Genomic DNA, 119,696 nt, shown 5'->3' with positions numbered 1-119,696 from the left:
ACGAAGATATGTTAGAGAAAACATTTTTCTACCTTTCATGTCTCGAATATGTTCTTGCAGTAACAATATTGAGAGAAAGGTTTTAAGAAATATTATGAGTTAATTTTGTCTTCTCGTGGATAAATAAAATAACGAGATATTGATGAAAAATCATAAAGTTTGCCTAACTCTTTCCTAAAACGTTTTAAGAACATAAAAGTAAAAGTAGACAAAATAAGCGTTCAAAAAATTCATAAAATATATGCTATAAATGTGATATGAAAGGACATTGATCATATACTTATTGCATGTAAAGACATCTCGTTAACCCATTATTAATAAGGATATATCGATAAAACAAATCATTCTTATACTCTTCTTTCAACAAATATTTACCGAGACAATTATATCACATACGTTTAGATTACTTTAATCCATACAAAGATTATTGTAATTTCTTGAATAGACTTCTTGAGAACTTGAATCGAATGTTTTAGGCAGTTTAAATTCTTTAGCAATTTTCATATATATATCACCATCAAATGATTCATATAAATAGGGTGTAATTATATTCATTAGATACATTACAAGTTTTTCTTGTATTACTAGTCTAATAAGATATCTAAATGTAATTGTATCAACCATAGGAGATTACGATTCGTCATAATCAATATTAGGTCTTTGTGAAAAAACTTGTGCTACAAGCCATACTTTATATCATAGAACTTCATTGTTCTCATACTATTTTCATACAAATACCCATTTGTACCTTCTAGGTTTCACACCTTTAAGTGTTTGGACTACATGTCTAAAAACCTCATGTCTTGCAAGTAAATTTAATTCTACTTGATTGCCTATTTCCATTTTAATTAACCATTTCTATTTCAACACTTTTCAACAAATTTAAGTTCAAGATATCCATTGTTTTTTTTTATTTCATAATATTGAGTGCCATATTACATGCAAAACTAATGTCGACAACTATTTATTTTAATTTTCATCTTATTATCTAGAAAAATACCCAAGAGGGAGGGGTAAATTGAGTTTTTTTTCAAAAAGTTATAATTTTAACTCTTGCTAAAAACTTTTGAAATTTGATCTTGTTAAATAGTGATTGTAAAATAAATAAAAATAATAAAATTAAGCAGTCACAAAAAACACGTAAATTTTTATAGAAGTTCGGCTCTTAAAAGCTTAGTTCTCTCTTCCAATACTGAACTTGAGAGTTTCACTACGGAAAATATAACATTATTTTTTAATTGAAACTAAAATCAACATACAATCTTTTGTCTAAACAAGAACCACTAGTACAAAGCTAGCAAATACAAACTCCTCACACAACAAGTTAGTAAAAATAATAAACTTACAAAGAGAGAATTTTAAACAAGTCACCAATGTTAAGAATTCTATCAGTCAGCACACTTCCAACACTTTAGTTTTCTCATTCTTGTTTGAATGGTCTACCAATAATTTGTTCTATCTCTTAATAGCCTCCATACTCACCCTATATATAAGCATCTCCAAAGAACTAGTTGTTATAAAGAAGGACAAAAGATAATTTTGAAATTTAAAAAATCTTCAAGCTTTTCAGTCTCCAACTAGCATTTGGAGGAATATTGGCTTACAAATACATCAAAGAAAATACATTGTACAAGAGACCAATATGAGAAAGTTGAGGAGACAACCTGACAACAAGATTAATCATAAGCATTTTAAGACAAAAAGTTCATGAGAGTTAGAGATAATAAAATTAGGATATGTAAAAGTGAAGTAAAAACACTTTTTCTTCAAAAAGAGATTTTACTTTTTGCATAAGAAAATCAAGATATAATTTTAAAATTCTATAAAACATTTTGTGTAAATATACATTTGAGCATGCAAAAAAAGAAATGTAGAAAACAAAGTACAATATAGGGGACCATTGGACTTTGATTGACTAAAGGCATTATTTCAATCGATCGAAGTTGTCCAACAACTATGTCCAGCAACTATCCTCACAACTTCGATCGAATGCTAGGTCGATTTAAGACAAGAGGCAAAGATTCTGACCAACTTTGATCTACTTAAGTTATACTTAGATCGACCGAACTTATATACGATCATATAGAAACATTTTGTCTGACTTTAGTTAACTTAGGCATAACCATTAGTTGACTTAAGATATATAGACATGAAAAATAGATCTTCTACTTCACAAGGAGCTGATAAACTATATTTATATCATAAAAATATTTTTGTTATCATCAAAATCAAATTTTTGTACCTTTGAGTTTAACACATCTTTTTATTGTGATGGTATAACTTGTCGAGATCTTTTCATTATTTTTAGGTATGTGTACCTCTTCTACTTTATTATGCTTAGTTATGTTAATGGTCTCTTCATGAGTACTTGTCCCCTTGACATGAACATCTTGATTATTTGCATTTTTTTTTTTTTTTTGAGAATTTTTATCTTTAGAATTGGTTAATCTTCCAAGCTTCAACCGTGTCTTATACTCATTTGCAATTATACTAATAGATTGTTGTGTAGAGACATCAATGCGGCTTAGAGCATTCCTAACTAGTATATGAGATTTAGTTACCCTTTTTAGGTGTTAGTAAATGCATTTGGCAATTGATTTGCTACACATTATAAATGAAGAATCCTTTGAACTTTTTGTTCACATTGTTTGTGCAATGATCAAAATGAGATAAGAATGATGCGTTCCAAATAATTTCTTTTTCCAAGCTGCCTATTTACTCCTATAATACTAGACAAATTGTTTCATCAAAATGATAATTAACGAACCATGCTATAAAGACATCTCCATCATTGGTTCAAGATATCTAATTATGAAAGGATAGTCATAACCAACATATATCCCTAACCTTCTTTGAGAACCCATTTTAGTGCAATATGGTGGAGCAATCGGGAGATACATTGCACATCCAAAAATTCTTATATGGAAAATATTTAGCACTTGAGCAAAAGCCAATCTCAAGCTTTTAATAAACCATTTTGTGTACGGAGATGGGTAACACGTTTTTTTATGATTATTTTAATCGACACTATAATAATCATTAAAAGCTTGAGATGTAAATTCACCAATATTATTAAGGCAAATTTTTTTAATTACATATTTTGGAAGTTGTACTTGTAATTGAATAATTTGAGCAAACAATCTTGCAAACGCTAGGTTATGAGTTAATAATAAACACACATGTGACCATTTTGTAGACGCATCTATTAAACCATAAAATATCTGAATGGTCCATGACTGAATGAGTCCACATATATCACGTTGTATAAGTTCTAGAAATACAGGGGATCCAATTCCAACTTTATCAAGTGATGGTTTAATGACAAGTTTGCTCTAATAACAAGCAGCACAAGAGAATTCTTTGGATTTGAGAATCTTTTGGTTCTTCAATGGATGGCCATGTGAATTCCCAATAATTTTTTGGATTATTATTGAAGGGAGATGTCCCCATTAGTCATGCCAAATAATAAAAGTAGTTAGATTAGTAAATTTATAGTGTACTATAGCATTTTACTTCAATTATACTAATATTTTGTGTAGTAGAAGTCGAAAGAAAAGACATGTAATTTTTCTATTACATATTTCTTACTCGATACAATATTCATAATAAAGAGATATTTAATGTTTCTGTTAGTCCCTTAGGGTATGGCCACTCAAGAGGAGGGTGAATTGAGTGATTACAATTTTTCTCAATTTTAATAAATATTCTTGATTAATGATTTTATTAAAAAATATATATTTGATAAATATAATAAATTATCTTTGAGATTAATAATAAATGTAAGCCACAAAATATAATAAAAATAAATACAATGAGGCACAACATAATTTATAATGGTTCGGTGTCTTCACACACACACACTTAGTCCACTCTCCCAAGGTCTAACCATACTTGGGGTTCCACTAAATCAAAATCACCAAGGTTTCCACACTAACTCACATTGGAAACTAGATACACACTTAGATTATAATGGGTTCTAGGCAACCACTACACCAAGATTTTCTCCCTAACTCACCTTAGAAACTAGATTCACCTAGATTTTAACGAATCTAGGAAACCTATACAATTCTCAATAATAATTTAAATGTTACAAATAATTTGTTTACACTTAGACATAAATAAGCAATTAAGAACAAATTATACAATGCAATAATATTTAAATAAATAAATAAATTTGTAACCTCAAATGGAGAAGTTCAGATTTGTGTAGAAGACTTGAAGAACTTTTCTTCTCTTGCCTTGTGGCTTTTCGGTGGATGAACAGTGAATATTTGAGAATCTTGGAATGCTTGAAAATTAGTTTGCGAGCTTTTGGGAGCTTTGGATGTGCAATATGTGCAATGGATACTCAAAAAATAAGTTTGGAGGGTATTTATAAGCATTTAGCCACTAAAGAAATGATTAATATGAAATTTGAAATTCAAAATTCAAATAATGTTTAGACTTTCTTCAACAATAAGAAAACATGTCTCACTTTTAATTTAAAATAAATTTACTTTTTCCATGAGTAAGAGAAAACATGTTTAAAACTAATTATCTTTAATTCAAAATAAATTTACTTTTGTACGAGAAAAAGAAAACATGTTTAAAAGTAATTCTCCTTTAATTCAAAATAAATATACTTTTTGCATAACTAATAAAAGTTTTTATCAATAAATGAAAATTCAAACATAAGCTTTTGAGACATAAATAATAAAAAAAAAAGAAACATGTTTAAAGGCAACCCACTTTTAATTCAAAATAAATTTATTCCTTGTACCCACTTTTAATTTAAAATAAATTTATTTTTTATATGAGAAAGAAATACATTTATATTATAAAAATATTTTTATTAATCATCAAAACTTAATTAATATGAGCAAGTTGGCTCAACAATTCCCTTTATTAATAGTCTTCATATGATAACCATTTCAACAAATGTCATTGAAACTTAATAAATTTCTTGGAGATTAGAAGAAAATAATGTATTTTTTGTAGCAAACTTTGTTTCTCCGAATAATAATATATTAGCTCTTTTAGAGGCTTCAATAAGTTTTGCACTATACCATATATGATGTTAGCATACTTTGGTGGAAATCAGGGCCGACTCAAGGGTTGGTGGGGTCCTAGGCAATTTGGCGGGCGACAGTTGGCATTGGTAATGGGCAGCGGCTTAGGTGACCTTATCTCTCTTTCTTGTCGGCCACTATCTTGGGTCTGCATGAACCCTAACTGGTGACCACACATTCGCCGCCAACTCCTTCCTCCTGTCAGTGACCTTGTCTTGTCCGCGTTTGCTGTCTCTTCTTTGCTTCGTCGGTCGATCGATCAATTGGCATTTTCTTATCTTGGTCTTGGGTGCATGATCGACGACCTCATGAAGTAGTAAAGCTTCTAATTTATCGAGCACAAAGACTCTCGCGATAACGACGTAATATAATCACCATTTGCACGCTCGTCAAATCTCATTTTTTGCAAAACATATTGTTGGTCTCTCAGGGTATGGCCACTCAAAAAGGAGTGAATTGAGTGATTAAAATTTTTATCCTTTTTAATGAATATTCTTGATTAATAATTATTTAAGAATATATATTTGATAAATATAATAAATTATATTTGAGATTAATAATTAATACAAGTCACAAAATATAACAAGAATAAATAATATGAGGTATAACACAATTTATAGTGATTCGGTGTTTTCACACATATCTAATCCACTCTCTCAAGATCTAACCACCCTTGGGGTTTTACTAAATCAAAATCACTAAAGTTTTTCACACTAGTTCACCTTAAAAACTAGATACACACCTAGATTATAACGGATTCTAAACAACTACTACACCAAGGTTTTTTTCCTAACTTATTTTGAAAACTAGATTCACCTAAATTTTAATGGTTCTAGAAAACCTATACAATTCATAATGGTAATTTAAATGTTACAAATAATTTGTCTACACTTGGATACAAATAAGCAATTAAGAGCAAATTATATAAGATAATAATATTTAAATAAATAAATAAATTTATAATCTCAAATGGAGAAGTTCAAATTTATCGTAGAAGACTTGAAAATTTTTTCTCCTCTTGCCTTGTGGCTCTTCGGTAGATATGTAATAATGTTTCGAGAGCCTCAAATTGTTTGGATGTTTTGCTTGAGAGCGAGAGCTTTCAGGTGCTTTGCATATATAATAAAAGTACTTAGATTCTCAAAAAATGAATTTGGGGGTATTTATAGGTATTTTATCCACTTTTCTAATGGTCAAAAACTTGACCGTTATAGCGAAAAAAGTTTAATATAACTTAAAATTAATATATGCACTCAAATAACAAAGAAACTTGTAAATTAGCTGGCAAAGAAAAGCTTTCTCTAACTTGAGGTTGTGAGATCAAATCATGGGAGGTACACCTAGTTTATTTTATTCTTTTTGTGATACATAAGTTAGAAAAATATTTTATAAATTAATTTAAAATATATTTAAAAAATATTTTTAATAGAAAATAATATTTTTAATAATGCATATGTTTTGAAAATATTTTATAAATTAATCTAAAAAATATTTAAAAATATTTTTAACAAAAAGTAATATTTTTGGTAATACATATGCTACGAAAAAAATATTTTATAAATTAATAAAAAATAATTCGGTACTACAATTAATATATTTAAGAAAAATATTATTTTTGTTAATTATCAAAAATATTATAATTTGTATATTAAAAATTCTCTTTTTATTAATCATCAAAATTTAATTAATATGAGCAAGTTAGCTCAACACATATATACATACTTATGCTTGCTTTTCCTTTGACACCAACCATCTTTTTGGGATTCTTCTCCTTAATTACTTTTAATTTGCATCTAAAATTAATCTTATTATTCTTCCTAATATCCTCTTTGGCAATAAAAACGTGATTTTCACCCTTAGTTTAAAATTTTCTGTTCAATTAGAATTAAAAATCATTATTATTGAGAAAAAAAAATTAGGATTTGCTAAACTAGACTCTAGAAGAAGAAAATATACTCAAGAACGGGGATGGGATGGGATGGGAGGACCTTTCACACATTGTCCAACATCATAACTATATATATAGAGAGACATAACTATATATATGTATAAAGACATAACTATTTATATATATATATATATATAAAGAGAGAAAGAGAGAGTCAATACAAAAAAAAGAGAGTACAATAATTTTTTTGTGGACCCCGCCATGTTGGGGATCCTAGGCATAGGCCATAAAGTCGGCCCTGATCCAAATCATTGTTTTGATATACAAAATTTGTCTCTAGATGTTTCCCTTTCTTTTTCAATAATGTCCGATAAAAATTATGCATACTTATTATCAACTTATAACTTGGCATTTTTAAGATTGCTAGCTCAAATTATTCAATTATGAGCACAATCTTCAAAATATGCAATTAAGAAAATTCACCTTGATAATACTAGAGAATTTAGATTTCAAATTTTTAATGATTAGTGTACACCCATTAGAAATCATTGAATAGCCTCTTATCCATGTTCATACACAAAATAGTTTAGCATAATTATTCATTGAGAATCCATTATGATGAGAACAAAACTCTCAATTTTTGCTTAGGTACACACTATTTTACGAGCAATTATAGTTATACACATTAGGCCAATAAATTATTATAAATTCTCTCATTTACAATTAATTTTTGGTTAAGAGAGAAATATTTTTCATATAAAGATTTTTGGATGTCCGGCGTATATTCTGATCGCTTAAGTTATTGTTTCCCTTTTGTATTCTTTTTTACTCCATTGTTCTAGCTATTGGTTTTCTTATTTTTACTTAAGTTTATAAGAGAAAAACATGCCTCAACTAGAGAGGTAAAACATAAAAAAAAAAAAATAAAAAAAAAATGGATGAGTTGTATTAAAGTAAGATGGTTTATCTATTTTTTATTCCATTGTTCTAGAATTATTTTAAGTAAATGCATTTTGATTTTTAGTGGTTTAAAAATGTTTTAAAAAATTCTTATAATTTCTTCCGCGCAGGTTAAGTCAATAATGCATATAATTTCTTTTAATATTAAATTTGAATTATGAAAAATTCAAATAATTTATAGGGATATAACCCATTTGTCAATTCGGATCAACCCGACTTTCTTTTTGTGGAACACCTCTGCAAAGAAATCAAGCAGCAATTGAACAACAATTAAAATTGACAAATAGAAGAACATAATTGGGTATACGAAGACTGAAGTGATTAATAAAAATATTTAAGGAAATATCATTAAACGAGTGATGCAATAAATTAAGTCAAATATTTAAATTTTACTTTTTAATGAGAAAAATATAAAAGAAAATTACAGACACCGCCAACTGACCTATTCTATTCTAATCTTCAAGCAAATGGCAGACCAGCGCAGTAGAGGCGACGCTACTTCTAAAGAAAGAGCAGCCTAGGATTTGTACATGGGCAGAGAAGCCTTCACGGAGCAGGAAGACACGTGGCACCAGCTAACCATCAGGGCGCATTGAGGCCTCGCCACGTCATCACCCCAAGCAACCTGTCCTCCCCCAGCGCACCCCCCCCCCCCCCCGCCCTCTCTCTCTCTCTCTCTCTCTATATATATATATATATATATTCTAAGATAGCTCTTCTTGATTTCTCCACAGCCTGTTCGTGCAATTTTTTTCCTTTGTGTCATAGGAATTTGATTCTCCTCAAATTCAGTTGCTGCGACGTGGCATTAATTGAGTTTTATAATATAATCAAATAAATTAAGATAAATTTCATTAATCATTCTGAATTTTTGTTAAAAGGCACTTAAATCACTTTCGTATTTTTAAAAATAATATATATATATATGAATGTGAATTAGTTATTTTTGGGTTTAAATCTTTAAATTTGAACATTGGTGGAGAAAAAAAAAGACATTGTCAAAACACTATTATTATTATTATTATTGTGATCATTATCGACACCCTTATTATAGATTTATTTTTACCACTAAATGATCGATATTGACAAACTTTTTTAAAGAAAGTTCTGTGTCAATCACGATAGGAATTCTCTAGAAAACTCGTGGCAACTGCATTATATATATAATTAATTAATTATATGAAAGTTTTTGGTAGAACATTTCATGTAACTTAATTAATATTGACTTTAGTTAATTTTTATTTAATCTTTAATAATTATATATTCTGATTATGTAATTGGAATCAAATCTGATCTAGACTCCTAAGACGTACAGCGCGGTTCTGTACCGAAGAAATTTGAGAGCAATCAATTTTACTTAAAAGACAAATTAAGATTTGCGTCAATTTGTACTTAGATGGCCTTAAGAAGACTATATGACAAATTAAGATTTACGTCAATTTGTACTTAGATAGCCTTAACGAAGGCTATATATTATATTGTATGTCGAAAAGATGAAGAGAACGGCCCTTCTGCAAGTCTATATGGCCAGAAAAAAGGATCACATTTTCCCAAAATCTAATTGTGTCTGTCAAATGAAATTTTGAGAAGGAAAGGGATTGGGAATTCAGTGGGTTTTTAGTACACCAGTGGTGTGATATATGGGAGAATTTAATTTAAAAATAAAAAAATAAAATTATTATTTTAAATAATTTTAACAGAATTAATAATTATTGTAAGCACCCCCGCCCGGATATCCCAGCCACCCGGACTACCCGAACGGGAGCGCCTACGGGAGGAGAAAAGAATGAGACACCAGACAAAGACCACCCCGGCATGCATACACAAAAATGAGAACAGCGGAAGCAAAGCTCAAGACATGCATGCACTATGGGTACCCCGCTAATACAGCGGTCACAAGATAAATAAATAAACACAAACTCCTGTGCCGACATACACAAGACTCGAGAAAACACCTGGCACAGTACAAAATAATAGAGCAAATTCTACTTAGACATCAGAGTGGATAGGGATTGACGAGACTGCCTGTACACCACACCGACTCTGCCGTTAAAGCTGACTCCCTTGCTATGGCCCACGTCGCCACTACCTGGAATGATGGAAAGCAAGGTGAGTCGAGAGACTCAGCAAGCATAAGGAAAAGAAAGGCTGTAGGCTGAGTATAACCAGAAAACTCTCCCCAAAATAAACCCCCAGGTACACACAAGCCATGAGACACTACAACACAACAGCTCAATAGCATAACAAAATAAAAGCACATACCGGTCCTTGGGGCCCACATAAGACACTTGGCACCCAAGTCCCATACCAACCTGCCGCTGCCCTGAAAGGCAACAAATGTCTCCACAAACCTGCGCGCGCTGTCCCAGGCCGGTACTCCCGTCACCTGTATCCGTCGGTACTCCCGACAACCGAGCCATAGGCTCCCTCGGAACGGTACTCCCGTCCGAGAACTAAATACTACCAGTATCCATGCAATGCACATAAAAATGCAATGGCGTAGTGAGCATCAACGTGATACAAGGCGCCCATACATCCAGGCATCAGGCCATGCTCCGCCCACATAGTAAACCACACGCCATGCATATGCTCGCGGTGGATGCAACCTAACCAAACTAGAATGTTCGTGTCCAAGCATACTCAATAAATGAATATCCCAGCATGCATCCCGTACCCATGTGCATATCAAATCATGAACAGTAATACAAGATATCTAATCATGCAGTAAATCACATACCGGTAGAGCTAGTCAGCAGTGCCCGGCACCGGTCAACGGCCAGTGACTAGGGGTGTCCACCCGACGGTCCACATCAGGGTCGTACCATAGTCTACCCCAACGTCACCAACAACCGACCCCTGCCCCACTGCTCAATAGCTCTAACCGAACCATAAATAAATCTGAGAAAAACTATAAGTAAACCCGCACGACTAGGAACCTAGTTCCCCAACTGGGTTCAGCATCATTCCGAAAGGAATGGGGGCGGTACAAACCCCCTTAGGCTCACAACGAATAAAATTATAGAAACCTCAGATTTAATTTAAATTAAAACAAATGAATAATAGTTCAACCAATAAGGCAATGTGCCGAATTAAAGTAAGGGAAGTGATAAAATACAGGAAATCACGGGGTCTTCCACGGGAATTAAAGATCAGGAAGAGAGGGTTAAGAGCTTGCCTTTACACGGTCGTTCCTTGCTTTTCTTACGCACCCGCTGCGAAGTAAAACGTTCGCTGGCAATAAATAAAATCACAGCTTTAATTAAATAAATCCACCGTGTAATATAATTAATTTAGCCGTCTAAAATCCCACGTAAGCGCACCATAATTAATATCTCAACGAGTCTCATATTTATTTTAAATTAAATCACGCTAATAAAGCTAGCTTAATAAATTAAATTTAAATCAAACGACTCCAAATTCCATAATTAATAAACGAATCGAAACAGACGAAGGGAGGGTATAAAATATGAGAAATTATAGGGTTTCTCACGGGAATTAAAGAATACGAGGAAAGGATTAGGAACTTGCCTGAAATCGGCTGATTCCTGTCTCTTTCGAGCTCCCGATGCAAATTAAATCATTTTCTAGCAAATAACACAACCGGGACCCAAATTAATTAATTTTAATCGCGAAAAATTTATAATTTAAACATATCAGGCTTCTACTAATTTTTACCCACGTACCTGATCACTTCCATTGTCGAAAAATCCCAAAATCCTATTATTTTTCCTATTTTTCCTTTCTTCTCCTTCTTCTTCTTCTTCTTCTTCTTCCCCCTGCTCCTCCGCGTCCTGCTCTTCCTCTTCTCTTTTCTTCTTTCTTCTTCTTTTCTTCTCTTCTTCTTCTTCTTCTCTTTTTCCTTTCTTCCTCTCCCCTGTTCTTCTCCTAGCGGCCGCTGCCCCTGCTGCTGCTACTGCTGCATCGCTCATGGCAGCGGCTTCTTCAAGCTGCTGCTGTTCCTTGTCGGCCATGGCAGCGGCTGCCATGGCTGATTGGCCTTCGAGCTCTCGAGCTCGCTCTCTCTCTTTCTCTCGGTCTCTCTCCCTTACTCTATCTCCCTCAATCTCGATCTCTATCTCTCACCCTCTGCTCACTCTCTGCTTCATTTTGACAGAAAAGGCTACTGTGCAAGGCGTAGCCTCCAAGCATACGCCCACAGCCACATGTTTTAAACAAATTAATTTAGTTTAATTAATTTAATTTCGTTTTTTATTATTATGGTTATATTATTATTCTTATCATTTTTATTTTTTTTTTTTTTTGGGATATTACAATTCTCCCCTCCTTAATAGAATTTCGTCCTCGAAATTCGCGCTCAACCCATATCCTCAAGATACGCTCACATCTCTCGTGATATTACCTAACATATCTTCCGAGAGCCTCCATATCATCATCTTCCAGTTCCCACAAGTCCAAGTCCACACATATCCTACTTGACTTAATACATTAGCACATCTCCCTAATCCATCACCTCAAGTGAACCACGATATGACCACTGATACCTTAACCAGCCTAAGAGACGTCATCAAGGTTCCTCTATTACCATCTCATAACTCAACTGATAACGATAGGAGTAGGGCCATTCTTTTGCATGACTAGAAATTAATGCTCAGTAACATGACTAGAACCTGCCATGTACTTGCGATACATAGGAACATGGAAACGATACGACATCCTCAATCAAGGATTCAGCAGCAATATCCTTTAGTCTGACTTTTGCCAACTGATTCTTAACCAGATACACATCATTTTCTCGGCAGTACTTTCTCCCACAATTTGCCGCGTACGTTCGGGGTCCTGTTAATAAACATGAGTAGCCATTTAATCAGAACTATCAAAGGTTACACGTTCCCCCCTCAATACACCTCGAGATCTTAAATGTCGCCAGATCTCCCCTCCTTAAAGGAATCAACACACCTAATTTTGACTTATTCGGTGACCACCAACCCTTAATCTTATCCTCACTACGGATCTTAACTCCCGATAGCTAATTGGCCATACTTCTTCTCGATCACTAAATATTAACCCTGACCTCCTCAAAACCTTATACGGTAGTTGGGACTCGATCTTTAGAACCGATCTTATTTACTCTATAGTCTGTACGACTAAAAACACCTCACCGTATCAAAAACTATTCCATTCCCACGACATCTCATAAGTCGCCTCAAAAACGAAAAGCAACCTAAAGATGTGGGTTAAGCGTTCCTCTGACTGGCATAACAAGCCATCTCATGTTTCTGCCGATGTACCACTTGACCAGCACCCAAAGGAGTCTCATCTCCTCTCTCGGTCAATAATCCGACCCTAGGGCATGTGGTCCGTGATTAGCACCGCACGCACTCATAGCAACTACTATCCTTGCAGCAGAACCCAACAGTTACTTAACCCTATAACTAACTTCGGTCCTAGCCATACACCTTGGTATCTCCCACCACATCAAAGCTTAGAGGGTTTTTTTTTTTTTTTTTTTTTTTTTTTTTTTTTTTTTTTTTTTAATTCACTTTATCACAGACGCTCCACAGCGATCCAAAATGTCTACTATCACCTTTGCTTTACCCTATTTATTACAAAATCTCACAACCTTAGTCTTTCGACACGCCAATCGCGGCGTCACCTGAACTCTACTTCACCTGTGAGAACTAAAGACCTATACCCTATTTAGGTCGTGATGCTAAATCTCCAAATAACATAACCACTGTAAACTCCAAGTCCATAATTCCTGTAATAGTCCCTCGGTTACTTCCCATCATAGATCTCTCTTGGAATAAGATCGACCCTAGCCTTATCGTAAATACATTCACACCCGGCACACATCTCGGTGCCTACGGATCTACTGTTTACCATTGGACTCCTATAGCACATTTTCCACCATGTGGGACCTTTCCGTACCACTCTTGGCAAAATTCAATCATGGACCTCCAACTCACATTCTACCATGACCTCATCTCTCATGAAATTAACGCAAGACTTAATAGGGCGTCAACAACACCCGGTGAGACCAAGGAACTCCAGACCTCTTTAGAAAACACCTCAGAGTTAGCCCGACAAATCATCTGCTCGGGAGAGAAGACATCTATGCCTTAAGGTTGCTCGGTTCAATTGCAGGGTCAATCCCTTACTAAGGCAACCTCCCTGGTAAATCTCCAAAAAAATCTAGAGTATCCCTCGCTCATTCACAACCGGTGAAAGAATCCAGCCATACACGCTCTTATCCTAAGCAATGTACACTCTAAATGGAGCTTTAAAAGCTTCCTTACTAATAGCAACAACCACTTGATTCCTAAGGATCCCAAGGTACATAAATTTACCTAATACCTCTAATTACATAATACCTCCAAACATTGCACCTGATGTTTCTCAGACCATTCTCATCCTTACAAAACTTGTAATTTACAACCACACATTTACTTTACAGCCCTTTAATAAACATACTAACTAAAACTCCCCTCGTCACCCCTGGCAACCGAGGTAACTTCATCTGCCAGGTACGCTAAGTCCTCATTGCTAGCTATGCTAGAATTGGGTTCAACAGGTCCCTCTAGTGGCTATGACGACACCCTCACAGTGGCTTTGACTGAGTGCCAGGTAGTGCTTCAATCCCGAGCACATCCTATATCGCCCCCTGATAAGGTTCCCAAATGACAACTTGTTACCTTACAGCCCTAGCAAAATATCATAATGGGAACAAAGTCTCACATCATTCATCACTACTTTAGTCAGTCGCCTCCACATGTCCTTCATGTGCTCACGGGCGAATAAGACTTGTCTCTAACAGTTCCCAAAAGATCTCGTGGATCATCTCTTGAGACAACTCGTCAAGCCGATACATATAACTCACTAGGTACTCCTCTTCGTCTTGCCCGCCTCCCCATCTAGAAGCAAACTCCTGTTCCCACTGACACCATAAACAATGCAATTCTGGGAAGGCATTCGAATTGGGTAGGGGTACACTGAGATCTAGGCCTCCGGGTCCCATTGGAAATACTCAAAATCCACATATATCACCAAACATCAGGCAGCTATATAAAGGCGAAACCACCAACTTACCCAAACACCTAGGGGCAGGCACGTGTCCTAAATAAATCCCATTTATGAGATCTCATGGTCCCTTCCTAACATGCATTTATCACCCCTGCACGAGTATAAATTGGGACACGATCTCTGGCTCAAATAAGCAAAACTCAACTTAACGCAGCCTGACCCTATTTAATTAGCCTAAACCTCCCTAACTATACCCGACAACCTTGGTGTACAGGAACTTGTATCAGAAAATTGACTCAAATTACGCTCTGATACCAACATTGTAAGCACCCCCGCCCGGATATCCCAGCCACCCGGACTACCCGAACGGGAGCGCCTACGGGAGGAGAAAAGAATGAGACACCAGACAAAGACCACCCCGGCATGCATACACAAAAATGAGAACAGCGGAAGCAAAGCTCAAGACATGCATGCACTATGGGTACCCCGCTAATACAGCGGTCACAAGATAAATAAATAAACACAAACTCCTGTGCCGACATACACAAGACTCGAGAAAACACCTGGCACAGTACAAAATAATAGAGCAAATTCTACTTAGACATCAGAGTGGATAGGGATTGACGAGACTGCCTGTACACCACACCGACTCTGCCGTTAAAGCTGACTCCCTTGCTATGGCCCACGTCGCCACTACCTGGAATGATGGAAAGCAAGGTGAGTCGAGAGACTCAGCAAGCATAAGGAAAAGAAAGGCTGTAGGCTGAGTATAACCAGAAAACTCTCCCCAAAATAAACCCCCAGGTACACACAAGCCATGAGACACTACAACACAACAGCTCAATAGCATAACAAAATAAAAGCACATACCGGTCCTTGGGGCCCACATAAGACACTTGGCACCCAAGTCCCATACCAACCTGCCGCTGCCCTGAAAGGCAACAAATGTCTCCACAAACCTGCGCGCGCTGTCCCAGGCCGGTACTCCCGTCACCTGTATCCGTCGGTACTCCCGACAACCGAGCCATAGGCTCCCTCGGAACGGTACTCCCGTCCGAGAACTAAATACTACCAGTATCCATGCAATGCACATAAAAATGCAATGGCGTAGTGAGCATCAACGTGATACAAGGCGCCCATACATCCAGGCATCAGGCCATGCTCCGCCCACATAGTAAACCACACGCCATGCATATGCTCGCGGTGGATGCAACCTAACCAAACTAGAATGTTCGTGTCCAAGCATACTCAATAAATGAATATCCCAGCATGCATCCCGTACCCATGTGCATATCAAATCATGAACAGTAATACAAGATATCTAATCATGCAGTAAATCACATACCGGTAGAGCTAGTCAGCAGTGCCCGGCACCGGTCAACGGCCAGTGACTAGGGGTGTCCACCCGACGGTCCACATCAGGGTCGTACCATAGTCTACCCCAACGTCACCAACAACCGACCCCTGCCCCACTGCTCAATAGCTCTAACCGAACCATAAATAAATCTGAGAAAAACTATAAGTAAACCCGCACGACTAGGAACCTAGTTCCCCAACTGGGTTCAGCATCATTCCGAAAGGAATGGGGGCGGTACAAACCCCCTTAGGCTCACAACGAATAAAATTATAGAAACCTCAGATTTAATTTAAATTAAAACAAATGAATAATAGTTCAACCAATAAGGCAATGTGCCGAATTAAAGTAAGGGAAGTGATAAAATACAGGAAATCACGGGGTCTTCCACGGGAATTAAAGATCAGGAAGAGAGGGTTAAGAGCTTGCCTTTACACGGTCGTTCCTTGCTTTTCTTACGCACCCGCTGCGAAGTAAAACGTTCGCTGGCAATAAATAAAATCACAGCTTTAATTAAATAAATCCACCGTGTAATATAATTAATTTAGCCGTCTAAAATCCCACGTAAGCGCACCATAATTAATATCTCAACGAGTCTCATATTTATTTTAAATTAAATCACGCTAATAAAGCTAGCTTAATAAATTAAATTTAAATCAAACGACTCCAAATTCCATAATTAATAAACGAATCGAAACAGACGAAGGGAGGGTATAAAATATGAGAAATTATAGGGTTTCTCACGGGAATTAAAGAATACGAGGAAAGGATTAGGAACTTGCCTGAAATCGGCTGATTCCTGTCTCTTTCGAGCTCCCGATGCAAATTAAATCATTTTCTAGCAAATAACACAACCGGGACCCAAATTAATTAATTTTAATCGCGAAAAATTTATAATTTAAACATATCAGGCTTCTACTAATTTTTACCCACGTACCTGATCACTTCCATTGTCGAAAAATCCCAAAATCCTATTATTTTTCCTATTTTTCCTTTCTTCTCCTTCTTCTTCTTCTTCTTCTTCTTCCCCCTGCTCCTCCGCGTCCTGCTCTTCCTCTTCTCTTTTCTTCTTTCTTCTTCTTTTCTTCTCTTCTTCTTCTTCTTCTCTTTTTCCTTTCTTCCTCTCCCCTGTTCTTCTCCTAGCGGCCGCTGCCCCTGCTGCTGCTACTGCTGCATCGCTCATGGCAGCGGCTTCTTCAAGCTGCTGCTGTTCCTTGTCGGCCATGGCAGCGGCTGCCATGGCTGATTGGCCTTCGAGCTCTCGAGCTCGCTCTCTCTCTTTCTCTCGGTCTCTCTCCCTTACTCTATCTCCCTCAATCTCGATCTCTATCTCTCACCCTCTGCTCACTCTCTGCTTCATTTTGACAGAAAAGGCTACTGTGCAAGGCGTAGCCTCCAAGCATACGCCCACAGCCACATGTTTTAAACAAATTAATTTAGTTTAATTAATTTAATTTCGTTTTTTATTATTATGGTTATATTATTATTCTTATCATTTTTATTTTTTTTTTTTTTTGGGATATTACAATTATATTTTTTTTAATCCTCAATTATTTATCAAAATTTAAGTTTTATTAATTATTCGCTATTCAATATGTTAATGGAGAATTCTTTTAATTCAATGTGTTGTCATTCAATGTGCTAAAGAATAATTAACACATTAAGTAGGTCACTTGATAAAATACTTATAATTTTTTTTATTATATTATATTTATTTATAAATAAATATTATAAAATCTATAATATATTCACTCGACGTTAATTATTTTCTATTTATTATATTATAATTATAAATATAATTAAAACTCTTAAATATGAGTAAGAATAAGTTTTTTTCAATAATAACAAAATTTTAAAAATAAGAATTTTGATTTCTTCTATAGTCTTAAAAATGTGATACCTTAAATATTAATTAGTATTGAAAAAACCTAACATTTGACAATCTTAAATGATTTTTTATGAATTTGTTAAGATATCACATTTTCAAGACTATAATATAATTATTAAAGTAATTAATAATTAATTAATCACTACATTTGATTTAATACAAATTTTTTAGGGAAAAAATTCACTGTTGATTGACGCTTGGTAAAATACTTTATTTGACTATCATATTTTAATATTATATAAATATATATAGAATAAAGTTATAAAGATAAGATTTTAAATAAATGGATAATTTTTTATAACTTAATTAGTAGTTTAAATTGTCTATTAATATTTCTTATAAAACCTATGCAAATTTAATACAAATTTTAGAGGCAAAAAATAACTTGACAGATTTTTGGAGGGAACAAAAATTTGCAAACAATTCTACTTTAATATAATATATTATATATTATACAAAGATAATATAATGCAATAAATATTAATTACAAATCATTAATGCAAGTTTTGGGGATAAATTTCTTTTTTTCAAGACTATCTTACTTTTATATATATAAAGATTTTTAGTTATATTTTTATCGACGTTCAATTTTAGTCGATCATGATTCGTTTGAGTCGTAGTGAGTGAGCTCAAGATGCAAGGAAGAAGAATAAGATGGGAAGAACACAAAGAATTTTCACGTGATTTAGTCAAAATAAAACATATTTCATGACTGTACTCTGATTATTCTTTCAAAGTGACAATATTTTCTTATTCTTCTTGTTCTCCATTTGAAGATACTTCTAACCCTTATTTATAATGAGGAACATTTACAATTTGCATAAAATAATAAAAGAAATGATATAACGAGGGATAAATAGTTCTTATCTTCTACATAAAATCGAGAGTGCAGTCCTCATTACGAGGAGTATGATTTGCTTTTGGATAAAGTGAATGGATCCCTACCCTAGGTTGTTTAACAACTTTGTTGCCTATGTAAGATGGAGGATTTCGGCCAGCGAGCTGAACGGTTTAGCCAGCGAATTAAGAGATTTATCAGAAACTCGTTAAATATATTTTAGGGAGCTCGCCAGAGGTTTTGCCCGGGGCGTATTAGGAGCTCGCACGGATCCGCGATATGAACTCGAATTTTAACGGTGTATGAGTTTTTTTTGACAAGGTCGCTTGGACTTTTTGTGCTCTAGGCGATTGGGTCGGCTGATTGGACTGAGTCTAACCCATAAAGAATGGTGCGAGAAATACATATAATAATTTTAATACCTAATCTTTAACATTTATTAAACTAATCTGGAAACAACACCTTTGTGGAATTATCACCATTCTTTTAGAACTGTGAATGATATTATTATTGTCTACGTGAAAAATTAAACCCTACTTTATCAGATTCTTTTTTTCGAACTAAAAAAGCTGTCTAATCACCGTGACAAGCTTAGAACAGAGGCCATAAGATTTTTAAATTTTAAATTCAAAGTCTTATTATGTGTAATTTTTTTTTTATTGTTCGTTAATTTATCTTGTTGTATTTTAAAAATTATACTTTGATATTTTATTTTTAAATTATTTAATTATACTCTTAAAATATATTATGTTCATAATTGAAAAAAAAATATTATAGAAAAAAATTTCAAAAGTAAGAATTTTTGAAAAGTGAAAATAAAAGGATCGATGACTTTCAAACTTTATCAGTGTCACTTGTCACTTGCTATAACCACAAAAGTTGTAGCTGTTTGTAAGGAGTTGGTAGGAGACCACCTTGAAACATTGCCAATTAAGATTAGGACCTAAATTTAAAATTTGTATGCCAAACAATAATAATATATAAGTTACAATGTTTGATTTGGGGTCCTTTCAATTACCCCTTGATATGCGCAATGATTGGTTCAATTTGAGTGAATCATCAACTCATTTGGGGACATTTGATTTGGGTTGGGAAGGATATTAATGTGGCATTGTCTAGATGAGTAGAGTTTATTAGATTATTATTCAATGTTTGGATTTGATTTGATTTTGGAGTCGTACGTTTGACTCTTTTGAACCATTGCCTATCAAAATCAATTTTGGTCAATTAACCCAATTCAAGTTGTTGATCTTTAGATCTGATTCGATTTTTGAGTCATTAAAATTCAATTGTGTAAAGACTTATTTGATTCGATTTAAGAGGTTGAGATTTTGTGTATTTATCTATGTTTGAAGAATCAAACAAAGGTGGGGAATAGTAAAATTATATTTAGATAATCAGATTTAAAATATGGTAAAAGTAAAATTTTTGTAGTTAGTTCAAAACTTATTAAAAATTAAAGTTACATAAATAATTATTACTAATAAAGATATGATATATTAATAACGGATGCAATTTAAAAAACGGTAAATCACAATAAAATTGTGAATTTGTGTATAGAAGAGCTTTTGAAATAAAAGTGAGAGAGTCTACCTCTCACTTGTATCCCTTATCACATAGTGAAGAATTGATGCTGCTGCTACTCCTTTGTCGTTGATATAGAGATATGGTCAACTTATGGTGAATCTGTATATCTTTTATTTTAATCTAGTGTCAATATGTCTAGAATATTTTTATAATTATTTTATTTTACATCAAACGAAAGCTGATTACTTAAAATGGTAGGTAGTCAAGTAAAATTGTGATAAAAGAATGAATTGAATATTGAAAGGAGGAGAGTGAGAGAGATGGACATTAATGCAGAGAGAGAGAGAGAGAGAGAGAGAGAGAGAGAGAGAGAGTGGGACCAAGTGCAGTGGGGGATGGAGATGGTGGGGAATCTCTCTCTATCATTCCCTAGAGACCATACAAAAGCCTCATTAATGGGAGATCTTGGCTTATTATGGCCTGTGGTCCGGTGCCCACATGTTCAATCTGACCAAATATGGCTTCATTCGAAACCTCGCAAATTTGCAATTGCTCTGTCTCCCTCTCTCTCTCTCTCTCTCTCTCTGTGACCGGATTGCAGTACAGCAGAACAGATGGCACAAACCTTAATGAATGTTGGGATTAATGAATGAACCGAAACCCCCCACCCCCCACATAAAGAACAAATCTGCAAGATGGATAGGAATCAACGCAAAATATGCATCGATCCCACAAAACTACTCGCCAGCTTTTCCCTTAAAGAAGACTCCAAACTGTACTCTCCTCTGTCTCTGTGGCCGCTTTTGCATTGCTTTCCCTCGCTCATACGGCATCAACCGTCGGTCATCCCCACCACACCATACACTAGAATCAAATCCAGCATTTCAGTTGGGTTCAACTTGGTTTTTGATGAATTAGGTTGGGTTTCGGTTCGTTCCTGCAAAAAAAAAAAAGAAAAAAAAAAAGAGAATTCCGCTTTGGTTTCAATTTACCTAAAATTTCAATAAAACCTAAATGGAACCAGACCCAGCATGCGTCCTTTTCCCTTCTTTAAGACTTTTAGTTTTATCCTTCTTCCTTGAATTTCTCTCACTCACACAAACACACCCTAAGCTTACTTGGTATAATAATAGTTAAACTAATTTAACAAAACCTTTAAGGTGGTGTTCAGGGGCGGAGCCAGAAAATTTACACAGGGTGAGCAAAAATAAAAAAAGATTAAATTATTTAATTTTATTTTTAATTATTAAATTATTTTCTGAATTTTACGATAATTTTTCAAAAATCATCTTAAAATTTATTTTTAATTATTAAATTAATAAATTTTGTGACCGTTGTTAATCGCTGTAAATATTAATTTAATTTTATTTTTTACCTATTTAAATTATTTTATATATTTAAAATTTAATTAAATATATTTGATTGATGAAAACATATTAAAAAAGGCCTTTATTTCTCTCAACTCATTTCTCATTATTACAGCTTAATAAATTATACAGATACTAAAAAAAAAAAATCTAATTCATCCACACTTAATGCTGATGTCTGCCAAACATGACTGGTCCAAGTTCATAGACAAAATTACCGGCGATGCTCGGATCTAGTTTTGGAATAAAGTTGATTTCTGGGTGAAATCGATTTTGAATATTTTAAAGATTTGTATAAGAATCTACAAATTTTTTCAAAAAGACTAGATAAACTTACAGATTGTTAACCTAAAAATCACATATAATTAACAAATTAAGTCCATAAACTAAAAATCACACATAATTAGCATATTACATAAATACCTCACGAATCTATAGTAAAAATAAAGCTAATAAAACTAAAAAGTTTACCTTATTGTAAATCAGGATTAATTTCACAGTGATAATGTGATCGGATTTAAGATCTAATGATCGTATTTTGTAAAATAGGTGATTTATAGGGGTTTCATAGAACAGATAGAGAAGGAAGAAAACAAATGAAAGAGAATAAGAAGAAGAAAAAGAAGAAGACATGTGGGTGGTTGAAATCCCGAGATATGTGGATGAGTGAAATCTAGAGACATGTTGGAGAAAAACACGGAGACAACCTGTACTCCAATTGTTAAAAGAATATACAACTCACATCCCAATTAATAATTATTAACTTTGATAAGAGTTTAAAATAAAATTTATTATAAAGTAATATTAATTTAATTTAATTAAATTAAATTGAGTTTAGATTTAAAAAAAAAAGACAAAAAAATAGCATTTTAGAACGGGTGATCCTCTCATAATTTAACTAACAATAATAAAAACATTCTATGTTTTTTCATATACTGACTCTTCTTTTTTTTTTTCATATTTTTTCTTCCTAAAATAGAAAAAAGTACTCTCTTTTCGGATATTAATGTCAAATGATTTGCAAGAAAGACAGACACAAATATTTATATAAATGTAGAATGGTTGTTGATATGAGTTTAAAAATTAAAAATTGATTAAATGGCTTACAATGTCACAGCTTTAGATTTCATTGGTGCTATTTACAAGGCCATGAGCATGGGTGGGCTAAGGAAGGGAGAGGGAAGAACACGGGTTCCAAAAATTTTAAAAAAAATTGGGCATGAGTGGGGTGGGATGAAACTGATATTCAGAAAAAAAATATTAAGAAATTAAATTATATATATATATATTAATATTTTTTTAAAAACAGGGTGGGCAAGTGAGGGGTGGGGGTGCTACTGATATTCAGAAAAAATTTAAAAAAAATTAAATCATATACATATAATAACATTTTTTAAAAAAGCAATTGTCCACCCTTGGCTGGGCATAGCTTCACCCCTGGTGGTCTTTTTTTTCTTTATCTTTTAGTTTTAAGTTTTAAATTCATTTGTATTTTGAGTATCTATTTTGAGATTTTTAAAATCGTGTTCTTTTTGTCATTCTGAAAAATTATTTTTTAAAATAGAAAATTAAAAAACACGTTTGCTTTAAAATTTTGTAAAATATTATTTTATGATATTTAATTTAAGAAATTTGATTCAAAATAAATTTTAAATATTTACTAATAACTTATAAATTTTATTTAAAGAATTTCAAATATAATATAAGTTATATAATTTAATCATATATAATATATTAAAATTACTAAATACATTCTAACTCATTTTTAATTTTACTCAACTACTAATTCCATAATAAATTTATTTTCACCTATAAATTAAAATCTAATATTAATTTTGAGATTTAAATTATTCACAACATAAATATTAAAAAAATTATAAATCTTAAAATAACAAAATATTAATTTATTCAAAGTTTTAAAAATATCATTTAAAAAAAATTAATAAAAAAACTATATTATTACATTAGGCATGGAGGCGATGGCCGTAGGGAGAAATGGCAGAGGGCCATGGTGAGCATAGATGGTAGTGATGGTGGTGGCGACCGAGCTTAAAGAGAAAAGAAGAGAAAGATAAGAGAGAAGAGAGGTGGAATAAAAGAGGTGAAAACGTTGTTATTTTCGATTGAGGGGCTGGTTTTGATTGAAAATAGCCAAAACATTTTTTTGGCATTTTGGATTTTTTGTATGTTTTGTAAAATGTATTTTTGGAAATGGATAAGCAAACACGTTGTGACTATTTTAAAAAATTAAAAATAAAAAATAGGCTGAAAAACACGAAAGAGAAGAGGCATACCTTCCATCCTCAACTCAATCCAGCCGCCTTAACATCCTTAAGTTTCCTACAGCCAACACGCCCTAATCTTTTTCTACTCTTTGCATAAATATCACATTCTTCATAAATAACGTTAATTAAACATTAATTGAGTAAAATTTAACAAAAACTAAAAAAAAAAAATTAAAAAAATCTAGTAAAAGTAAAATAATTAAAAAGAAAAAGAAAAAGAAAAACATTTGGCCAACAAAACCCCATTGCCTGTTTTTACTTGTTTAGATTTCGTCTATTTTATTAGTCATTTCGTCAATTTAATTTAGCCACCACATCTCGAACGTCGTTACTTCTCCAACTCTCTCCCTTTTTGTCTTCTTTATTCTCCAACTCTCTCTAAAATAACCCTAGCTGTATTACCATCACCACAGCGACCACTATCATAGGCCACCGCCTTCTTCACCCACCCATTAGGTCTCCAATTTGCTCCATCTTTCTTAGGGTTTCCATGATGGAACCTATTATTATTGCTGGCTGGCATCGCCCACAATGTTGTCTTTATTTTGTATAATAGATGTGTACGTCCGAGTGCGCGTGCACATGTATATTGTGATTTATATATATATATATATGCATGTATATATGTGTTGCCATTTTTTGAGGAGAAAGAGAAACCTTAACCCTAATTTCATCTTTTTTTTCTAAATTGCTAAAAGCCAAATTGGTGGTGTGCAAAAATCCTTTTCTTCTCCTCCTTCTCTCTCTCTCTCTCTCTCTCATCTCTTATCCTTCTTTGCAAATTAAACCATCATTTGCAAATTAAACCATCATCGATATTATGATGGGTTCTAGAACCCAGACAAGGGGTTCTATAGTCTTGAACTCAAGGACAATTTTTTTTTTTTAATTTTTAGTTATATTTAAATTAATTGAAATTTAATTAATCATTTATCTAAGAAGAGATTTCATTAGTTTAATTTTATTTAATTAGATTTAATTAACTCCACTTGTGATGGAGGGGTGTCTAAAGAAAAAACGTAGACAATTTTATACGCAATTTTATTTAACTAAATTTATACTTTTATCCTTATATTTTTATAATATTTCATATGATTATTTAAATTTTTCGTTATTTCGACTACACCATAGTTAGTTTAATCTTTACAACTTTTTTTGATGTGACAACCTGAATTTTTCATTATTTTGATTACACTTTTGAACTTATATTTTTGAATTAATTTAATTTTTACACGTTCATGTATAAAAAAAATAAAATAAGATGAAAAAATACATATCATATTTTATTCACGTTAAAATACAGAGTTAAATTTACTCAAAAATACAGATCTGTGAGTGTAATTAAAATAACAAAAAGTTCATGTTAACATATAAAAAAAATATCAAAATATAGAAATTAAATTGACTCAAAAATACAAATCCAAATATATAGACGAAAGAACGAAAAATTTGAATAACCATGAAAAAAAAGAAAAAAGTGAGATCGAGCACACAAGCAATTTAACTAATGAAACCCATTGTAAAATAGTTATATATTTGTGTCAATTCAGTTAAAAACTAGAATTCTAATGTTAAAGTTGAGCTAAAAATAAAAAATTAAGAAATATTTAAACTAAAATGGAACTAAATCAAATTTAATAAAAAACGAAACTGTATTAATTGAAATTACTGTATTTAGTTTGACAATTCCCTTTTAACCAAATAACAGTTAGCACCATACATCATATAATTTTAGAAATCCGATTAGCTTATTAATTACATTTTCTCCTAGAATTTAAGGAGACCAAGCATCAGTTCTAAAGTTGGTATATATATATGTGTTTGGGGTTTTAGGAATGAATATTGTTATTTATTTAAATTGGAGATAGATATTCAAATTAGGTGGCACATTTTTATTGGACAATGAAAATGTGTAAGTGTTAATATTTATTATGCATATTTTCATTATTCAATAAAAAAGTATCACTTAAATTGAAAATCTATCTAGATGAATAATATTGTTTTTTTTAAAAATTGAATTAAATACACAGTGATTACACCCATGCCTCATTTACAGGGGAAGAGAGAAAGAGAGAGAGAGTTAAATTAAATGCACAAATTGATTACATCCATGCCATAGTGCTCATGTACAATGAGAGAGAGAGAGAGAGAGAGAGATGGTGGCATTTTGGTGATTCAATTGAAACTAGAAGGGTAGCTGGGGCAACTAATATTATTATTTGATCAATAGAGGATAGCATCCTCCTCAAATATTATCCTAAGCATGTGGTGAACTGCGCTTGCTATTTCATCTGCTGAAGTCAGTTGGCATCCATCTTCCATCTACACCAAATATTTCCTAAATTTAACTTATATTCTTTGATTATATTTTTATTCAAAATAAAAAAAAAAAAAGTAATAGAAATACACATGCAAATTGTAATCCTCCCTGAACTATATATATATATATATATATATCGTGCATTATTATAAGAACACACACACACACCCCCACCCCCATCCTATAAAATACTTACCTTTCTTATGAAGTAAAAATCTCCCAACACTAATTACTATATATAAAAATATCACGTACTATCCCGTACGTGATTTAATTTGACTGTGCTTACATTAAAATTTTATAAAGATTTCTCAGAAAAAAATTATTTAAGATAGTTACGGAAAAAACAATCAAAATAGACATTTGTAAAAAAAAAAAAAAAAAAGAATTATCAAATTAAACAAACAATTAACACAAAAGACAAGTGGTAAAAGAGTTAAGAATGATATGAATTATAAGAATATATAATACATAGAAAATAAGATTATAAATAAAATAGCTAAAAGATTTTAATTTATATATAATAATAATAGAGTCCGTGACAGAAAGAAAGAAAGAAAGAGATGATATATTGTTATATTGGTGATGATGTTTCCGAATTTCAATTTTGAAATTCCGTACTGACATCCATTTCCCAAATTGTGACACGTTTAACGACATACCTTGGCACTGATGGAGTAGAGGACCAATGGATCCAAAGTGGTGACACTGAGGTGAAGGACGGAGAGGAACAGTGTCTGAAAGGCGGCCACCATTTTCGAGAGCTGTCTAAAGCATTTTCTTGACAGAATTCTAAGGTTTGCATGGGTTTCAATCAAAGTCACCTCAATATCCGCCAGGGCTGCCTTGCTCTTGGACGCATACTTGCTGGGAAACTGAGACCATGTGTACTGTGGGAATGAGAAAAATTGAGCAAAGGGTGCTGTTGCCAATTCCGCAGAGGAGGAGGAGGAGGCTGCGGCGGCGGTTGCAGGCGGCCTTCCTCCTTGTTGTAGTACTAAGAACTTTTGAGCTTCCAGGGACTGCAGCAGCTGCTCTAGTTCTTTCACATAGTCAATGGCACCACCCACTATCGAAGCTTGGTCACCCTGCACAAGTGCAGTTTCACCATGTGTAAAGTTTAACGGAATGGTACTGATACATATGTATAAAACTTGAAAATTATATTGAAGTATTTGCAGAACAGTTCACATGAAAAGGACCCTTTTTGATTTTTACCAAGGAAAAAAAAAAGAAGAGAAAAGGACCTTAATTATACCATCTAGCAGCTAGCCAGGTTTCCCTGTAGAGCAATCATCAGCGTACAGTATCTTCGAATGTACCATACACTGTTCCATTCCCATTTTCCAAACATACACAGTTCCTTGTTTAGGATTCCAATTTATTTTTTTGGGGTTCTCCAACCACATCTATTAAACATGAAGTGTAGGAAGGCACAATTGTGTTCAGATTCTCAAAATAATTTCCCAATTTCTTGCGACAATGAGAAGTTACTTTTGCTAGTTTCAAAAATGGTTTCCATCTGGGAACAAAAATTATATCACAACAGTATTTGTAAAATCTTAATATTTAATGTTGAAAGAAACGAACTATAAGAAGTAAAAACACATAAACACTAATCAAACTGGCCCAAAAGGCAGTCCAAAGCATGGAGCAGAAAGATTCCTCTACAACAGATCATGCATGTCAACGTACATGCGAGCACGAACCACTACATAGATATATATGTGTGATGAAAAGAATCAAACCCTTTGGACGTAAGATTCCGGCATGAGAGAGCGCAAGACGGTGAGGTGCTCATTCATCTGCTTCCGGCGGTTTCTCTCCACTGCAATGTGTGTCATTCTCTGTGTCTCAGCTTCCTCCTTGTTCTTACAAATTCTTGGCCTCCTCCTCCTCTTCTTCCGACCTTGCACAGCCAAATTCTGCCGCCTGTCGACGGCCTCTGGCCCTGACGGGCGGCGCCGGGGCGCCATTGCAGTACTGGTATCCGGGGGGTCTCTGATTTCTTGAAGTTTCAGGCAAGGTCGTGGCATGAAAGGGGGCTCTAAAGAGTGGTCAATGCAGCTGTAAGGGTTGGCGCTGAGAGCGTCATAGTCATGGATGATGAAGTGCAAGGGTTCATTTGTAGATAGTGCTTCTAAGGCCATTTCTGCTTTGGGATTCAGCCACCAGCAGCAGCGTCTGAGAGTTGCTTGACAAGCCCATCCTGTTGACTTACCTTTATTTATAGGCCTACTTCCTGTCCATAGCAAATCCCCTTTCCTTATCTCCCAGAGAGATAGAGATATATGTAGAACAGTACCCTGCAAATATAAATGGATTTTTTTGTGAATTTCCTATTCCAAGGTAAAAACATCCATTGTATTGGGTCAAAATTTCAGAGTTGCCACTGCTGCCTTATTTTGGCAACATTTTTTCCTTAAAAATAAAGTGATGTTACTATGCCATTTCAATAAGTTTTATTGTTTTGTACAGAACTCATTTACAAAAATTGTATATAAAATTCAATACCCTTCTAAATAAATGGATGACAATGGCTGCAATGCAAGAATGTAGAAAATATATATACATATAAGGGGAGGTTTGGGGGTTTGTATTCTACCACTATTTTAACCTTATTTAAGAGCGAACCACAAATAAATTTGTTTTGCTTCACCTAGTGTGCATGAATTTTAAATCGTTATATGTACACAGTGAGTTTACCAACACTATAGTAGTAGCAGGGTCGTCGTCATAAGAATATATGTATATCATCAGTATATACACAGTACACCACGTGAGAGGGCAGAAAAGGTATTCAGCTGTTCTGCTTCTACTCTCTCTCAGAGATGTTTTGTTAGGGTTTTGGTAGATGCTGTCAAGCACACTGCCAAAGTGTGTTGCAGTGGAGAGAAGTGGGGGACCCAAAATCTATGAGAAATACGCATAAAAACAACACAACAAGCTGTCCAAAAGCTACTCTTCACGTTCTCGAACTTTTTTTTTTTTTTTTTTCTCGAGTTGGGATTCTCAACAAATGGCTGCCTGCCTCAGACCTCACTGCTCACTTACCCTTTGCTTCATCCATCTACACCGCATTCACCCTATTTGTGTCCATCAACTGCTCCGTACAATGAATACCATGTGCCTCGTAAAACACTGCAGATACCATATTGCTTCATTATCAAAATTTCCCTACTTTGAATGGCTGCAAACGTCCAAGGAAAATGATACTTTAATCCATTTCTTCTTTAATCTATGAATATTAAGAGTTCATCATCTCTTTATATGAAACTTCTTTTCAAGCTGTTACTTACTATATGGGGAAGATTCCTGGTGACATCAATCGACTAAAGTCTGTGTTAAATAGTTTTTTGATGTTTCAAAGAGTAGATAGAAAGGTCTCGCTTTCAAGTAACTACTTTAATCCAAATGAACATCAGCTTATGGTGTTAGAAATCATGCATGAAGAAAACATTTTACAATGGATCAGTTGTTTGTTTAGCACTTACATGACATACCAACAAAAACAAGCCCACATGAAGGTCAATGTTACGTCAATTCTCAAACCTGTAAGTAACAACAAGAAATCACAAATACAGAAGCTCTAAGTTAGCAAAAGGACAAATGATGATAAATGTGTTTATATTACAAGAGCAACCAGGCTTTCATGGAAACCCCTTCTGCTTAGGGATAAAAGGCAACAATAAAATCCCTCTGATTAATCTTGGCTTAGCAGGAAACATGATAAAAAAGGAGAAATTAGCATAAAATTGCTACTGGTTAACCATTCAAGGTGGTGATAGTAATTGATTCTAGCCGTCTCTATTACCAAATATCGGCAATCAAAGAGGTCATATTATTGATTCCAAATATCTTCATTACCAGACATCAAAGATCAAAGATGTCAGAAGGGGAGATAAGAAATAAACCCTCACAGCCGTAGAGATAAAATTTAAATACATAATATATCAAAAAAGAAAAAATTCTAGCTAAGAAGATATTTGATTAACATTCACGCTTCAGAAAGTTCAGCGGCAAAGGAAGCAAGCAAGCCCCGTACATAATATGCAATTAGGGAAACTATCTTGCTCCCGAGTAGTTGCATATTTAGACAATCCTAGCTAAGAAGATATCACATGCAAATATACATAAGGAATACATATTGGCATATTATAGTGCAGATGGAGAGAGAAACAAAACAGAAACGCTGGGAACCGTTGCCTTTTCTTTTCTAGTGAGGAGGACTAATGAGAGGGGAGTTATCAACACCATATATGGTCCAATCTGTCAGATGACATGCAGAGGAATCCACGTGACCACCAGCTTCCCTTTCTCCAATGGTACTTCTCAGCAATCATCCACATTCAAATCTAAAACTCAATAAGTTTTCCTTTTCTATTCTGCCTGATTTTGGCTGCCAAAGTACCAACTGGCTGATAGATTCAGCTTCTTTGACTCTCTGGCACAGTTTATTTTTCTGTAGGGAAAGAAAAGTTAAAGGCAAAAAAGAACCGTGGGATTGTATCCAAGAAAACATAAATAGTCTTACATGAAGCTTATTTATCTAGAATAATGGAAGGGGCTAAACCAAGCCTGAATAACCAAACTAAGCTCTGCCAAAAGCTGTTCAGATCGGCATGAAAAAAAAAAAAACAAACTAAGCCTGAATAAATTTAGAACATATACCTGGTTTGGCTCATTTACAACAATACAAGCAAAAGACACAAATATCACACTGCAGAAATAGCACCTGTGGAGGCATGATAAGATGCAAAGTACACGTGCATATCAATTGGTGTACTTTGGATCTCTTTTATCCTTGGATCATGAGCATACTCCAGTATAATGTTGAAGTTAGTATAAAATTAGATACTTTGTGTCTCACGTGTAAATGAGAAAAAGGAAAATTGGTGCCAATAACATTTACAGAGCATTCAGAGTAATCTTGTTCTTGGGGCTGAGATACCCCCATAAACATTATAGCCAAATGTCAAGCACAAATCAATCCACTAGCAAAACTAAATTACTATTGATCGCTATAGGAGAGATGGAGTTCATCGAATAAAAAGTACCTCTCAAAAAGTTTAGTTTGTACAAGCCTTATAGGTTATCTACCAAAACTTCGACTTAATGCCATAAAAGTCAGCCAGTCCAACTAGAAGGCAGAGAATAAATGCATATGCACCCAACGTAGCAAGGGCTGAGACCAAGGAAGCAAACATGGTGTCAACAAACAAGTTAACCAACCCTGTGAAAACATTTGCCTGCATGGATGAATGCAAATATAACATTAGTTTACCATCTTAAGCTCAAGATAATTAAAGGTACTCAGAAGTGGGAAAAAAAAATTTTGCAAACACAAATCACAAAAAAAGTGCAATCCAAACATGAAAGCGACAATTTCAAATGCACAAAGTTCTTTACCTGTTTTGATATGATAGGCAACCCATTCAATTATCATTCCGTATGCAAGTAAATTAAAAAACAAGAGGATATGAATTATGCAAACAAATAATGAACGAAGGTATATGATTTACCAGAAGAAATGATCCCAGTAGATTCCTGTTGAATGCTTCTTCCAGAATAGAAATCTTGTGTCCAGGGATAAAATCAGATAGCATTAGGATTCCTAAGACCTGCAAAACTGCATAGTTTTTATAACAGAACGAATTTTTCTAGTTCAGAAAATAAAGTACACTATGTAACCGTTATCTATTCTGCTTAAAACAGAACTTGCTAAATCACAGATCTACACTGGATGGTCTATAATAAAAAATAAAAGAAAAAACCATGTTAACTGACACTTCTCCCCTCATGGAGAATTAGAAATTACCCTTCACTTCACCATATTTTCTACTTTGTAATATGTCGTAATGACACAAAAAGTATCATATCTAGAGTCATACTGTCATAGTGATTTAGCTGCACCATTAACTTCAACTGGTTGAATGGTGTCAATAATTAAAAATAAGCCTCTTTCCATAGTATGTTGTGTTCCATGTCATGGTATTGATGCTAACCTTTGGGAATAAACGGAGGTGGTAAACATAAATTACAGCAATAAGTGATCTATAGAGTTTGAGGCACTTAAAAGACTAGAACAAAAAATGGAGACAAGCAGCTTCTGTGGATGAACCATGATGAAACAGAAGATGACGTTTGCAGTTTAGAAAGGCATACTCATAAGCTATAAGTACTATAAGAGAAAGAACGAGAAAACAAGTGTGAATAGAAGGATAAAACAAGCATCAATAATACAACAATAATTTTAGCAGAAGAATGAGAAGAAGTACGGGGAAGAAGGAAGGCCAAGAGAAAGACAGATAGGGATTTTAGCAGAGAAGCACCAATAATTTTATTCAATCAATCAATTTAAAAAATATATTTTCATATTTTACAAATGACTGATACAGGCTTGATAAAACTCCTAAAACAACTAAACTTTTTCAAAACTGCTCTGAACTAATATGGTAACCTAATACCATTAAATCCTATCACACAATCCACCAAAAGTCCAAATGAAACTAAAATTCATTTAGATAAAATCAGAAATTCTTAGTGACATAAAACTAGTATAATTTTTTGATTTGATTCCTATAATCGTGTCACTCATGACTCATTTAACTCGCTTAACCTGAAATGACCCGTATAACCTGGTTCAAAATATATATATATATATATAATAATTGAAATATATATAATTAGATTTTAGTGTGTAATGAATGGTGTTAATTATTTTGTATTGTTGAAATACAATTTAGATTTTAATTTTCAAAAAAATTGTTCCACATTTATTGTTGGAAATTTAAAGTTAAGAGTTCATGTTGGATATTATAATGAATTATCAATTTTGAAATGCTCGGATGAAGTTATTTTTATATTAGATTTTGTAGTTGTTTATTTATCTTTATGTAGTTTCTGTATTTAATTAGACAGGTTGTTGGGTTATATTAAATGTACTAGATCTTTAAGTTTCTATTTGTAAATGACTAAAGGGGTTATCGGTGTCAGATCATGTCATGTTGTTGATAGAACCTTTCTTGTTTGATTGAATTCAAACTCTTACAGTAGTTTCAGTAATGGAAAATAGCAAAGACAAGAAAGAAAACAAAAGAAATTAGGCCTATTCGAGAGGGTCTCACTCTCCAACGGTTTCTTCAACAAATTTTCCACCCCTTCTCTCTCCTCCACTCTCCCCTTTTATATCTCTCCCCTATTCTATTTCAGTCACGTAAAATAATATTCTCCTCTAACCAACTTCTGACTCTTTTGCCCCTGACCCAATTTCCTTGGCTGCCCCTATCGCTTCTCTCCTTTTACGTCTTTGATAGGTAAGACTAATGGGAGTCCTAACAATACTCCAGCCCACAAGTTTCACCTTGTCCTCAAGGTGAAAGTCTGGAAATTGATGTAGGATCTGCTGATAGGGTTCCCAAGTGGCCTCTAGGGGAGGCAACCCCTTCCATTGTATCAGGACCTCAAGGCTCTATAGATTGTTTTCCCGGCCTGGCCTTACCCCCAACAAGAATTCTAGTTGTACCTTCAATTCCAACTCAGCTGTTAGCTGGTCGAGAAAGTTAGCTATTGCCTGCACTGCTCCCTCCGCTTTGCGAAACTGGGAGACATGGAATACTAGATGGATTGCACACGAAGGTGGTAAGGACAGCTTGTAGGCCACCTTCCCGATCCTTTTCTCTACTACGTAAGGCCCATAGAACTTAGGAGACAGCTTCTCATTCATCTGAATAGCCAAGGTCTTCTGCCGGTAGGGACGAAGTTTAACATAAACCAGGTCACCCACCTTGAATTCCACATCCCTCCTTTTTTTATCGGCTGTCTCCTTCATCCTCGCTTGTGCGCGCAATAGTTGGGACTACAGCTCCTCCAAAACAGAATCTCGTTCCATCAATTGCTTTTCAATCAACGACACAGCTGTGGTGCCTTTCTCGAACCTCAAAAGTAGGGGAGGTTCACGCCCATAAACTATCTAGAACGGGGTCAATTTCGATGAGACATGGAAAGACATGTTATACCAATATTCCGCCCACGGTAGCCAGCTGCACCATGCCTTGGGCTTGGAGGAGGAAAAACATCGAAAGTAGGTCTCCAAAGTGCGATTTAGGACCTCCGTTTGGCCATCGGACTGCGGGTGGTAGGCTGTACTTCTTCTCAATTTAGTGCCTTGCAACTTGAATAACTCCTCCCAAAAATGGCTAACAAAAATTTTATCTCTATCGGAGACTATAGAACTTGGAACCCCATGTCATCGAACTATCTCCTTCACAAAAATCCCAGCAACGCTAGCTGCTGTAAAAGGGTGTTTCAAGGCAATAAAGTGTCCATACTTACTTAGGCGGTCCACAACCACCAAGATAGTATCCATCCCAGCTGACTTAAGCAACCCTTCGATGAAATCCATGGACACATCTTCCCAAACTCGACTAGGAACCGAAAGTGGCTGCAACAGTCCACCAGGTGATAGAGCCTCATTTTTATGTTGCTGGCACACTTGACACTGCTGAACATATTGTTGAATGTCTCTCTTCATGCCCACCCAATACACATTGGCGGCTACCCTCTTATAAGTCTTGAGGAAGCTGGAATGACCCCCAACCAGTCCATCATGGCCTTCCTTCAGCATTAACGGAATTAATTCTGACCCTTTAGGAAGATACAATCTGCCCTTGAATAGCAGATGGCCATCCACCAGCGTATAGTGGGTTCTGCTGGAAGGAATTTCCTGCAGCTCTCTAACAATCTGTTGGAGTGTAGCATCTCCTTTCACCTCCTCTTTGAGTTGGTCTAGCTGCACGATTTGGGGAATGGAAAGGGCCATCAAGGTGGCAGAAGAAGGGAGGCGTGAGAGAGCATCGGCTGCTCGATTCTCCAATCCGGAATGATATTGAATCTCAAAGTCGTACCCCATCAGTTTCATGACCCATTTTTGACACTCCGGGTTAACCATCCGCTGCTCCATAAGGAATTTTAGGCTTCGCTGATTCGTTCTGATAACAAACCTGCGCCCAAGTAGGTAATGTTGCCATTTTTTCACTGCAAATACTATTGTCATCAATTCCAGCTCATACACCGATCTCACTCGACCCGTGGGGCTTAGGGAATGACTGAAAAAAGCAATTGGGCGCTGCTACTGCATCAACACTGCCCCTAGTCCCTGCCCTGATGCATCAGTTTCAACCATGAATTCCTTTGAAAAATCCGACAAAGCCAACACAGGTAGATTGGTCATTGCCCATTTGAGGGATTGAAAAGCTTGCTCCGCCACTTCATCCCAAAAAAAATTACCCTTCCAGAGGCGGTCGATCAGTGGCCGTGCCACCTTCCCATAATCCTTCACAAATCTCCGATAATACCCCATAAGACTCAAGAATCCTAGAAGCTCACGTAAGGATTTGGGGCTGGGCCATTCCATCACCGCCTTAACCTTAGAGCTATCCGTAGCCACCCCATCTTGAGAGATGACATGCCTCAAATACTCAATTTCCCGCTGCCCAAACTGACACTTCTTTGCATTGGCGTACAACCGGTGGACTGTTAGGAGCCCCAACACACATCTTAAGTGTTTGTTCAGCCATATCCTTACTGTAAATCAGAATGTCGTCAAAAAATACTAACACGAAGCTCCTTAAATGCTCCTTAAAGACCTCGTTCATCAACGATTAGAACATAGCGGGGACGTTCGTTAGCCCAAACGGCATAACCAAAAATTCATAATGCCCCTTATGTGTACGGAATGCAGTCTTAGGAACGTCATTAGGTGCTACTCGGATTTGATGATATCCTGATTTCAAATCCAACTTGGAAAAAATAACAGCCTCATTCAACTCATCCAAAAGTTCTTCAATAACTGGAATTGGAAATCTATAGGGAACGGTTACCTTGTTTAAAACTCTGTAGTCAACACAAAATCTCCAGCCACCATCCTTCTTCTTGACCAGCAACAACGGGCTGGAAAACGGACTCACACTTGGTCGGATAAGTCCAGCGGTCAACATTTCTCGAACCAGCCTTTCAATCTCGTTTTTCTAAAGATGGGGGTACCGGTAGGGCCACACATTCACAGGTGACACTCCCGGCTGCAATGTAATCATGTGATCCTGCCTCCGATGTGGGGGAAGCCCACACGGTTCCTCAAAGACATGCCCGAATTCTGCTAAAAGCTCCTGCAAGCTGTCAGGAACTGCCCAGCCAGCAACTTCCTCTTGAGTAGTTAAACTCCCCAATTCCAACAGCACCCCTTCTCCACCCTTTCGAAATGCCCTGATCATTGACTTCAATGTTACCGAAGTTTTGCTAAGGCTAGGATCCCCATACAGTGTGATAGTGGTCCCCCTTGCTCTAAACTTCATGACTAATGAGCCCCAATCCACTTGTGTTTCCCCAAGAGTGGCCAACCACTTCATTCCAAGGACAACGTCCGAGCTCCCTAGCTCCAATGGCAGGAAATCTTCCACTACTTCCACATTTTGCATCGTTAAGGATACCCCTCTACACACTCCAACCCCCTGAACAGCCATGCCCGACCCCATGATCACACCATAGCCCCTCGTTTGCGACCTGGTCAGTCCTAGTTTCTGCACCAAATCTGACGCTATAAAGTTATGAGAAGCCCCACTGTCAATGAGAACCACCATCTCCTGGCCTCCTATTTTTCCCTTGATCTTCATGGTTTGTGGAGGGGTTAAACCAACTACCGAGTTGATGGACAGCTCCACTACCTCTCCTGTTTTGACGATTTCACCTTCCTCCCCTGAATTCTTCCATGTTTCAACTTCACCTATATCTTCCTCTTCCTCTTCCCCCTCTTGAATTACCATCACCTGCAGCTCCTTGTTCTTACATTTGTGCCCAATCATATATTTCTCATCACAACGGAAACACAACCCCTTAGCTCGTTTAGCTTGTAGTTCACTCTCGCTTAACCGTTTAAATGGGGGATTGTTCCACTTACTGGTATTAAGTGGCCGGTGAGAGAAGCCGGGAATGGTGGTAGCCGATCGGGGTGACGCCACCGAGGAAGGAGAGAGCAGCACTCGTTGGTGGTTGGCGACTGGAATTGTAGGGGCCTGTGACCGGGCTGCGCCTGGACTGGAATGGCCCCCTCGCACCACCAAATTCCTTTCCTCAATTCGTTGGGCTAGGTCTATCATCTCCTCCAGCCCAATTGGCCTCAAAACTCTCATCTCCGCCCTTATGTCAGCCTTCAATCCATTTATAAAATGGCATTCTAGCAGCGCCTCTGGCATGTCCTCGAGAGGAGCAACCAAGGTCTCGAAACGGAGGCGATAATCCTTGACAGACCCCCACTGTCGGAGCGCCAGGAATCATTCTTCCACCGTGCCTTCCTGTGTGGGCCTGAACCTGTTCCTCATCATCACCTTAAGCTCCTCCCAAGTTCTCACCCGTCGCCTTCGCTGTTCCCACTGGAACCAAGCAAGAGCTGCTCCTTCAAAGCAAAGAGCAGCGGAGTCCAACTTCTCCGCATCCGATAGCTGATTCACGACAAAGTACCGCTAAGCCCGAAACACCCAACCATCTAGGTTGTCACCCTCAAATACTGGCATCTCCAGGCGTTAGACCCTTCCATCGGACCTCCCATATGGATCGAACTCACCTCCAGCTTCCCTATGCCGATTTCCTAGCTCCGGCGTGGCCTCCCCAGTGAGTGTCGAACCCACCGGTATGTGCTCACCCGACTGTTTCCCCTTCTTCCCTTTCTCCTAGTCCTCCTATCTCTCCATCAGCAAGCCAAATTGTTCCATCATCGTCACCATATTTTTCTCAATGTTCTGCACCCTCTGGAATTCTTTTTTCATGGATTCTAATCCCATCTGTAGTCCCTCCATCTTCCCTTCAATCTGCTGTTGATAATTCTCCATCCTTCCCTCCAGATCCCCCACTCTCTCCGAGACGGTCACCCCCATGGAACGTTGCTCTAATACCAGATTGATAGAACCTTTCTTGTTTGATTGAATTCAAACTCTTACAGTAGCTTCAGTAATGGAAAATAGCAAAGACAAGAAAGAAAACAAAAGAAATCAGGCCTATTCGAGAGGGCCTCACTCTCCAACGGTTTCTTCAACAAATTTTCCACCCCTTCTCTCTCCTCCACTCTCCCCTTTTATATCTCTCCCCCATTCTGTTTTAGTCACGTAAAATAATATTCTCCTCTAATCAACTTCTGACTCTTTTGCCCCTGACCCAATTTCCTTGACTGCCCCTATCGCTTCTCTCCTTTTACGTCTTTGATAGGTAAGACTAATGGGAGTCCTAATAGTTGTGATTCATTTTGTTCAACGTATCATATTGGTTGTGTTGTGTTAGTTCTTGTTGACACAATCTATTAGTTAAACAGGTCATATAGGCTATGTAGTTTTATTCATATAATAGATGAGTCGTGTTCAGATCTAGGTATTTGATACGATTAATTAATCGTGTTGTATTCAACTTGACCTGTGTTTTGTTATATTCATGGGGTTGAAGGCAATCCAAACATGAATTGCCAAACGTGTAAAAAGATCTAACAAGAAATAGCACTCCTATAAACACTACAGCAATAACAAGAATTCAGTACATAAACGAATTAAGACCCAAAGACCCCAAAAGGAGGAAGGAAATTCCAATCGACAGATTTATTTATTTCTATATAATTAAAACACAATGAACCATTACACCTGAAATACAGTTTGATAGAGGCAAAACCATCAATATACTGATTAACAAACAATATGGAGAACAGAAAAAATCATCATATCATATGTTATTCTGCAAAAGAACCTTTAAAACAATGTTACTTTCATAATAAAGGGTGTAAATGATAATAACCTGGAGATTTTGAGCCAGTACTAAAGTTACATAAGCTAAGTTACACTGCAAAAAGAATTTTCCCATTAGTGTTAAGAAAGTTGAACTTAAAACTGAGAATGAGTTTGAAGGAAGATTTCTCAGAATGCTGTTAGAAAATATAACTACCATTCTGCGTGAAACTCTTTCCACATGCCTGTCTAGAAGGATAGTGAACAACCTGCACCGCACCATTCATGAAGTCCAATTTGAACTCAACTAAAATGCCAGTGAAACATATTGAGATGAAAAACACTCCAGTGCTAGAAATATACCAAAACAAAAGAGCCAGCACCCAGACTCTGATTCTTGCCCACTTGTTGGATCTGGATATTTGCTTAGAGTTGCCAAAGAAAAGATAGCTTCCCAGTTGGACACCAAGAAGATAGATACCCCAATATCCTGAGAAGAAAAAAAAAATCAATTTCTTGAGATGAAAATTCTGTATTAGGTTATTAACCACAAAAGGCAATAACATGAGATATACCAATCCAAGTTTGCACAGTACATATTGCATTTACTAAATTTGACCTACTAACATAATGAAGTTTTTAATAAAGGAATCCAAGTTGCAAGGTTGACCTGGTTGAATAAAGGCCTAACAAAAATATTTTTTTCTTTGCAAATGATATTATCCAGGTAGATGAGGCAAAAAAAGGCATGAACTCTAAGTTTGAGTTATGGAGGAAAACCTTAGAATTCAAAGGTTTCAAGATTAGCAAGTTCAAAACCAAACATCTGGAGCATAAGTTTGATAGCACCCCATACTTATAATTAAGATGAGATGAAGATAGGAGGAAGAAAGAGGTGGCTTTCTTACGGAAGTAAGTGGCAATGTCCTAATACAATAACTTATACAATATAGACCTGTATTACTGCACGCACACTTGGCTAGTGGTAGAAGATGAGAGCTGGACAGGTTAAAGGGGTGTGTGTTGTATTAATTTTGATGATGTTTTGATGATCATCATTGTTTTCACAAAACTTTAATAAAAGAGTCTTGAAACATTCATTTCAAAGTCAAATATCAAAGTCTCATATCAAAACTCTCAACCATATGTTTAAAACTGTTTATTAGAATTATTAGTATAATTGTACATATTGTATGTGTGTTTTATTTGTAATTAGGTTAAACCCGTAGGTTAAGCCCATAGATTAAGACCCGTTATGCCTATTATAAATAACAAGCTAAATCTCTTAGATTTTTTTCTCCTAATTATTTTCTCACATAGTATCAGAGCCACCAGTGAAAAAAAACTCTAAGCCGCCGCAGCTGTGTATCCTTTTCCAACAATCTTCAAACCCTACAAACCCTCTTTTTCTCTCTCCTCACCGCCCCTGTCAAAGGCTGGAACTCCATTGTTTGGCCACCATTTGCTAGCTCTACCGCCACCATAGGGTTCGTCGTCATAAGATCAGCTGACCACTAAAGACCCATCGCCGCCAGAGCCGTCACGCACTGCCGACTTTTTTTGGCCAGCTTCCATGCGCCGACACATGGGAGTGCATGCCTCACCAAAAGTTCGCCATCTTCTCACCAAAACCTTGATGAAGCCTCCTAAACCTGTCCGCGATGTCCATTTTTCCCAAAAACCATCATGTTCAATGTGTATCAATTACCCAACAGCCTTTTTAAACACTAGAGTTTTAGTTTATTCGCCTAAATCCCATCATGTCGTCCTTGAGTGATGCCAACTTTGCTCTTGGTTCCTCCTCTGCTCCTAGTGCCTCGTCTGCATCTCAACCATTCACCCTCTCCAACATAGGGACCCCTATTATCACCTTTGACAAGTTGATAGGGTCTGCCAACTATCTCTCATGGGCAGCCTCTGTCAAGATGTTAAAGGGGCCGGGATAAGCAAACCATCTCACCAAGAAGGCAAAAGATGTTGATGCAGCCAACAAGGCTAAATGGGAACACATCGATGCACAATTGTGCAATATTTTATGGAATTCTATTGACTGATATGTTTTGTAGCTCTTTCAGCAATTTGAAACTTGTTATGAGGTTTGGAAGGAAACCACCAAATGTTATAACGACGACATTCAGCGTCTCTATACTGTTGTTCGCTCTATCAAGAACATCCAGTAGAGTCAATCCATGGAATCCTATCTAGGCCAGATGCGTTCTCTCACGCAAGAGTTTGAAGCTCTTCTTCCATACTCTGATTCCAAAGCCACTTGTGGTCTTTACTTTATCCGATCTCAAACTTGAGTTCGAGATTGTACGCCATTAGATCTTAATTAGGTCCACTAACCCCACTATGAAAGATACATACAAACGATTGCTTAATATAGCTGGTAGTTCTTCCTCTACTGTTGCTTTTATAGGTACCCCTCCCAAGGCCTCTACTCTTGTGTCTCAAACTTCAGGCAATAATCAAGGTCGGTCCAATAGCTGCTCTCACCCTCAGTGCAACTTTTGCAAAAGGAAAAATAAAAAAAGAGCACGAGGAAGACAAGTGTTGGAAGAAGCATGGTAGACCAGCTACCCCTCCCGCCTCTTAGACATCCTGAGCGGCTCACGTTGCATAGAGTGACCATAGTCCAGCATTGAGCCCTCTAATGATAACCCTGTCTACTACTAACTATGAGGCTTTCGTGAAATTCCAAGCATCTCAGCAATCTACTGGTAATCCCATGGCTTGTGTTACTCAAAGCTCTTCGATTAGGCCTTGGATTTTGGACTCTGGCACCATCGATCACACGTGTGGTAATAAAGATCTTTTCTCTACCCTTACCTTGTTTGAACATTTACCAACAATCAATCTTGCATATGGCACCAAAACGCCAGTTAAAGGGATAGGGACAACCTCTCCTACCTCTTATTTCTCTTTAAATTATGTCTTTTATCTCCCTCGTAGTCCTTTTAATTTGCTTTCTATTAGTCAGCTCACTAAAGACCTAGAATGTTCTATAACATTTACTTCCACTTCTGTTTGTGTGCAGGACCGGGGTACGAGGCGGACGATTGGCATCAAGTGTGAGTCACGGGGTCACTGTCATCTTGTTGTTCCTAGTTCGCCAATAGCTTGCACCAGTGCTGCTTCCCCAGACCTTCTCCACTCTCGTCTCAGTCATCCCAACCTCTCCAAACTAAAGAAATTAATTCCTAGTCTATCGTTATTATCCACTTTTAGTTGTGAATCATGTCAGTGTGGTAAACACGCTTGTAGTTCTTTTTTCTAGTCGCACCAATAATAGGGATAAGGCTCCTTTTTCCCTCATGCACCCTGATGTATGGGGGCCCAGTTGAGTCAATTCTACTCTAGATTTTTCATACTTCGTTACTTTTATTAATGACTTTTCTTATTGCACTTAGTTATTTCTCATGAAGAGTCGGCCCGAATTGTTTTTTGTCTTCCAGACATTTACTACTGAAATAAAAACACAATTTGGAATTTCTATACATGCTTTACGTAGTGATAATGCCCCTGAGTACTTTTCCTCTCAATTTACTATTTTCATGACTGCTAATGGCATTTTGCATCAATCTTCCTGTCCTTTCACACCTCAACAAAATGGTGTTACTGAGCATAAAAATCGCCATCTTATTGAAACTACATGAACACTACTTTTACATGCTAATCTTCCCACCAAATTTTGGGGGGATGTTCTTACTGGGTGTTATCTAATAAATCACATGCCATCTTCAATGTTATAGGACAAAATTTCTCTTTTTTTTTTTCCCTACACAACCACTTTATTCTATTCCTCTTCATGTATTTGGATATATCTGTTTTGTGCATTCTTTTTCACCTAGACAAGATAAACTTGTTGTCAAATCTCTCAAGGGTATCTTTCTCGATTACTCCCGGTTGCAAAAAGGCTATAAATGTTACTCTCCTGAGTTGAACCGCTATCTTATGTCTGATGATGTCATCTTCTTTGAACAGTAGTCCTTCTTCTCGGTTGCTCAGCCCGATTCACAGAGTCTTGATCAGGTATTGCCTATTCATTTTTCTTCTCTTTCGTTGCCCTTATCGGGTCTGTCTGTCTCCTCCTATATGGAACCTCCATTACCATCTTCCGGCCCACATTCCATGGATCTTCCACTTCTTCCATATCACCATCATCCTCATCCCGCTACCCGCGCCAGCATTCCTCTAAAACAGGACTCTCCTAACTCACTCTCTTCGTCAGTGGTTCCTCCTACCACGGATCCTAAGCCAGGTAGTCTTCTTGTTGCTCTTTGCAAAGGTACAAGGTCTACTTGTAATCCACACCCTCTTTATAACTTTTTGTGCTATGACCGTTTGTCACCTGCTTATAGTATCTTTGTTTCAAGTCTTTCCTCTATTTCTATTCCTAAAACCACACATGAAGCCATGTCCCATCCTGGTTGGTACCAGGCTATGTCAAATGAGATTGAAGCTTTACATTCAAATGGTACTTGGGATTTGGTGCCTTTACCACTAGGAAAGACTCGTTGGTTGCCAATGACAAGTGGATCGTCTTGAGGCCCGCTTGCTTGTCAAAGGCTTTACACAGATCTACAAGCTGGATTACAGTGATACCTTTTCTTCTATTGCTAAAATGGCCTCTATTTGCTTCTTTCTTTCTATGGCTGCCATGCGTCATTGGTCGTTCTATCAACTGGATTAAAAATGCCTTTCTCCATGGTGATTTGTAGGAGGAGGTTTATATAGAGCAACCATCTGATTTTGTTGCTTAGGGGGAGTCCAATGTAGTCTACAAACTCAAGAAGTCTCTCTACAGTTTGAAATAATCTCCACAAATGTGGTTCGACAGGTTCAGCACTGTAGTTCAAGCCTTTGCTCTCACTCGGAATGAAACTGATCATTCGGTTTTCTATCGACACTCTTCTTCTTTATGCATCTACTTTATTGTTTATGTAGATGGCATTGTTATCATCAGGGAGTGATCAAGTTGGTATACAAAAGCTAAAGGAACATCTACATCAACACTTTCAGACCAAAGACTTAGGCAGACTCCAGTATTTCTTGGGTGTTGAAGTTGCTCGATCAAGAGATGGTATCTCAATCTCTCAAAGGAAGTATGCACTTGATATCTTAGAAGAAACTAGTATGATGAACTACAAACTGGTTGACACTCTAATAGACCCAAATGTCAAACTCTTGTCAGGACAGGGGAAGCTCTATTCTAATCTTGGAAGATATTGAAGACTGATAGGCAAGTTGAAACTATCTCACAATCACTCGTCCTAACATTGCTTTTGCTGTAAATATAGTAAGTCAGTTTCTTAGTTCTCCATGTGATTCTCACTAGGATGATGTTATTCGGATTCTAAGATATATCAAAAGAACACTGGGTAAAAGGCTATTCTATGAGAATAAGGGATACAAATATTTGTTATGCAGATTGGGCAATATCTCCTTCTGATCGTTGGTCAACCTCTGGGTATTGTGTTCTTGTCGGAAGAAATCTAGTTTCCTAGAAAAGTAAGAAACATAATGTAGTAGCTAGATCCAATGTAGAGGCTAAGTATCAAGCTATGACTAATGCAACTTGTGAGCTCATCTAGCTTAAGCAACTCCTGCAGGAACTTAAGTTTTGTGAAATATCCCCTATGAAGCTTGTTTGTGATAACCAGGCTACCTTGCACATTGCTTCCAATCTAGTATTCCATGAGCAGACTAAGCATATTGAAATCGATAGTCACTTTATTAGAGAAAAATTGATTGAAGGTGCTATTGTTACAGACTTTGTTAACTCCAATGATCAACTTGCAGATGTATTTACCAAGTCTCTAAAGGGCCATCGAGTAGAATATATTTGTAGCAAGTTTAGTACATATGATATCTATGCTCCAGCTTGAGGGGGAGTATTAGAATTATTAGTATAAGTGTACATATTGTATGTGTGCTTTATTTGTAATTAGGTTAAGCCCATAGATTAAGGCCCATTATGCCTATTATAAATAACAAACAACAGAGGCTAATTTCTTAGGTTTTTCTCTTCTAATTATTTTCTCACATTGTTGACTAGTTTTTATATCTTCACCTTTATATAATCTTCAGAGTAAAAACTGTCAACCAATTTTTATAAACTATCGACTGTCTGTTTTGCATGCTCTCAGTCGTTTGCAGTCGACTGTTATTGCATCATTTCCAATTGAAAGTTCTCAAAATTGTCGATCAGTTTTTATAAACTATCAATCGTCCCGCTTAGAGTTTCGAAAATCAATCAACCGATTATTCAAAACAGTCAACTAATTTTGTCGTAAAAATTCCAATGGCTAACTGTACTTGATTTCTACAAGCGGAATTTCTCAATCCATTGGTTCTAACGGCTATATTTATTTAGAAGGACCATGAAGACTATAAATTGGAGACCATTTGAACTTCAAGAGAGTTGGAAAAATTGGGATTTCAGATTTTCAAGTTTATATACTCTCTAGCTTCTTGTGCCTCTATTGTTTTTCACTCTCATTTTTCTATCAAGGCTGTTTTTATGCATTGTAAAGATCTCTTCAAGCCTTGTTCTAGATTAGATTTAAGAGAAAATGGTGTGAGATTTGAATATCTTGTATTGTATCTTTCCTAGAGGGTTGTGCTAAAAGAACTAGCTTGGGAGCTAGTTGGCGTAAAAGGTTGTGGTTTGCATCCTAAGATTTTATAGTGGCTTTGAAAAATCTCTAATGGGAGCTATAGTGGTGGATGTAGGTTGAATTGAGCCAAACCACTCTAAATTCTGTCTCTCTTGCATACCTTGATTTCTATCTTTTCGTTTATAGCTCGCTGCTTTCCCATTTTTTCTTGAAAACCTTTACAAATTTTTTAAAGTTAATAACACCCAATTCACCCACCCCCTCTTGGGTGCCATTATATTACATAAACCTAACAATGTGTGTGTTTTTCTTCTTTTTTTTTTTTGGGGGGGGGGGGGGGGGGGTGCACAATTATAGTGACGAAATTGAAGAGAGAAGAGAGAGTTACCGAAATATGCATGTTATGCAGATGAAACCGGGAGGAAAAAAGTACACTTTCAGTAAGGATTCATGCTGGAACTAAGTTCTGCAACACAAAGGAAATCTACAATTGCTGTGACAGATCACTGAAAGGACCACATGAGAAGGTTGAAGTACAGTGTTGGGTTGCTAGACATGGAAAAGAAGAGAGGAAAGAGAAGACACAGTGGGTGTTTGCTGCTGATGCAGAGTAGATGGTCTTTGTCACATCACAAATGAGGAGTGCTGTTTCCGCAAGCCCCCAGATGGAAGGGAGCAGCGAGGTTACAGGTGACAGGACAAGGTTGTTGGGAGTGCTGAAATTTCCTTCACTCTCTTTCTCAGAGGTTCAGCTCAAAATTACTGAAATGAGAGATGTACATATTTATATATATGCTGCAATACCAAATTGCTGGAAGAGATGAGCTCTTGTGTAACACCCCACTTCTCTGGAGCGATACATAACGTAAGATTCCGGAGATATAAATTTTTTTTCCAAATAAAAACCATCACAAAAACCGTTCGCCGAAGAGAATTCTCAGCGTTTAACCCTACTACGGGAAAAGAGCAATCTCTCTAAAAGCTATGCCACTATACCGACTCGACGACATGATGACGCGATGCGATTCTAGCTTAAATGGAGCTGCCAACACATCTCACCAGATTACGTTCCCACCTTAAGCATCCAGAAACCACCATACAATCCCAACTCCAAAATTTCACATGGATCACCTAGTCATCCTAGTGCAACCTTCTTGACCAAACGGCCTGGCACGAAAACCAAGGTGGTTATCCTAACATGTACACCAGCATTAGATACCCTTATTATTCAGTCACGCCCTTGGAGAATTACGGCTACACTATCCAAACAACATCATAGGCTGACATCCCACATAAACAACACAGTATGGACCACCTAGTCGTCCTAGTGCAACGTCCCTGACCAAACGGTCTGGCACGGAAACCAAGGCGGCTATCCTGACATGCACACCTAGCATCAGATACCCCTATTATTCGTCACGCCCTTGGAGAATTATGGTTACACTATCCAGACAACATCTTAGGCTAACATTCCATACGTACACATAAAACGCAAGACAATGTCACATTTAACAATTCAATGCATCATATAAACAACATTTATAAAATGCAATGCACAAGTTCAAAACGTTTAGGGACGAACCTCCCTCATAAAACCAACCGTCACCAGTTATCATTTGCATGCAACAAAAACCATTTGCATGAACAAGTCAAAACCAACTTTTGGGATAGAACCATTCACAAGTCAAAACAAAGTTTTGGGAGCGAACACTCACCTCGACGAAACTCAAAACACCTCGAATCTTGTGCCCAACCTCAATTTACGTGCAACTCCTCAAGTCTTTTGACCAAACCACCTCCTTACACGCCCTCACGCGCTGTCCAAATGCTCTATGCATGTGATGCTTCACGTATTCTTAAAAAGCCCTCTATCCACTAAACCCGAAGCACTCTTGTCTAGCACGAACTTCTCACAATTTTGAATGAGAAAGCTTTGGCCATGAACCCCTATTTATGGATTTTGGAAAATTTAGCCACCAAGAAACATATATTCTGCAATCATTTCAAATCTTCCAAAATCTTTTACAATCATTCCAAATCTTCTAAAGATCTTCTGCAATCATTGTAAATCTTCCAAGATATTATATAATCATTACCAAATCTTCTAAGATATTCTACAATCATTCTAAATCTTCCAAGATATTATATAATCATTACCAAATCTTCTAAGATATTCTGCAATCATTCTAAATCTTCCAAGATATTATATAATCATTACCAAATCTCTTAAGATATTTTGCAATCATTCTAAATCTTCTAAGATTTTATATAATCATTTCCAAATCTTCTAAGATCTTTTGCAATCACTCTAAATCTTCTAAGATTTTCTGCAATCATTCCAAATCTTTTAAGATTTTATGCAATCATTGATATCCGAATCAAATCTTTATTCAAATCAAATCATATCCAATCAAATCTTATCCAAATCTTATCTTATCCAATCAAATCTTATCAAATCTTATTCTTAAAGTCATCATAAGGCTTCATCCTTATCTTTAGAGTCATTATGAGACTTTTTCTGAATCTCCCAAATGCCCCTAGTAAAAAGGTTTTAAGAATTATACTTTGGGCCGAACTTTTAGATAATTGCACTTAGACCCTTTTCAACATGGTCCCCGGACTAATTTTTAATTGCATTTTAGTCTCTGAAGAAAGGGTTAATTACGCTAATACCCCTAATTTTTAGGTAAATTACACTTTTACCCGAACCTCAAAAATTACGATTTTACCCCTGGCTCAGAAATTAAATTTTTATCTCCAAACATCCATAATCCCTTAAAACATCCTATTTCCTCAAGTATTTGAATCTAAAAATCTCGAGTATTACATCCCTTACGATCATTCGATTTTCCAAGCTAAAATTAGTCGTACAGAGAGTTATCTCTGTTCGATTTCTTTAAGTGTCATAAATCATGTATCAAGACATTTGTCACTAACATACCTTCTTCCTTAGATATTTACATTCTAGGGTACTTCCTTCCATCGATTCGGCAATTACTTAACTAAATTCTCAAATTGATTTTCAGTTCCTTGAACTTATTTGACACTTTGCAACATGGGGTATTACATCTTAGCTGAAGAAATATCGAAGGAAAGAAGTGGTGGATGCGTGCATGTGTAATCCTTTATGCAGTGTTAAAAGTGTGGAGTTTCTGCCCTTGGTGTTGGAACCTTTCTAAATGATAAATACAAGGTTGAAGAATCAAATATAATCAACAAAGTAAGGAAGTATGAGGTGGCAATAATCCAATATAATGTAATATAACTAAGCTACACCATGTGCCAAGAAAAGAGAGAGACATTAAAAGGGAATAAGCTGAAATTGCTTCTATATATGTATCACTAAAGGAAGGATGAGGTGGCATCCAGATTTGCTGAAACATGAGAAAGCAAACCTCAGGAAAACAGCTGATTTTGAACTCAATTTTGGGGGACTAAATGAAGAGATAATAGCTGTATTTTTAATATGTTACCAGGCATGGTGACAGGATTTCAATGATATATATTTTGTTAATTTTGGATAAGGTTTATGGAAGTGGGATTAGTGGTTAAATAAGTGATTAATAATTATGAAATTAGATTAGAATATTCTCTAAATGCTCTAGCAGCTAGTGGAATTCTCTAACATCATGTGGGGACTTCTAGAAGATGGTAAGCTGTCCCAAAGCAGGGTAAAGTAGGCAGCTAGGTGAAGGAAGTAACAGCAAGCAGTGCTAGGTGGCGACCATGGAAGCCGCCACCCATCAGCTGCTTCAGCAGTTTGGACTGCTTATAAATAGGCCCCTCCACACCATTTGATTCTAACAAAATAAGGTAGAGGGAGAAGCATGTGGGGGAAAACACCTGTAAACACAGCCCAGAAAATAAACCAAGCCTGTTAAAACAATTCTCCCTCTTTGTGTGAACCTGGTAGGAAACAATCAAATAGAGAATATGTTGCAGCAATATAATCCAAGTATATCCAAAATCAAGACAATGGATTTTTACGTGGAAAACCTCTCTTTGAAAGAGGAAAACCCCCCGGGACTTTGTCCAGCTAAAAACTTCCACTATATGACAATAATGGACATTACACCAAGTCTTCTATAGATCAAACTAGAGGCAAAACTAACAGTAATCGTCAAGAACATCTGATTCTTGGCATTCAACTAGATCCAGAACAAAACAAGAAGAGAAGATAAAGGAAATATCACCAAGAGGATGCTGTTGGCCCGTACACAATCCAGGAACTACAGTACACTGTCATGACCCAAGGAATAATAGAGGGGCATAATTGTAATAGGGTTGCAATGGGTTGTTCGGATATTTTTACAAATTGTTAGAAGCACATGGGTGCTGTTAGGATGTTGTTAGAAATTAGTTAACTAGCTACCATGCCTATATAAAGGCCCCATTGTAAGAGGAGAGGATATGCTTGAATTGTTAATGAAACTCTCATTCTCTCTCTAAAAATTCTCTCAATCTCCCTCTCATTTCTCTCTTCTACTCTCCCTCAATTCTCTCTAAATTCTCCCCCATTCTTCTTCAATTTTCCCTTTACACATTTTGTTCTTCACCTTAATTCAATCAGATCCTTCCGATTGCCAATTTTAGCCCGTTATGAACCCTACGTTCATGACAAATGATATTAGAGCAGTCATTCCTGGCTGTGGTTTCGAAAAATCAATAGTCTCCGATCAGATTTGAAGTAGGCAAGCTAGATTCGAAGCATTGTGGTTTCGGAAAATCAATAGTCTCCGATCATATTTGAAGTAAGCAAGCCAGATTCGAAGTGGAGCAAGTCGGTCATTGATAACGAATTCAAGCGACTCTTAGCGGAAGCAGATGAGTTTCAGAATTCGGCGATTCCGACAGATACGAGCGAGCAAGTAATTCTCGCTCAAGTCTTGAAGGCTAAGCCGACAATAACTTCAGTTGTGAATTTAGTGAGTATTGGTTAGAAAATGCAAACGAGCAGGCTGAGCGATTCCAAATTGGAAGGCGACTTGGCCAGATGGATCAGATTGTGATTCGACAAATTCTTAACGATTGGGCTCTAATTTTGGAGGCGACTTGAAGGACGGGATCTATTTTTCAGACCCGACCGTGACATACAAGGAAATTTCGGCTATCCTATCAGCTGCATCCAAGTCGTTGCATGTGGTAAAGGCAAACAAACCCAGGCGTTCTTGGTTGTTGTTTCGCAGCGACGATACTCGGCTACTACTTTGTAATTTTCGTTCACTCCACGATCGGCGATTCTAGGGGTGTATTTTGGCGTGTTTAAGATTCGATTTGAAGGTAGTTCAGAGCCAGTGGTTATCGGCTACTGCATGGTGATTAGGCGAAACCTACAGGTTGACTTCGGCTGAGATTTTTAGTGATTCAAAGCAAGGCAGTCGTCAAATCACAACAGTCGCACAGAGAGTCTGGGCGATCTTGGATTTGCTATGATTGAGTGCTGGAAATGATTGCAGCAGGCGATTCCATTGGAGAAACGCCATTAATCGGGCGGAATTCTGGGGAGTGGAAGGAATACACGTGAATTCCGGCAAATTCAGACTATCTTAGCAGCGGAATTCAAGGACAGATCAACCATGTTTGCTAATCCAAGTGGAGCAAATCTTGAGCGATAGCTGATTCGTAGTGGTCCGTTGTAGTGAATTTCAGCAATCAACTTGGATTACTGTCAGTCCTAGACTCCTGATCAGCAATTAATTGCAGATCAGGGAAGGTAATGGTTGCGGAACAAAAAGGATTCGTGACTCTCAGTTGTGAATTTCGGTCTCTTACTTGTAGTGGGGACGCTGAAGCAAATTCGACGGATTTATAAACCAATTCATAAAATTACTACATCCATCAGGTCTTAATTACGGGAAATTCCTTTGGTTACAGCATAGTCCAGCAAAGGAGGCGAGCAGCCCAGGCCATTTTAGTACTGAATTTCGGCGATCTGGCGGAACTCCGACGGGTGAAAGGAATACATTTGAGTTTTAACAATTTGGGGTGCAATTGAGTGGTTGGGTAAGGCGAGTCCAACGATAATTCTAGTAAGTATAAGGAATTATTGCAACAGGCGTGACAAGAGAATTGATAGCCCTAGGCAACTCTTGAAGGCCAACCAAAGTTGTTGTAACGTGCAAATTATCCTGTACCAGAATCAGGTTTGATTTTCGGAGAGTGAATCTGATGCCTGGGGTGATGGACGGCTGCCATAGCATTGAGGATTGGAGTTCGAGAGGCAGACTTCGACGACAAGCTAGTCAAGTGAATTCTAATCCGTTTAGGCTATTGCCGGCTGATGTGGTTAATTTTCAAGCAAGAAAGCAGCCTCAATTGTAGCGAAACAGTGCTGCATTTTCAATAGGGTGTCCTACTCGTGAAGCTAGGGGAGGCAATGCATACATGGAGCAGATGAGCCTTCAATTGCAGTAGAAGAAAGCTTCCTTTTTAGTTGGAATGGAGCCTCAATGGTAGGCAAAGAAGGCTGCATTTTTAGTTGGCAGCAACAGGGAACAGAAGAAGGGGATCAACCAAGTTGACAAGGAAACAAGAAGTGTAATACATGAAGAGTGCAAGGAATTTGGTAGAATGTTCAGCGAAAAGCTGCAGAAGTTTGCAATGATATTGATTAAGAAGTATCATTACAACTTTACGGCAGAATACTTTGATGATTATCACGGAAGTTTTAGCAAAGAGGAATTCCTAAAAATGGAGCAGTCGGAGGAGAAGTGCAACATCAGAAATGATATTAAAGGTAAATGACATTATCCAAAGAGAATCTACAATTAACAGATTGATAGGGCAACAAAGGCAAAAGGAGAATTAAAGGAACACACCGATTCCTTTGGAAAAGAAGTTCTCGATGGTGATGTTTTTGGGATTCTGCAACAAGAGCAGTCCAACTTTAAGGAAGAAGGGGAAAAGGAAGAAGAGAGTGAGGAAAAGGAATTGGAGGATAGCACTCAATCAATTGATAGCCTCTCAAGCACTCTTACTAGTGCTGAGACACTTGGCCAGGTGTCAATCATTGAGAAATCATTGGCTAGAATTGAAATTGCAGTAGCTCCTAATGCTAATGTTCACAAACAGCCTTGGTTTGAGTATCAAAGGCAAGTCTACAATCCTCCATTACTGCATTTTGAGGATGCTGTTGATATTTCTGCAACGAAGCATGGTTGTGGGTTGAAAGGGAAGACAATAACTGCAACTAAGGATGAAGGTCTACCATTCTTACTTGTATTGGATGGTAAAGAACTACTAATGGAGGTCACGGACACGGATAGTCTTTACATTGGACTCCAAATTTCAGCTACTAAGTATGTTTGTCCGGAATTTGCTAATCATGTCCATAGATTGGAGATCAAGTTTGATCGAGCAGCTATTGTAAAAGGTGGGTGTATTGGATTTGAACGCTATCAGGTTGCTCCCATTGAAGTTCTAGGCCAAATTACGCCTGGGATTGATCTCGGACACTTAAGAACAAGGAAGAAGAAGAGGCCTAGAAGGAGAAAGAAAGAAAGGAAAATCAGATAGAGAAGGTGGGGGACAAGAACTCTCTCAAGGAGGGAGGAATTGTCATGACCCAATGACTAATAGAAGGGTATCATCGTAATAGGGTTGCAATGGGTTGTTAGGATATTTTTACAAGTTGTTAGAAGCACATGAGTGTTGTTAGGATGTTGTTAGAAATTAGTTAACTAGCTACCATGCCTATATAAAGGCCCCATTGTAAGAGGAGAGGATACGCTTGAATTGTTAATAAAACTCTCATTCTCTCTCTAAGAATTCTCTCAAATCTCCCTCTCATTTCTCTCCTTTGCTCTCCCTCAATTCTCTCTAAATTCTCCCCCATTCTTCTTCAATTTTCCCTCTACACATTTTGTTCTTCACCTTAATTCAATCGGATCCTTCCGATTGCCAATTTTAGCCCATTATGAACCCTACGTTCATGACATACACCAATTCAAATCTCCATTATTCAAAATGAAGATAAAAGTTTTGGGAGCTTGCTGTTAAAATTTGAGGCCAATCGGACCACAAATGAGTCCAGATCGACAATTTGATGAAGACTGTCCAAATGCTCTTCTCCTCCAAATTTCTTCTTCTCTGCTGCAAAAAAAACATTTGATTTTTTTTTTGTTTTTTGTGTCAAAGACCCTAACTGCCCACTCACATATTCAGTTAGCCCATTTTGGGCTTTTCTTGCAGGGCTCTCCAACTAGGAGGGTCCCAATATAACAAAGCTCTCTACAAGTTTTTTTTGGGGGGGGTGGGGGAGGGTCGTAAATGAGGAAGGGAAAAGTTGAGGAAGAAAAGGGAAGCTGCAAGGAGAAAGCAAGAGCTGATTTCATTGCTTATAATGGCTTAGGTAAGGTTTAGTATGTGTGGCATGTTAAAAGACTTATGCATTAAAGATTTGAGGCAGCATAATAGTAGCATGTTTTCACGTGCATTGCATGTATGATGTCCATAGAATAGGCATTGTGAAGGAAATGATGATGACGTGCAATGTGGAAAGGAATGATTATGCAATGTTGTCAAGGCAAAGCCTTGACCTCTATCTAGCATGGAACAATGTGCCAAAAAATGTGCAGTAGGGTGCACCCAAAAAGTAAAATATGTTGAAAGGAAGCTGTCATTATATTGTGTGTGCTTGCGCATTGACTATGCGCATGCAAGCCATATATGCCGTTAGTAGTTAGACTCATGCCATGTGCATATCACCATTTCAGCTTAGGAAGACTTGAGAGATTATGGTGGACTTGCAAGGGAACTGTTAGCATTCTGTATCTCAAAAGCATGTATCTGTCGATAGATAAGCAGTTTATTTCAGTTTTTATTTGGTTGTTCTTGTTTTATCTTATCTTATCTTTGAATAGGAGGTTATGGTCAAAGCTGATCCATAAGTAGACTTAGTCTCTTATCTCTATCATCTTATCCTTGTTTCAGATTAGGTAGTTGAGTAAGTGTCCTATTTTTAAGGGAGTGGTTTGTTGACTCTCTAAAGGCTGTATATATTGAGTTTTATTTTTGAAATAAAATACACAATTTTTCTACTCAAATTCTATCATGATATAGAGCTATAGGCTCTTTCTAGAACGGTATTTCTCTTCTTCATGTCCTTAAGTCCTGCAAATTTGTACTATTGCAAGGACGAGATTCTACCCCATTTTTTAACCCAAGAGGTTAAGCAATTTTTACCTAGAGGCCATGACCACAGAAGCTGAATCTAGTGGTGCATCCAAGGCACCAATTACAGTACCTGTCAGCAGAGAGAACAAGGCCACTACTCCAACCAGGGAATTGCAAAATATTCAAGCAGCCTATAGGCTGAATGGTAAAAATTATCTGAAATGGTCTTAGTTGGTTCACACATTCTTGAAGGGAAGAGGCAAGTTGATTCATTTACTTGGCACTGGGATCAAGAAAGGGGATCCTACATTTGAGGCTTAGAAGATTCTATGGTAATGTCTTGACTATGGAACTCTATGCTCCCGGAAATAAGTGACACTATCATGTTTCTAAGCACAACTCAAGAGATTTGGGATGTTGTTAAGCAAACCTATTCTAAAGTCCTGGGATGCTACCTAGATTTATGAGATTATAACTAAAATCTCAGCTACAAAGCAAAGGAATTGGTCAATCATAGAATACTCCAATCTTATACGAACATTGTGCCAAGAGATGGATCATTATAAGTGTATCTAGATGACATGCAGTGAGGATGCAACACTTCTCAAAAAATTTGTTGAGAAAGATAGGATTTATGAATTTCTTGCTGGACTGAATATTGAGTTTGATGTAGTAAGGGTACAAATTCTTGAAAAAGCATAATTAACATCTCTAAATGAGACTCTAGCTAGTGTTCATGCTAAGGAAGGAAGGAGGGCAGATATGCTCGAGACTCCTACAGTAGATGGCTCAGCTCTAATGACAAGAAGAGTGACTCTGCAACATTCTAGTTCAAAACAACGATCAAGTGAGGTAAAAAAGACACCTGGTGGATCTTGGTCAAACAAGGATCTTTTATGGTGTACTTATTATAAAAAGCCAAGACATATCATAGACAAATGTTGGAAGCTATATGGCCACAAGCTGAGAACAAAGGATCAGTAGGCAAACAAAGAAGATAGAAGCAGGTATATGTGGCAAACACACAACAAACTGGGGAAGGGGATTCTCAAGAATCATTGACCGAGTTTAACAAGGAAGAAGTTACCAAGCTGAAATAGTTACTTGGGTCCCCAGAGAAACCAATTGGATCAGGTACCTATACCTTCACATTTTTAGGTATTTCTTCCTTCTCTCATGCTTTAAATGCTTTAAATACAACCCTCTCAAGTGTCTAGATCATTTATTCAGGGTCACAGACCACATGACTTATTACTCTCATAAATTTATTTCATATACACCATGTCCTAGTAATAGAAAGATAACCATCACTGATGGCATAACAAACACAATAGCGGGCCAAGGAGTTGTTTAGATCAATGATTCTCCCATACTAAGAAATGCCTTACATGTACCTAAATTGTTTACTAAACTCACCATAAACTCTTAACTGTAGGGTGATTTTTCATCCTTCTTATTATGAAATTCAAGAACAGGACACAAGGAAGATGATTGGGCATGTTAGAGAGAGAGATGGTCTCTACCATCTTGAGGAAATCAGTGGACAAGATAGGACAAATAAATTCTCACCATTATCTTTTCTGACCTGAGTCTTCAAAGTCATGTAAAGGAAAAATCTAGTTACAACACCTACATTTTGGTCATCCATCTTTTAATGTTTCCTTTATTGTTTAAAGGATTATCTAGAGAAGTTATTCATTGTGTTGTGACATATGTGAACTTGCAAAGCATAAAAGAGCATTTTTTCCAATTAACATGAAAAGGAATTTTTCTCCATTAGCTCTTATTCATAGTGACATATGGGGTCCCTCTCCTATTTCTAATATCACTGGGGCTAAGTGGTTTGTCTTTTATTGATGATTGCACTCGTGTCACTTAGATTTACCTTTTAAAAAATAAATCTGAAGTGAGTTCCATATTTTCAATTTTCTATAATATGGTGATAACTCAATTCAATGTTGACATTAAAAGAATTTGTTCGGATAATGCTAAAGACGATTTCAATCAGTTCCTTTCCCCCTATTTTCAAGCAAGAGGTATAATTCATGAATCCTCTGTGTTAATATCCCTCAACAAAATGGGGTGGCCGAAAAGAAGAATGATCATCTTCTCACCATTACAAGAGCCCTTCTATTTCAAAAAAATGTTCCAAAACAATACTGGGGGGAAGCTATTTTAACTGTTACTCATCTTCTAAACAGGTTACCTTCAAGAAATCTTAATTCACAAAGCCCACTTCAAATCATTTCACAATTCTTTCCTAATTTTTCAATCTCCAATAGCCTTATTCCTAGAGTGTTTGGGTGTGTGGCACTGTTGTTAGAATCCTGTAATTCATGATTTGAATCATATGATTCGACTCGATTCATATAAAAATCAAGTCAAAACTATAGGGTGAATCGAAAATCCCTTAGAATTGATCGTGAATTGGATGAATCGACCATGAATCACACGATTCGTTCGATTCATCTGATTCGTGTGACTTCATCTGCATGTGCCTTTAATCAAATATTCGTCTGATTTAGCTATGTTTGAAGACAAAGAAGATGATGATACTCTTGAACTTGAAGATGAAGATGATTGATAACTAGTAAAGATTATGGACAATGGAATTTATTGTAGCCTAATAGTTGAGTTTTTTTTTTTTTTTTTTCTAGCTTGTTATTTTGAAAGTAGTTTGGTTTGGTGCAATTTGAATTTAAAGGCAACATGAATATGTTTTTGCCTTTTGGTATAATTTTAAACTTAGCAAATATATTTAGAAATATTATTTATCTATTTATATTTAAAAGAATTAATTATGGTGGGCACATTATTTATTTTCTATGGATATATATTATTTATAATTAAAATTGAGAATGTGTATTGAATCTTACGATTCGATTCAATTCTCGATTCACGATTCATAAAATAAGGATTTCGATTCTCGATTTGAATCTTGATTTAACAACTATGGTGTGTAGCATTTGTACAGTTACACTCTCAACACAAGAGAAAACTTGATTCTAGAGCTCTCAGATGCATCGTTGTTGGTTATTCATCTACTTAAAAAGGCTATAAGTGTCTTCATCCACCAACCAAGAAATTCTTTATATCAGCTAATGTTACATTTGTTGAACAAGAACAGAACTTTACTTAGCCTTCTCTTCAAGGAGAGACCTCATTACCTGAAGATAAGAACAGAGATCTCTTTCTTCTTGAGTTGCTAGTTTCATCAATTCCATCTGATCCACCCTCACAACCTATAAGTCCAATGGTTCAAATGATCAGTCCCAAACATAAGAACTGATATAGAAAGGACCAGCTCAAGAGCCTACCCATCGTTCACTACAAGTATACTCAAGACGAAAGACGAAAGAGACCAGCTGCTCATCCTACACCTATTCAATCATCAGATTCTACTCCTAGTACTGACACTGGTCATGATGAGGTAATTACTCCTTCTATCTCTCCGAATGAGACTAAACATATTGCTAAACCATCTAATTCGAGTGATAGTGATATTCCTATTGCTATTTATAAAGGAACTAGAGCATGCACAAAACACCCCCTACAGTTATTTATGTCTTACAAAAATCTATCCCATAGCCATAAAGCCCTACTTACCAACATAAGCTCCATTCCAATACCAAAAACTGTATCTAAGGCATTAAGTGATGAGAATTGGAAAAATGCTATGAAGGTGGAGATGCAAGCACTTGAAAACAACAAGACATGGGATTTGGTAAGCTTGACTAAAGAAAAAAAAACAGTTGGATATAGATGGATATTTACAATTAAATATAACTCTGACGGGTCATTGGAAAGATATAAAGTAAGGTTGGTTGCTAAGGGATATACCCAAACCTATGGTGTAGATTATCTTGAAACTTTGGCTCCAGTTGCAAAAATGAACACTATAAGAATATTGTTATCTCTAGCAACTAATCTTGATTGGAAATTGCAGCAATTTGATGTAAAAAAAGGTCTTTTTGCATGGAGACCTATAGGAAGAGATCTATATGGGGGTTCCACCCAAGTTATGTCCAAGTGCAGGAAAAGATGTTGTATGCAGATTGAATATAAGGCATTATATGGCTTGAAGCAAATCTTGAAGAGCATGGTTTGGAAAGTTTACCAAAGCCATGCTTAGTTTGAGGTACAAACAAAGTCAAGGTGATCATACCTTGTTTACAAGACACTCTATTTTAGGAAAAGTAACTGTTTTGCTGGTTTATGTGGATGATATCATAATGACAGGAGATGACTTAGAAGGAATGGAATGCCTAAGAAAGTGTTTAACAAAGGATTTTGAGATTAAGTAGTTAGGCAAGCTTAAGTATTTTTTGGATATTGAAGTGGCCCATTCTCAACAAAGGATTTTTATATCTCAACAGAAATACCTGTTAGCCAATTTATGCATAATCCAAAGGAGGTACATTTGAAAGCGGTGCATAGAATTCTATATTACTTGAAGGGTACACCAAGTAAGGGAACCTTGTTCAAAAGGGGACAAGAACTAACTCTTAAAGTTTATATAGATGCTGACTATGCTAGGTTAGTGATTGAGAGGAGGTCAACATCTGGGTAATGCACATTTTTAGGAGAAAATATTATAACTTGGAGTAAGAAGCAGAGTGTTGCGGCACAGTCCAATGCAAAGGTTGAATTTAGGTCAATGGCTCTCGGAATTTGTGAGTTGTGGTTGAAAATAATCTTAAGAGATCTAAAAGTCAAGTGGAAGGCTCCAATGAAGCTATACTGTGATAATAAGTCAGCCATTAATATTGCACATAATCCAGTGCAACATGATCATACTAAACATGTAAAGGTTGACAGACATTTTATAAAAGAAAAACTTGACAGTGGTCTAATTTGCACACCATTTGTGTTTACAGGAAATCAGCTTGCAAGTTTACTCAAAAAAGGATTTCCTAGTGTTGTTTTCTAGAAGGTAACTAGCAAACTAAGAATGGAAGATATCCATTCACCAGCTGAGGGGGAGTGTCGAGAGACAAGGAATTTTATTTTTAGTTTTTATTGGGTTGTTCTTGTTTTATCTTATCTTATCTTTGAATAGGAGGTTATGGTCAAAGCTGATCCATGAGTAGACTTGGTCTCTTATCTCTATCATCTTATCCTTGTTTCAAATTAGGTAGTTGAGTTAGTGTCCTATTTTTAAGGGAGTGGTTTGTTGACTCTCTAAAGGTTGTATATATTGAGTTTTATTCTTGAAATAAATAAATTACACGATTTTTCTACTCAAATTCTATTAGTATCCTTAAAGCATGCCTTGGCAAAAAAAAAAAAGAATGCTAATAGTATATTGACGTACTAAAGCTAGACATGTGAAACATATGAAAATAAGGATATTATAGTAAATTCATACTTGGTGCTATCCTGGTTAAATACATAATTGTTAAATCGAGATTCGAATCAAAAATCGAAATCCTTATTTTATGAATTGTGAATCGAGAATCGAATCGAATCGTAAGATTCAGTACACATTCTCAATTTCAACTATAAATAATATATATTCATAGAAAATAAATAATGTGCCCACTATGATCAATTCTTTTAAATATAAATAATACTTCTAAATATATGATGTAGAACATTGTCAGGAACAGTAGCGATGAACAATACGGTGAACAGTGCACAGAGATGGAACAGTAATTACAGCATAATTCTATTTCAGATTATATCTATTTTAGTCTTTTTTCATGTTAGGGTTTGCTATTATGACTGCTTGTTGCCAGGGTAGTATTTAAACTCTTTTTCTTTTCTTTTAGAGGCAGTTTTTTTTCTAATAGAATTCTGAAAATTTCTTTAAACTTTCTGGAGGAATCAAGTTCCCTTTGATTTCTTATAGATTTCACTTGAAATCTTTTCTTCTTGCTGCGTCAAGTGGTATCAAAGCACGGTTTCTCCATCTCCATATCGTTGACTGCTATCTTTCTCCATCAAATCGACCATGGGTGATGAGACTGTTGCCATGAAGGCCGAAATTAATGCCCAAAACCAATGGATTGACAATCTGTCCACACAACTTGGAGAGATTCGCCAATTGCTGTTGCAGGTTGTTGGAAATAGCGGAGGAAACGACGTTGGAAACCCTCCACCAGCCAACACTGGCAATTCGCAGCGTCCTAACCAAAGGAATCACCGCAATATAAACGCCCATGGTGAGAGACAACGAGGAAACAATAGGCAACCTGCAGTTGAAGACAGTGAATCAAATTCCGGAGAGGATCTACCTCAATACCACAATCGTCAACATTGAGGCACCTGTGACGACTATAGGATTAAGGCGGATATCCGTCCATTCTCGGGGAACTTGAGGATTGAAGAGTTCCTTGACTGGATGGTGGAAGTTGAGCGATTTGTGGAGATTATGGAGGTCCCTGAGGAGAAAATCGTTAAGATGGTAGCCTTTCGTTTGAAATCTACAGCTATTGTTTGGTGGGATCAGTTGCAGAAAACTCGCCAGAGACAGGAAAGAATAGGGTTCGAACCTAGAGGAAGATGAAACAGCTTATGATGGATCGGTTTTTACTCGTTGACTATAAGCAGATTTTATATCGCATGTATTTGGGATGCACACAGGGTAACCGATCAGTGTCGGACTACACCCACGAGTTCATGAAACTAGTCGAGCGCAACAATTTGATCGAATATGAAAATCAGAAACTAGCCAAGTATATTAATGGACTGAAAATTGCTTTACAAGATAAAATTGGATTGCAGAATCTTTGGACTTTACAGGAAGCCATTAACATGGCATTAAAGGCTGAGATGATTGGAGTTGAGAGAGCGGCGACCAACTATCGTAGGGCTGCCACACCTATTGAACAACCACTAAACAGTGCTATTGACAAAGGAAAAGCGATTGCTAGCTCATCTAGTTCCCAGAACAAGGCTAATACAGAAGGAGGCAGCAACAGATTTGCTAATAGAGGAGCAGGGCGAGTTCCACCTCAAAGGGAGAATCCGTATTCCAGGCCTCAGTTGATATTTGCTACAAGTGTCAAAAATCTGGACATCGCTCCAATAACTGTCCAGAATGAAGACAAGCTAACTTGGTGGAGCATGAGGAGTTTTCAGAGGTAGAAGATGAGGTGGCAGATGAAGGTGAATATGATGGAGTAGAGTTTGCAGTTGAGGAAGGATTGGAGAGACTAAACTTGGTGCTGCAACGAGTCCTCTTGTCACCAAAAGAAGAGGAACAGAGACATAACATATTCTGTTCGCTTTGTTCCATTAAGAATAAAGTGTGCGAAGTGATTGTGGATAATGGAAGTTGTGAGAACTTTGTATCAAAGAAATTATTAAGTATGTTACAGTTACCAACTGAAAACCATCCCAATCCATATTCCCTTAGTTGGGTGAAGAGGGGACCTTTGGTTCAGGTTACTGAGACGTGTAAAGTACTGCTCTCCATTGGCAAACGTTATAAGGATGAGATGATATGTGATGTCATTGACATGGATGCATGACATATTCTTTTGAGTCGCCCTTAGCAGTTTGATGTGGACTCTATTTTCTGGGGACGTGACAATGTGATGTTATTTATGTGGGACAACTATAAGATCGCCATGGCTCCTCTCAAACAGACGAGAAGTGCGAACAAACAAAGGTCAGAAAGTTTTCTTACTCTCATAAGCAGCGAGCAAGAAATTGTGAATTTTGCAAGGCACTCTGACTGCACATGCCCAGTAGTGGTAAAAGGGCTTACAGTGGTTGGGAAGGAAGGAGACATGATTCCAATTGAAGTACAAAAAATATTAAATGATTTTCAAGTTTTGATTTCAGACGAGCTCCCAAATGAATTGCCTCATATGCGAGATATCCAGCACCAAATTGACCTCATGCAGGAGCAAGCCTTCCAAATTTGCCTCACTATAGAATGAGTCCAAAGGAGAATGAAATTTTGAGAGAACAGATTGAAGACTTGTTGAAAATGGGGTTTATCAGAGAGAGCATGAGTCCGTGTGCAGTCCCTGTTCTGTTGGTGCCTAAGAAAGAAGGGACTTGGAGCATGTGTGTTGATAGCCGCGCCATCAATAAAATAATTGTGAAGTACAAGTTCCCTATTCCATGACTTGAAGACATATTGGATGTACTTTCAAGGTCTAGTATGTTTACAAAGATAGACCTTCGTAGTGGCTACCACCAGATTCGAATCAAGCCCAGGGACGAATGGAAGACTGCATTCAAAAGTAAGGATGGGCTCTACGAATGGTTGATAATGCCCTTTGGGTTGACCAACGCTCCTAGCACCTTCATGAGATTAATGAACCAGGTACTTAGACCTTTCATTGGCTCTTTTGTTGTTGTGTATTTCGACGATATTTTCATTTACAGCAAGAACAAAGGAGAGCATCTCACCCATTTGAGACAAGTCCTGGACGTGTTGAAAGAAAATCAGCTTTACATCAACCTGAAGAAGTGCACGTTCTGCACCAATAAACTCCCATTCTTAGGCTATGTGGTTGGTGAGGATGGTATACACGTGGATGAGGAGAAGACAAAAGCAATCCGAGATTGGCAGACTCCAAATCAGTGTCCGATGTGAGAAGCTTCCATGGCTCAGCCACTTTCTATAGGCAATTTGTACGACATTTTAGCACCATAGTGGCACCACTCACTGAATGTCTAAAGAAAGGAATATTCAGTTGGGGAGAGAAACAAGATAAGAGCTTCGCCCTCATCAAGGAGAAGTTGTGCACTGCCCCAGTACTAGCCTGGCCAAGTTTTGACAAGGTATTCAAGGTTGAATGTGATGCCAGTGGTGTAGGTGTTGGAGCAGTACTCTCTCAAGAAAAGAGACCTGTGACTTTCTCTTCTGAAAAATTGAGTGAGGCCAGACAGAAATGGAGCACTTATGATCAAGAATTCTATGCAGTTGTGAGAGCCTTGAAGCAATGGGAACACTACCGTGTGCAGAAGGAATTTGTGTTGTTCATTGATTACCAAGCCTTAAAGTTTATTAACAGCTAGGAGCACGTCAATAAGATGCATGCTAGGTGGGTAGCTTTTCTACAGAAATTTCCTTTTATGCTCAAACACAAATCTGGGAGTTCAAATCAAGTTGTCGATGCCCTCAGCCGAAGAGCCTCTCTATTAATCACACTTTCCCAGGAAATTGTGGGATTTGAATGCTTGAAGGAGTTGTATAGAGGTGATGATGATTTTGGGCAGATTTGGAGCAAGTGTGTGAATCACGAGCCTATGGCAGATTTCCATATCAACGATGGGTATTTGTTTTAAGGGCAATCAGCTTTGTATTCCTACCTCTTCCTTGCGTGAGAAGTTGATGCGGGACCTACATGGTGGAGGTTTGAGCAGGACATTTGGGGCGTGACAAAACCATAGCTACTTTGGAGGAACGATATTACTGGCCTCAATTGAAGAGGGATGTTGGCAACATAGTCCGAAAATGTTATACATGCCAAACGGCGAAGGGTCGGGCCCAAAATACAAGATTGTACGTGCCACTTCCCGTTCCCGAAGGCATATGGCAAGATCTCGCAATGGATTTCGTGTTGGGATTACCACGGACTCAAAGAGGACTTGACTTAGGTATTTGTGGTAGTCGATAGATTTTCCAAGATGGCGCACTTCATCACTTGTCGGAAAACTTCTGATGCCTCGAATGTAGCCAAACTGTTTTTCAGGGAGGTTGTTTGCTTGCATGGGGCTCCCAAATCCATTACTTCTGACAAAGATACAAAAATTTGGAGGCACTTTTGGATTACATTATGGAAATTGTTTGGGAAGAAATTAAATAGAAGCAGCACTGCCTATCCTCAAACAGATGGACAGACAGAGGTCACAAATCGTACACTTGGGAATATGATTCAAAGTGTGTGTGGAGACAAACCAAAACAGTGGGATTATGCATTAGCTCAAATTGAGTTCACGTATGACAGCGCAATTCACACAACTACAGGTAGATCTCCATTTGCTATCGTGTATATCGAAGTTCCCCATCATGTTGTTGATTTGGCAAAGCTACCTAAGGGTAAGAGTAAGAATAAAGCTGCTGAACAGTTTGGCTGAAGAAGTGGTTGCTATTCGTGATGAGGTAAGGCAAAAGCTGGAAAAGATAAATGCAAAGTATAAGACAACGGCCGATTCTCCCCGTCGAAATAAGCAGTTTCAAGAGGGCAATTCAGTGATGGTGTTCTTAAGGAAAGAGAGGTTTCCAGCTGGTACCTACAACAAGCTAAAGCCTCGAAAATATGGTCCTTCCAAGGTGCTTAAGCGGATTAACAACAATGCCCATATCCTTGATTTGCCAGCCTCCATGGGAATTTCTAGTACCTTGAATGTGGCAGACTTGTATGAGTACCATGAAGATTCTGAACCCCTCTATCCAGAACATAACTCGGGGTCGAGTTCCTCGGAGGTGGAAGGGACTGATGTAGAACAGTGTCGGGAACAGTACGGTGAACAGTGCACAGGGACGGAACAGTAATTACAGCATAATTCTATTTTAGATTATATCTATTTTAGTCTTTTTTCATGTTAGGGCTTGCTATTATGATTGCTTGTTGCTAGGGTAGTATTTAAACTCTTTTTCTTTTCTTTTAAAGGCAGTTTTTTTTCTTAAACTTTCTGGTGGAATCCAGTTCCCATTGATTTCTTATAGATTTCGCTTGAAATCTTTTCTTCTTGTTGCGTCAATATATTTGCTAAGTTTAAAATTATACCAAAAGACAAAAGTATATCCATGTTGCCTTTAAATTCAAATTACACCAAACCAAACCACTTTCAAAATAACAAGCTAGAAAAAAAAAATAAAAAAATAAACACTTAGGCTATAATAAACTCCATTGTCCATAATTTTCACTAGTTATCAATCATTTTCATCTTCAAGTTCAAGAGTATCATCATCTTCTTCATTTTCATCATCTTCTTTGTCTTCAAACATAGCCAAATCGGACGAATATTTGATTAAAGGCACATGCAGATGAAGTCACATGAATCAGATGAATCAGACGAATCGTGCAATTCATGGTTGATTCATCCAATTCAAGATCAATTCTAAGGGATTTTCGATTCACCCTATAGATTCGAATCGTGAATCACACAATTCTAACAACAGTGGTTAAATATTATGACATATACATTATATGAGATGCGAGAAATGTGAAACCCACTGGACTTGGGATCAAAATGGGAACTAAGGTCCTAACCGCATGCAAATGTATTCAAGAGACATCCATTTGGTGAGAAGACTCCTATGCAACTCCACACAGTGGGGTCACAGGAAGGCGCCTGGCTGGGGGCGGTGTGCCACAAGTTTAGTGAAAACAAAAGTGCAGATGACATTAGGAAACTTAAAGATCAAAATTATCTCAAGAAAGTATCAATTCGATATCTTGGATCAATTGTTCAGAAACGAGAAGAGATTATGGACGATGTTGCACGAAGGATCAAAGTAGGATACTTAAAATGGAAAAAAAAAAAAGGATACTTATAGTGGAGAGAGTACTTGTAACATTTTATGCAATTGTAAAATTCCTATAAAGCTAAAAAAAAATTATCTTACAACTATAAGAATAACTTTGTTGCTTGGCATAGATATTGGACAATATATACCAAAATGTGCCAAATATGAGCATAGCAAAGAATAGAATTGAAAATGAGATTATCCATAACAAGATTCAAATGGCACCTATTGAGAATAAATATACAAAATGTTATTTAGATGGTTTGAACATGTAAGAAGAAGTCAACAGAAGCACATACAAAAAGGGCAGATGTAAACTTGTAGTAAACGAGGTAAAGGAAAACCTAAGAAAAGTTCGTGAAAAACTAGTAGGCATGACAGGATATAATGGCCTTACAAAAACTAAAGCCATGGATAAAGATGATAGGAAAGCTAGAACTTATATCGCTGACATCACCTGGTAGGATTAGGGCTTTGTGGTGGTGTTACAAATACTATGGCCATGGATAAAGATGATAGGACAACTAGAACTTACATAGCTGACATCACCTTGTAGGATTAGGGCTCTATAGATGATGTAATGAATATAGACAAGTTAGAAAATATAGCTACACCAACCCATACATCATGATATCTACAAAGTCAAAAAAGGCACTCCTAAGATAGATTAACCTTCCCAAATCACAACCATGCAAAAGACCCAAAAAGTTGCTCACCAATCTACTGATCTGCTCTTGAACTTCTTGCAAGTTCTTTGGTGGTAAAATAATTCTTTAAACATTTTTTGTCACAAATATGAAGTCAAGAAACAATATCACAAAATATATATGGCCAAAATTGTCAAATGAGCAAAAAGAACAAAAACACTAAAAACAAGTCATAGTGCAGTAGTATAAATCCAATAGAAACATGAAGCAAACCAGTATCTAAAACAACAGTAAATTAATTCAAGCAGCCCTCACCAAATATGCTAAATATTCCCTCCTTGTTTTGGCTAACGATGTCTGTTCCCCTTTCATTAGAAAGTAAATAGCCATTTAAACCATGTGTCAAGCAGATCTGGTACCCTAAAAATTAAATACAAAAGGAACAAGTAATAAAGATGAAGAAAGAGAAATATAATTTCTATTTCTAAAAAAAAAGAAAACTAAATCAATGAAAGTATACCTACTAGAATTAATAAACCAAGAATCCCAGAATATTTTGGGGGAACATTAATGATTGATGTTAAGATTGATACAGCAGCAAGTGTGAAAAAGAAATTCCAGTGAACCCCATATTCCCCCACATGGACCTACAAGGAAAAAGTGAGCCAGTCTCATGTGAAAGACACATAACCAGGTAACTATCTAACATGTAAAACCTTCATTGCCGCAAAAATACAGAGTAGAATAATATATTATAGTGCAGATAGAATGCCTTCAGGCGAAAGTTAAGTCTAGAAAAGAAATTTTTGGATCACAAAACAAGCATAAAAAAGGAGGATTTCATCTATTCCAAAAGCAGTATTTTGTTTCAAACCACTTTCAAAGAGGATGTTTTTTTACCTAGCAAAAAAAGGATTGGCTAAATGAACAAGCATCAGGATTATGAAGTGCTTTTCTTTCTTTCTTTCTTTCTTTTTTGGTTCATGTATTTTTTAGCATGGGATGAAGCTTACTGAGTGGGGAGCCTCATGCCCTGGGGATGACCTTTTTTTAATCTTTTAGCAAGCATGTGCATTCCAAAATTTGTGGCATATCAAATCCAACATATAACTTATATGCATGTTTGTTGGAAAAGCAAAAATAAATACATGAAAGACATGCCACATGACATTTTCATTGTCCACTGGCATTGCCTCATGGGAGAATTGCAAACATGATGGGCATGCCACATGACTCATGAAACACATCAAAGGCATCAACAAGCTATGTGACATTTCCAATGATGATGACTTGGTTCAGAAATGCTTACTATCTTGTTTGGGGGGTTTATGAGTAATGGATGCTTAGGTGTTCTAAAATTGTAATGACCTATTCAGTTATGAAATTTTTTTGACATGACATAATTTACTGAATGCTCAAATTTCAAAGTTTTTTATCAAGCAAAAAATAAAAATTCCAAAGTTTTTATATTTGTCATCATAGTTGTCAAAGGCACAAGGCGCAAATTAGGGCTTGGGTCCTAGATGTGAGGTGCACGGTGAAGCGCAAGCCTCAAGCACATGAGGTACACATTTATTCAAAATGCTTATAAAATACTTGTGCACTATTCTTTTCAATATGTACCTCCTTAGGAGGTAGATGATGTTGATATGTTTGCCTTGAGTTATCCTAAAAGATCAGTGAAGACAGTGGCTTTGTCGGCTAGAGTGTAGATAGGCAGTTAGAAATAAAAATAATACCTAAATGTTATTAGTATATGTTTGGTGAAGAAATTCGATAGATCAATGAAAACTACAGTATCTTTCCTCTATTAGCAGCTAGAATTAAATACACAAGTCTCTTAGTCCGATACAAACTTATCTCCTAATTTACAACTACTAGATAAACTCTTAAATTCTAGCACAAGATTACAAGATAAAATAACTTTAACTAATCTACAAATAATATACAAGATATACAAAATTAACTCATACATTAGCTTGAGAATAATTCGGGAGAATTATCCTCCTCTCATCTCATCCACGAATATCTCCTTAACCCTTTAGGATTGGCTGCATCTTTATTCTTCAACACCCCCCCTCAAGCTAAGGAATATATATCAAATATTCTCAGCTTGCTTCTTATCGATTCAAAGCCTTGTTTTCCCATTACTTTGGTCAAAATATCTGCATGTTAATCTTCTGTTGGGACATAAGTCAGCTTGATGTTGCCATCCTCCAGCTCTTGTTTGACAAAATGCCGATCAATTCAAACATGCTTCATCTGGTCATGCTGCACCAGATTGTTGACAATGTTGATAGCTGATTTGCTATCACTATAGAGAAACTTAGGAGATGACACCGGTATAGACAAATCTCTCATCAGCCTTTCCACCCATACGATCACAAATTGCTTGAGCGATTGAGCGATACTCTGTTTCAGCACTACTACGAGCTACCACTTGTTGTTTCTTGCTCTGCCAAGTCATCAAATTACCCCATAATTTTGTACAATAGCCAAATGTGGATCAACTATCTTCCATAGCACCTACCCAATCAGAATCTGCATAGCCTACTATCCCTCTGTCTCGGCTTTTTGTAAATAGCAAACCCTTACCTAGTGTTCTCTTAAGATATTTAAGGATATGATAGGCTACTTCCAAGTGCCTCCTAGTTGGTGAATGCATGAATTGGCTAACAATACCCACAACATAGGTAATGTCCGACCTTGTGTGAGACAAATAAATGAGATTGCCTACCAACCGTTGGTACATGCCTTTCTCCATTGGATGCTCTTCTTTTCCTTCTTTGTTCTTCCAATTAGGTTCTAGTGGTGTGCTTACTGGTTTACACCCTAGTTTGCCCGTCTCTTTTAGCAAGTCAAGAGTGAACTTTCTTTGGGATACAAAAATGCCATCATTACTTCTTGCTACTTCCAAACCAAGGAAGTATCGCAATTCCCACAACTCTTTTACTTCAAAGGCCTACCTTAACTGTTCTTTAGCTTCTCAATTTCTTGTTTATAGTCCCCCGTGATGATGATATCATTCACATAGACTATTAAAATTGTTCTCCTTCCATCCTTCCCAATTTTTGTAAAGAGGGTGTGATCCGTTTGTCCCTGTTTATATCCCAGTTTGTATAGAGTATCACTAAATCTTTTAAACCAAGCTCTAGGTGATTGCTTTAGAACGTATAGAGATTTTTTCAATTTGCATACCTTATCTCTTGTATTGTCTTTCTCAAACCCTGGTGGTATGCTCATGTAAATCTCTTCCTCTAAGTCTCCGTTTAGAAAGGCATTTTTGATGTTCAATTGGTGCAGTTTTCCAATCCAGGTTTTACTGCTAAGGACAGTAGAATTTTGATTGAATTGAGTTTAGCCATGAGAGCAAAAGTTTCTTCATAATCTAAGCCTTGAGTTTGAGTGAACCCTTGAGCTACAAGCCTTGTCTTATACCTTTCCAAACTTCCATATGATTTATACTTCAGAGTGAACACCCACTTGCTACCAACTGCCTTCTTTCCCTTCGAAAGATCCATAATTTCTCATGTACCATTTTTCTCCAAGGCTGTCATTTCTTCCATAATTGCTTTTTTCCAGTTTTCACCTTGCAATGCTTGATAAACATTACTAGGAATAGCTACACTGTCTAAACTGAAGGTGAATAGCTAAAGCTTGGTGCACATCCTTCTACCTTTCCTCAAGGCAATTGGAACACTTAGATCATCAGCAAACTGCTGTTGTATATTGACATCAGTATCACCTGTCTTATCTGGACTTACCTCCAAGTTGGACAAATTGGTTGGCTAAACAGTAGCAGCCTTAGGCCTTCTGGAATAGACCTTTAGAGATTTAGTCAGGTCTTGATCACCCTACTGAATTTTGGTCTCCTCTTTCTCCCCACCTGACGATATAGGAATGGGGAGATGGATGCTGGAGAATGGGTAGGGCTAGGCTGATGAGCTTCAGTGGAGGGAAGTAGGCTAGTAAGGGGATTGAGAGGTACTAGATGACTATACTCCAATTGTTTACTAGTTTTTCATTTGGAGTGGTATTGGGGAAGAAATGTTGATTCTCGAGAAAGGAGACATCCCAAGAAATGATGAACTTGCGGGTTGTCGGGTTGTAACACTTATAGCCTTGTTGAGTAGGAGAGTATCCAACAAACACACATTTGAGTGCGTTTGGGTCAAGCTTGGATGGATTTAACTGGTTTTGGTGTACGAAGGAGGTACACTCGAAGACCTTAGGAGAAAGAGTGTTTAAGGTCCTGAAATAGTGAGGGAAAGCTTCAAGAAAGACATTTAAGGGAGTTTTAGAGTTCAAGGTCTTTGAAGGGAGACGATTTATGAGAAAGGATGTTGTAAGAACAGCCTCTCTCCAATAAGAATTTGGGACTGATTGGGTGAACATAAGAGCCCTAGTTGTCTCATGTAAGTGCCGGTTCTTCCTCTCGATTACCCCATTTTGTTGAGGGTTGTATGGACAAGAGCTTTGGTGAACAATACCATGCTCATTTAGATAATGATTAAAGTTATTTGAGAAGTATTCTAGACCATAATCACTTCGTCACTTCTTAAAATATAAATGGAAGCTTGGAAAACATTTTTTACCATGAGATGAAACCTCTTGAAAACCATATAGGTTTCAGATTTGTCCTTCGTGAGGAAAACCTAGCAAACTCGTGTGTGATAATCAATGAAGGTGATGAACCACCGAGTGTTTGTTAGACTTGGAAGTCTGTCTGGTCCCCAAATGTCACTGTGGACTAAATGAAATGGCTGAGATGGTTTGTAGGATTGTTTCGGATGAGTGCTCTTAGTTTGTTTTGCAAGAATGCAATGTTCACAATAGAAATCTTGAATTTTATTAATAGAAATTGAAGGGTACAAGACTCAAAGATACTCAAAACTAGGGTGCCCTAATCTTTGATGCCAAAACATTAAATCAAATTCTGAAACTACAGCTAAAGAGGATTGAACAAAGGACCTAAACTCTTTTTGGTGATCAAGTTTCAAGATTTGATATAGACCTCCATTCTCTTCAGCTTTGCCAATCGTCCTCCCCGAATATTTGTTCTGAAAAACACAATGGGAAGAAGAGAATATCACTAAGCAGTCCTTATCCTGAGTAATCTTACTTACTGACAACAAGTTACATCTCAAATTCAGCACATAAAGAACTTATTCTAATCTTAACCCTGCTAAATAAGCTATGCCCCTTCCTTGGACTAAAGAATTAGTTCCATCAGCCATAAATACAGTAATATTCTGATCACAAGATTTAAAATTGGATAGAATTTCAAGATCACATGTCATGTGATTTGATGCTCCTGTATCTATAATCCAAACCCTTGTAAACAGCCTTTTGGAGAATAAAGAGTGACTCATCTTACCTTGCTTAGCCAAGGATACCACCTGATTGCTATTGTTGTCCGTACTTTTGGTTGTCTTTTGCATCTTGGTCTGATTCAGCAACTGTTGGAGGACTTCTAGTTGATCTGGGGTTAAAGAGACTGGTGTTGAATTCCCTTTTTTAGATTCCACCATATAAGCAGACTGCACTCCCTTCCGATGTTCCATGGTTTCCAATTGGCTGGTTTCTCGTGCAACTTCCAGCAGGTGTCCCTAGTGTGATAGGGCTTGTTACAATGGTCACACCATTGCCTATCTCATTGCATCTCTCCCTTAGCTGTGATAGATGACCGACCACAAGATATGTTTAAGGTAGAACTTTGTAACATTCCTTCGTTTGTTGAACCACTAGGTAGCATCACTTTCTTTCTACTCTCCTCCCTTCTTGCCTCGGCAAACACTTCTTTCATAGAGGGAAAGGGGTTAGTCCCAAGCAATTGTCCTCTTACCTCATCAAAATCTTGCTTTGTTGATCGAATGGTGGATCGAACTTGGGAGCTTTGAGCAGTATTCTCAAGATCTGAATAGATCTCACAAACCGCATTCCAAATCTCGCTTGTCGTTTTGTAGAAGAGATAAGTTCTTCCTACCTTCAGCTCCATTGAACTCACTAGTCATGCCATGACAATGGCATTCTCAACTTCCCATACTCCATATGTTGCTGAATCTTGGCTAGGTTTTATGGTTTCTCCGGTTAGATAGCCTACCTTCCCTTTTCCTTTAATCACAAGCATAATTGGGACCACTCGGAAGTTGGTTCCATTCAGCTTGTGTAAAGTAATCTGTAGGGAAAATCCATCGAAGGCTGCAGGAGGATGTCAAGAAGTTGTAGAGACTGGACTGCTCTTTGTTGGAAGAGGGATAGAAGTTCCTGTACTAGTTGTTGAATCATCAGCCATGGCGCAAGTTAAAGAGTTCTTTTACAATTAGAACTCTAAATAATCGTTGGTCACAGAAACTCGAAACCGAGATTTGATACCATGAAGAAATTCGGTAGATCATTGAAAACTACCGTATCTTTCCTCCATTAGCAGTTAGAATTAAATACACAAGTCTCTTAGTTCGATACAAACTTATCTCCTAATTTACAGCTACTAGATAAACTCCTAAATTCTAACACAAGATTACAAGATAAAATAACTTTAACTAATCTACAAATAATATACAAGATATACAAGATTAACTCATACATTAGCTTGAGGATAATTCAGGAGAATTATCCTCCTCTCATCTCATCCACGAAATATCTCCTTAATCCTTTAGGATTGGCCGCATCTTTATCCTTCAAAAGGGGGTTTAAACTATAATTATTTAATCCTAGTCGGTTATATTGGGATGTCCGCCCACTATTATAAATAGAGGGCAAGGGGTAGCCGAGAGAAGGAGGAGAGTTCTCATTTTCTGCTATAACGAGTATTGTTCGTTCTAATAGAAAGGCTAGTGTTGATAGATAGCTTTGTAATCTTGGGGAGCAAAGGTTTGATGTACTTGGGAACAAAAGGAAGGGAACTAACTGTGTACTGATCATTCACACTGAATAAAGAAAGCTGCTCAAGGGGTATTTGACTGTTGGATGCAGGGTTGCAACACTTGCAATCCGAACCAAGATAAAATTGGTTTCTTGTGGTTTGATTTTTTTATTTATATCTTGAATTGTGAATTCTTTACTTTCTGTTTCCATTAGCATATATTTCTGTTAATTCGAGAGTGTGGGAAGAGTATTTGTGAGAGATCAGATCGTCTAAATTCACCTAACCAGTAAGTCTAAATCAACATATGTGAAGTCATAAATCATAAAGGACAAATAACTAACCCTATAATAACAACTAATATTATTGAAAAAAAATAATTAGTTTCTTTTGCAATTAGTCTCTTCTAACTACAAAAGGTATTAGAGGAAAGAAATAATTATAGCAAAACACACTATAAAAAACAATTAGTTTCTTCTAATTTCTTTTGCAAATAGAAGGAAGAAAAAAAATTACAGCAGAACACAGCAAAAACAGTAACAGAAAAACAATTAGTTTCTGTGGAAAATTAGGAATGATACGGCTATCCAAATCACTAGCTGTACAGATCTCTTGCTATCTCCTTTATTCTATCTTTCTAAGTATAGATTAGCCTAATAGGAAGTAGAATATGTATAACTGTAAATTAGCAGTTTCCTATTCCTGTTATTTCCTATTATTGTATAGATTAGGCATTAATGTAGATTCCTAATCTAGGATTAGAATATCTGTATATAAACTGATGTACACACCAGTGACGTATTGTAGAAAACTCACTCTCTTTCAATTATCTTTCTACCTGAGTTCTGTCATTCAATTATTCAGTTGCCTACTCGAGTAAACCTATTATTCAGTTCCTTTTTTTGTTCATGGTATCAGAGCCATAACAGTTCAATCGCAGCCCTGTTTTCACCATGTCTGAAATTTCATCTGAATCTTGTACCTCTACTCTAGCCCCAAACCCATATAGAAATTTCGAAACTCAGCCCAGACCTGTCCAAATCATCACCATTAGGTTGAATGGTGATAATTTTCTACACTGGTCTCACTCAGTTCGGATGTACATACATGGGCGTGGCAAGATTGGGTATTTAACAGGTGATACAAAGCAGCCTAATGAGAAGGATACAGCATACTCCACATGGGATGCAGAAAATTCCATGGTCATGACATGGTGAATTTGACGGAAGAAGAAATCAGTGCAAATTACATGTGTCATGCAACGGCGAAGGAACTTTGGAACAATGTCACCCAAATGTACTTGGATTTGCGAAATCAGTCCCAAGTATACGAGTTGACCCTCAAACTAGGTGAGATCCAGCAAGGAGGAGACAGTACTACAAAATATTTCAATTCACTGAAAAGGTTGTGGCAAGATCTAGACCTATTCAACGACTATGAATGGAAATCTCCACACAAATGAACAAGAAATAGGGTTTTAATACACTTATAAGGCATGAACCTCAGTGGTGATGAGGCACAAAAAGCTGCGCCTCTGTACTCCTCGTGCCTAGGCACCTTTGACAACTATGTTTGTCATATGATAGTAAATGACTATTGAAATAGTGTTGCTTTTATATCATAAAGGTTATTAAACTTATGAATTGCATGGTAAATTAGTAATCTCCCATTTTAGGTTAGAGCTATATCTCTAGTGATTTGTTGACAATGACATTACTTTTACATACATGGTAGATAAAAATATATAAATATTCAACCTTTTCTCCATATTCCCACTGCATCTTTATCCAAATCAATGTATTCCTGTCTGCATCTATTCCAAAAACTACTTGTACTTGGTAGGTGATGACATATAAGGCTTATAAAGCCAAAGAAAAGGGGTCTCCCAACACATTACATAGAAGGAGCATATCACAAGAGTGACAAGACCTTCCAAATTATAATCAGATTCCAGAACCGACCCATCCCACCAGCAACAAAAGTAAGAAAAAAAAATATAAGTAAAAGGCAAGAAAAGGGGATCAGACTGAAAAGCACAGGCTAGTGGAAAGTCATTTTCATAGGGCAAAGCTAAGGTGCAGGGTATCCTAAAACATTTATATACTACAGAATGTAGCGAGACATACTAACCAGGCCTATAGATTCAATAGTCTTAGCCTAGACATCACAATGCACACCAACAGGAAATAACTTTATTGGACATTGGTACACAATACACAGCAACCAAATGTATCATATATGATCAATGGACAGATGAAACTGTTTACCTGATAGTCTATACCTACAGTTGAAACAAGCCGAGCAATCCCCATAACAATAAGTGGACTAGTAGATTGAAGTGCACCTCTCAGTTTCCTATGACACAAGGACAAACAAGAATCTTAACATCATTATTAATAAACAAAATCAGAGAAAAGCATAGTTCATCAAAAAGAAAAGGCAACAATTTAGGGCCCGTTTGATTGCATTTCGTTTTCAGTCTTTTGTTTTCATTTTCAAAATTTTGTAACCAAAAACAGAAAATTCTGTTTGGTTACCTATTTTTGATTTAAAAAGTTTCAAAAATTTTCAAAATTTTGAACACACAAAAACCTTGTGTTCAGTTTTTGTTCTTGTTTTCATTTTTCTAACTTGAAAATAACTTTCACCTTAAAATTAAATCAATATATTTTGTATATCTAAATCAATTTATTTTTTTAGCCACATAATGGCTACAAAATGGTTGTAAACTAGTTGTGTTCTAACTTCTAAGGCAGTTGCTATCAAAATTAATGTTGTAAATCCCACATAACTGTTTGACATTTCTACTTCTCACCCATATACCAACATTTAACTATTGTCTATCATTCGACTTACTACTCACCCTCAAACTGATCATTTTTAATACAAACAACATGTTTATTTTTAAAATTTTGAAAATTAACAGCATTATCAAACAATATGCTAAGTTTTCATTTTTTTTAACAGAAAACAAAAAATGAACATAGAAAACTCAAAAAAAAAAAATTTAAATTGACAACTCTCTCAAGTGAGTCCTTAGAAAACTAATTTGAGTTTGCAGCCTTCTAATGATTCAGTTTAACCAACCAAATGAGAATAAATAAATGATAAAAGAGCATGCAACTTTTATTTTTAATTCAAATTCATTTATCAGTTTCACTAATGAAGCCAAAATGAGAGACCTGAACATGGAACAAACAAAATCCTATAGGCCCACAATAAAACTTAATTCTCATATAAGATCTAGCAAAGAAAAAAGAAAATGACTATAAACTTTTCTTTTAGCCAAATACGAAAGGCATGACACAGAGAAAGCCTAAGCCTACAAAAGACCACACATCCTTAAAGAAATGCCTACCCATTTTTCTCCCATGCACTATCCAAGCCTTCCACACCTTCACGGACTAGCACCCACTAGACCAACAGTCATTTCATTTATTTTTCTAGACAACATCACAAAGATCAACTCCTGATGGAGAATAATAAGATCTACTTGTCTCTAACTTTGTCAAAGTCAGCAGTTCTATAAATTGTGGCATTTTTCTCTTTTTTGGGGCCTCAGGCATTCTAGTGACCACACATCTGGATAACCTTAGGCGTATTCTTCCATACCCTCTAAAGTGAAAAAGAAAAAAAAAAACATGAAAAATAAGTGCCAAATGAAACATAAAGGAAAATATATTCAAAATTGCCTTTATTTTGTAAGCCACATCCTAAAAAAATAATGGCTTTTTTCTATTCTTTCCTGGCTTCACAAAGAAAGATCTTACAGCTGGCCGACCTAATGACATCCCAATAAAAAGAAACATTATTTTTTCCAAAGTTAAAGAGGATGATTTAATAGCAAAACAACTTGCAATGACTTACAACGTTGAGAAGCCCCGAGCTTGTCGTGAAACCAATGAATTTGCCAACACAAATGAGCCTACCCCTAGATCCATCTGAGTTAGTTTAGGAGGGGGAAAAATTAGAAGAAGAAGAAGAAGAAGAAGAAGAAGAAGAAGTACCCAGATTGATCTGAATTAGTTTTTTTTTAAAAAAAAAAATAGAAGAGGATGATTGTGATGAAATTTTATTGATTTAATTTTAAAGTTTGTCATCAATCAAGATTGGAATTATCCACTATTAATAAATTACACGGATAGGCTATTCCCTAGAACAAAGGGAAATTAACAAGGCATGCTAAAACCAACACGGAAGCAATTAAAATATAAAATTTAACTTTACTAATACTATTAATGCAATAGAATTGTACTTGGTGAGAGACAAGGGTGGAGGGTCATTGGAGCAAGGAAGGGCAATGCCCCATATACACTATGGATTTTTACATGGCATTTAAAACTTATTTATAGTTTTTGTAAGAGGTGACCCCCTCAATATCTAATAACTAAAGAAAAAACAAGTGTAATAGTTTTGTACAAATAAAGAGGTAGATATATTTTTTGTTTTCTTTTTACCTTAAGCATTATATTTTGCTTGAGTCTATATTAATATGAATGAATATATATAGTTGTATAAATACATTAACACTTTCACCCCCGCAACAATATCTATCACACTTCACCTCTAGTGAGAGAGAAGTCTAGATAAGAAAACGGATAGGATATGAAGAACAAACAATTCATTTATTCCTTTTAGATGTGAGGAGCATACAATTCATTTATTTATTTTTAAGTCAACCAACTGCATATAGCTCATAGAATGTAAAGTTCAAAAAGAATAATTTGTCTAAAGATAAAGTAATCATCCAAATGGCACAAACAACGGTATGTACTAGCAAAGAAGATGATTTTCACTTAACTGGGGATTAAAGGGCAACAATGCATATGCAAATCTCTTGACGAAAGATAACAAGCAAAGGTTTTGGCAAGACCTTGGGTGTATGCTTCAAGAGACTAGTGGTTGTAGCATATTAGTTCTCAAGGGAATAACAGTTAGCAATTATTTTTGTTATAACTGAAAAACTATATAAGGAGTAGCAATAGATATGAGATAGCAGAAAGCAGTTAAAGTTGCTTCAACTGCAATCATTACAGTTACAGTCATTGGTAACAAACCACCGCAATTGTTATAAGCTGTTAATCGAATCACTTACAAATGTAACCAATTAACTGTTGAGGATAGCCAAATATAAGGTTATACCACCTTGTACTGAGGCATTATAAATCAAGACTTGAATTTAGTTTCTCATTTCTCTCTCAATTCTCTCTCTATTTTCTCCCTCTTCTTTCTCTTTCCCTCTCTCATTCTACATTTTGTTCTTCATCAAACCCTAAGTTAGGACAAGATCCTGACAGGTTGTTGAGTTACCCATTGGAGCAAAAGTCAAACAACTGCACATTTGAAAGTTTCTTTTGGTCATAAAGTTGAAGTGTGATGGAAAGCGGTTGCTATTCACACTGCCAAAGGAATATAAAGATGTGCCATAAGTAGGTTTCAGGAGAACATATTGCCCTATGGTTTCAAATAAGGTGTGAAAATGGGTGTGTAATGGACATTAAAAATTAGTTGTAAGTCTAAAGGAAGAGTGTAGTTACTATGATTTAGCCTTTATACAAAGAGGTCAATATTCACACTATAATGGAATCATACAAAGAGGGTGGCATAAGTACAATTGAGCACAACTTGTTCTAGAGGTCTTAACTTTAAATGAGCAGTTATACTAGGTGTGTAGTGGAAGTTGACAGGGAATCATGCAAGAATGAAAAATCTAGTGCAAGAGTTGTGGGGATTAAGCTAAGAAATTACTTAAAAGAAAACACAAACCACTACCCGATAATATTGGTGGGTTATATAGATGAGAGATGGACAATAAAGGCATATCTCTGCACTTAAATTTTCTGGTAACATTGTTGGGTTTCTGCAAGCCAAAAGCCAAACTATCCAATTTGAGTATCCCATTTGCCAATCCATCTTTGGGGCATGCAGATTATCAAGGCCATCAATGGCTTTGTTGGGACTTTGGAGTTTGTGGCCATTAAGAACATGTTGAAGAGCTTAACCGCTTTTGATGGCTGAGTTTGTTATGCCTCAAAAGATTAATGTAACACCCAAAAATTTTACAAAATTTTAAAATGTTAATTTATGAGGAAAAATCACCAAAATAGACATGATTGATGAATAAACTAAAAATTCTAATACTTGTGGAATTACCCAAAGCTCGATAAGATTTAGGAGTATCAATTTTTGGAAGTTTGGGGCCCTAGTATAACTACCAAGATTTTCTAAAACGTTTGGGAAGTTTTTCAAAGAGAAATCGTCAAAAATAACCTTAATGGATGATTATTCAAAATTTCAAAGTATCAATGCGATTATTTAAAATGTTGATACTTGAATAGTTTGGAAAAATAGTTCTTAAGGCAAATAATTTTTAGAATTGTTTCCTAAGTAAAGGTTGTAAAAATTGGGGTTGAGATAAATAGTGGCACACATTTCGAAATAATGAGACTTGAAAATTTATTTGGTTTGGTGAATAATGCGTGAAAAGTGAAATGTGTGTATATATATATATAATTAAAATAGAAGAAGATATATATATATGCATATAAAGAAAAAGAAAGAGTGAGAGAGAGAAGGGAGGGAGAGAGAGAGAGAAGCAAAACATATATATATATATATCTAGTATGTATATATATACATACTAGATATATATATATATACATAGCGCCCAGAGGAAAGGGACCTCCAAAGTTTTTCATAAAATGGGGTCTTGTATCCCCCTATCCCATTGTCCTCTATGACAATTAGTTTAAATAACCTCATTTTGAATTAAAGGAGTCCGTTAATATATCAAATTGGAAGGGTTCTTTATTCAAAATTTTAAATTTATTATCCTATTAATAAATGGAAATTTAAGAAGATGATTGGGTCACAAGCCTCTTGAACCCATATAAATAGGAGATGATAGGGTTGTTGTCCTCTACCCTTAGGGAGAAGACACAAGTGATGATGGGTGAAGCGAAGTGAGTTTTGGAAGAAAAGAAGAGAGGAAGCTAGAGAAGGAGAAGGAGAAGCTTTAGCTAAGGAGAAGAAGGTCTTCGCCAAAAGGAAGAGCCTAAAAGCAAAGAAAGTCTTCCTCAGACACACTATCAAAGTAAGGGGTATGAGCAAAATTTTTCTTGCATTACTCGACATGATAATTTGATTTCATGAATGCTATTTTGAATACCTCGTGGAAAATGTTAAAAATGGCTATGCATATGCTTGTTAGGTATTCTTGAAAAAAAAAAAAACGTGTTATATGTGAATGTTTTGATGCATTTGAAGCTTGTTGAAAATACAGTACAAGTCAAAATGTTTATATAATGCTTGATAAATGTATAGCTCACCCCAAGATGTATTTTTTTCATCTACAAATGTGTGTATATATATATATATATATGTGTAGATGTGGCAGCAGATTTTCAATGGCAAGAAGAAGATTGTCGAATGAAGGAATATGAATTTTGAATATGAAGCATATATAGTTAGACATCTTGTTTAGCTTTATTTTCATATCATGAATCTATGTTCTTGTAAGCTTTTGAACTACATAAGTTTCATTTTGGTAGGGCTTTGTATGAGAATGGATTCTTATGTAGTAATATGTAGATTATTGAAAGGTTGAGATGTAAAGTAACCTTGTTTTGAATGTTTGGAATGAAATGCCTATGTTCTGTAACACTTACCGTTTTGCTTAAAATGGAGTTCCTAGTGTATGGTTATGTGCTTAACTATATTTTTCTCAAAACCTAAGATGTGTTGTCGAACTTTTGGCACAAGAAGCATTGAAAAAGGATTTTTGTGCATTTAGTTATGAATTTTCCCATGAAACATGTTTGAACAATTTAAAATATAACACTTGTACGATTCAGTCCTTTTGTCAGCTTCCTAGGAATGGTTGTATTTACTTACAAGAAAATTCTAGATGAGGATTAAGTCAGTCTAGTTTCTAGAAAACTTGGTTTTGTTGGAGAGATTACTTGAGCTTGTTTCTGTTAGAATACTTGAGATTGTTTCTGTTATGTATTTACTTAGTGTATGCTATTAATATGCAGTAATGTGGTTTCTGTTATAGTGGTTAGGCACGGTTGTATATAAGCTCGATGAGCTTTCATTGTATGTGCTGAGAAAACATTTTTTCATTTTCTTAAGAAGTAAAGTTCTGAGATCGTTCTCTTCTTCTCTCTTGTGCCCTAGATTTATGTTGCCCTAACCTTCTTTACATGGTATCAGAGCATGCGATTTGCGTTAATGGCCTCGAACCTTGATCGGAATTCTTCATCTTCACTTCCAATACCTTCTTCCACCTCGCTATCCTCACCCTCACAATCTAATTTCTCAGCTGTGGCGAAGGCATTCAGCTTTATACCAACTAAGTTAGACTCGAGTAACTACATCTTTTGGAAAGCACAGGTTCTTGTTACAATTCATGCATTTGACTTGTTGCCTTTTCTGAACAAGTCACCTCATCCTCCTAAATGTGTCAGATTCGACTGGTGATGGTAAAGCTCCAGTGATTAACGTGGAGTATATGAATTGGGTGCGATCGGATCAATTGTTACTTAGCTGGTTGTTTTCTATCATTGACAAGGAGGTTCTTGCGCAGGTGATTCAATGCGAATCATCTGCCGAGGTATGGCCTACCCTTGAGAGTTCGTATTCTCATTAAACCATAGAAAAATCTTTTCAGTTAAAGCAGCAACTAAGGTCTGTTAAAAAGGATTCAATGTCTATTAATGATTACATTCTGAAAATTAAGACAATTGGTCATTCTCTAGCTGCTATTGATGAATCTTTGAGTGATAAGGATCTATTACTTGCAATTCTAAATGGATTAGATCACGAATATGAAACTATCGTAAGCTTGATCACCTATCAAATGGACGAGATCGACTTAGAAAAGGTGCAGTACTTATTGTTGATGCATGAGCAGCAATTGAACTCTAAAAATACTACACAGTCTATGGTGAATTTTGAATCTGTTATGCATGCTCCTGTTAATGTGAATATGACTTATGTTGCATCACATAGTGGTAGCAATACTAGAGGAGGTTTTGTACAAAGAGGAGGGAGATACAAAGGTGGAAGAGGTCGTGATAGGGCATCAAATAGGCGAGTCTATTGTCAATTATGTGGAAAACTAGGGCACCTTGTTGATAAATGCTACCATAGGTTTGACAGAAATTTCCAAAGGAATACTGGTGATCAGAATTTTCAGAGATTTCCCTCTACTGATTCTAGGACATATGTAGCTACCTTCACTGATTCTAATGAGCCCTACATGAATGATATAGGTTCTTCACAAGGGGTCACCTCGTATGGCCATTTTTCTCAGCCTTCAGAAAATTTGTCTCCCACAACTTTGCCTGATCACTCGTGGTTTGTTGATTTTGGGGCAACAAATCATATCACATCAAACCTCAACAACTTGTCATTGCATGCACCTTACAATGGATGTGACAAGGTCTCCGTTGGTAATGGTAAGCAATTGTCTATATCTAATGTTGGTCTTGGACAGCTACATACTCACACTAAACCTCTTTCTGTTATTACTTTTCCTAGAGTTCTTCATGTTCCTCATATGAAGAAAAATTTAATCAGTGTATCACAACTTACTAATGACCATAATGTGATTGCTAAATTTCATTCAAACGAGTGTTTGATTAAGGACAAGAATACACGGTTGGTGCTGCTTCAAGTTCAAGGACATCTTAGGGATGGTCTTTATCAACTGGTTCCTGCTTTTGATCAAGCTACTAGCATCCCTGAGCACTCTGTCAAGTCTACTCATCCAGTGTCCTTTGTTGCTACTTCATCCTCTTTGAATAAATGTATTGATTTTTCTTCTAAATGTTGTAAAAGACAACTTCCATTTAGTCATGGAATGTCTCTAGTGTTTGTTTAGCCCAGTACAATAAGACATGCCAGCAATGGCATGCTCGGTTGGGTCATTCTACATACAATGTATTGAAATTGATTGTTAATAAAATTAGAATTCAATATTCTCCTTCAGCTCTTTCATTCCGTAATTCTAGTAAACTTGGAAAACATCAACAACTTCCGTTTGTCTCTCATGATATTACAGCAAAGAGACCTTTAGAGTTGATATACTCTGATGTATGGGGTCCTTCTCCTACTATTTCTGTTAAAGGATTCAGCTATTATATTATCGTTGTTGATGCCTATTCAAGATTCACGTGGCTATATCCATTGAAATTAAAATCAAATGCATTACCTACCTTTATCAGTTTTCATAAACTTGCTGAAAATCAATATCAAACCAAGCTTAAAGCTATCCAAACTGATAATGTGGGGGGGGGGAATTTCGAGCCTTTTTACCTTATCTACAAAGTCATGGAATACAGCCTAGGTTTTCATGTCCTTAAACTCACCAACAAAATGGTGTAGTCGAAAGAAAACATAGACATGTAGTTGAGATGGGTCTTACAATGCTCACTCATGCTCACATACCGCTAAGATTCTGGGAAGAGGCATATCAAACTGCAGTTTTTGTTATTAATATGCTGCCATCCTCTTCATTACAATTCCGTACCCCCTTTGAGCTTCTCTATGATAAAACACCTAATTATCTATTGTTACATCCTTTTGGATGTGCTTGTTTTCCTTACTTGAGACCTTATAACAAGCACAAGTTTGACTTTCATACCCAAAAGTGCATATTTCTTGGATATAGCCATACTCAAGGAGGTTACATCTGTTTGCATCCTTCTGGAAAAATTTATGTCTACAGACATGTGAGTTTCAATCCGGATGAATTTCCATTTCCAGTTCTATTCTCTTCTTCATCCTCTACTTCATCTATGTCCAGTCCAAACAGTTCTTCTACTTTGATTTTTCAGTCTCTTCCTTCTTCTTTTTCTTCCACCTCTTTTAGTCCTCATGTAGTACAATCTTCTATTCCTCCTGAGTCTGCACACACTTCTACAAGTTCTGATCATTCCTCATCTCAAGAAGTCTCTTCTGCCTCATCTCTTTAGCCTATACAGTCTTTTACTCCCAGAATGTCAGTTTTTGTCCCTAAATACAAAACTGCTCCAGCTCCCTCAATTCATCCAATGATCACTAGGTCCAAGACTAGACAACTTTTAACCACCTCTCAAGCCTTGGTGAGTTCCTTAGAACCTAACACAATTCATGAGGCCTTATTAGACTCACAATGGATTAAAGCTATGGAAGAGGAGTTTCAACTTTGCAGAAAAATAATACATGGGAGCTTGTTCCATTTTCTGATGATATGAATCTGATTGGGTGTAAATGAGTATTCAAAATTAAGTATAACTCTGATGGGACTGTTCTAAAATATAAGACTCACCTAGTTGCAAAAGGTTTTCTCCAAAATCCAAGCATTGATTATGCTGAAACATTCAGCCATGTTGTTAAAGCACCTACTATTAGAGTGTTGTTTTCTTTAGCAGTGACCTTTGAATGGGATATACAACAGGTTGATGTAAATAATGCATTCCTAAATGGTGATCTTGAAGAGGAAGTGTTCATGCCTCAGCCTAAAGGGTTTATTAGTTCTACATGTCCTTCTCATGTCTGCAGGCTAAAAAAGTCCCTTTATAAACTGAAACAAGCTCCTAGAGCTTGGTACACAAAGTTAAAGAATGCTCTTCAGTCTTGGGGTTTCTTAAAGGCTGTCTCAGATGTTTCATTGTTTATCAAACAAACATCTACCTTTGTCATTTTTATTTTGGTGTATGTTAATGATATATTGATTATAGGCTCGGATTCTGCTGCTTTACAAACTTGTATTCATGATCTTGACACCCATTTTGCTCTAAAGACCCTAGGTTCTGTTAATTACTTCCTAGGGTTTGAGGCATATAGAGGCAATGGTCTCTATCTTACTCAGTCAAAGTATGTGTTAGACCTGTTAAAGAAGGCTGCTATGTCAGATTGTAATTCATGTGGCACCCCAATTGATACTGTTGTATCTCTAACTGATGAAGGTGAATTGTTTGCTAATCCATCCTTGTATCGGACATTGGTTGGGTCATTGCAATACCTTATTTATACAAGGCCAGACATAACTTTTGGAGTGAATAAGCTTAATCAATTTTTGGCTAACCCTAAGCAGCAACACTAGTTGGCTTGTAAGAGGCTGCTAAGGTATCTTAAGGGTACAATCGATCTGGGCCTCTTCTTTTCACCTTCTTCGGCAGATTTACCCCTTATTGTTTTCACGGATGCCGATCGTGCTAGTTGTAAGGTGTCTAGGCGATCAACTAGTGGGGTGTGTGTATTTCTTGGTAATAATCTAATCATTTGGAGTTCAAAGAAACAATCAGTGGTTGCTCGGTCTATTGGGGAGGCTAAATATAGGGCCATTGCTCAAGGGTGTGACAGAAGTGTTGTGGCTGAAATCCTTATTTGGTGAGCTAGGCTATTCGTGTGTGCATACTCCAATCATTTGGAGTGATAATCAAGCAGCCAAGAGTATTGCTGATAATCCGATTTTTCATGCCCATACAAAACATACTGAGATAGATATTTATTTTGTTCATGAGAAGGTGGAGAAGAATGAAGTTGAGATCAGATATGTGCCTACCACTCATCAAATAGCAAATGTGTTTACTAAAGGATTACCAAGGAGCAAGTTCAAGTTTTTGGTTGACAAGTTGCATATGCAGCAGTATCCCATGGTTGTTGATTCTCGAGGATTAACTGCTAGACAAAAGATCAAAGGGAAGTCCACTTTGAGGGGGAATGTTGGAGAGATTACTTGAGATTGTTTCTGTTATGTATTTACTTAGTGTATGCTGTTAATATGCGATAATATGGTTTCTGTTATAATGGTTAGGCATGGTTATATATAAGCTCGTTAAGCTTTCATTGTATGTGTTGAGAAAACATTTATTCATTTTCCTAAGAAGTAAAGTTCTAAGATCAGTCTCTTCTTCTCTCTTGTGCCCTAGATTTCTACTGCCCTAACCTTCTTTACAGGTTTCATGTCTTTTCGATTTTTGTGGAAAAAGATATGCCCAATTGGTAACGACTTTGCAATGCAGTCACTCGATTAGACTAGCTAACTTAGAGTTAAATTCGAGAAATTCAAACCTTAATAACATAAAATAATTTTTGGCTTTTGGGTATGTTACAGTTCATCAAGTGAGCTCTCCAACAGCGTATGACTCCCATGAAAAGGTGGAGATTTGGCCAGTCAAATAACTAAAATACAGAAGTGTGTCACAGCAAGAACAAAACTATGAACAATGGACTTTATGTAATTTTTCAAAGGGTCAAATGATGTTATTTGAAGTTGATATTTTTACACAAGGTCATCTTATGATTGTTATAGTTGTTTTGAAATTTTCATAAAATTTTATGACTACTATGTATTTTAAATATTCGACTTCAATGGGATGTCGAAGAAGACTCACAAAGTGCATAAAATGGTAATATCACCAAGATTCAATCTAAACATGTTTAGATGCGTTAGAACTTTAATTATCACCCTTAATGTTAGCGTAGATTCGCAGCACTCTCTATGACACTTGTACTAACAAATACACGAATAGAGTCTCTCAAATCCTCACGGCAACAAGAATAACAAAACACAGAATTAAAGAACACAAAAAAGAAACAAAAACACCACAAGAATTATCCTGGTTCGGTCTCAAATTGAGACCTACTGTCCAGATTGGCTTGGCCTTCACTTCTCCACTATCTTGTATTGGTTTATTACATGTGTTGTTGACAAAACTCTCACATAGCCCATATAACCTAAAAACTATAGAGTTCCTAACCAAAGTATACACAGCAATACCCGCCTCACCCTTGCACACAGCCAACACAAACCCTCTCTCACACAAGATAGAATTCCTGCATAAAGCATAAAAATGAAGTACACCCTAAAGCCCACTCCCAACCCCTATTTATAAGCCATAGGTGCGGAAGTAACAATAACAGAAAAAAAACTGCCCCATAACTGACCGTTACATAACAACCGGCCAGCTGTCCTTCTAGAGACAATCCTTCTAGAAGCCTTTTCTTACCATTAAAAACATAACATAAACAGCACTAATTTTACATAACATTTCCTGATATCTATTACACTAATCTAGTACAAATGTTCTAACACTTAATCATGATTTTAGAATAAATGGTTGCATTTTTAAATAGATTCAGGTTGAGGCTCTCTAGTGATCTTTGGGTTAAACTTAACCAAAGGAAAATTTGTTAAGGGATTCACTAAAAGAGCCAAGGGGGAAGAAATTAATTTAACAAGGGAAGTTGAATTAATTATAATTATTTCTTCAAAAATAATTCCCCAGTCTTCAATTTAGTAACATGCCTGGGAGAGCAAGATGTTACAATTAAGCCTATATTAACACTACGTTGTTTCTAGAGTGTAAGGCCTGAAAGCATTTTATAGTGTAATCCATTTCATGGATGAGACGAAGGGATGAAAACCAAGAGATTAATTTGTTTTGGAAGGTTAAAGTAAAAACTACAGTTGCACTTGGCTAAAAGAAAAAGATAGGCCCAACTGATTCTCTTTGACAAGCAAGGAGGTTGCAAGGAATTATATCATTTAGGAAATGCATATGCAATGAAGAATGAACAAAGAGCCACCATGCGAAAATGATATGAAAGGAATTTGAATATCAGTAAACAATAGAGAATCAGATTTTTTAAAGAAGAATTTTGTGTAAGAGATTTGATACTCAAATTTTCATTATATTCATTATCTCTTCATTTCTAGTGGTTAAGCATTTTTTTGGGAAAAGGGCTTTGGATTCCTTGAATATCAGTACACAATGGAGAATCAGACTTTTTAAAGAAGAATTTTATGTAAGAGATTTGATACTCAAATTTTCATTATATTCATTATCTCTTCATTTCTAGTGGTTAAGTGTTTTTTTGGGGAAAGGGCTTTGGAGGTTTGTAAATGAAACTAATCTTTCTGTTGGAATAAAGGAAATAGAAGACTTACTCAGCTAATTGGCTCACCATTGAATGCAGAAAATTATGTTTCCTAATGTAGATATAGAATGTACAGTTAACCATTTTTTCTGTATCAATTAGCTGACTAATTAGTTAGTTTCCTAATTGTTTATGTTTCCTTAATAGCTAGTTTCCTTAGAAGATAGATTGACAGTTTCCTCATGAAAGTGTTTCCTTATGAAGGTATCACTCACCTTAAATATAACTGTAAATATACAAGAATTCTGAGAATTTCTACATGGTATCAGAGCCATCTTTCTAGGGCATTTTTTTATGGCCTTCATTGCTTTTCTCATTTCCAGCATTCTTTCTCTCTCTGGCCTTCATTGCCACCATCGCATACTTGCTATTCTGCCTTCATCGCAGCCTTTCCTAACCATTCTCCCTTCTTTTCATCACAATATGTCAACTACTTCTTAGGATTCTATCTCAACTGCTATGGGTGAACTACCAGCTGCACCTAGGACTATCACTGCAGTAGGAACTAGAAGCGATTTCCAGAATATAAATCCTCTATACCTGGCTTGATGGAACTAACTACCTGCAGTGGAGTCAAGTAGTTCGCACTTTTCTCAAAGGAAGAGGGAAGATAGGACATCTTATTGAACCTAGCCCAAAAGAAAAAGATACAGGATTTAGGGCATGGGATGAAGAAGATTCAGTGATTATGTCCTGCTTATGAAATTCCATAAAACCAGAGATTAGTAAAAATTTGATGTTCCTTACCACTGCCAAGGAAATACAGGAAAATCTGCAGCAGACTTATTCCAAGAAGAAAGATGCAACATTGATCTACAAGTTAAAAATTCAAGTAAGCTCTACCAAACAAGGAGGAATGTCTATCACCGAGTATTACAACCAGATCAGTGTTATTAAAGGCGCGCCTTGATACCAAGCGCAAGCCTGGCGCCTAGAAACAAACTAGGCAGGCGAGATCTACCCAGGCGCGCCTGGGCGCACCCAGGCCCTCAGGCGCAGCCTTGGGCTTAGATGTGCCAAGACTGTGTCTAGTTTGTTTTAATTTAATTTTAATATTACTTTTCATATTTTAAGAAAATACTAAATTGGAATTAATTTCTTGCTATATTTTAATCAAATCTAATCCTAATTCAAATTATACCTAAATAAAAGAAATCAAGATATTATGAAAAACTGAAACAAACAGACTTAAGATACAAGAAATCCCCAAAAGTCAAGTTTGCAGAGTTGTCACGTCCAGCAGTTCTCCTCTCCCTTCTTGGCTATTCTCGGCTATCCTCTCCCTCGGATGGCAGTCACGACACAGCTCCAAGATGACCAGGACTCCTCTCCCTTCTCGGCTCTCCTCTCCCTCTTCAAACGGACGGTTGCAGCAGCACATCCCTCCCTTCTCGCTCGGCTCTCCTCTCCCTATTCAAACAGATAGCACATCCACCCTTCTCGACTCTCCTCTCCCTCTTCAAACGGACAACTATGACAACACAGCCTTCCACCCTTCCCTTCTCGGCTCTCCTCTCCCTCTTCAAACGGACAACACCCTTCTCGGCTCTCCTTACCCTCTTCAAACAGACAGCACAGCTCCACAACTTGTGTCCCTTCTCGACTCTCCTCTCTCTTCTTCAAACGGACAACACAACTACTGCATCATCTACCTTCTCAGCTCTCCTCTCCTTTCTCCAAACGGACGACCCAACTTTAGGTAGCAACGAGAAACAACAAACAGCAAACAAAGGAAACATCAAACGGTTTCCAGGTATGTTTGTTCATTGTTATCTCCTCTCTTTATTTATTTTCTAGTTTCGAGTTACGAGTTACAAGTTACAAGTTTCAACACAAAGGGCAGCAAGCCAGCAACAGTTGATTTATTATTGTTATTGGATATTTGTTTGTTCTTGGAAGAGTTATTTTTATAACATGCTTGTTAAAATATTATTAGAAATTAGGACCTATTTTATACTTTTTTCTTCAACTAGGACATATATTTTTATTTTATTTTTTTTTTATTAACTTGAGCCTAGTTCCACCAGGCTCGCACCTCGCCTTGCGCCTCAGACTCCAAGACCCTTGTGCGCCTTAGTGCGCTTTGGGCCTTTAATAACACTGAACCAGATGACTGGATTTTGGCTTGAAATAAACCACAACCAAGATCTAAAACTGAATACAGCCATGACATTCAAGTGGTTCAAGCATTACTCGAAAATGATCGAGTATTTGAATTTCTTGCAAGATTGAATTCTGAGTATGATCGAATCAAAGTTCAAATCCTAGGTAAGGTTCCTATACCAACTCTTTGTGAATGTTTTCAATTGTTCGTGCTGAAGAGAGTCAATGAGGTGTTATGCTGGAACCTCGTATACAAGAGACTGCAGCAATGATCTCTCATAGACCTGGAGGAGGGAATAAAGGAAACAATAATTTGAGGCCAACAGAATCAAGAAAACAATCTAGCAAAGATGGACTATGGTGCACCTACTGCAACAAACCTCGCTACACTCGTGAGAATTGTTTTAAACTACATGGTATGGCCCAAGTTTTGGCACGGAGAAGAGGATTCAAGGGCCAACGAAGCAGCTAAGCTAATATGGCTAACAAAAAGCAATTACTAATCGACGCTGCATAGCCAGACAAGGAGAAGTCTACAAAATTCAACAAAGAAGACATAGGAAGATTGAGACACCTTCTTGAATCTCTCAATAAATCTTCAAGTTCTTGTTCTCTTGCTAAAAGTGATATGTGTCTTATGAATGATTCTTTTAAAGCATCACATATTAAAACAAGTAGATGAGTTGTAGATTCTGAGGCTATTAATCATATGACTTATGATATCTCTTTCTTTGATTCATACAAACCAACCCAAGGAAACCAAAAAATTAATATAGTTGATGGCTCTCCCACTGACATTGTTGGACAAGGAAGTCTTCATCTTACCCCTTCCATGTCTCTTACAAATGTCCTCCATATCCCTAACCTTTCAACTAATGTTATCTTTGTCCAAAAAAATTACTAAAGAACTCTATTACAAACTAACATTCTTTGACTCTCATTGTGTGTTTCAAGATCAAGTCTCAGGAAGATGATTGGATTTGCTAGAGAGCGTGATGGGTTGTACTACCTTAAGGATCTTGACAACGGTCGAATAAAGGGAAAAATCTCCTTTCTCTCAAGCCCTTGTAGCCACATCTAATAAACAAATAATCTACGCACATCATATTCGTCTTGGTCATCCACCTTTTCCTCTCTTAAAACATATGTTTCCATTGTTGTTTAAAGATCTAGTTGTGTCAGATTTTCAATGTGAAGGGTGTCAATTTGTTGAACACTGTCGTACTTCCTTCCCTATCAATTCAATGAAATGCAATCAACCTTTTACTTTGATACATTCTAATATTTGGGGGCTAGCAAAGATTCTTGATATTCATGGGGTTAGGTGGTTTGTCACTTTTATTGATGACTGCACTAGGGCTATTTGGTTGTTTTGAATGAAAGACAAAACTGAAGTTAATTCACTGCTTCTTCAATTTCAAAAAATGATTTTTACTTAGTTTGGAACAAAAATAAAATGGTCTTGCTCGGATAATGCCAGGGATTATTCCAAACAGAACCTCTCTTCCTTTTTTATCAAAGAAGGTATTATTCATGTATCTTCATGTGTTGAAACCCCACAGTAAAATGGGATGGCAGAATGGAAAAAACTGTCATCTCCTAAAAGTCACTCGTGCACTCCTTTTTTAGTCCAATGCTCCAAAATTCCTATGGGGGGAAGCAGTTCTAACAGCTACTTATCTCATAAATTGTCTTCCTTCTAAAGTCCTAGCCAATCATAGTCCTATATGTATTCTTGTCACGGTCCTAATATGCAGAAGTAGAATATACCGTGTAGGGGGGGGGGGGGGGGGGCTAGCATACTGCCATACACATGCGACAGTTAGGGAAGGCAGTTAGCTAATTCTAGAAGAGGGTACCTATGTAAATAAGCTTGGTGGCAGGAATGTAATTGCAGGATCCTATATATAAAGGACCCGAGAACATGTAAGGAACTATCGAGAATATTAATTGAACCATTCTACCATTTCCCTCTCATTTCTGTTTCTCTCTCTTGATTTCTCTCGACTCTTCCTCAGTTTCTCCTTCCTTCTCCCTCTATTTCTACCATTCTTCAGCGAATTCTAGAGAATTATCGTCAGATCACTTAGGATCCGACAATTCTATCCAACCATTTTCCAAACATTGTGTGTAATAGAAATCAGTCCCCAAAAGTATTTGGTTGTGTTGCTTTCTTGCATATTCACAAAACTCACAGATCTAAATTGGACCCCCGGGCAAAGAAGTGCACCTTTGTTGGTTATTCTTCTACCTAGAAATGTTATGATCCTTCTAGTCGATGCACCTATGTTTCTCTTAATTTCAAATTTCATGAGTCTCAACCTTTCTACATATCTCCTCACACCCATCTTCAGGGGGAGCAGTCCAGAAACAAAGATCTGTTTTCAAGTTCCATCCCCTTTCTCGAAATAAACGCAAACCTTCTTGATAAAGCATCATCATCTCGACCCTTTCGCAGTGTTATCATTCCAAAAACAATTGAACAGGTTGTAGATATGGCAGATATCACTGCTATAAAGGACATTGCAGCAACTGACACTGACAACATTGAAGTTGCCAATAACACTACGAATGTCCTTGAACCTACCAATGATATTGAACCACATGCCAATGACACTAAAAATGTCCTTGACCTTGCTAATAACACTGCAAATATTTTAGAACCTACCAATTTCCATGAACAGGTGCAAACCCAAACCCTTTAAAGACACTGAAACAGTATTCAAAAAAAGTACAACCCTCACAGCTGCTCAAGTAAGTCCAAGAATCAACTCCAAGCCTAGGTAATGCAAACACTTTGAACTTGTTCAATTCTGAAACTGATAGCACTATTGTTGTGATGCTAACTCAAATTGTGATCTCTATCTTCCTATTGCTTGGAGAAAAGGAACACGAAAGTGTACCCAACATCCTATAGCCCATTTCATCTCTTCACATAAACTATCCTCCCGGCACAAAAGCTTTCTCTCCACTTTGAACTCAATCGAAATATCCAAAACAATATATGATGATTTAAGGGACAGGAACTGGACATATGCCATAAAGGCGGAAATGAAAGCTTTGGAGAAGAATGAAACATGGGAGATGGTGGTGCGTCCCAAGGAAAAGAAAGCAGTTGGTTGCAAATGGGTCTACACTGTTAAATTTAAGGCAAATGAAACTATTGAACAGTACAAGCCAAGGCTAGTTGCAAAAGGTTGCACACAAACCTATAGGGTGGATTACCAAGAGACTTTTGCACCAGTGGCAAAAATGAACACGATGAGAATCCTATTATCTCTAGCAATTCATTTTGGCTGGAAAATCTAACAATATGATGTAAAAAATGCATTTCTTCATGAAAACTTAGAAGAGATGTACATGGAGCCACCACTAGGCTTTGATGGCAAATATGGTCATAACAAAGTTTGCAGACTGAAGAAAGCCTTGTATGGGCTAAAACGATCTCCACGAACTTGGTTTGAGAGATTCACTAAGGCTACGATGCAGTTTGGGTATAAACAAAGTCATGGTGACCATACTTTATTTGTGAAACACTCAAGTAAGGAAAAGATTACAGTCTTATTGGTATATGTAGTTATTGGGAGTGATGAGGAAGAAAAATTGAGGTTGAAAACATAATTGGTTTGAGAATTTCAAATGAAAGAGCTGGGCAAATTGAAATACTTCCTCGGAATTGAAGTAACATATTTTAAACAACAAATATTTATATGTCAGCAAAAGTATATTCTTGACTTGCTCAAGGAAACAGATACCCTTATATGCAAACCAATGAGTACACCTATTGATCCGAACCATAGAATGAACAAAGAAAGCAAAGGGGAATAATCATTGATAAAGGGCGCTACCAGAGGATAGTAGGAAGATTGATTTATCTCTCACACACCAAACCTGATATTGCTTATGCCATGGGACTAGTTGGTCAATTCATGCATAATCCTAAGGAGGAACATCTACAAGCAGTGCAAAGAACTCTCAAGTACTTAAAAACTACTCCAAGAAAAAGGAATTTTGTTCAAAAAGGGAAATAACCTAACAGTAGAGGCATACACCGATGCTAACTATGTTGAATCTCTCACATATAGAAGGTCAACTACAGGCTACTACACTTTCATAGGAAGAAATTTGGTTGCTTGAAGGACCAAGAAGCAAAATGTGGTAGCCAGATTAAGTGCAGAAGCAAAATTTCATGCTATGGCTCTAGGTATTTGAGAGCTTTTGTGGATCAAAATAATTCTAAAGGATTTGATGATTGTGAAACAGTATACTAGGGCAAACGAATTAGCAAACTAGGGCACAATTGAGAGAGAAGAAAGCTCTCGCAATTCACTGAATTTAACTCAGATGAAATGAAATGAATCAGGAGTACAACAATAACTCTATTGTGTTTATATTTATGCACAGCAAGACAATTGCCTAACACACACCACCAATACATAAAGTAAAATACAAACAGTGTTACAACAGCATTAGATATTAACTATGTAAGGCCCAACTTCTGGGCCTTATGTTGAGAAGGCCCAAGACTTGAAAACCCAGCCCACATGGCCATATAAAAGGCCCTAGTGCTCCCCAGCTCATTTCCCTCTTCTTCTTCCCGTTGCAGCACTCTCGCTCTCTCTCTCTCTCATTTTCTCTTTCAATTGATTTTGCAAAATCCAGTCGTTGGATCTTGAATCCAACCACATTATCACTGTGAAATCAATTCCGATCTACAACAAGGTAAACTTTTTATTTTTATTAGCTTTACTTTTAGCACAGATTCGTGAGAGGATACGTATATGCGCATGGGTGTGTTGTTTGAAAGTTTGAGCTCAAATCTAGAAAGATCTAGCCATTTGATCTTGTTGGTTTTTGGGTATGTAAGTCAATGGGGTTGAGGGTGTTGGGTGGCTGCCTCGGATCGCCGAAAAACGTCAGCCCCGGTGGCCGGTGGCTACTAGCAGTCCACGTAGTAATTATGGCCAAAAATTAAAAGTTAGATCTACCAAAATCCAGCCGTTAGATTTAACCCATTTTTAGATATATTAACTCCTTTGGTTAGGCATTTCAAATGGTGCGTTCTGATCGTCAGAACCTTGGGTCGGCGGTGGTCACCGGTGGCTGGTGGCGGCAGCGACAATGTAGCTGGTTAGGCTGTTTTATTTTTTATTTTTTTGGGAGGTTTTTGGGTTGTGGCAGCTTTTGGGTCGGTTCAAATCCTAAGAGATTTAAATTTGCTAATGTTGTTAAGTAATTTTGATGCGCCCCAACCGAGAGTCGTTTGAGAGAATCCCGCATCTTCTATAGCACTGTAAGTGGGTAAATTGTATTATGGTGGTATTTGTTGCATTCATACCTTTCATTATTCTAGTATTCTATATATACTATTCATGACTTCATTCGTGAATTGCATACGGGGAAATTGGAATCCATATTGTTGTTTTGCGCATATTGATACCTGTGATTGATTACATTTTTGTTAATGTGGATTGTGGATGACGATACCTGTATGTGATATATTACATGTGGCATTGATAATACTAAATGTTGGTATGAGATGTGTGTTAAATAGAGTAACAGTTAGAACCCTGTATCGCTAACCACAGTAAGAGTTAGCCGTTGGTGCAACATGTACGTGTTAGGGTGTGAGATAGTCCACCCTGGATGGGCGTGAGAAGTCCGCCATCCATGTTTATATCCGGCGTGAGATAGTCCGCCGAAGTGGATCTTGGTGGCGTTGAGACAGTCCGCACCAAGGAAATGATATGTGTGAATTTTGGTTCTAAATAGTTTACTCTCAATGTGCATATTTATTCATCATCTCCCATTCGGTATTATATATTACTTGAAATGTCATGGCATGATGATCTATATTCGTTGCATTGATTCTATATTTCCCCCCATTATAATGCTTGTTACCCCTCACTAAGCCAATGTCAGACTTACCCCTTAATATTTCAGATTTTGTAGGTTGGCATACATATTGACGGTATACCCTAGCCACGCTCTGGTATAGTATATACACATCATTTCACAGGGTTGTGCACGGGAAGGTTTAAATTCTTCTTGTTGCGAATTCGTAACTTGTGATTTTTGTAAGTACATGCTTAATATTGGGCCGGTGGCATCTTAACTTTCAGTATACATGTTATGGTAGTATTTATGTAAATGAAATAAATGTTTATATGTCAGAGGAATATGTGTATTGCAGGCTTGCTATCCCTTATTGGAGTCTTCGACTTCTTAGGGGGTAGTGCCGGTTATGGTCATTGGATTTTGGGTCGTGACAAACTAAATTAACAAAGTAACTTGAATATAAGCAAATCAGAAAATACTTCCTTCTAAATTCCCCCTCAAACCAAACTTCCTCTTGGATGCTTGCTTATCTGAAAATTCTTGAAAAGCAGCCTTTTGAACAGGTGACAGCTTAAGACTTGGTTTGTCACACAGAAGCTGAAATCTACTCCTTAACAATCCCTTAGTGAAAACATCAGCTATCTAATAGGCAGTAGGAACATAGCGTATTTCAACTTCACCATTCTTCACCTTTTCTTGCACAAAATGAACATCAATCTCAATGTGTTTAGTGTGAGAATGAAACACTGGAATTTCAACAATGCTCTTAGCAACTAGATTGTCACTCCATACAACAAGGTTATGAACACACGGATACCCGAGCTCTAAAAACAAATATTTAAGCCACATAATCAGCTTCCCCAACAGACCTTGCTACAACTAATTACTTTCGAGAGCTCCAAACTATCAAATTACTTCCAAGAAATACACACAATCCACCTGTTGAACGCCTAGTTGCCTTGCAACTAGTGTGATTGACATCAGTATATACAACTAGGGACAGATCTGTAGATGAAGGAGAAAATAACAAGCCCAAACCAATAGTACTCTTGAGATACCTAAAAAGTCTTTTACAAGCCAGCCAATGCTGATGCTTGGAGGCAGAGAGGAACTAACTGAGCTTATTAACTGCATGTTGTGTCATTTATATTAGATTAGGATATATGTGTCATCGGAACATTGTATTGCAGCATTTGTATTTTTCCTGTCATAATGTTAGTATGTACAAGTCTTCTAGAAGGTTTGTTTTTAAGGAGAATGATTGACCGGTTAAATTAGTTATTTCCATATAATCCACGGCTCTATGGCTTATAAATAGAGATCGTGGGATAGGGTTAGTCGATCAGTATTAGTGTGCCTCATTCCAAGAAGGGTTAGTTCCGATTTCTGTCTTGTGTTTGGGATTGAGTGAGAGAGGTAGAGAAAGGCTGGGTATAGCTTTGTAATCTCGGAATTCTGCTAAGCTTTCAATGTATATGGGCTGGGTAGAATTAAGGTTCTATTTGTAATCATCCTAAAGGGTTATCAAGATAGCGGATTGGAGGTGTTCTAGCAGTCTGGACGTAGGTCTCATTTTGAGACCAACCAGGATAAATCCTTGTGTTTTCTTGTTGTGTTTGTTATTCTCTTGTGTGTTTCAAATATCATTGTGTTCTCGGGTGTGGTAGTGCCTAGGGTGAGCTATTTGAGTTGAGAGAATCTGAGGGAGTGCTCCGATATACTGTAACACTGCAAATGCAATGTTTAGTCTAATGCAGGTTAGATTTTGCAAAGAACCAATCACAATCTGAAATAGAGATGAATCAGAAAAAGGATCACCCTCATTTGTTAAAGATTCAGCTGTATTTACTGTAGTGGCTCAAGGTTTACAGTCCAACATAGCTGCCTTCTTTAAGAGATCCAACGTATATTTTGATTGAGTAAGGTAGATGCCACTATGATCTCTATATGCCTCAAAGCTAAGAAAATAACTAACAGATCCAAGAGTCTTTAGAGCAAAGTGAGTTTCCAAATCATGAATACAAACTCTAAGTGTTGTGGTATCCGATCTAATGATTAAAATGTCATCTACATACACCAAGAGAAACAGCACAAATTGAGAAGTTCTCTGATACCATGAAATAGTATACTAGGGCAAACGAATTAGTAGACTAGGGCACAATCGAGAGAGAAGAAAGCTCTCGTAATTCACTGAATTAAACTTAAATGAAATGAAATGAATCAAGAGTACAACAATAACTCTTTTGAGTTTATATTTATACTCAGCAAGACAACTGCCTAACTAACACTGCCAATACATTGAGTAAAATATAAACAGTGTTACAGAAACATTAGCTATCAACTAAATTAACAAAATAACTTGAATATAAGCAAATCAGAAAACTTCCTTCTACAGATTGAAAGTGGTTGGATGAACCTATACTGTGATAACAAATCAGCTATCAGTATAGCACATAATCTAGTACAACATGATCGAAAAAAACATGTACACTATCCCTCACGTGTCATCAAAGAATCGATTGGTTGATATTCTAACCAAAGGGTTATCCACTTCTTAGGTTTCAAGAGATTACTGGTAAGCCAGGAATGGAAGATGGATACTCACCAGCTTGAGGGAGAGTGTTGGAATAAACGAAATAGAAGACTTACTCAGCTAATTGGCTCACTATTAAATGCAGAAAATTATGTTTCCTAATGTAAATATAGAATGTACAGTTAGCCCTTTTTTCCTGTATCAATTAGTTGCCTAATTAGTTAGTTTCCTAATTGTTTATGTTTCCTTAATAGCTAGTTTCCTTAGAAGATAGATTGATAGTTTCCTTATGACGGTGTCAAAACTCACCTTAAATACAACTATAAATATGTGCTGTAAATATGCAAGAATTCTAAGAATTCATACACTTTCACATAAAGAAGTTACTAAGATGAAGTTTGGATATCTTTCAGGGGAGGATGGAGTCTGGTTGTTAGGTCCAAAGTCTCACCTCATTGTGCAGGGTTGCAAGAAGGCATTGTGAGAGTTTGGATGATTTTTATGGGTTCATCTTTTTTCAGGTAAGTAACATGTCTCAAATTAAGTACTCCTCAGATTCTTGATGTAGTTCTATCTTTTTCAGAGGTCTCCTCAGATTCTTGATGTAGTTCTATCCTTTTCAGAGGTTTGCAAATGAAAGTAATCTTTTAACAAATAAAAAGGTCAATGAGGTGAAGTTTGGATACCTTTTTTTCTGTTTCTTTTATTGGGGGCTTTTTTTTTTTTCGGTTTGGGGGGGGGGGAGTTCAGTCAAGGTCCAATGCTCTCACCTTGTGGTGTAGGGCTGTGGAAAAGCATTATAAGAGTTTGGAATGATTTGTACAGGTTTATATTTCTCTCCTTTCACATAGGTAACCAGTCAGAAAGTAGATACTAGCTGGATAATAGGGCGGTTCCATCCTATAGTGTTTTTATTCTTGGAATTGTTTCCATTTGATAGTAGTAATAAACAGGCCTCTGTAAAATAATATTTGCCTATCCTCACCAGTAAGGTTGTTAAGTCCCCACTTTTAAAGCATAATCAACTTGAACAGGAGCTGGATTCCTCTATGGTACTGTTTGAGCATCTTTCACACTGCAGGAAGCACAAATACTTCATTTTGGGTCTTGTAACCATGTCTCATATGTATTGAACACAGATACATTGGGATAGATAGGTTTTGGACACACCAAATGGCATATCCTAATTTTTCATTATTAGCTCTACTCTTGGACACTTCTAGGGCACACAATAGATTCATGAGTCCAAAGGTCAGGGTGCAATGGACATGTTGAGTATATGTTAGCTTTCAATAGCCCTTAAAAAAATTAGGTTAAAATCTACAAATACAATAAATTTGGGTAAATAATAAAACACAAAATTAAGCCTAGTTACAACTCAAACAAAAATGAACGATATTTGTTTTGTGTGTTGAATGATATTTATCCTATCATTATTGTAGATTTATAGTCGCATCTTTAAGTTTGATTATTGATATTTTTCATTAACTTCTAGAGAGAGAAATTCAACAAGGGTTGAGGAGAAGACAATATATCTGAAAACCAATTTGGTTTCGTGCCTACTAGGTCGACAACAGAAGCTATCTACTCAAAGCGTCTGATAGAAAAGTCCAATTATTAACAAAAGAATTTACATGTGGTTTATAAACATAGAAAAAGCCTATGAAAGAGTGCCCAGAGAAGTTTTTTATTAGAAATTTACATGTGATACTTATACCTTTTATGTCAATTCGCATAAAAATTCTTCCAGGACTAGAATCCTACCATATTTTAGAAATCTATAATATAAATACAAGTTTTAAGGATGTTACTGAACGTCCCAGAGATAACATAGAGCATATAAAGAGCTTTTTTCCTAAATAGTTCATGTTGAAGCTTCAGTGAGATATTTTCATCATTGTACACAATAACCATTTTAATGTTGATTCTATTTAAGTTCTTGATGTACTCCAGTTGCATTATGGATCTTGAGTCAATTTGCATAAAAATTCTGTAAGGACTAGAATCCTTCCATATCTTAGAAATCTACAATATAAATACAAGTTTTAAGGATGTTACTGAACATCCCAGAGATAACATAGAGCATATAAAGAGCTTTTTTCCTAAATTGTTTGTGTTGAAGCTTCAGTGAGATATTTTCATCATTGTACACTATAAACATTTTAATGTTGATTCTAGTTAAGTTCTTGATGTACTCCAATTGCATTATGGATCTCAACTCAAGCAATCACTAATGAGCCAGGCCACGGGACCATGGTGCCTGGCACAAGGATCGTGCACCTACAACTTGTGGATTCTGCACTTGAGACACATAAGGGAATTTCAGCTTGGATTAGATTATGAGTTGTCTACTTGTACTAATCATTTTTAATAGTGCACTAATTCACTAGATAATATCATATATATTTTCCTCATGGGATTTCAAGAAAAAAAAAAGAAGAAAGAATGAATGAATGAATAAAAGAAACCGAGAAATTAAACAATCACCACCAAAAGATCCTAGGCAAACCACCAAGAACATAAACAATCAAGCTGTCATCTGAAATTTAAAGCACAAGAATGAACTTTGATGTTGTTGGTATGTCTCATCAGTGCTCTAGAGAAGGTACACAACAACAAACTCAAAAATCTGCCCAAGAAAAGACCTAAAGAAATATAAAGGCCAAGGAAGTGCTGTTTTTCATCAAACAAACCGTCCCCCCAACCCCCCCCCCCCCCCCCCCCCAAAAAAAAAAAAAAAGAAAAAGAAAATAGCAATCTCACCCCAGGGGATGAACCATTTTTTTTCCATTCATGGCTTTAAAGAAGCACTCTTCTTGTTGTCTTCCCTAGTATGGTATCAACCATGAATTGGAACTGTTGGGATTTTGCATGAAGGAATCTGTCTAGAAAATGAAGAAGACAGTAGAACCTCTTAGGCGAGTGAATGCAACTGGAATTCTAAGTTAGAAAGAAATTAACTTAGATGTTTTATTGTAAGGGATATTTTAGCCTTTGTGTAGGCTAAATAAAAGTCATTGTATTTAACGCCTCCTATGGTCTATAAATAGAAGGCGTTGGCAAGGCAGTCAGATAGAACAAACATTTCATTCATTTCTGTCTCTGTATGCGAGTGAGATTGCTGAGAAGAGAGAAAAGACTTTGTATGTAGAGAGTCTTTGTAATCTTGGTGTGTGTGGCAGTGTACTCGTGTGGTAGAGAGTTGAGGGTTCTTGCAATCTATTTTCACCGGATTTCTAGTGGATTGCTCTCGGGATTTATGGCTGGATGTAGGATTGATCTTTGATCAGTTTGAACCAAGATAAATCGTGCGCCTATTGTGTGGTTTGGTTGTGTTTCTTTCATTGTTAATTCTGTTCTTACATTTCCAGTTTATATTTCTATTGTTGGTTGATTTCGGGTGAGGAGTGTTGAGAGAATTGGCAAACTAGAAGTAGATTGAGTATCTAAGAGCTCCTAATCTTAACAGGAACAGACTCAAAACTTCTTCAAAAGAGGGGCTTTTTTCCCCCTTTAAAGGTGCATGCAAGGAGGGGGAATATAAAAGGGAAGCAAGAAAAAGATGTCACTTAATTCTTGACCCAAATGTCTTCAGGTGATAGGCTCCCAGACATGAAAGCTTTTGTACTATGCAAATATAACCTAACAATCACACTAAATTATAAGTCATCGATATTATCTTGACAAAGTTTCCTTCAAGGCTGAATCTTTTTGACTGGGACCATTTTTCAACTCATAAATAAATTCATAATAATGAAATGAATTTAATTTACAATACAAAGTCAGTATTGACTGTCATTTGTAATAATTGCAGATCAACGTAGAGTGGTACAGTATCAAGAAGTGATGTCCTTATTTGACTGACACTCCATGCAGATAATTAACTTCAACCTCATCTTAACCTGTTTCTCATTTTTGCACTTCCCACAAGATGTTGCAAGAATCGAGATAAGCATAAATCTCAAACAAGTCTAATTTCCAAGCATTAAAAAGAAATGTTGAATATTAGATAAGAGCATGCATAATTAATACACATTCCAAGAAAATAAATAACTAAAAGTGTTAAAGATTGAGGAAGCTTACTAGACTAGTGCCATAAGTCTCAGTTTTTGCATATCTTCTAGGGAATACCTTGAAGTCCACAGCCAAAATGCACAAGCATGTAGCAATCATCTGCAGAAGCCATTCTTGAGACGCTATGTAGACAATACAAAGACAATAGAGTAGCTACATAGGTTGAGGCTGCATACAACAGTAACCCTGTAGGACGAGATAATTGTCCTGAGAGAATTGACCTCATCTTCCAAATAAAGAGAAGCTCGGTATCTATATGAAAAGTCATATTTAAATTTTGGTTAATGGATTAAAGTGGAGCTCAGTTTGTACTCAACAACTTATCCCTCAGAAATCTATATAAAAAAAATTGCATAAAAGCTGCATAAGTCAAAGCAATAGCCAAAGATAAACAATAAAACAGAACAGAATAAATTATCAAATTCCAAATTTTACCTTTTAGCTGCAATAAGGAAAATTAACAGCGACATCAGCCAAACTGCCCCTACACAAGTCCATTCTGATAGAACCTGATGTTGATACAAGCAATTAATCTGGAACAGTCGATTTTACCAACTACAAAAAACCTAGACTTTGTGCAGGAAAATGTGATTACAAGACAACAGGAAATCATTATCTCTCAACCCGCATATGTTCCAAAGATAAGGAAGAGAGGTGATATTGCTCCAAAGCCCTGGACAGTAAGTACTATTATCTAACGCCAAAAACTCACATGAAACTCCAGAACCAGTGTTTTCAAAAGCACTAAGTGCAGTTGAGCGCAGAAAGCCTACAAAGCTTAAGCTTAAGCGAAGCACACGCTTAAGCCAAGTGAAGTGCATATAAATAAAATAAAGAATATAAACTTTTATAAGCATAAAAAATATAAATTATTAAAAAAGCAATCAATTAAAAGAACTAAAAAAGAATGAGGGCTGCAAATTTAACAAAAAATGAGATATCATTTTTCATTTATATTTTATACCAGCTTACAAGTTCATGCAACCATCTGGCAAGCTGCTGGTCCTGATGGAACTTGGAAGACAAATGGCCCTAACTCTTAGTTGAAAGGATCTGAATATGCTAAGGCTTCTTTTTTAATTTTTTATTTTGTTGAGTCTTCTTTTGTTTTCTATAAAAATTTGGCAAAAATTATATTTCATTAAAAAGATTTATATAGGGGACCCGATAGAAGAATAAGGGGGAAAAAAAAAACCATTCCTAATTTACAACAAACCCCAACTAATCAACCCCAAATTTACAGCAATCCCCAATCAATCAATTAACAATCCCTAATTTACAGCAATCAAGAATCAATCATCAGTCCCTAATTTAAGGCAATCTGTAATCAATCATCAATCCCTAATTTACAGCAATTAGGAATAAATTAGCAACCCTTAATTTACACCTAATTGCATGTTTCCTTCAATATCTTTTGCATGGTAAATACAACTGAGTTTTCTTTTTTTTTTTAAATGTATACAAGCTTTTTAATTAGATCTTTCTAAAATCTGATAATAGCTTTTTTCGGGTAAGGACTCCATACAAGCAGCCACACTACTGCAAAAATTTAAACAAATCCAACCATTCATATTGTTTGATTAAAAAAAAAAAAAACAAGAAGTGTATTTATGAAGTGCACGCTTTAATGGAGCTCAGCTAAAATCATTGAGCTTCACACAAAGAAAACCCCAAGCATGTTGTGCTTTGCACTTAAGTGTGCTTTTTTAAACACTGTCCAGAACAACTTTTTTCCCAGTATGAATAAACATAAAGAGCTTAATAATTTAAACCACTAAAAGGATCAGAAGTTTTGAAATTAAGATTGATGAAATCCTGTCAGAATTTCAGAAGAATGACTGTGAAGGTATCTGTGTTTTACTGCAAGCAAACTTTTTAGATCAGGTTGTGAAACTTACAGTGAAAAATAGGAGCATGGGAAGAACAATCAACAGAAAATCTATTGTCATCCTTGCCATGTAAACCCTCCAACTCTTGAAACCAACAACTAAATCATCATTCTTCTTCATAGAAAATTTTTCAGCATTAGGATCTGATTAAACAAAACAAAACCATTAGAAAACAAGAATTCGATAACAATTCCTTCCATTATGGGGTAAAGAAGCACAGGTAGTGATACTAAAGCAGCTGGCTCTTTGTTATGAGCAAGTGCAGGAATAAAGAATAAGGCAAATCTGATGTAATACTTGAAGAACCAATGATAATATTAAATAACAGAGTAGTCAAAAATTCAGAAGCCCACAGGGAGACCAGGAGGTTCGCTAGGGGATGATGTTAGAATATGGCTAAACACAGCCTTCAGTTCCAACGTCAGATCCAAAAAGCTAAAAGCATTTGGCTTGACCAAATAAAAGCACAACAGACCAGACCAAGATTTCATAAAAAAGAGTAACTAGCTAGCTGCAAATGCGATTTTCAATCTAGAGTTGTCTCTTGATAGTTTCATTTTCAACAAGAAAATACCATGATCCTTTTATATTACAAGGATTTACTTAAACAATCTAAGCGTAGTGGCAACAAATATTTTCTTGTAAGAGAACAAACTTTGCAATAGGGTGATGACATCTAAAGACAGGTTATTCTTCTGAAACTGGACTAACCAAAAGTTCTCGTGTATAAACATTTTAAGAATTTTTTTTCTTTGCTGGCATGGGTGGGGTGACAACAAGATTTGCACACAAAATCTAGTATGCAGGTGGAATTGCTAGTTTCCAGCTTTGCATAAAATTGCAATAGACAAGGATGCAGCCAGGATAGAAGTATCTTACGCACGCCATAGAAAAGGTGCAGTGAGCATAATTTTGGAAAGGTAAAGTATTTGCAATAGAAGCATGTGGTCATCTATTAATGTTCTGTATATAGTATACAGTGATCACTTAGGTGGCAGGAAAATGGGATTTGATATAGCGCCACTAACCAAGTAATATGAAATTGAATCTTCCTAAGAAATGTGGCAGGCAAGAACTTTTATTTCCTTAGGAAGGGGATTTAGGCTCCAAGGTTCCTTAGAAGATTTTTGGTGCACATATAGGAAGATTCTCTCAACTGATAATTTAAAAAAGATGTAACATCATCAACTGTTTTTGTATAAGGACACACAATCATAGAGCACAGAGGCACCAAAAAGATTTAGGAATCAGTTTAGCTATTTGGCATATCAATTGGTACAATACTCTGGAAAATTCAGAGCGGGGGTTAAGAGATTATTAGACCTCTTCATCTAGTCAAAAAGCACCTCAATTAGGAAATGTGATGGTATCCAGAGAGCATCGACTTAGGGTAGGGCTAGGGAGGGTGGTAGGCAAACATTAACATAAAATAGAATTCTTTCTTCACTTTTGCCCTTCTATGTTAGTAATTGACAAAAGATAATTCGTGGGTGTCTACCTTTGATAACGCTGGAGCAGAATAAATGTTGCAGAAGAAACAGAGCCTAAAAGAAAACCAGCAGAAACAACAAACAGATTGAGATCACAAACTGGCCCCAGGTAACTAGCAAGCAGCACAAATGAACTGAAATGTACAAATACAACATTTTTGAATTAAATCACTCCAATGAAACGCCTTAAATATTTGTAAAGATTGTAACTCACGGGAACTACAGTCGCTAGCGCAAAGATTTCAAGTATCGAAGATCCTTCAAGATTGCTCACAAATCTGAACAAATATGTAAATAAAACCACAAAATGAGATATGTACATATATGACATGTCTATATATATGGAAAGAGAGAAGGGGAATGGGAGGGAAGGGACTGAAGAGACTGTTACTGTTCTTTCAAATGCTTGTTAGGGTTAAATGACTTCACAGACGAATCCATAGATGAGTCGAACCGGAACGAAACCACAACTCACTTGGCCGCTTAACGCATTCGTGAGAAAAAAATACGGGATCAATCTATATCGCCGTCTTCTCAAATAAACCCAAACCCCCCCGGCGCCAACGAAACGTCTTTCTGTGCCAACAGATTTAAGTCCCACATGAAATATTCAAAGACTAAAAATGAGGATTAGTGACAAGCGGATAATTGATATATTGGAATTAGTATCACTAGATTGATATATTAGAGTTAGTATCAATAAGTTATGATTTTGATATTCGATTTAGGCAAGCGTTAAAGACTTGTGTATAATTTATCTTCTTTTATCAAAATTGAGGGTATAAGTAGTAGGAAATCGTGTAAGGACGATAATTTTAAAATAAAAATTAGTAATAATTTAAAAAATTATCGAAGTGTTAGAAGAGATACAAGAGAACAAAAAATATAAATTCATGGAGAATTGAGCCTAAATGTAGTTTGATGAAAATTATAAGATAGGTTAATTTTATTAAGTTATTGAACTAATTCTGAACTCAAAATTGAACAAAAATAAATTGAATTGGGTTGAGTTTAATTAAAAATATTATAGACAGAATTATAAATAACTCATGAGACTCAAGTTTAACAATATTCACAAACGGATTAAAAGTTATTAGATTCCAAAATTGGTTAAAATGCACAACGATTTAGGTGGAAAGCCTAATTTGAACTTGAATAAAATTCAAATAATCTTGAATTTAAATAAATTGAAAGATGGATGTCAAAATAAATATAACCAATAACAAAATGGTGTAATCAAATTTCAGAATTGACCATCAAATCAAAAATAATTAAGCTCGAAATATTGCAAAAGTAGTTGTCCAATATATGTCAAAAAACTTAAATATGTTACATTGAGTCAAAATTTAGAACAAATGGTTACGAATTAGATTGAACCATTTTAGGTCTTTATGACACCCGGATATGGTATAAAAGAAAACATTGTGATAGCTCTTAAGACACATGTCAAGTGGTTAGGTCACGATAAGTTATGATTCATATTAATAGGTCGTGGGTTTGATTCTTGCGTTGCACAGTGAGACAAAACTTTTACCTGATATTTACCTCATCTGCCAAAATAGAGGGCAGGAGTGAAAAAAAATGAACAAAATAACCAAACAAAATTGGAAAAAAAAACAACAAAGTGTTCACTCAACGATGTAAAGCTTGATCAAGTTGGAACTTCAACCACTTTGATTTGATTATAAATAGTCATATCTTTTGAAATAGGGAAGAGAATTGGCAAAAGAAATTAAATAATTATAAGGTGATTTATGACACATTTGTTGAGTGTACGAGTTACCTAAAATCAGTTATAAAACTTATGTATTTATTCAAATCTAGAAGCACCAAATGAGATAGAATAAGAATAAGAATGGGAAAAAAAAAAGAGAAAAATCAGGGGTTTTGATTGCCAGGAAAAAATTGTCCAACAACCTAATTTTGCTAGATAAAGAAATAGTGACAATTTTGACAGTTTTAGCAATTTCCAAAAATGAAGAATGGCCAATGGTGGTTGATGACATTGCAAAAAGGTTTATGGCATGAAATAAAGGTTGTTCGAGGTGGTCGAAGGCTAGCCAAAGCATTGACGACGTTGAGCAATTTATCGAGGAAGAAATAAGGTTTGGCATAATTAATAAAAAAATATTGGCCTTTTGTGCAAGTGACAATTTTACTCTTAAACTTTTGAGTTAATGCATATATATATATATATTATTTTCAATTTATCATGCATATAACCTCTTATTTTACTATAATTCTATGAGTATATTGCAATTTATATTTTATCATGCATGTGACTATTTAATTGACATAAATAGTACTACATCCTTAAAATTTATACACAAATTTGACATATTTATTGTAGTAAAACTCATTTTTTAGCATCATGCATATGTAGTCATATAATTACCCAAATAAATAGGGATACATTGTTGTCAATAGAAAGATTAATATTTTTCCCCAAACCAAATGACATAAATTCACTTGATATATAATAAATGGTGATTATCACAACATTTGTCATAATTGGGTATACGTAATATATACTTATTATATACTTAATCATATGCACAAAATTTGTTTTGGATGTATCAATAGGTAGTTCATCACTTAATTTGGTATATTAAACGTGTCAATGGGTGAACCGAGCCCATTAAAGGGAAACAAAAAGGTAGTCTGATAAAAGATCGTTACTTAGTATTAATTTATATATATGTTAATTTTTTTCACAATCACTAAGCCTAATTTGGTGATGTAATAAATTTATTTTAAAATTTAAATTTTAGTTATTACATGCCAGTTAGGTTTTGTTAAGCTCAAGGATAAGAAAAATAAGATTTTAATAATAACAAAAATATTTGTATGATATAAATATAGTTTATCAACTCCTTGTGAAGTAAAAGATGTGTTTTTATCATATATATATATATATATGTATGTATCTTAAGTCGACTAATGGTTTAGCCCAAGATAATTGAAGTCAGACAAAATATTGTTATCTAATCATATGTGTAATACCCAAAAAATTTTGTACTTAAGTGTAATTTTATTGGGGGGCAAAAGTGTAATTTTTCAAAGTTATGGGGACTATGTGTAATTTTTTAAACTTAAAGACTTGAGGGCAAAAGGTCAAGTGAAAGAAGGCAAAAGTTGAAAGGATGAAATACAATAAGCAGTGTGAACACATTGCAAGTTACTGGCACTCGTATTGTGGTCGCCGGCAACAGACGTAAAATCGACATCCAATAAGGGGTTTAGAACCATTATGGCCTAAGATAAGGTCATGAGTGCAAGGGAGCCACTAGATTGGCCAAAAATATGACTTGAATTGGCTATAAACGGGGGTTTTGGCCAAAGGTTTCATCAAAAAAATTTAGTTGAAAATTTGAGCATTTGGGGGAAAATGGATAGGGGGCTTTTGTTCTCCAAATAAATAAGGGAATTTTTGGAAAGTTTGAAGAATTTTGGTGTAGTTTTGTGTGTGTTTCGAAGTCTCGTCGAAAAATTAGGTATTCGCCAGAGCTAAGGATTAATCGGTCAAATCGAGGTGGTTTTGGCTGAATTTTGAAGCCATCAAAGAGTTTATCGTGTTCGAAAGGGAGAATGAAGCAAGAAAAATGAAGAAAAACAAAAAAATCAAGTAAAAACCAATGGTCGACAGCAAGAGGGCAATCATAAAAGATAATCGGAGAAGGCGTGTGAAAAACACATGCAAGGCGCATGGGTACGAGCGCGTTAAGGTAAGAAAAAATTAAAAAAAGAAAAGAAAAATAGAGGTAAAAATAAAAAAAGGAAAAAATTATAAAATATTAGGGAATTTAATTTTTATTTTTATTTTTTAAAATTTTGGTGAGAAAAAATATCAAAGCACGTGTTTCGAGAGAAGGCACGAGTTTCAAGAAAGTTTAAATATTAAATCGATGTAAATGGTTTATTTAAAAAATTTACATGTGAAATGGTTTACCTAAATTAAGCATGAATTTCACAAATGTTGCCAAAATATATGCGATTTATGTACATCTTGTCATATCTGTGCATGTTATATTGTCTTGAAAATTATAATATTGCATTTAACATAAAATTGTTGGCATATCATTATTTGTGTCATCCATGTTGACCATGGCGGGATGAGATGTTGCCCTAAAAGCGTAACTTGTGTTTCCCCAAGTGAGTTCTACTGGAATGACCATAGAAGTATCACGTGCCGTGTGTTTTCGTGTCGGGGCTAGAATATTAACAAAAAGTTATTCTAGGGTGTTGGTTGATTTTATGTCCATGCATCATATATTTATGAAAATTGTTTTAAACCCCCATTTAGAAAATTTATCTTCTAATTTGAACTTTGTCCCTAGAATATTCAATTTTTCTGGTGAGACGAGTAGTGGGAAAGGAAAAAAGATTGTAGAAATGTGATTATACTGATAGTCATGTAATAAGTCCTACACTCGTGCTATGACAAGTTGTGAGAATCTTGATAGATGGCATGTTACAGTTATTATTATGTTAAATTTGTCTGTCGGATATTGTAATTTTTATGGTTATTGAGAACAATATTATATGGATTAATTACCTTTGCAATTACAATATTCCTTTAGGTTTCGATTATGCTTTTGCAAGTATTTAATTTACCATTCCTTAGCTTATCATTTGGAATGCTAAATATATTTGTTTGGAGATTTTTAAATACGGTATTTTGAAAATTTTGAGATGGTATTGCAAGAAAAAATATATATATTTCAAAAAAAAAATCCCTAAATAGCGATACGCCTTGAAAATGTGGGTCGTTATAGTATGTAAGTTCTGTCGACTTAAGTATAACTTAAGTCGACCGAAATTAGATAAAATCTTGGTCTCTTAGTTTAGGTTGACTTAGCCTTCGACCGAAGTTGCACAAATTGTGGTTGGACAATTTCGGTCGATTGAAGTAGTGTCTTCGGTTAACCGAAGTCCAACGGTCATCTCTGTTATACTTTGTTCTCTGTATTTCTTTTGTTGCACGCTCAAAGGTATATTTATACAAAATATTTTTCATCTTATACCTTAAAATTATATCCTGATTTACTTATGCAAAAAAATAAATTCTATTTTTGAAGAAATTGTGTTTTGATTTCACTTTTACAAATCCTAATTTTCTTATCTCTAGCTCATGTGATCTTTTTGTCCCAAAAAGCTTATGACTAATTTTGATATCTGATTATCTCATTAGTTTTCTTTAATTGGCTCTTTGTATAATATATTTTTTTGATATTTTTTAAATTAAGATACCAACAAATCCTGATATGCTTCAATTGCAATTTGAAAAAGTTGAAGAAATTTTGAATTTCAAAATTGTTCTTTGCCCCTCTTTGTAATAGCTAGTTCTCTAGAGATGTCTATATACATTGGGTGAGTATGGAGGCTAATCAAGACGGAATAGACTGTGGTAAAGCATTCAAACAAGAGTGATAAAACTCAAGTGTTGAAAGTGTGCTGGCTGATGGAATTCTCAACCTTGATGATTTGTTTGAAATTGTCTCTGATTGTAAATTTGTTATTTTTACTCACTTGTTGTGTGAGGGGTTTGTATTTGATAGTTATGTGCTAGTGGTTCTTGTTTAGAGAATGGATTGTATGTTAGTTCTAGCTCCAATTAAAAATTAGTGTTATATTTTTCTTAGTGACACTCTCAAGCTCAGTCTTGAGAGAGAGAATTAGGCTTTTAAAAACTAAACCTTTATAAAAATTCTCGTGTTCTATATGGTTGCTTGATTTTATTGTCGTTATTCATATTGCAATCACCATTTAACAAAATCACATTTTAAGAGTTTTAAACAAGAACTAGATTTATAAATTTTCGAAAAACTCAACTCACCCCGCTCTTGTGTATTTTTTTGAGCAACAGCTTCGATCTAGACCGTGTTTCATATAGAACTTTGATTGGTCTCCTTAACTATAGTTAAAGATAAGGGTGTAAATTGACTAATATGTTTGGTGAACAATTCGTAAATAAACTTAGTTTGAGCTTATTTATATTCATTTATTAAGTAAATAAATGAATTTGAACAAAATTTTAAAACTCATTTAATAAGTGAGTCTAGGTCAAACAAAAAATTGTTCACCTCATTTTATTCATAAAAAAGCATAGTTAATCTATAAATGATTGTATTTTTGTTCTTAAATAAGATCTATAACTTCTTGTTTGGACAAGCTGAATAACTTGTTCATAAACAATTTTAATAACAATATTGAATTTGGCTCTTTTAGCTTAAAGAACCCAAATTCGAACATGAAAAATTGTTCACGGGCTAAATTTTAACTTTTTTTATAGAGCTCAACTCATTAAACCCCTATAGTTAAGGGGCTAAAAGAGAAAATGTATGGAATAATGTGGGTATAAATATAAATTTAGAAAAAATTCTAAATTTCCAAAATAATAATGTGCCCAAAAGAGCGAGATGTTACAATAAATACTTCCTAATTAATGTCTAGGTGTTTGATAAAAATAAAAATAAAAAGACAGATAAGAAAAAGAAATGGGAAAAGTGTGGACATGATGATGTTTACGTAAGCTTGGTTGTCTATAGTATTTTCCATAAAGGATCTGAGAGATTTTACTTATACTTTAGGAATTAAACTTTGCAGAGATAGAGTCAGAAAATTGATAGATCTCTTATAGAACTTGTATATAGAGAATATGCTAAAGAGATTTAGCATGTTGAATTCTAAAAGGGGACAGTTGCACGTCTGGGTTGGAATTCATCTTTCCAATGAGATGTCCCCTAATACTCCTAAAAAAATAATTATATAAGTAAGGTACCGTATGCTTCGATGATTGGAGCTTTATGTATGCGATGATATGTATAAGGCCAAATATTGCACACACTGTGAGTGTTGTAAGCCGATATCAGTCTGATCTCGGTGATAATCACTGGATTGTTGTGAAGCATATTCTGAAATACTTGCGAATGACTAAAGATATGCTACAAATTTATGGAGGGGGTGATTTTCATGTGGATAGATTCACTTATTCGAATTTTCAATCAGATGTTAGTGATCGCAAATCAACATCTGGTTTTATATATCTCTTGAATGGTAGTGCTGTGAGCTAAAAAAGTTCCAGGCATGCAATCACAACGAATTCAACCACTGAAGTTGAGTATGTTGCATCATGTGATGCTACTAAGAAACCTATTTAGATTCGAAAGTTTCTTTCGAAGGTTGATGTGGTTTCCGCCATTTTGTCATCAGTACTTTTGTATTGTAATAACAATGGAGCTATCGTGTAGATGAAGGAACCCAGGTCTCATCAAAAGTCCAAACACATTGAACGTCAGTTTCATTTGATTTGAGAGATTATAGCACGTGTGGACGTGTAGTTACAGAGTATAGATTTTGCAGATAATATAGTTGACCCACTCACTAACGCTATGACTCAGTCATAGCTGGATTGACATTTTGAGAATATGGGTATCTGATTACTGTTGATGGTGGAGCACTAGATGTACATGTGATGTATACTCTAGCATTAGTATAAGTGGGAAATTGTTAGTGTTGTGTGCCCTTATGCTGGATTTTGATGATATCTAGCGGGCTTGTTTTATGCATTCATTATATCTTTGTATAAATCAATGCAAGGTTTTCTTCATTCATATTTTCTTCAATCAATTATATGAATGAGTCTTTAGATTTTTTGTGTGAGAATCATATTCTCAAGGTATTGAGACTGTGTGACAGATTATCTGATAATAGGATTTCTTAAATTATTCGTAGTTCTTAGATTCTTTGGATGAGAATTCTGATTAATAGAGTATGGATTAACATATGGGTTACTATCTCGTTCGATATGGGGATACTGATGAGAGGATGATGTGTCACACGCCATATGATATGAGATGCCGCTAGTAGACCCGTGGGTGGTCGTTGGGGAACGATTAGCCAAATGTGACACTGATGACTAACCACATAGCATGGTGGATAATGGTCGAGTCATCAGATTGAGATGGTGTGTTGATCCTTAAATTTGAATTAACACTATTATTTTGTGTTTTGGTGTGCGAGATTTGCTAATGAAGTGAATCATCCAATTGGGAGGTGGAAACGTTCATCTATGTGATTCTATATCGCTAGTATATGGAGACAAGTGTTGGGAATATGATTCGTCGCCCTCGTCGGCATTTGATGGGATGAACGTCTTATGTGATATACTATTAATGTGATGAGACAATTCCTGGGCATGGGAGATTGAAAGTCAGGAAATGTGTTTCCTGATATGTCATATAGTCACGTTAATAAGGTTTGACACATAGTTATTGAATTTGTCACTCTATGGCTTTTGCTCAATCAAGACGTTAGGTGATGGAAGAATTATAGCACATCGTAATTGTTAACTGTAATAGTTTCAGTTGAAGTGAGACTTCACTGCCACATATACTGTCCTGAACCGCTACTAAGTGCTATTCAAAAACTCTCGGAACATCGTCAGGATTTGAAAAAGTTCCGATGATGGGTCAAACGGTTGACGGATACTGAAAGGGGTTTTGGTATTATTTGATTGCTAGCGAGTAGTGAACTTAGAAAATCACACACCATATAATGTTGCGTTTGATATCGACATTGTGTGCCCATAATGTCTTAGGAATTGATTGGTTAAAAGTTGACCATTGGCCCCACTCATGCCAATAATGTATAGTAAAATTGTATAGTAAATTGAATTATTGTAGAATTATTAAAGAAGGGGCGGCAAATGTGAAAATGAATTGAATTAGGATAAGGAAGAAGAAAAGGGAATGAGAGATTGATTAAAAGGAGGTGGCCCTCTGCTTTCTCTTTTTCTTTCCTTACACGTGTTTTCTCCTCTTCTTCTTTCTCTACTTCATTTTGAAAATATTATGCTGCCATAAAAATTATGTGTGAAGGTCACGGATATAATTTTGAGGTGCAAGCACTGGTGATACGCGAAACCTCAATGTTTAACACGGGAAGAGGTGACCAGAACAATATTATTCGGTATAGTAGGTGTGGACAGACTATGACCATCACAATGCGAGGTGGATATGATCTCAATACATAAATTGTTTTTGCACCCAAACCTTACATCGGACAACATGTATGAATTTATTTATATTCAATTGTTAAATATATATGTTGCTTAAATACCCACGCTATGTATGGTGTATATATTATATTCCCCTGCGTGAATCTGATACACGATAAAAAAAAAATATTTTTGATTGTACTACCGTACAAGTGATTCCCTTCACTCGACTAATTAAAACCCTATAGTTAAGGGGCTAAAAGAAAAAATGTATGGAATAATATGGGTATAAATATAAATTTAGAAAAAAATTCTAAATTTTCAAAATAATAATGTGCTAAGAAGAATGAGATGTTACACTAAATACTTCCTAATTAATCTCTAGGTGTTTGATCACACAAAAAAAATGAGACAAATAAGAAAAAAAGATAGGGAGAGTGAAATACAATATAATTATCAATTTGAGTAAAACTACTGATCGTCTCCAGATTATCACCGTTGATGAGAGATAAGAGAGAGATTAGAGAAAAGGAATAAGTAATTTAAATGTAAGGGCAAAAAGGTCAGTTAAAATTTATTACAATTAATAAAAAGTCGTGTCATTTTTAAGAACACAAAAATGATTGATGCAATTTAGGCAAACTTCATAAATAATTTGTGAAATTTAAAAGAAAAAAAGGATACAACGCGACATTCAAAAAAAAGATAAAAGGGTGAATCTCTTTCCCACAATCAAAAAAGGTGATCCTTTATCTATTTTTTTGGTAAAAATTTATATGCACATATATATAATAAGATATAACCTAATATCTTAGTTGTATGAAATATTTTAATTTTTTTGATAATACACACACATAAACCTTTTTGATACTAATCATGGGACATATATAACAATAAATCTAAGAGCTAGACTTATGGGAGTAATGCACGTGTTGAATGATGTTGAGAGGAAGCAAAAATTGAATTTTGTCAACAAATTTGGAGTGTGAGTGATCTAGAGTGATTTAACACTTGAATAATTTAACTGTTAGATACCTATTAGTTTCTTCAAAAGTTTGATGTTCGTTGTTGATCGAATGATAAGAGCAAAAGCTAAGGAGACAATGAATCTATCCTAACCAAAAGCATTGAAGAAAACAAGAAGATGGAGCACAATGGTCAAAGAACATTCTTGTTTTCTCTAGATTCATTTACAATGTCGATTCTTAATTTTAGTGATTCAGTTATTAGATATTTATTAATTTTTTTAAAAACATCTTAGTTTGCTATTGAGTAGAAATAACCAATTCTATAATAACTATGATGGCATTCTCGATCAATCTTGATTCTCAACAAAAAATTTAAATTTCAAAATCATTATTGCACCAATTGCTTGATTCATTTATTAAGATTTTAGTTCATGATTTTTGATCTATAGACTAGCTAGTGATAAAACTAATAGGAATTTATTGGAAAAATCTTAGTGGTAGAGAATTGTGAATGTTTTAAAGGGAACTTTCATGCTTTAATGGTTTTTTTGTTTTTACTATTGCCTTATAGATTTCAATAATTAAATTGATCATATTTTCCATTTCTCTATTCTTGAAGAGTTCATGTCATACTTCAAGGTGCTGACGGATGTGTTTAATACAATGCAAGTTAGAAATTTTGTTAGCCATTGATGATGATTTTCCATGACACATTTTATAGCAGGATTGACTTAGATTGGTATTTGTTGTTGTCGAAATATAATAATAAATTTATAATTATGGAAAAATCTTATCCTTTAACATTCAATATTTAAGAAACTTGTAAAATAAAAGATAATCAAGGGTGTAAGGTGTTTACCGTGCGGGCCTTTTGATCCTTAAATTAGTTCAATTGAAAAGGCATGCAGTATTAATAGTAGAAGTTTAGTCTTAGTAAAGTCTATGTCATACATTAATTTAATAGTAGAAGTTTAGTCTTAGTAAAGTCTATGTCATACATTAATTGGAGAGATCATTTCCTATTTATAGAAGTTAGCTAACAGATGGGAGACTATTCACATCCATTGGGATCATCTATTTTGAATTTTAAAGTGAAGAATCCAGAGGTAAGTTAACATAATTCTGGCGAGTTATATTCTAGAAGATCCTCCAGATACTATATCTCTGAAAGATTCGAGATAGGCTACTATTTTGTTAATAAATATCTTAAACTTTTTTTTAAGCTTCTTTTTTTTAACTTGCCTTAAGTTTTGGCCCAATTTTTTGGAATATATCAGTATCAATATCTTTGCACCAATTTTACCCTTCCCCTTGAGCATAGCAGAATTTGAGCAACATCCAACAATAGAGAAAAATATCATGTGAAACCCACTACAACCAGAGCCAAGGAAAATGACAATGATTATGCACATTTGGTATGGTGGTGGCATTTAGTTGGGATTACCACTTTTATGGGATCTTTCGTCATTTGTGCTCTCGATTTTTGTAAAAGAGGTAAATTTTAAGTGAAGATTTTGTCTTACTATGCAAGATAAGAAATCAATTTTACGATCTACTCGTGCGAATCTCAACTTATTATAGTCCAACCACTTAACCTGTACCTTGGGGTGGTGGCGGCATTTACTTTTATTGAGATGTTGTTGTACAAAAAATGGTCAAATTTGCATTTACTTCTACTCATATTCTACACTTATATAAATATATTATCTAATTATATATTTAAAAAATCCAAATTAGTATTCTTACAAACTTGAAATTTTACCTAGTTACGATCTTTTTGGTCTCTTATCCTTGCCATTAATAAATTAAGTTGATATTTTTTTGTTACCTAATATATTAGAATAATTTAAAATATTGCAATTATTCTTTTTTAGCTTTTACTTTCACTAATATCAAATTCATTTATTATCAAATTGTTGTGAAATTAATTAAATTATGAATGCCAATTTATTAGAATTATATATTAGGGTAGTGTTTGTTAATTAAGATATAAAGTGAAAAAAATAATATATGAAAAGTATTTAACACTTTTTTTATTTCTAATGTGTTTGTTAAACTTATTTAGTGACTATTAAAAAAAAGTCATATGACTTCTTATTTGATTTTTTTTCAGATATACTTATCTTTCTCCCCCCTCAAGATAATCATATTTTGATTCTTATAGATAAGAAAAAATAATACTTATGTCATCTAGTGTATTTTTAAAAATTTAACAAATAATTTGATAAAAATCTTAGAATATTTTCCATCATTATCTTGACTATTCTATATATTGGTTCAGAAAATATTTTAATCTTATCTTGATACAAGCTTATTTTACTTATTTTTAATAAATGCCACTTAAGTATATATATACCTATTAAGTACTTATTACCCTACAATTTTAACGATAGAATTAAATAAAATACTTTAACAATATGTATATAACTAGATAGGTCCCTCCCAAAATCTTTTTTATACACATTACAATTTTTTGGGATAAAACTTCAAATAGAAAAAAGTAACATAGTTTAACTTTAAAAGTATAACAATAGCAAACAAGCTCTAAATGCATTATTTACCATGGAATAACAGCAAGTTGCTTTTGCACTTTATTTTAAAAGAAATTAAAAATGTCAAACAAGTCAAGCAAATCGCGAGTAGGGTCAAGCTAGCTTGTTACTTTGGCATTATATCTCCCGTTTGTATAAGATTAGGCTAAGCCCAACATTTTTGGGCACTGGCCTGAGTTATCTAAAGGCTTGGCCTAATTTTGATTTTATAAAAAATAAAATTATAAATAATTCAACATTGAGTTTAAATTTTTAATATTTAATTTAATAAATCAAATACTTCAAAAATTATATAGATGGTGTCACAAATTCACAATAATAATTAATAAATTTTAAATAATTTATCTCATATATAATTTTACACCTTTTATAAAAAAAAATATATTGAATAAACAAAGAATTATATTAATGTTGTTGCACGTT

The 119,696-nt window shown here is 35.9% G+C and overlaps 2 protein-coding genes across 4 annotated transcripts; both read right to left on the bottom strand.

Moving 5' to 3' along the window:
* Window positions 1–26,141: 26,141 nt before the first annotated feature.
* LOC127786463 (transcription factor bHLH71) lies at window positions 26,142–30,917 on the bottom strand. The gene is made up of 4 exons (XM_052313878.1): window positions 29,951–30,917; window positions 28,205–28,762; window positions 27,119–27,544; window positions 26,142–26,458 (listed from the first exon to the last, which is right to left on the bottom strand). The coding sequence occupies exons 2-4, from the start codon at window positions 28,604–28,606 to the stop codon at window positions 26,360–26,362; spliced, it is 927 nt and encodes a 308-aa protein (XP_052169838.1). The 5' UTR covers window positions 28,607–28,762; window positions 29,951–30,917; the 3' UTR covers window positions 26,142–26,359.
* A 418-nt stretch (window positions 30,918–31,335) lies between these two features.
* On the bottom strand, window positions 31,336–107,353 carry LOC127786462 (uncharacterized protein At4g17910). 3 transcript variants are annotated; one of them, XM_052313876.1, is made up of 16 exons: window positions 107,141–107,353; window positions 106,970–107,033; window positions 106,764–106,809; window positions 105,275–105,408; window positions 103,812–103,885; window positions 103,553–103,628; window positions 103,386–103,475; window positions 77,765–77,838; window positions 76,165–76,252; window positions 67,553–67,679; window positions 67,348–67,452; window positions 39,578–39,704; window positions 39,432–39,483; window positions 39,285–39,329; window positions 31,979–32,077; window positions 31,336–31,705 (listed from the first exon to the last, which is right to left on the bottom strand). In XM_052313876.1, exons 4-16 carry the CDS (start codon window positions 105,383–105,385, stop codon window positions 31,553–31,555), a joined length of 1,221 nt encoding a protein of 406 aa, XP_052169836.1. In that variant the 5' UTR covers window positions 105,386–105,408; window positions 106,764–106,809; window positions 106,970–107,033; window positions 107,141–107,353; the 3' UTR covers window positions 31,336–31,552. The 3 variants fall into 3 exon arrangements, with proteins under 3 accessions (XP_052169836.1, XP_052169835.1, XP_052169837.1); XM_052313875.1 differs by having other exon boundaries at window positions 107,147–107,353; XM_052313877.1 differs by lacking the exon at window positions 31,336–31,705 and having other exon boundaries at window positions 31,973–32,085; window positions 107,147–107,353.
* Window positions 107,354–119,696: the final 12,343 nt, after the last annotated feature.

The sequence above is a fragment of the Diospyros lotus genome, chromosome 12 (genome assembly GCF_014633365.1).
Source record: "Diospyros lotus cultivar Yz01 chromosome 12, ASM1463336v1, whole genome shotgun sequence".
NCBI lineage: Eukaryota > Viridiplantae > Streptophyta > Magnoliopsida > Ericales > Ebenaceae > Diospyros > Diospyros lotus.
Note: the sequence above shows the minus strand (reverse complement) of the source record. Positions and strands in the feature narration are given on the sequence as shown.

What these genes read in the sequence shown, in the direction of transcription:
- LOC127786463 (XM_052313878.1), bottom strand. Translation starts at nt 28,606, where the DNA reads ATGGCCTTAGAAGCACTATCTACAAATGAACCCTTGCACTTCATCATC. An exon ending in CGGAATCTTACGTCCAAAGG is followed by an intron (nt 27,545 to 28,204) that starts GTTTGATTCTTT and finishes GCACTTGTGCAG; the next exon opens with GGTGACCAAGCTTCGATAGT. An exon ending in TCTACTCCATCAGTGCCAAG is followed by an intron (nt 26,459 to 27,118) that starts GTATGTCGTTAA and finishes TATTTGGTGTAG; the next exon opens with ATGGAAGATGGATGCCAACT.
- LOC127786462 (XM_052313875.1), bottom strand. Translation starts at nt 107,196, where the DNA reads ATGGATTCGTCTGTGAAGTCATTTAACCCTAACAAGCATTTGAAAGAA. An exon ending in CGTCCTACAGGGTTACTGTT is followed by an intron (nt 103,476 to 103,552) that starts GTATGCAGCCTC and finishes TGGCTTCTGCAG; the next exon opens with ATGATTGCTACATGCTTGTG. An exon ending in TACTGGCTCAAAATCTCCAG is followed by an intron (nt 32,078 to 39,284) that starts GTTATTATCATT and finishes GCAGTTTTGCAG; the next exon opens with GTCTTAGGAATCCTAATGCT.